Source organism: Anomaloglossus baeobatrachus, chromosome 2 (assembly GCF_048569485.1).
Source record: "Anomaloglossus baeobatrachus isolate aAnoBae1 chromosome 2, aAnoBae1.hap1, whole genome shotgun sequence".
In the NCBI taxonomy this organism is placed as follows: domain Eukaryota; kingdom Metazoa; phylum Chordata; class Amphibia; order Anura; family Aromobatidae; genus Anomaloglossus; species Anomaloglossus baeobatrachus.
Window position 1 is genome coordinate 653,803,989 of NC_134354.1, and position 125,430 is coordinate 653,929,418.

The following is a 125,430-nucleotide window of genomic DNA, read 5'->3' on the forward strand; positions in this document are numbered from 1 at the left end:
ATTGTCCTGCATGAGAATCATGTTTTTCTTGAAAGATACCGACTTCTTCCTGTACCACTGATTGAAGAAGTTGTCTTCCAGAAACTTGCAGTCGGTCTGGGAGTTGAGCTTCACTCCATCCTCAACCCGAAAAGGTCCCACAAGTTCATCTTTGATGATACCAGCCCATACCAGTACCCCACCTCCACCTTGCTGGCATCTGAGTTGGAGTGGAGCTCTCTGCCCTTTACTGATCCAGCTTCTGGCCCATCCATCTGGCCCATCAAGAGTCACTCTCATTTCATCAGTCCATAAAACCTTTTAAAAAACAATCTTAATATATTTCTTGGCCCAGTCTTGATGTTTTATCTTATGTTCTTATTCAAAGCTGGTCATTTTCCAGCCTTCCTTAACTTGGCCATGTCCATGAGTATGGCACACCTAGTCCTTTTTGATACTCCAGTAACGTTGCAGCTCTGAAATATGGTCAAACTGGTGGCAAATGGCATCTTGGCAGCTTCACGCTTGATTTTCCTCAATTCATGGGCAGTTATTTTGCGCCTTTTTTGCCCAACACGCTTCTTGCGACCCTGTTGGCTATTTGCCATGAAATGCTTGATTGTTTGGTGATCACACTTCAAAAGTTTGGCAATTTCAAGACTGCTGCATCCCTCTGCAAGACATTTCACAATTTTGGACTTTTCAGAGCCCGTCAAATCTCTCTTCTGACCCATTTTGCCAAAGGAAAGGAAGTTTCCTAATAATGAAGCACACCTTATATAGGGTGTTGATGTCATTACACCACACCCCTTCTCATTACAGAGATGCACATCACGTGATTTACTTAATTGGTAGTTGGCTCTCAAGCCTATACAGCTTGGAGTAGGACAACAAATGTAAAAAGTATCATGTGATCAAAATACTCATTTGCATAATAATTCTGCACACAGTGTAAGTAGGGAATTTATATCGTGAGCCCCAGTGGGGACCGTGTTACTGATGTATGTAAAGTGCTGCGGAATATGTTAGCGCTATATAAAAATAAAGATTTATTTAATTTAATTTATGTTGGTATACAAGTGTGTGCTATGTCTGTATATACATATGTGTGTGTGTGTGTGTGTGTGTGTGTGTGTATATACATGTGTGTGTGTGACATTTATAAATCATGACAGCGCAGATGAGAGTTCATAGGTGTAAACATGTCGGCAAATCTGATGTCTTTTTTCCATACATAATTTTGGGCAACTATATTGTGCTGCATATACCACTCCAGTTTGACCATTAATGAATTGATGTATATGTTTCTTTTTATGCTCCACAGGATTCTTAAAGATTTTAATGATTTGCAAAAAAATACAAAGGGACAATTGCCATGTGCATGAGAGCCAGTAATGAATGATTTTACCCACGTGTCTATAGTTTTTTGCTTATCAGAAAAATGACTAGCACCATACATAGATTCCAACCATGTCAAAAAGTGACATTAGAGGAATAGGTAGAATTTCTCATAGCCCAGAAAAGCGGCCAGTGTATTTGTGTAATATATGTTACAATGTATCTAATGACTTTAAATATAGTAGATATAGTAGATATTGTTATTCTACTTCCTAAAAAGTTACTTTTCTGGGTTACTCTGACATGTTTTATGGTATCTAGCTATAAATTTCCATAGGTGGGTGCACACACTGTACCCACAGCGGTTCCATTTATTTGTACATCAGCAAAAAAATATAGAATCTTCAAAACAAAATGGTTATGTGCCTGGGAATGTGTGCCCTTGGTGTTCAATTTTTTTTAATTACCTCAATTCCTAAATCATGACAAGTATTAGTATACATGATTTCAAGAACTAAGCTCCATATCAGAGTAAAAGAAGTTATCACAATCTTCTAAAATCTTGAGACCACACTCTTAAGGTCCAGTCACACATAGCAAGATCGTGAACGAGATCGCTACTACGTCACAGATCCCGGATCGTTACTGAGTCGTTGGTGAAATCGTATGTGAGGTGTCACACACACCGACTTTAGGAAGGAGCATGCGACCCATATAACAATCTTGTAAATTGTCGGGACCCTGTCACACAACAGCTGTGGTAACGATTCCGATCTCGATTAGGGGCGTAGTGAAACGCAGTGAGCCACGTAGGCGTGCATTTGCGTCGCCTTTTCCACACCCCTCCGCTCCGATTGGTGGCCAATACTGCATTCTGATTGGGCGGGTCGGCGGGCCTAAATCACGTCATCCTTTGTCACTTCATTTGAGCTTTGCTTTGAGACTAGAACCTGCGACTCCACCCTAATTCATTCGTACTTTGTACCCGGTTGCTTGCTTGCTTTTCGGATCAAAGCTGCATCTGCACCCAGATTAACCCCTCCTTCGTTCTCGAGTGTTTATCAGCGCCAACTAATCGGTGCAGAGGGGGCGCGGAAACGGGGACGCAACGACACGCCTACGTGCCACACTAAAGTTCTAATCTAGGTCGTTAACGAAATCATAGCTAGGTGTCAAACATACAGATCCATCCTGCCCAGCAGGACTCCAACGAGCCAAAAATGGCCCAGGCTGTTCAGCATCGACCAAAGATTTCACAGCAGGGGCGGATCGTTGGTACGTGTCAAACATGACGAGATCGCTAGTAAAGTCGTTGTTGCGTCACAGAAACTGTGACGTTGCAACGATCTCGTTCATGATCTCGTTATGTGTGAAGTGGCCTTTAGGCTATGTGCCCAGGGGAGATTAAACCTGTGGATTTATCTGATTTTCCAGATAAATCCGCAGGTTTAAGCAAGTACAGACACTCCTCATGTGATCCTATGGTACATGGGGAGTGTCTGTGTCCATGCTGCGGATTTATGCGACTGAGGAACATGCTGTGGATGTCCCGCAACCGTACGTAATTGCATGTCAATTATTTCTGCGGATTTACCAGCGGAAATCCCGGCCCTCCACTATGGAGATAGAGGCCGGGACTTCCACAGGTAGGCTGCACGAATGCCCGCAGATTTACCACAGCTATTGGGGAGCAGCTGCGGGAAACTTGCCGATGTACCTGAGGTGTACCTGCGGATATATCTGCATGTACAATGTCCAGTGGGCACATAGCCTGTGTATCTCTGATATATGAGTATAATGTATTAACAAATTAAATTTTCTTTACTATGGATGCCAATGCCTTGGGTTAAATTGTCACTGCCAGATACCATTGGGCTGCCAGGGACAAAGTGGACTTCCTGGTGTATTTTAGGCAAGGTGTAAAATGTTGCCAAAGTAAAGTTTGGGATAAATAATTATTTATACTCTAAATCAATGATCGTTTTTTGCTGTATTGCCTCTTACAAAAGTGACTTTAGTTCTTTTACAAATATTTGTTTCCAAAATTGTATGTCTTCTTGTAATTTAAAAGCAGCACAACAATACAAATATAATCATGTTATTCTATGAATTATCATCATCATCATCATGATTTCTTTTTAGAGCAGCATTGATTCCATGGTGCTATACATGAGAAGGGGTTACATACAATATATAGATATAAATAACAGTAAACAAACTAACGATGACAGACTGGAGCAGAGGAGAATGGGCCTTGGCCTTGTGGGCTTACGTTCTACATGTATGTGCTGTGACCGCCGAGCCGCTCGGATCCGTGCTCGTACTGCGGATGGTGGCTCGAGCCTCTCACGGACCCGGGGGTCACGTCGCTCTGCAAGGGAGTTGGCGCTACACGCGGGGATTAGGGGTGTTTGGTTTGAAAGGATAGTTCGTGACGCCACCCACGGGTTGTGGTGATTGTAGACACCACTGCTGCGGTGAAGGTGTGGGGGCCCCCGGGAGCGGTGTAGTAGCACAGCTAGGTGTTGACCCCTCCTTGGGTAGGGGATGTTGGTCCCGGGGTCTGGTGGGCCGGGGCCCGGATGCAGGGTGTAGTGTTGCGGTGCAGTGCGGCGCGGTGCCGGATGGCACTGGTGTACTCACTCTGACACAAGACACTGGAGTTGCTGGTAAACCAAACGGAGTGATGATGAACGGGGCCCGCAGCCGGCTGCAGCTTTTCCCAGATTAGGTTGGTAATGTCCGCCTTTCTCCTGCACCTCTGTGTGTGAATCTTGACTCCTGTGCCTAGGCACCGGTAGTCCGCTCCCCGACATGTATCTGTTGTAGGAGGCCGTTTGCCCGCAGACGCTGGCCCTTTGGATCTCTTGCCCTTGGCGGTGGCACTTATCCGGAATGGTTGGGCTGTTGCCTTCAATCGGCACTTACTTGGGAATGAACCCCTGAGGTCCAGACCGCAATCAGTTAATTTGACTATGATGCTGGCTTCTAGCCTAGTTCGGGGTCTGAGTACCGTGCCTAGTGCTCCGGTATCCAGTTGGCTCCCCGGTTTGGTTCCGGCGGGCCACTATCCCTGTCCCGGTCCCTTACGGTTCCACCGGTCGTATTCTCGGTCTCCTGCAGGCGGCCACTACCGTCTGCCTCCTTGCCAATGGTGACTGGGCTCCAACCCAGCCACCGGAGTAGTCTTTGGCAGGCCTGAGCACAGGTCTGCTTCTGGACTTCAACTTGACCCTTCCAGGGCCTGAGCTAGACTTCGACTGCCTGTTTTCCCGCCTCCAGGCCTGTGAACTCCTCGGTGGGTGGAGCCAACCGCCTGGCTCCACCCCCCCTGTGTGGACATTTATCCTGGAGGGTGGTGACAAGGCTTTTAGTTTGACTGCTGTTACCTAACTGGGAAGGGGTGTGTGTAGTGTTGTTGTGTCTTCCTGGGACGACCTGGATAGTCCAGGGCATCACATTCCCCCTTGGTTTAATGCAGAATGTCCGCGGGCTGCCCGTCCATCACCGGTTTATTTTTGTTGTAAACTGCAAAAAGATAAGAAACACATATACATTTATAATAACATATTTACACAGTCAAAAATATGTAGGCTTTCTTTTTCTTCCCTTACGGGAGGCACATCACTTTAACCGTTGCAAGCAACTTTAATAATAACGGGTCCATGTCCTTCCGCTTTCCCACCGAAGCAACCTAGCCTTGATGCTGCCCCTAAGAAGTGGGTCCCCCCACTGATCCCCAGTCCGGGATCTGGGACTGATCCCCAGTCCAGATCAGGAACTTGGCCAGGCAACCCAAGCGGAAATGGGTACGGTGTTTCGCACCCTGCAGTCACTCAGAGGCCCCACGTCCAGGGGACCCCTGACTCGGAGGATGGTCACCAGTTCCTGTGGTGACCGGACTCCAGCCTGCTCTGCTGCGGTTCCTCCCTCCAACCAGCCTCTCCGGAGACTGGCAGTAATGGGAAGGGCAATAAGGGCACTATTTACAAGCCCAAAAGTTATTGGGTGGCTTGCTAGTTCTCAGCCATGTTCATGATTTCTCATGTGGCACAAACAGGGGGCAACAAGAGTCCCAATGGGGACAAGCACTTCAGTAGCTGGTCTGCTACCATATACATAGGTCCCAACGGGGACTTTAACTTTCTTGTGACAACGGGCATCCGCTACATCACTCTTCATCCTCCACTCCGTACTATTCCTCCATGGTGACTCCAGGGCTGTACGGTGGGGGAGAGGTCTGGGAGCGCCTCGGGCCTTCATGCTGTGCCCTTCCTTGCATGCTCAGAGCAAACCAGCCCCTCTCCCCACAGTGGCGGGTGGAGGTAACCAACTCTCCAGGGATCAGGTCACGGTCCGGGTGGCCCATAGGCAAGTGGGGGTACACGTCCCGACGGGACACAAACACCTCTTTCTCCAAGCCGGGCTCAAACAGGAATCCCCACCCCCTGACGGGGTCAAAGCGTCGGACCTGGCCCTCGTACCTCGGGCCTCGCACAAGGAAGGTGGCACACCGCAGGTTTTCTTTTTCTTTAATCATGCGGGCCAGGACCTCGGCCTTTCTCTTCTCCCGGGCCTCAATTGTCCGGCCCAGCTGGCTCTGCTGCCGCTCCCAATACGGAGCGTCCACGTGCCCCTCGGATGCACGGGTCGGGCCCAGCCGGAGTTCCCCCGTGCCAACTACGATCGGCACCTTCTTTTGGGAACCCCGCTGTGTCGTGGCCTGGGGTGCTGCCCTGCAGCGACAACCCTGCACCGCCTCAGCCGAGGCTTGGGTGTGGGGAGCGGCCAGCTTTACCTGCCGGGCGGGCCGCTGGGTATCTGGCACCTCCGTCTTGGCCAGGCGGACTGCCGGGGCCGGGACCTCTTCAGGAGCGGTTGCTTCCTGGAGTAGTGGGGCCTCTTCGGGACGGGCTTCCTCCGGGAACCCTGCTTCCACGAAAGTGGGACGGTGCGGGCCTTGCATACGGTCGCCCGCGGGCTGCTTCTACGGGCGGGTCCTTCTGGGCAACTGGGACGGGCTCTGCCGCCGGTGTCGGGGGCAGCAGACTAAGTGGGGAAGCGACAGCGACCGATACGGGCAGCGGAGGGGGCGACAGGAGAATTGGGGGCAGACCGGGTCCCTCAGCCTCAGCGGCCAGTCCCTCAAGGACATAGGGGCTCGCCCTCTCCTCCAAATTCCCCCCCCCATCTCGCGTGCCCGCACGGCCGTGGCTATCTCCCCCATCTCGGCCGCCCATTGCTCCATCAGGTACCTCACCTGGACCTGCAGCCGGCAGCACATGAGGGTCGTCTGGGCCTCCACCCATGCCGATGTTCCGGGCACGGGCTCCGGGAATTCAGGCCTCTCGGATGGGGCAAACATGCTGTATGCTCGGGTTCCAGGAACAAGACGGGTGGCGGGGTCCTGGCGTCCCTGCCCTTTATCCATATGGTCACATGGCAAACAGTCCTCACCTGCCCCCCTTGATCTTTTCCGAGCACTTCTCTAGCTTTTTGCTCCGCTCTCGGGCGGCGGGGCTTTGCTTTCACGCCCTTTCTGCTCAGGGAAGACGGCTCGGGTGGGAACTCTTCGCGCCAAAGATGGTGGATTCTCAAATTTTTCAGCAGGACGCCGCTGACGGGGACTTCAAGGCGCACTTCCACTGGTAAGTGGACTGGCTCAATCCTGTCCGTGATGCCAGAAGAGTCGATGTGTACCGCCCCGGGGGCTCGGCTGTGACCGCCGAGCCGCTCGGATCCGTGCTCGTACTGCGGGTGGTGGCTCGAGCCTCTCACGGACCTGGGGATCACGTCGCTTTGCAAGGGAATTGGCGCTACACGCGGGGATTTGGGGTGTTTGGTTTGAAAGGATAGTTCGTGACGCCACCCACGGGTTGTGGTGATTGTAGACACCACTGCTGCGGTTAAGGTGTGAGGGCCCCCGGGAGTGGTGTAGTAGCGCAGCTAGGTGTTGACCCCTCCGTTGGTAGGGGATGTTGGTCCCGGGGTCTGGTGGGCCGGGGCCCGGGTGCGGGGTGTAGTGTTGCGGTGCAGCACGGCGCGGTGCCGGATGGCACTGGGGTACTCACTCTGACACAAGACACTGGAGTCACTGGTAAACCAAACGGAGTGATGAACGGGGCCCACAGCCGGCTGCAGCTTTTCCCAGATTAGGTTGGTAATGTCCGCCTTTCTCCTGCACCTCTGTGTGTGAATCTTGACTCCTGTGCCTAGGCACCGGTAGTCTGCTCCCCGATGTGTATCTGTTGTAGGAGCCCGTTTGCCCGCAGACGCTGGCCCTTTGTATCTCTTGCCCTTGGTGGTGGCACTTATCCGGAATGGTTGGGCTGTTGCCTTCAGTCGGGACTTAGGTGGGAATGAACCTCTGAGGTCCAGACCGCAATCAGTTAATTTGACTATGGTGGTGGCTTCTAGCCTAGTTCGGGGTCTAAGTACCCTGCCTGGTGCTCCGGTATCCAGTTGGCTCCCCGGTTCGGTTCCGGCGGGCCACTATCCCTGTCCCGGTCCCTTACGGTTCCACCGGTCGTATTCCCGGTCTCCTGCGGCCACCACCGTCTGCCTCCTTGCTCCAACCCAGCCACCGGAGTAGTCTTTGGCAGGCCTGAGCACAGGTCTGCTTCTGGACTTGAACTTGACCCTTCCAGGGCCTGAGCTAGACTTCAACTCCCTGTTTTCCCGCCTCCAGGCCTGTGAACTCCTCAGTGGGTGATGCCAACCGCCTGGCTCCACCCCCCCTGGTGTGGACATCAAACCTGGAGGGTGGTGACAAGGCTTTTAGTTTGACTGTTGTTACCTAACTGGGAAGGGGTGTGTGTAGTGTTGTTGTGTCTACCTGGGACGACCTGGATAGGGAAGGAAATAGTAGGTTTGCTCCCTCCCCACTGTATCTGAGGATTTACATATTATATCTTCATTTTCACAGTGAAAAAAGAAAAATAATTACCAGCGCTATTTTACACACTGCTGAGAAGTCAAAAGGAAGCTAATGGTATATAATATTTATATTTATGTTGTGTCTGTATATGTGTATTTGTGTGTATTCAGATGTTAAACTCTTTACCTTGAGCAGCTTCCTGTTTGTTCTGCTGCCTGTGTTTCAACCAACTTTATTGATACCTGATATATTTTGTTTAGATGCATTTTTGGTGTGTTTAAGCTGCACAAATGCACTAAAAAGCATATGCATTTTTTTGTGGATTTTCCGCATCTAATCTAATTCTATAGGGAAAGTCCACACTGAAAATTCAGCATACCTGCAAGATGATTTGACATGCTGCGGCTTGGAAAAGCAAACTGCAGGTAAGTTTACGGAGCGTAAAAAACAACTTTGTTTGTACTGTAAAATGCTGCAGTTTCAATGTAACATAAAAACCCACAGCTTCAAAAAGCAAGCAACATTCATTGTGGGTACGTACTCTTTTCTTCCAGGCAGCATCCGCCCCATAGCCTGGAAGAGCTCATTTACATGAAGTGATAAAAGATGATTTATCCATAATGCATCTGATATGAGGCAGACAGGGATGACATTTTTCAGCTTTCTATAAACTGTATGCCCATATTAATAGATTTGATAGGTCAAAAGTGGTGACAGGTTCCCTTTAAGCACAGTTAAGGCCGCTTTACACACTGCGATATCGGTAACGATATCACCAGCGTGCATACCCGCCCCCATCGGTTGTACGACACGGGCAAATATCTGCCCCTGGCGCACAACATCGCCCGGACCCGTCACACTACTTACCTTCCCTGCGACGTCGCTGTGACCGGCGAACCGCCTCCTTTCTAAGGGGGCGGTTCGTTCAGCGTCACAGCGACGTCACAGCAGCGTCACTGAACCGCCGCCCAATAGAAGCGGAGGGGCGGAGATGAGCGGGACGAACATCCCGCCCACCTCCTTCCTTCCGCATAGCGGCCGGGAGGCAGGTAAGTTGAGGTTCCTCGTTCCTGCGGTGTCACACAGAGCGTTGTGTGCTGCCGCAGGAACGAGGAACAACTTCGTTACTGCTGCAGTAACGATATTTGAGAATGGACCCCCATGTCACCGATGAGCGATTTTGCACGTTTTTGCGACGATGCAAAATCGCTCATATGTGTCACACGCAACGGCATCGCTAAAGCGACCGGATGTGCGTCACCAATTCCGTGACCCCAACGAGATCACTTGAGCAATGTCGTAGCGTGTAAAGCCCTCTTTAGACTTTTTGGTAATAGGAATATGCACACATTCTTCGATTATAAACATTTTTAATATGTAAATTTGTTTAACTACAGTTTCCATTTTACATGTATTGGAGGAAAAAAAAAAACACAAAAAGCTACAGTTAATTCTCTTTCACACATCAGATTTTCTTATGTGTTCTGTTACACAGAATGAACACACACTCATTATATTCTAGGGAGCTAGCAAAAAAAGAAAAGTGTTCAGATTAAATGGATCTGTGAAAAAGGTAGAAAGCATGTCCCATCTAGTACTAGATGTGACATTATGCTTTCTACCTGTATTTTACTGACTATTTGCTTAAATAAGCCTGAGAAACCTCCATCAGTTTTTATTTGCAAATGAGAAAAAGAAATGATGAAAAATAACACAGTCCAAAGCACATATGAAAATTTGATCCAGCATGTTATTGTGCTGTTTTTAACTTTTGCAAAAAATTTTTTTAAAAAATCAAATCAAATCACCATTCGTTTAGTTTTCATTTTCTATATTGACATGCCTGTGATATCAGAATACTGTATAGTCGACTATTAAATAAAGTGGCATTTTTAAAGGGAATTTGTCAGCAGATTTTTGATATGTAATCTGAGCACAGCATGAGATAGGGGCAGAGATGCTGATTCGGTGATGTCACATTAGGAAGTGTGCTGTTTTTTCAATACAATGAGTGTTTTATCAGGAGAAGATTATCACTTGTTACAACTAGCTGCCTGGTCCAGCCACACCCCAGCACTGATTAGCAGCTTACTGTTAATATACAATGTACACAAAAAGCTGCTAATCAGGGGTGTAGGTGGGGTTAGCTTTCTGAGCTACATTCTCTATTTAAAAACTCTGATTGTGTCACAACTGCTGCACCCAGTAATCTAAGTGATACATTTATGGAATCAGAGTCTCTTTCCCTACATTATACTGCTTCCAGATGAGATAGCAAAACCTGGTGACAGATTCCCTTTAACAGACATTTTTGGGGAAATGATTATATGGTACTTACTAATATATAAGCATTACATGTTCTCCTTCTTTATGAAGTGCTATCTGCTGGTTAGTGAATCTTTCCTCACAGACTGCCCAGTAAAGGATCACGTCCCCATAAGTATCTTCCAATTCAAAAATAGCTTTCCCACGCACAGTGTTTTTCTAATGGGAGCAGGCTGATGGACAGGTCTGGTCACATGATCCTTCACCGCCAAGGTTGAGAACAGCAGCACTCTGCTGTCTGTGAAGGAGGCAGCGCTAACGAGTAAGCGGCACATCCCATAAGAAGGAAACCTGGACGACATATATATTAGTTTGTGCCACAAAATGATATCTCCAAAATATGGTAAAAAAAGAAAATTGTCCAACACTAGAAGAATCATCAGATGGCACCTGCTGGTCTAGGCTGTCCCATGCTGAATATGAAGTCTGAAACCACTGTAGGCAAATAGGAAAAAGGCAAGTAGAGGAGTGTGGCATCCCATCCTGTGGAGTAACGAGTCCAGGGGTGAACGGCGGTCAGAGCATGCTCCATGCAGTTTGTGACTAGAGACAGGTCGTTGTTACACACGGCTGACATTTTGTCAATGATCTCCATGCCTAGATGTAAAATATGAAATAGATCAGAAACTCATGCTTCATTCATTATGTTTGTTTTCTTACACACGTGTCTCTAGGGGGGTTTCCCCACATTTTCACATACAGCACAAATGATAAAATAAATTATTAAATTATCACAGTTTCATCTTCTTGGCTTGTCTATGGCCAACAATTACATCCCTTATTCTTCTTGAAAGGAGCTTTTTAATAACTTTAGGACTTATTACATTTACCACTTATTCATATGCAACATATTAGCTCTCAACATAATAGGTAGAGCGTCTAATTAGAAACACTACATATTGTATAAGGGGGATATGTCCATTTAAAGGGAATCTGTCACCAGGATTTCAACACCTAATCTGAGAGTAGCATAACATAGAGGCAGAGATCCTGATTGCAGCAATGTGTCACTTACTGGGACTGCTTAGTGCAGTTTTAATAAAACCACTGATTAATCAGCAGTAGATTATCATTAGAGGCTACTTGGCATGTTTCCAGGTACTCCAGAATATTCATGAGCTCTGTATAACTGCTAGATCTGCAGTAGAGAAAACATTGATTATATCAAAATGACAGCAAACAGCTCAGTAAGTGACACATCGCTGGAATCAGGGTCGTTGTCTCTACATTATGCTGCTCTCAGGTGGGGGAGCAAAAACCTACTGACAGATTCCCTTTAAATTGTACATTGAGCTGCTGCCATCTCCAAGTACCATACTTGTTTTCTTGTGTGCCATATGGCGGGCTTTGCACACTACGACATCGCAGGTGTGATGTCGGTGGGGTCAAATTGAAAGTGACGCACATCCGGCATCACATGCGACATCGTAGTGTGTAAAGCCTAGATGATACGATTAACAAGCGCAAAATCGACGTAATCGTATCATCGGTGCAGTGTTGGCGTAATCCATAATTACGCTGACGCGACGGTCCGATGTTGTTCCTCGCTCCTGCGGCAGCACACATCGCTGTGTGTGAAGTAGCAGGAGCGGGGAACATCTCCTACCAGCGTCACCGCGGCTTCCGTAGGATATTCGGAAGGAAGGAGGTGGGCGGGATGTTTACATCCTGCTCATCTCCGCCCCTCCGCCGCTATTGGCCGCCTGCCGTGTGATGTCGCTATGACGCCGCACGACCCGCCCCTTAAGAAAGAGGCGGATCGCCAGCCAGAGCGACGGTCGCAGGGCAGGTGAGTGCATGTGAAGCTGGCGTAGCGATCATGTTCGCTACGCCAGCTATCACACGATATCGTACCTGCGACGGGGGCGGGGACTATTGCGTGCGACATCGCAGCATTGGCTTGCGATGTCGCAACGTGCAAAGCCGCCCTAAGTGTTATGATTACTCACTAACATTTTGTACTGTAATTACAAAAAAATACACCAGTGTGTTGGGATTTTGATGGAATTAGAAAATTTGTGAAAAAAAACCCAAACTATACAAATGGTCTCAAGCAAATGGAACCATAGGACTCTTCTAGATTCATTAGTATATACAAACTCATAGTTACTATGGTCAGTGCTTAGGGAAAGAACCCTCTCCACTGCTTCCATGCTGATTGCCCATTATAAAGAACTGTTGTATCACTGTAAAATAGTTCCCAAAATAGCTGGCTGGTGTAGGAAGACTGGTACTATGCAAAAAGCAAAGCATTACATCAATGCCTGGCCCATGTGGTACTTCGCTCTCCTCTGACTTGTGGTGATGTGGAGGAGGGGCGGTTTACGACACATTAGAATTACTGGATGTCATGATCCAGGACCAGTATTCTCCGCTCCAGAGTTTCACAGACCCATCCTGGTTATGTCGGGGTTAACTCCCATCAGCCTCATTCTGGTTTCAGGAGACACTATGGTCTCTGAACCTGCATTCCTGTGCTGGTTATAGTTTTGCTCTGCAGCCTGTGACTTGCTCTGGTGAGAATTCCTGTTTGATTTGACTCCTTGTTACCGTGCCTTGACCTGTACCCTCCCCCCATCACCCCCCCCTTTCCCCTGTTCATCTCTCTTGTTTGTGTTTCCCTCTGCATACCTGATCTCCCAACTTCCGACTCTGTTCTGTTTTCTGACTTTGATATTGATCCTCCCTTTGCAGTGACTCGACTTTCCTGGCTAGACCCTGAATGTTTAACTGCTCTATTACCCCCTGGTGGTTCGCCTGTTTACTGCCTGTAATGTAATGCCTGTGATGTTTTATCGCATTCCACTTGCTCCGATTTTCACGCGGTGTGTCTTAAGCCTGCTTTACACGTTGCAATTTCGCATACGATATCGTATGCGAATTGCAACGCCCCCATCGTATGTGTGGCACGTTCAATTTGTTGAATGTGCCGCATAAACGATTAACCCCCGTCACACGTACTTACCCGTCCATACGACCTCGATGTGGGCGGTGAATGTCCACTTCCTGGAGTGGGAGGAACGTTCGGCGTCACATCGACGTCACGCGGCAGCCGGCCAATAGAAGCGGAGGGGCGGAGCTGAGCGAGACGTAAACATCCCGCCCACCTCCTTTCTTCCGCATTACCGGCCGGGAGTTGCAGGACGCAGGTAAGATCTGTTCAATGTTCCCGGGGTGTCACACTGCGATGTGTGCTACCTCGGGAACATTGAACAATCTGACGTTCAATTCACGAGGAATGAACGACGTGCATGCGATGAACGTTTTAACGTTCAAACGCAATCGCACGTAGCTGTTATACACTGCAATGTACCTTACGATGCCGGATGTGCGTCACTTATGACGTGACCCCGCCGACACATTGTAAGATACATTGCAGCGAGTAAAGCTGGCTTAAGGGGTACTTCTCACATAGCGAGATCACTAGCGAGATCGCTGCTGAGTCACAGGTTTTGTGACGTACCAGTGACCTCATCAGCGATCTCGCTGTGTGTGACACTGAGCAGCGATCTGGCCCCTGCTGTGAAATCGCTGATCGTTACACACGGTGCTGGTTCATTTTTTGCTTGTTGTTCTCCCGCTGTGAAGCACACATCGCTGTGTTTGACAGCGAGAGAGCAACGATCTGAATGTGCAGGGAGCAGGGAGCCGGTGTCTGGAAGCTGCAGACGCTTGTAACCAAGGTACACATCGGGTAACCAAGCGAAGCGCTTTCCTTGGTTACCCGATATTTACCTTGGTTACTAGCGTACGCCGCTCTCAGGCTGCCAGTACTGCCTCCCTGCTCCCTGCACACATAGCCAGAGTACACATCGGGTAACTAAGCGAAGCGCTTTGCTTAGTAACCCGATGTGTACCCTGGCTATGAGTGCAAGGAGCCAGCACTAAGCGGTGAGCGCTGGTAACCAGGGTAAATATCGGGTAACCAAGCAAAGCATTTTGCTTAGTTACCCGATATTTACCCTTGTTATCAAGCGCAGCAACCTTTCCACAAGTCGCTGCTGGCTGGTGGCTGGTCACTAGTCGCTGGTGAGATCTGCCTGATTGACAGCTCACCAGCGACCATGTTGCGATTCACTTTATTTCTATTTTCCTAGGTCCAAGCAGGGCGCCAATCTCGTGTAAAGGACATGCCAGTCACATGGGATAAAATGTCACCATAGGAGTCTCGGATGCACCAAGCCTGCTATGGAAACCCTGAGGAGACTTAAGAAATCAGCACAATTGGTATGTTTTTCCGTTTTGTTTTTTTTAAGTCAACAAGGAATTTGGCAAGAAGATCAGCACAATTTGTCGTGGATATGCATTGGCGGGTTTGTTACAGCTAGTTTCAACACATTAGTATAGCTACCAGAGAGTCCGACACTCTTGACTGTATAGAGTTAAGCTCTACGTTGGAACAGGGAGATATGATTTCACTGCAATACCTCTCTCCGTTCTGTAAACCGCAGGTCACGCCTGTGGTCTTTATTATTATTATTATTATTTATTATTATAGCGCCATTTATTCCATGGCGCTTTACAAGTGAAAGAGGGTATACGTACAACAATCATTAACAGTACAAGACAGACTGGTATAGGAGGAGAGAGGACCCTGCCCGCGAGGGCTCACAGTCTACAGGGAATGGGTGATGGTACAATAGGTGAGGACAGAGCTGGTTGTGCAGTGGTCTACTGGACTGAGGGCTATTGTAGGTTGTAGGCTTGTTGGAAGAGGTGGGTCTTGAGGTTCCTCTTGAAGCTTTCCATGGTAGTGGAGAGTCTGATGTGCTGAGGTAGAGCATTCCAGAGTATGGGGGATGCGCGGGAGAAATCTTGTACACGATTGTGGGAAGAGGAGATAAGAGAGGAGCAGAGAAGGAGATCTTGTGAGGATCTAAGGTTGCGTGCAGGTAGGTACCGGGAGACTAGGTCACAGATGTAGGGAGGAGACAGGTTGTGCATGGCTTTGTATGTCATGGTTAATGTTTTGAACTGGAGTCGTTGGGCGATGGGAAGCCAGTGAAGGGATTGGCAGAGTGGCAAGGCTGGGGAGTAGCGAGGGGAGAGGTGGATTAAGCAGGCTGCAGAGTTTAGGATAGATTGGAGGGGTGCAAAAGTGTTGGAAGGTAGGCCAGAGAGCAGGAGGTTGCAGTAGTCGAGGCGGGAGATGATGAGGGCATGCACTAATGTTTTTGCAGATTCTTGGTTAAGGAAAGCACGGATCCGGGAGATATTTTTGAGTTGTAATCGGCATGAGTTGAAGAGGGCTTGGATGTGTGGCTTGAAGGATAGAGCAGAGTCGAGGGTCACTCCAAGGCAACGAGCTTGTGAGACTGGGGTGAGTGAGCAACCATCGAGTTTGATGGAAAGGCTTGTTGGAGGAGGTGAGTGAGGAGGAGGAAAGACAATAAACTCTGTTTTGTCCATGTTAAGTTTTAGGAATCGTGCAGAGAAGAAGGATGAAATAGCAGAGAGACATTGTGGTAGTTTGGTTAGTAGAGAGGTAATGTCAGGTCCAGAGAGGTAGATCTGTGTGTCATCGGCATAGAGATGATACTGGAAGCCGTGGGACTCTATGAGCTGTCCCAGGCCGAAGGTGTAGATGGAGAACAGCAGGGGTCCAAGAACTGAGCCTTGGGGGACACCGACAGATAGGGGGTGAGATGAGGAAGTGGTGTGAGAATGGGAGACGCTGAAAGTTCGGTCGGTTAGGTATGAGGAGATCCAAGATAGGGCCAAGTCTGTGATGCCCAGAGATGAGAGAATCTGTAGTAGGAGGGAATGGTCTACTGTGTCGAAGGCAGAGGACAGGTCCAGGAGGAGGAGGATAGAGTAGTGTCGCTTGGTTTTGGCGGTTAGTAGATCATTGGTGACTTTGGTTAGGGCAGTTTCGGTAGAATGATGTGGTCGGAAGCCAGATTGAAGCCGGTCAAAGAGGGAGCAGGAGGAGAGGTATGAGGACAATTCAAGATGGACATGCTGTTCCAGTAGTTTTGAGGCGTAGGGGAGAAGGGATATGGGGCGATAGTTTGATACAGAGGATGGGTCAAGGGAGGGCTTTTTGAGGATGGGTGTAATGGAGGCATGTTTAAAGCATGAAGGGAATACACCACTTGCTAGTGATAGGTTGAAGAGATGGGGACTGCGGTGATGTTGGGGATGAGGTGCGATGGGAGCGGGTCCAGTGCACAGGTGGTTAGATGTGATCTTGAGAGTAGAGTGGAGAGATTGTTTTCTGTCATAGAGGAGAAGCTGGATTTGGAGGAAGAAGGATGAGTAGCTATGATGAGGGGCTGTGGTGATTGTGGGCCAAAGCTTGCTCTGATGTTGTCAATCTTCCGCTTGAAGAAAGAGGCAAAGTCTTCAGCTGAGAGGAGAGGAGAGGGAGGTGGTGCCGGAGGACGGAGGAGAGAATTGAAAGTGTTGAATAGCTGTTTAGGGTTGTGAGAGAGAGAGGATATGAGGGATGAGAAGTAGGTTTGTTTTGCAGCAGTGAGTGTGGACTTGAAAGTGGTGAGGGACTCTTTATATGCAATGAAGTGCTCAGTGGAATGAGACCTCTTCCATCTGCGCTCAGCAATTCTGGAGGCCCGTCTTAGTTCTTTAGTCTGCCTTGTGTGCCAGGGTTGCCTGTTGATTGTGCGGGTTTTGGTGTGTGTGAGGGGGGCAGCTGATTCAAGAGCTGCAGAGATTGTAGTGTTGTATAAAGTTGCAGCGGCATCTGCATCATGAAGAAATGCAATGTCTGTGAGGGGGAGAAGGGACTGAGAAAGGGTGTGTAAATCAATGTGTTTGATATTTCTGCGAGGGTGTGAAAATTTGTGGAGGAGGGGTTGCATACTTGGAGAAGAGAGGGAAGAGAATGTGAGTAGGTTGTGGTCAGACAGGGGGAGGGGCAAGTTAGAGAGGTTAGATAGGGAACAGAGGCGAGTGAAGATGAGGTCCAGCGTGTGGCCATCTTTGTGAGTAGCTGCATAAAACCATTGGGTGAGGCCGAAGGAGGAAGCGAGTGTTAGAAGTTTGGAGACAGATGAGTGGGAAGTGTCAATGGGGATGTTGAAATCACCCATGATGATGGTGGGGATGTCGGTGGAAAGGAAGTGTAGTAGCCAGGTGGTGAAATGGTCAAAAAAGGCAGTGGCTGGCCCTGGAGGGCGGTGAATGACAGCCAGCTGAAGGTTGGAGGGGGCGTAGATGCGTACGGAGTGCACCTCAAAAGATGGGAGCGTGACAGAGGGTGGTAGTGGAATTGGTGTAAAGGAGCATTGGTCGGACAGGAGCAAACCAACTCCTCCACCATGCTTGTTAGTGGGGTGGGGAGTGTGAGAGAGTTGGAGACCGCCATAAGAAAGTGCAGCAGGAGAGGCAGTGTCAGAGGGGGTGAGCCTGGTTTCTGTGATGGCGAGGAAGGAGAGTTTATTAGTGATGAACAGATCATGAATGTAGGATAGTTTGTTGCAGACAGAGCGAGCGTTCCATAGAGCTCCTGTTAGTGGGACTGGGGGAGGGGGGGCTGGGTGAATGGGTATGAGGTTTGCGAGGTTGCGGAAATTTGTGTTAGGTTGTTGAAGAGGGTTTGAAGTGACAATAGGGATGTGGTGAGGAGGACCAGGATTTGAAGCAATATCCCCAGCAGTGAGGAGAAGCAGTGAGAGTGTTAGTAAGTGGGAGCAGGAGAGGCCATGAGATGGACGTGTGTGTCTGGAGACACTGGGTGAAAAGAGGAGGAAAATATCTGAGGGGAAGGTAAGATGGGTGGGGAGGATGGAGGGAGAGATGAATAGTTCATTACTGGCTTTAGGGATCAGAGGGGGCAGTAAAAAGTGAAGTATTATAGGGGTGAAGGTGAATAGAAACACAAACATTGTTTACATTGCCTATGTATGCAGTTACCTTCCGGTCAATTCTGGCCTAATTCAATGCATCATACTTATATGGTGCATACTTGTCTTGGTGTAGACGAAAAGTCTTGTGCAGACTTTTAGTTGCCCCACTATATACACATACAAGTGCACTCAGCTGTGAAGGGGTGGGTTGCAAGACTAACCCCTTGATCACTCAATCAAAAAAAAAAAAAAAAAAAGATGCAGCTTAAGGCTAGTGCCACACATCCGTGCCTCCGGTACGTGTTTGGCATTTTTTACACGTACCGGAGACACGGAGACACGTACAGCAATGCCACCCTATGGTAGCAGGCACACACACGTAAAACCACACGGAACATGTGTCCGTGTGCGTTTGTACGTGTGTGCGATTTTCAAAGCGCTGACATGTCCGTTTTTTCACCGGCAGCACGGGTGTCACACGGCCCGCACCCGTACCACACGGGTGTAGTGTGGACGCGGTCCCGTGTGACACGCGCCGGAGAAAACACACATGTCAGTGAAAAAAAAACAAAACATTAACTCACCTTCTCCAGCCCTCCTGTCTCTGCCGCTGCTGCCTCTTGCTGCCGACCGCCGCTCATTATTCTCATTGAATATTCACTTCACTGCCTGGCAGCAGCAGCAGCGGGGAGACGGGAGGGCTGGAGACCGAGGATCAGCACCACGGACAGCAGCGCGGACATCAGGAAGGACCAGGTGAGTATAATAATTACCGGTTCTACGTGTGCTATCGCGGATAGCACACGTAGAACACACGTGTCCCGCACGTACCAGAGACACGTACTTACCTGCACGCAACACGCAGGGAAAATACGTGTCTCTCGGCACGTGCGTGAATTTCACGTGAGTGTGGCAGAAGCCTAACATAGGCAAAATAAACAAAGGTCATAAAAGGGGGGTGCAAGGACTACAGAACTATAGTAGAATACACTGGTTGAGGCACTGGTGCATGCACAGGATGTCAAAATCCTAAATTACATGAGTATATGATGTGTTTTTATTTTAATTAAAACTTGAGGTGTGACTGTGGGGGCATCATAAAGTATAAGGCCCTGTGTGCACACTGAGTTTTTACCTGCGTTTTTTGTGCGTTTTTGCTGCAGAAATTTCTTGAGAAAATGGTTGTAACCTTTCTGCAGACATTCCCCAGCAAAATCTATGGGAAAAAAATTAGCTTTGCGCACACTGCGTTTTTTTTCTCAAGAAAATTCTTTCTGTAGATTTTCTTGAGAAAAAGAATGAGCATGTCACTTCTCTTCTGCAGGTACCTGCATTATTCACTGCAATGACTGTAATGTACCGTAATCATGAAATCACGCAGGGAATAACACAGGTAGCAAGCTATGTGCGTTTCATTGCGTTATTTCACGTTTTTCGGGACATAATGTTCATTACTGCCTGCGTTTTGCAGGGAAGTGATGTCATTATGACAGGGAGAGGAAGTTGAGCAGAGAGTAAACACACACATATCACACTCATACACAGGCACAGACATATAGAATACACATAGAAATCAAATGTACATATTCAAAATCAAAAACAAAAAAAAAAAGTGGGCTCCGCCATATTTTTACCGTCCAACGAGGTAAACAGACAGCGGCGGCCCGGTATTCTCAGGCTGAGGAGGGCGAGGGCCATAGTTAATGCCCCCCCTACCGCAGCCGAGAATATCAGCCCACAGCTGCCATGAGAATGTCGCATCCATTATGCGACAGTCCCGGCGTGTTACCGGCTCTTCCTGATTGCCGTGATGCGGTGGCAATCGAGGTAATAACGAGTTATTGGCAGCTGTTATTGCGCTGCCACTAAGGGGTACTTTGCACACTACGACATCGCAAGCTGATGGTAGCGATGCCGAGCATGATAGTCCCCGCCCCCGTCGCAGCTACGATATCTTGTGATAGCTGCCGTAGCGAACATTATCGCTACGGCAGGTTCACATGCACTTACCTGCCCTGCGACGTAGCTCTGGCTGGCGAACCGCCTCCTTCCTAAGGGGGTGGGTCGTGCGGCGTCACAGCGACGTCACACGGCAGGCGGCCAATAGAAGCAGGGGGGCGGAGATGAGCGGGACGTAAACATTCCGCCCACCTCCTTCCTTCCTCATTGCAGCCGGGACGCAGGTAAGGCGATGTTCCTCGCTCCTGCGGCTTCACACACAGCGATGTGTGCTGCCGCAGGAACGAGGAACAACATCGTAACATCGGTCCTTCCGAAATTATGGAAATGACCGACGCTACACCGATCATACGATTTCGATGCTTTTGCGCTTGTTAATCGTAGTAAAAACGATTCACATACTCCGATGTCGACAGCAACGCCGGATGTGCGTCACTTTCGATTTGACCCCACCGACATCGCACCTGCGATGTCGTAGTGTGCAAAGTACCCCTAGGTCCAAGCTTAATCATGGCAGCGTCTATGACACAGCTTACATGATTAACCCGTAAGTAAAGTGAATAAACACACAAACCGAAAAATCCTTTATTTTAAATAAAATAACAAAAAAGCCCCCTCTTTCACCACTTTATTACCTCCCCCAACATACAGCTCCGGCGTAATCCACCAAGGTCCCACGACGTTGGCATCCAGCCGCGTCTGACACATACTCAATGCAGCCTCGTTCAGTGAGCGATGCTGCAGGGGTAACTACAGGCCATTTCTTACGGTCGGTAATGTGAACACATTACCGCTCGCGAGAACTGCTGTGTGTCCTCACAGGGACTCTATCTATTGATTGATTGATCTGTCCTCTATCTATTGATTATCTATCCATCCATCTATCTATTCATCTATCCATCTTTCTATCTATCTATCTATCTATCTATCCATCCATTATCTATCTATCTATTCATCTATCTACTGTATCTATACATAATCTGTCTATCCATCTATCTACAGTATCTATCTATCCATTATCTATCTACCTATCTATCTATTGATTATCTATTATCTATATTATTTATTGCTGTTAAAGCATTAAAAAATGCAGGGACCAACCTGCAGAAAAACGCACCAAAAACGCACAAAAACTAGGTAAAGACGCATGTGTTTTTCGGTGCGTTATTGGTGAGTTTTTTTAACGTAGGTGCGCTAATCCTTCACTCTCAAGAAATTTCTTAAGAATTTAAGAATTTTCTTGAGAAAAATCCTTTTTCTAGTGCGCACATAGCCTAAGAAACCTCAATCACTGTGGGAGTTACTGTTGGGGACCTTCCTACTCTATGAGGGCTACAGTGGGGGCCCTCCTACATTGTAGGGACTACTGTGGGGGGCCCACATGCAGTGTGGGACACTAATAAAGTGTGGGACACTAATAAAGTGTGGGGCAACAATTATACAGCGTGGAAGCTAATGTAGGGACCAATAAACAGTTGGGACTTACCCTACGGGCCATCATACAGTGGGGACTGCTGAGAAGGTAGTGTGGGAGCTAATAGTGGTACCATTATGCAGATTGGAGGCTATTATGGGGGCAATCCTACAGTATGAGGACAACTGCAGGGGTCATTATATACCATGGTAGTTGATGTGGAGGTTATCTGTGGATGCTATCATACAGTGTGGGGTCCTCCTATAGTGGGGATTATAGTGGGGATGTGGAGGCCATTTTACAGTTTGAGGGCTACTGTTGCGGCCATCATACAGTATGGGGAGTACTGTGGAGATTCCTCATACAGTGTGGGGGTCATTATACAGTATGAAAGCTTCTGTGATGGCTATTGTACAATGTGGGGGTCATTATATAGTGTGGGGTTACTGTGGGAGCCATTACACAGTGTGGTAGTGTGGCGCCCTGGACAAGCCAGGTCGTCACAGGAACTACACCAACACACCCCACACCCCGGTTAGGCACACCGAAGCCAAACACAAAATCCTTGTTGCCTTCCTCCAGGGGCTGATGTCCACACCAGGGGGTGGGCCAGGCGGTTGGTCCCGCCCACCGAGAAGTTCACAGTCCTGGAGGCGGGAAAAGGAGTTCAGTTAGAGTTTTGGAGAGTTTGGAGGAGAGTTCAGAGAGGTGGTAAGAGAGGAGACTGACAGCGTCCGGGTGTATGGCCCGGATGGAACAGCAAGGTTGGCAGACGGTGGTGACCGTCTGCAGGAGAGGCCGATTAGAGTGAGCCGTAAGGACCGTGGACGGGCGGTGGCCCGGCGGTACCGGACCAGTGAACAAAGAGAAGCCAGCACCATCCGGCAGGGCTTACGGACCCCGACCAGGCTAGGAGTCGCCGTAAAACTGGTCAAATCCGTCAGCGAAGGGAACCTCCGGGGTTTCCCAGCAGTCAAGACCCGATTGAAGGCGACAGCTCAAACCGTAAAGGGAAACACAATCACCGCCAAGGCTACCGTTCCCAGGGCCAGAGCCTTCGGGCAAAAGGGGCTCCTTCAGCACCCATCCAAGCTGGGGAGCGGGTTACCGGTGGGAACCCATTGGAACTGTACACACTACACAGGTGCAGGGAAAGGCAGTCACCATCAACCTGCCGGGAGGAGAAACACCGCAGCCGTCTTTGGGACCCGTCCATCCAGCCGTTTGTTTTACCAGAGACTTTGCATTTGTCATTGGCTGAGTGAGCACCACCGTGCCGTGTGGCACAGCGCTGCCCCCGCGACAATGCACCTCACCAGACCCCGTAGCCCACCTGCCCTACATCCATATCCGTCACCGGGCCCCGGGACAACCAAACCCCCTACCCACGGAGGGAAGAACCAATATCCAAGCTGCTCCCTGTCATCGCTCCTGGGATCCCCGTCCAGAGCAGCGGTGGTGTCACAATCTCACCACAACCATGGGTGGCGTCACGAACAATATCCCTAAACCACACCAAACCACCCCCTTTCACTCACGGGCGAGGAACGCCGCTCGAGTCCCCGGGATCCGGCCCACCGCTCGAGCCACCACCGAGCAGCAGCAGCAGCCAGACCCGAGCAGTGGGTGAGCGCAGCGTCCCCTCCTCCGCCCGCGACAGTAGCGTGGCGCCTTGTGCCTGAGTCACCACAAATACAGTCAAATGAAAAAGTTTGGGCACCCCTATTAATGTTAATCTTTTTTCTTTATAACAATTTGGGTTTTTGCAACAGCTATTTCAGTTTCATATATCTAATAACTGATGGACTGAGTAATATTTCTGGATTGAAAAGAGGTTTATTGTACGAACAGAAAATGTGCAATCCACATTTAAACAAAATTTGACCACTGCAAAAGTATGGGCACCCTTATCAATTTCTTGATTTGAACACTCCTAACTAATTTTTACTGACTTACTAAAGCATTAAATTGGTTTTGTAACCTCATTGAGCGTTGAACTTCATAGGCAGGTGTATCCAATCATGAGAAATGGTATTTAAGGTGGCTACTTGCAAGTTGTTCTCCTATTTGAATCTCCTATGAAGAGTGGCATCATGGTCTCCTCAAAACAACTCTCAAGTGATCTGAAAACAAAGATTATTCAACATAGTTGTTCAGGGGAAGGATACAAAACGTTGTCTTAGAGATTTAAACTGTCAGTTTCCTCTGTGAGGAACATAGTAAGGAAATGGATGAACACAGGTACAGTTCTTGTTAAGCCCAGAAGTGGCATGCCAAGAAAAATATCAGAAAGGCAGAGAAGAAGAATGGTGAGAACAGTCAAGGACAATCCACAGACCACCTCCAAAGACCTGTAGCATCATCTTGCTGCAGATGGTGTCAATGTGCATCGGTCAACAATACAGCGCACGTTGCACAAGGAGAAGCTGTATAGGAGAGTGATGCGAAAGAAGCCGTTTCTGCAAGCACGCCACAAACAGAGTCGCCTGAGGTATGCAAAAGCACATTTGGACAAGCCAGTTACATTTTGGAAGAAGGTCCTGTGGACTGATGAAACAAAGATTGAGTTGTTTGGTCATGCAAAAAGGCGTTATGCATGGAGGCAAAAAAACATGGCATTCCAAATAAAGCACTTGCTACCCACAGTAAAATTTGTTGGAGGTTCCATCATGCTTTGGGGCTGTGTGGCCAATGCCGGCACCGGGAATCTTGTTACAGTTGAGGGTCGCATGGATTCAACTCAGTTTCAGCAGATTCTTGACAATAATGTGCAAGAATCAGTGACGAAGTTGAAGTTACGCAGGGGATGGATATTTCAGCAAGACAATGATCCAAAACACCGCTGCAAATCTACTCAGGCATTCATGCAGAGGAACAATTACAATGTTCTGGAATGGCCATCCCAGTCCCCAGACCTGAATATCATTGAACTTCTGTGGGATGATTTGAAGCGTGCTGTCCATGCTCGGCGACCATCAAACTCAACTGAACTGGAATTGTTTTGTAAACAGGAATGGTCAAATATACCTTCATCCAGGAACTCATTAAAAGCTACAGGAAGCGACTAGAGGCTGTTATTTTTGCAAAAGGAGGATCTACAAAATATTAATGTCACTTTTATGTTGAGGTGCCCATACTTTTGCACCGGTCAAATTTTGTTTTAAATGCGGATTGCACATTTTCTGTTAGTACAATAAACCTCATTTCAATCCAGAAATATTTCTCAGTCTATCTGTTATTAGATATATGAAACTGAAATAGCTGTTGCAAAAACCCAAATTGTTATAAAGAAAAAAGGTTAACATTAATACGGGTGCCCAAACTTTTTCATATGACTGTAATAGCTACATGTGTATTTCAATATGTATAACATGTATTGCCAGCTTTAATGAGATTCGGTTTTCTCTGCTATTGACACATACAAACATTTGCCTACCCTCCCTTACTGGGGCTGTTCACAGGAACTGATAACAAAGCTTGTGTGTGTACCCTAGAAGGTGAAAGGGGAGAAGCTTAGGTATGAGGTAAATTTATACAGTGTCAGTTGAAGTTGGTGTCAGCATGCATGTGAGAGGAGTGTAACATGGAGACCTTCCTGTAGTGAGGTAACTGTTGAAACCTCTGGCAGGGTCAGCTACAAATTGGCAGGGTATTAGTTCCTAGGCCACCTGGACTTTCAAGGTCAGTGGCAACCTGAAGACTGCTTTTAGCCTTTTCATAAGGACATGGAAATTGCACAGGAGCTCAGCGACGTGATTGTGTCTGGAAACGTCTAGAAGAAACAGTGAGTTTTCTCTCAGGATTCAAGTCACCTGCTCACTGGAAGGCATTCAAAATCCATAGTTTTCTTGTCTTGAATATCCCAGGACTTCAAGATACCTATTCCCAGGTAGGGAAGTAGCGGCAGGAGGAATACACTACCACCACACAGCAGAGAACCCAAACTCTCATTGGTGAAGGTCAGACCACCATCTTTGTGAAGGCTGTAAAGAATGTTTCAAACTATTCTGCAGAGTTTCAGTAAAGGAAAAAGATCCCTGTCCTGTCTCTGGCTGGATTATTCTCTTCTGCGCCATCTCTACCTATACATCACCAGGAACTAACCCTAGTTGGCTGAGCAAGGGGTCAACCCTCTGGCACTGTGCATCACCACCTAACTCATGCGAACCTTCAGCAGTGCCTGGCCATACCAAAGCAGAACATCCCGACTGGCGTCACAAACTCTTTAACTATTTATTTATTTTTCTCTCCCCTTATTAATATTATTTTTAACCCCTCACAAAAGCCTGTCACACGTGCCCAGTACGGCCACATCGCCACTTGGACCCACCACCGTGACATCAGAGATCTATCGGGGGCGGCACAATGGCTACTGCATGGATCAATAAACAATGTGGGGTCTATTTGTGATGCCCTGGAGGACAATTGTGGTACTCCTTATACTTTGTTTTGGAGGAGCAGTGGGGACATCATACTGTGTATAGGGGAGCTATGGGGCCATCATACTGTGATGCCCTGGCACAGCCAGGTTGTCACAGAAAGAGTTAATCCTCCTTGGTAATCTGATCTCACACCGGTGCAGCCAGACAAGCACAGCCCCCAGTGTAAGGGAAAAGCAGAGGAGAGGGGAGGGGCTGGAGCAGAGAGTGTGTGGAGGGCAGACAGGACAGAGGTCTGGAGTTAGCTCCCAGGCTGGGAGTGAAGGGTTCTCCAAAAGGGCCGGGGCAGGCCGTAGTGAGGAAGGGGCCAGAACAGGTAGCCGGAGCCGGGCGGTGGCCCCTCGGTACCTGGGTACCCGGATCACTACAGGGGAGTAGATTCCCCGTTCCCGGCTGAGGAGAAAGAGGAAGAGAGAGAGGAGAAAAAGGCACTTTGCTGCAGGGAAGGAAACAACAAGGGCTGCTGCACCGTGTGTGGGACTCTAACACCCCCGTACCGAAGGCTGCGGACACCGGCAATTCTTAGTTCACCAGTGACTCCGTGTGACTTTCTTGTGAGTACACCCGTGCCCTCGGGCACCGCACTGCAGCACTGCGCCCTGCTCCCTGCTTACCCCATCACCGGGCCCCGGGACAACCAACCCCCTACCCACGGAGGGGAGAAATAACATCTAGCTGCTCCATACCATCGCTCCCGGGATCCCCATCCAAAGCAGCGGTGGTGTTCCAACCTCACCACAACCGTGGGTGGCGTCACGGACAATTCCCCTTACCCAAATCCCCTTTTACTGTGGAGCCTGGGATCACAGACCGGGTCACGCCATCGTGATACCCACAGAAGTGACTCTGTGGCCCGGATCTGAGTACCCCTGGTCCCCGGGCGAAACAATACTATAGGAGAAATGTGGGCCCATAATATTGGGTATAAGGAAGCTGTTGGTCCACCATACTGTGTATAGGGAAGCTGTTGGTCCATTATACTGTGAACAGGGGAGCTGTGGGCCAATTATACTGTGAATACAAGTGCTTTATATAGGGGAACTCTGGAGACATTATTAAATGTTAAGTGGGCACTTTAGAAGCATTATCGTTTTGTGGCAATCAGTATTGTGACCATCAAAGGTGCATATGGTGCATTATTACTTTCCATGGACAAAATGTGGACACTGTTTTTTTAGTGCACTTGCCCAGGGCATCAATATTTTCAAGGTGCAATTTTACCATCTAGAAGGAACAAAAGAGGCATTATTACCATGTAAGGGGCCTTATTATGTGGGGCAGTAAGAGGAGCACTGTTTTTGTACCACCAGCAGGTGCAGCAATAGGGACATACTGTATATAGCACCAGCTCAGCATTGGACTTTCAGCAGGATGAGGAGATTGTGCAGGTTGGCAATAGATGGGGACGGTGCCTCAAATGTGAGAAGTCAGATGTCTTTGTTCTAATCTCTGCTGATGCGTTGTGGCTGGAAGAAGTTGTTGTATCAGTCTAGGCCAGGGGTGGGGAACTTTTTCTGCGGCCCCTGGGAATCTGCTGGCAGCAGAGTGTTGCCGGCTGCCGGCTCTTTAAATCCCCATGTGCGTTGCGAGGACGCGCATTCAGCATTCACTACTGAACGCTGGTCAGTGCTTGTGTGCGGAGGACTTACTTTGTGGGCAGGGTTAGGGCTCTGCACCCCGTCCCACAGAAGACCAGCAGCAGTTTCACAGCTTCCAGCGCTGTGTGTCCGCTCCCCCTGTGCCCGCTGCAGCTGTGTGCCCGCTTCCCCTGTGCGCACTCCCACTGTGCTGTGTGCTCGCTCCTCCTGTGCGTGATCCCACAGTGCAATGTGCCCACTTCCCAGGAGCCATGTGCCCGCTCCCCCTGTGCCATGTGCACGCCCCACCAGGAATGTGTGCCCCCTCCCCCACTAGGGCACTGTGCCTCCCCCTTAGAGCTTTGTGCCCCCCCTAACCTAGGGCTATGTGCCCCTCCTCCCCTAGGGCTGTGTGACTCCCCCCATTGCTGTGTGCCACCCCCAATGCTGTGCCCCCAATGTCCATGCTCCCCCATGCTATCTGTGCTCTGAAAGTGTTGTCTATTTCCCCAGTGCCTCTTAGTGCTGTCTGTGCCCCCCAGTGCTGTCTATGTCCCCCCAGTGCTGTCTGTGCCCCAAAGCCACATCTATTCCTCCCAGTGATGTATATGGCCTCAGCCTCTCTTGTGATGTATATGCTCTCCGCCCATTCTATGATGTATATGCCCCCAGCGTCTCCTGTGATATACACATCACATGAGGGGCTGGGGCATATACATCACATGAGGGGCTGGGGCAAATACATCACATGAGAGGCTGGGGTATATACATCACTTGATGGACTGGGGTATATACATCACATGAGGGACTGCGGTATATACATCACATGAGGGACTGCAGTATATACATCACTGGAGGGGCTGGGGCATCACTGGAGGGGCTGGGGCATATACATCATGTTGGAGATGCTGGGGCCATATACATCACAGGAGGGGATGGGAGCAAATACATCACAATGGAGATGCTGGGGACATACACATCAGAAGAGAAGCTGGGGCATATACATCACAGGAGGGGCTGGGACATACAAATCAAAGGAGGGGCTGGGGCATCTCCTGTAATTTATATACAGCAGTCTCAGTGTCTCCTATGTGATGTATATGCCCCCAGCCCCTCCTGTGATGTATGTACAGCAGTCCCAGTCTGTTATGTGATGTATTTGATTTACCAATCTTATTATCACAAAGAGTTGACAGCGCTCCAGACCGAGACAATCCTGGAAAAGCAGTTGTGAAAAGCAACATGATCAATGTCACCGAAAATTAACCGCCGCACTAAAAAGAAGCAGTTCTGGCCACCCCAGTAGGGGTGAGTTAATTAATTTTTTGACTAAATGTAGCCGGGTCATTTTCACATTGATAATTTGGTGCGGCCCCCGAAGGTTGGTAGAAATTTTCAAATGGCCCCCGGCAGTAGTAGTAGTTCCCCAACCCTGGTCTAGGTCAAGAAGAAAGAACGTCAGCTGTAAGTCACTATTTGTAATTGTCCTGTAATCTCTTATGTTCTGCCAAACTGGTATCTATGGTCACTATATAGCGGTAATATCATTGTTGGGCTTTGTATAGCGATCTACTTTTAGTAACAGCACAGACATCAGCTGACTTTTCCCTATACCCACTAGGGTACGCTACCGTAGTTGTAATCAGTGTCACTTATTTGGGGGCCTGCTCAGATGTCCCCCCCGACCCCTTGAACCCCTAGTTATGTTTCTGCAGCAAATCCATAATATGTGAACATACCTCTAATGGGAAGCAAAGGAGTATGAACAGAGTGTGATTAATTGAAGTATTAGTACACAGCGAAAGAACATATGAATGCAACAGCCTTAAATGACAATATATTACCTCTATCGACTTTAACAGAAAAAAACTTACTCTGTTGATAACACTGCACTCCGTAGCTTTTTCTGACCTCCTCTGAAGTGCTGTCCCAGGTGTCTTTCAGACATTTTTTAAGCAATTCTTTACTTGTAATTTGTGTATTAAAAAAGCCAGGTTCAATTATGCATACCTTCACCCCAAAAGGTTTCATTTCACGTCTGTAAAATAGAGTGAAATGGAAATTATAAGTAAAGACATAGCTGTAATGGTGCTACAATACTGATTAACCTGATTTTTATAGTGAAGAAATGCGCATTTTCTTCTTCTTTTTTCACCATTTGAATAATTATATTTCGGTGCACTGGGGCAGGACTGTACTTTGGATCTTCTCCTCCCTGTCTATGATTCTCTGGCCCCTCCGCTGACCTCTGGTCTATGAATGACCTGCCTCCTCTGTTTAAAATCTCAGCAGTGACCTGTCATGCAGAAACCAGAAGCAGGTAGAGGGGCCGGGGAATAACAGACAGGGAGGAGAAGACCCAATGTACTGTCTAACCTCTGTGTAACAAAATCTAATTAGCAGGAAACTTCAAATGGTGATTAAAGAAATACAAAAAAGCACATTTGTTCACCAAAAATATCAATTTAATCAGTATTACAGCAACATTACAACCATATCTTTACATTACATTACAAAATTGTACTGACAAGTTCTCTTTAAACATCTTTCTGAACAGTCTTAATTAAAACTCTGACAATAAATACTTGTAAAAGGTTTTTCTATAACTTCTTAACATGGCATTTCCTTGTAAAATGTACTGCATAAATAAGTTGCATGCTACTTATCTCAGATAGAAATACAGAGAATTAAGTGTCCATATTCATTAAACTAATGTTGGCAAAACCTGTAACGCCCACACCAGGGTCCTTGTGCTGTCCTGCCCCCTCCTCCCGCAGGGATGTCAGTTCTCTTACCTGCCCGGCTGTCGAGTGGTGGCTGCCCTGTCCTTAGTTCATGCTGCCATCTCCCGACGCCTGCACATGTGATGCCCTGGACCCCAAGGGTCACTGAATAACATGACATACACACCCCCCACTCCCCTGGTCAGGAACACCAGTCAAACAAAACCCTTGTTGCCTCCTCCAGGGTCTAAGGTCCACACCAGGTGGGGCGGAGCCAGGCGGTTGGCCCCACCCACCGAGGAGTTCACAGGCCTGGAGGCGGAAAAAGTAGTTAGTCAAGTTTTGGAGTTGAAGTGGAGAGGTGGAAGTGAGAGGAGCAAAGACTGTGTGTGTCTGGGTTGGAGCCCAGGCACAATCAGCAAGGTCAGCAGACGGTGGTGGCTGTCTGCAGGAGTTGGTGGAAGTCAGTGGAACCGTAGGACTGGGGTTGGGCGGTGGCCCACCGGTACCGAATCGGGGAGCAGATTGAAGCCAAGCACCAAGGCAGGGTACTCAGACCCCGACTAGGCTTGGAAGCCACCGTAACTGTCAAATTCTCTGATTGCGGTCTGGACCTCAGGGGTTCATTCCAAACCAAGTCCCGTCAAAAGGCAACAGCCCAACCTGTCCGGATAAGAGCCACCGCCAAGGGCCAGAGATCCAAGGGCCAGCGCCTGCGGGCAAAACGGGCTCTCCCGACACGTACACGCCGGGGATTGGACTACCCGTGGGAAGCCATAGGAGTCAAACACACACACATAGGTGCAGGGAACGACAGCCACCATCAACTCGTCCAGGGAAAGTGAAGACACCGCAGCCGACTGTGGGCCCCGTCCATCCAGCCGTTTGGTTTACCAGAGACTCTGTCCTTTTCTACCTGAGTGAGTACAACAGTGCCATCCGGCACTGCGCTGCACCGCAACGTTGCACCGGCGCCCACGCTGCTTCCCCGCATCGGCACCTGCACCTATACCTCCTCCCTACTCCCCAGGGGCCCCAGGACCAACAGCTCCTACCCACGGAGGGGTCAACACCTTAGCTGCTCTCCGCCATCGCTCCTGGGATTCCCCGTCACCAGCAGCGGTGGTGGCCACCATCACCACAAACCCGTGGGTGGCGTCACAACCGACATCCCACCACAAACCTCCCCTTTTCACTCGTGGGTGAGGAGGCGCTGCTCGAGCCCCGGGTCCGGCCCCGTGCTCGAGCCACCGAGGAGCAGAAGCACCGGACCCGAGCGCCAGCGATTCCCCAGGCGAGCGCCGTTCCCAACCCCTCCGCCCGCGACACACACACCACACAGACCTTCTTTTCTTAAAGCGCCAGTGTGCCTGGACCTGGAAGTTCCTCTCAGGTCAACTGAGAGGTTTCAGGTATTTAAGGCACCTTCCCCTTATAGTAGGTGCCTGGGCAGTGAGTTCTTACATTGCTAGTTCTCAGATCCCATTGTGCTGCTTCTGTCATTGTGCTGAGTTCTGCTGCTGACTCGTATATGGGTTTCAGTGCTCTACCAGTCTGCTGAGCTGCTGCTGCAACCATGCCCGCCGTCTACCATGATATCTATCGCTGCAAGTATCCACGCCGACCACTGCTACCACATCCATCCATCCATACTGGACGCATCCACAACTCCGCCTAATGCTGCTGTTGCTACGATTAGAGACTGTACTGTATTGGTGGTGCCAAGGTATCGTAGATCCCCTGGGGATGTCCTCTGCCAGCTGCTTACCGTGTACCTGCTGCCACCTCCGTTGGCAGTAGTGAAGACTCGGTGGCTGGTCAAGTTCGCTCCTCCAGGCAAGTGAATGGTACCTTTGGTCCAGTGGACTCACTCATACCCTGCTCGCCCCCGCATAACAGCACCCTCCAATATCAATGAGATTGCATGGGAGCCCTGGACAATTTATTGTTTTTTTGTTTTTTTTGGGTATAGGGACATATTGATGTGGCATATCCGACTTCAGAGCGCTGATAATATCATCTGGAGATAAGCTGTCACCATACATGTGTGACAATAGCTCTCTTGGAGAAAAGACAAGAACGCTCAGCTTAACCATGTAATGTCTATGGTGGGCTTTAGGGTACCGTCACACTTTAGCGACGCACCAGCGATCCCACCAGCGATCTGACCTGGTCAGGATCGCTGGTGCGTCACTACATGGTCGCTGGTGAGCTGTCAATCAGGCAGATCTCACCAGCGACCAATGACCAGCCCCCAGCCAGCAACGACGCGTGGAAGCGACGCTGCACTTGGTAACTAAGGTAAACATTGGGTAACCAAGGGCTTGGTTACCCGATATTTACGTAGGTTACCAGCGCACACTACTTAACGCTGGCTCCCTGCACTCCTAGCCACAGTACACATCGGGTTAATAAGCAAACATTTGCTTATTTACCTGATGTGTAACTCCGGCTACGTGTTCAGGGAGCAGGGAGCCAGCACTGGCAGCGTGAGAGCGGCGGACGCTGGTAACGAAGGTAAATATCTGGTAACCAAGGAAAGGGCTTCCTTTGGTTACCCGATATTTACGTTGGTTACAGCTTAACGCAGGCTGCCAGACGCCGGTCCCTGCTCCCTGCACATTCGGATCGTTGCTCTCTCGCTGTCAAACACAGCGATGTGTGCTTCACAGCGGGAGAGCAACGTCAAAAAAATGAAACAGAGCTGTGTGTAACGAGCAGCGATCTCACAGCAGGGGCCAGATCGCTGCTCAGTGTCACACAGAGCGAGATCGCTAATGACGTCACTGCTGCGTCACAAAAACCGTGACTCAGCAGCGATCTCGATAGCGATCTCGTTATGTGTGAAGCACCCCTTAGTCGTAGAGCACTTAGGAGGGGGAGGATGATACAGATGTAGGATTAGAATTTGATAAGGGTAGAAATCACTCAAGATTCCGGAGAGGAAGATCCCATGAGCAGCAGTATCGTATGCATAGGAAGAAGGAATGACACATCACACATTGATGTAGATAGTGGAAAGGCTTTATTACTGAATGTGTCAACGCTTAGCGGTCTAGGTTCCCCGCTATCCCAGAGTCATCGTGACATTTCTCCAACAAGTTTAGCTAGCTGAATGGGGTGATGGGTGTCCATTATCTTCTGACATCTAGGCACAGAAAGACTTCTCTTTTGATGTACCACTTTGTACATCATGAAGTGTCAATCAATCAAACATCTGTCACATATATGAACCTTCACCTTCAGTGCTAAGCAGCTCTAAGAGTGGCCAGAACTAAAAATGAAGTTGACTGATAGCTCTAGTAACTTACCTTTCATGAAAACACCCAGAGCTTTGTAAGAACCCTTTTTTTGGGTTAATAAACATCAATGTATGTTCATTAATTGTCATTACTTTTATTTCTACGCCACAATAAGCATACCGGCCACAAAGTGCCCAGAATACAAAACCAATCAAAACCCATCCGAAGGAGCGGGTGAGTAAACGCTTTGGAAGATATCAAAGCTACAGGTGCATCTCAATAAATTAGAAAATCATCAAAAAGTCAATTTATTTCAGTAATTCAATACAGAAAGTGAAATGCATACTGTATATTATATAGATTCATTGCAAACAAAGTGATCTATTTCATGTGTTTATTTCTGTTAATGTTGATGATTATGGTTTACAGCCAATGAAAACCCAAAAGTCATTATCTCAGAAAATTAGAATATTATATAAGACCTACACAAAAAATGATTTTAAAGTCAGAAATGTTGGTGCCTACTGAAAAGTCTGTACAGTAAATTCCTCAATACTTGGTCGGGGCTCCTTTTGCATGAACTACTGCATCAATGTGGCGTGGCATGGAGGCGATCAGCCTCTGGCACTGCTGAGGTGTTATGGAAGCCTAGATTGCTTTGATAGCAACCTTCAGCTCATCTGCATTGTTGGGTCTGGGGTGTCTCTCATCTTCCTCTTGACAATACCCCATAGATTCTTTATGGGGTTTAGGTCAGGCGAGTTTGCTAGTGATACTGTGGTTATTAAACCAGGTATTAGTACTTTTGGCAGTGTGGACAGGTGCCAAGTCCTGCTAGAAAATGTAATTTCCATCTCCAAAAAGCTTGTCAGCCGAGGGAAGCATGATATGCTCTTAAAATGTCCTGGTAGACGGCTTTGACTTGATTAAAACACAGTGGACCTACACCAGCAGATGACATGCCTCCCGAAACCATCACTGATTGTGGAAACTTCACACTAGACCTCAAGCAGCTTGGATTGTGGCCTCTCCACTCTTCCTCCAGACTCTGGGACCTTCATATCCAAATGAAATACAAAATTGACTTTCATCTGAAAAGAGCACCTTGGATCACTGAGCAACAGTCCAGTTCTTTTTCTCCTTGGCCCAGGTAAAACGCTTCTGGTGTTGTCTATTGGTCATGACTCAGAGTGGCTTAGAATGCGACTGTTGTAGCCCATGTCGTGGATACATCTGTGTGTGGTGGCTCTTGAAGCACTGACTCCAGGAAACAGTCCACTCCTTTTGACTCTCCCCCAAATTTTTGAATGACCATTTCTTAACAATCCTATCAAGTCTGGTCCCCCACCCGGCTGGTGGTGTCTGTCTTTCTCCTGCACCTGTGTAAGATGGTGGACTGCCTATGCTTGCAACTTCAGGAGTCCGCTCTCGGCTTGTGGTCGCCTAAGGAGCCCTTTGCCCACAGACGCTGGCCCGTGGGATCTTTGAGCCGTGGCGGTGGCATTTTATCCCCCTCGTTGGGCTGTTGCCTTCAGTCGGGTTTTTGGGTGGGACAGGACCTCTAGTCCTGGCCGCAATCAGTTAATTAGCTAGCCTCCAGTAGCTTCTGGACCTAGCTTAAGGGTCTGAGTACCCCCCTTTGTGCTCTGGTTTCCGAGTCGGTTCCCCGGGTCGGTACCGGCGGGCCACTTCCCTGTCCGGTCCACCTAGGTTCCACCGATCCGTCTTCCTGGCACCTGCAGACGGAGACCATCTGCCTCCTAGCCAAAGGTACCAGGGCTCCTACCCCGGCATCTGCTCAAATTGGGTTTTCTCTCCTCTGCTGGAGCTGCACACAGCTCCAGCCTACACTCCACTCCAACTTGAACTCTCAAACTGTACTCAACTTTCCTGCCTCAGGCTGTCTGAGACTCTTTGGTGGGCATCTTCCAACCGCCTTGTTTCGCCCCCTGGTGTGTCCATCAAGCCCTGAGGGGGTGATTAGGGTTTTAGTGTTTGGCTGAATGTTACCTATGAGGGACAGGTGTAATGCGGGGCCCTATTTGCGACTACCTGGCCCGGCCAGGGCGTCACACTCGTGTTCTACGGGGCTCCCTGTCATCTTCATGTAGCAGAGCTGACAGTGTCGTGTGGTTTACTTCGGGCCTGGATTGTTGTTTTGGGATTAATAAAGAGGTAAATGAGGGTTTTTTTTGTCTTTTATTCCAAATAAAGGATTTTCGCTGTCTGTGTTTCTTTACTTTCACTTACAGTTTAATCATGGAAGGTGTCTTGGGGAGACGCTTGTCAGGATTAACCCCTTAATACCCTGATTGCCACCACACCAGGGCAATTCGGGATGAGCTGGGTAGAGTCCCGGGACTGCTGCATCTAATGGATGCGGCAATTCCGGGCGGCTGCTGGGTGATATTGTTAGGGTGGGGGGCTCCCCATAACGTGGCGCTCCCCATCCTGACAATACCAGCCTCCAGCCATGTGGCTTTATCCTGGCTGGTTTCAAAATTGGGGGGAACCGCATTTTTTTATTATTTATTTATTTATTTATTTTACTGCACCATATAGACCCACCCGCCGGTGGCTGTGATTGGTTGCAGTGAGACAGCTGTCACTCATCGTGGGGGCGTGTCTGATTGCAACCAATCATGGGCACCGGTGGCCGGGGAAGGCACAGAATACCTGATTGAATAATGAAGCGGCAGCCATTTTCATAAGTGGAAAGCCGCTGGAGATTTGTGACAGCCGTGCAGCGAGGCGCCCGTGATCGGTGAGTAGGAAAGAGAGGGATGGTGCTGGGGACACAGGACGCATGCAGATACGCAACATGCACACATACTTACTGTGAAAAGCCACACTTTTGGTGATCGAATGTAACTCGAACTGCCGAACTTTTAGCAAATCGTTCGAGTTCGTTGAATGGCTCAAACACCCCCCAAAATCACTTGAACATGAAATTGGCGAACCGTTTGACTCGAACATCGGTCATCTCTAACTGTAAGCCATAATCATCAACATTTACACAAATAAGTAGTGATGGGCGATACCCCCCGATGGTCGGGAGCCTTGCCTGATCGTTTTGTAAAGATCGGGATCGAGAACACGATCTTGCGTCCGATCACGGATCTCGAGCTTTACAGTTATGGGATGGGGCGGAGGGGGGCTGTAAAACAAAGAATATAGTTAATAATAAACATTGTCATTATACTTACAGGTCCCGCGACATGCCCTGCAGACTCTGTCTCTCGGCCGCTTCTACTTGAGCATTGCTGTGTTCCAGGGTTAAAGGACCTTCCGTGACGTCATGGCCATGTGACCAGTCAGGTGTGAATGTTGTATTACATCGTTGATTACAGACTGGTCATATGACTGTCATCAAAGGTCCTGTCCTGTTAACTGAACCTTGATTGTCACTGTGCGAGTGTTGCATCCGCATCACGGCGCACACTCTCCTGACAGGAGCGTGTCAGCTGCATATATTTCCATGCAGCTGAGACGCTCTTGTCCAGTGAGTATTAATCTTTGCGGGGTGATACATTGTGAGACACAAGTGTAATTATACCCTCACTGTAAGCTCTGTTACATCGCTCTGTACAGGGCGATGTAGCAGAGCTGACAATGCTCTCTGCCTTTCACTTTGTATAGACTGTACAGAGTGATGAAGCAGAGCTGACATTGCTGTCCCTGTTGATTACGTCATACTAAGGATTTTTTTTATAATAAAGATGGAGTCTCTACATGGTTTTTTTTTTGTTTTACTTCTAAATAAAAAAAAATTCTCTTTTTTTTACTCTTTACTAGAAATTCATGGTGGCCATGTCTAATTTGGCGAAGCAAGAAAAAGGGAATGCACAGCCAACTAATATAAGAAAATGAGGGTGCACAGTCTGCTGTAAACAATAGGTACTAGAGAGGAAAAGAAGCAGGCATTGGCACTCAGCTCAATATAGAATGCATGACAATCAATATAGAAATAACCAGAAATCTTTTATTGAAAACATACCCCAATAAAAACATTTAAAAGACAAAAAACACCAGACAAAAGAATAACAATGATTAACTGTGGTGCTATACAATGATAAAAAGTATTAACCAGCAAAGGAAAAAAATAGCCATAGGACATATCAAAGGCTACAACAACATATACACACAATGGCACAGCTGGATAATAGCACAAATGAAATAACCCACCATAACAGAACTATATCACTGTTGAGAGTGTAAGTGAGCAAGATAGCAGTCAGAAGTCTGGTGAACCCCCCATACCCAACGCGTGTCGCTCATCAAGTGAGCTTCATCAGGAGAGGATGAGGTGAGTATGAGTCAGAAAGTACAAGTATATATACCTAAATCAATTAAAAAACATTAACCCCTTAACGACCCATGACGTACTGGGTACGTCATGGATCGTGTGCCGGTAAGCCCCGCCCCCTGCCGCCGGCAGGCGGCGGCGATCCGCGCACATATCAGCTGTTATCAACAGCTGACATGTGTGCCTGCTAGCCGCGGGTGGAATCGCTTCCACCCGCGGCCATTAACCCCTTACATTTCGCTGCCAAAATCTTGGCAGCGATAAGTATATGGGCGCCGCCATGACAGTCACTTACCCCGCCCCCACCGGAAGTCACGTGACATGATCACGTGACTTTCAGCGGTTGCCATGGTAGCACAGGGTTATGTGATGACGCCTGTAGCTAACATGACTCACTTCCTCTCAATGCCGGAATACAGCCGGCATTGAAAGTGAAGCAGCAAATCTGCAGTTCTCAGCTCTGTAGCTGAGATCTGCAGATACTGCAGAGCGATTGGATTGCTGATCGCTATAGCCCCCTAGGGGGGCTAGTAAAATAACAAAAAAAAGTAAAAAAAAAAGTTTTAAAAAATTAAAAAAAAATAAAAAAACCTAAAAGTTCAAATCACCCCCCTTTCACCCCATTGAAAATTAAAGGGTTAAAAAAATAAAAAATACACACGTTTGGTATCTCCACGTTCAGAAATGCCCGATCTATCAAAATATAAAATCAATGAATCTGATCAGTAAACGGCGTAGCGGCAAAAAAATTCCAAACGCCAAAATTACGTTTTTTGGTCGCCACAAATTTTGCGCAAAATGCAATAACAGAAGATCAAAGCGTAGCATCGGCGCAAAAATGGTACCGTTAAGAACGTCAGGTCGAGACGCAAAAAATAAGCCATCACTGAGCCTCAGATCCTGAAAAATGAGAACGCTACGGGTTTTGGAAAATGGCGCAAAACGTGCGCCACGTTTTTTGGACAAGCTTATGAATTTTTTTTAACCCCTTAGATACAAGTAAACCTATACATGTTTGGTGTCTACAAACTCGCACCGACCTGAGGCATCACATAGATACCTCAGTTTTACCATATAGTGAACACGGTGAATAAAATATCCCAAAAACTATTGTACGATCCCACTTTTTTTGCAATATTTCCGCACTTGGAATTTTTTTGCCGTTTTCCAGTACGTTATATGGTAAAACTTATGGTTTCATTTAAAAGTACAACTCGTCCCGCAAACAACAAGCTCTCATATGGCAAGATTGATGGAAAAATAAAAAAGTTACGCCTCTCGGAAGAAGGGGAGCAAAAAACAAAAACACAAAAACGGAAAGTGCCTGGGGGCTGAAGGGGTTAAATACCGGTGTCCAGATGATATGCTGCGGCGTCCAGGAAGTAGAATACAAGGCAGAAAGCCATGAGCAATCAAGCGCTTAAGCCAGCTTTACACATTGCAATTTCGCATACGATATCGTATGCGATTTCCATCGCCCCCATCGTATGTGTGGCACGTTCAATTTGTTGAACGTGCCGCACAAACGATTTACCCCCGTCACACGTACTTACCCATCCATACAACCTCGATGTGGGCGGCGAACATCCACTTCCTGGAGTGGGAGGGACGTTCGTAAACATCCCGCCCACCTCTTTCCTTCCGCATTACCGGTCGGGAGCTGCAGGACGCAGGTAAGATCTGTTCAATGTTCCCGGGGTGTCACACTGCGATGTGTGCTGCCTCGGGAACATTGAACACCCTCACGTTCAATTCACGAGGAATGAACGACGTGCATGCGATGAACGGATTTTCATTCAATCGCAATCTCACGTACCTGTTACACACTGCAATGTACCTTACGATGCCGGATGTGCGTCACTTACGACGTGACCCCGCCGACCATTGTAAGATACATTGCAGCGTGTAAAGCTGGCTTAAGTCTCAGTGTGATCTGAGCATGCGTCCAATGTTATAGTGAGAAACTACAGAAGGCAGAGAGGTACTGCGCATGTGCTGACCAAAGTAGTGAAATGCAGAGTAAATCGAGCAGGAAAATTACAAACAACGTATCCCAGCCACACAAAACAGGCATACCATTACAATATAGCAAGTAGCGATGGGCAGTCCAGCTCTTTTTGATGATCCGGTTCCCATGGCTCCGCTCACCAAAAAGAGCCGGATCTTTCAGATCGTTCTCGGCTCCTTATTAAAGGTAAACATATATTTAAGATTTTAGTAACGCCGATAAAACCCCGTCCACCCGCGGCTAAACCCCGCCCACTTACAAGTGACCAATTAGATTGTTGAGTAGGCGGAGCCCAGCAGTGGGTGGGCGGGGCTCCAGCGTCGAAAAGAGCCGTTTAGTGATTTCAGTGGCTCACACTGGTGATCCGGCTCCTGTCGGTCACTGCAGGGAGCCGGATCTTTGTGTCGGATCGTTCGCGACCGACACATCACTAATAGCAAGCGCTAAAGAGCAGCAGCACACTGATAAATCTACAGCGCTGTAAAGCAGGAATGAGTAGTAAATATCAAAGTAGTATGGCATGAATGAATAGGGTGAATGTTTGAATGCGCAGTAATAGAGAATATGACCAAAGGAAGGTCAATATGTACATAAGTACACAGTGCACACTCTGAGATAAGAGGTGCAGCTAAAGTGTACAAAAGCATATACCTGCCTAAACCACAGTGAAAATACAAATATACAAACATATAGATATATATATATATATATATATATCTATAGAAATATTGATCACTAAGGGCAGGGGCGTAACGACCGCGGTCGCAGCGGTCGCCACTGCGACCGGGCCTGGGCATGTTTGGGGCCCGTGGCCGACGCCCGCCGTTCAGAGAAAAAGCCGGCTCCTCTCAGCTGTTACTTCACTTTCAAACAGTAGCGCAGCTACCGGGGGAGGGGGGGCCCGTACTCAGAGGACACCCAACCGGAGCTGCGCTACTGTTAACTATATCGGCGCATACAGCGCGCCGATGTAGTTAACCTCTGCGGTAGTGCTGGGAAATATGATTTCCCTGCACTGCTGCATGAGCGCACGCGCAGGTCATCAGAGTCCCAGCGTGGTGATGTCACCGCAAAGCGCCGGGACTTTGATATCTTGCGCGCGCGATGAGACTGCTCTGATCCGTCGGCGCTGGGACCACCAGGAGAACCCTGAATCAGGTGAGTTTGAAGGCTTTATTTGTTCAATGCACTATGGGGGGCATATATATATGTATATATATATATATATATATATATATATAGCAGCGTAGGGGCCAGCCTGGGGGATATATATATATATATATATATATATATATATATATATACATATATATCCCAGCCTAGTGTGTGTGTATGCACTGGATGTATATATGTATGTATATATATAACTTAGAACTCTACTGACCAACGTCCGGAGGGGGGCCCAGGTCTAAATTTCGCACCGGGGCCCATCACACTCTAGTTACGCCACTGACTAAGGGTATATGACAGATGAAAGCTGACAGGCAGAGATATGGTGTACATATAATCACAACTGTATATAACAAAGACGCATGAGCAGATCACACCTGACGGCCGCACAATAAATGGCACAATGATAGCTGTAACAAAAACAAAAATAAAAATAAATATAATTAATAATAAAAATAAACAAAACAGTCCATTAAGCCCAAGGAGAAGTGAAGAGGCTTTTCAGAATATATCCAGGATGTCAATATTCCATGATGGTATTCTTGAAGGAATGAAGTATGGAGTACGTGGAGAATCATCAAATCCAAATTCAAGAGGCAGATCCAAAGGTGGCAATAAGAAGCAGAAGACTATATAAAAATAAACGTATATAATAAGTGAAAAGTAATTCATCCAAGGAAACCTGTGAACAGTAACTCCTCATTAAGACCAGAAGGAGAGACCGTATTTAACTGCCAAATCCACCTGGATTCCAGTTGGAGAAGGCGTTTGGTCATGTCACCCCCTCTAATGTTGAATTTAATTTTATCCAAACCAGCAAACCGCAAACCTTTAGGGGAGCCCCCATGTTTGTCAAGAAAGTGTGCAGCAATAGAGGAAAGTTTCTTACCTTTAAGTAGATCACTTCTTGCCAGATTCACTGTGGAGACATGTTTCTGTATACGCCTTTGTAATTCTTGTGTGGTCTCACCTACATAAAGTTTGTTGCAGGGACAAATGATGACATAAATAACACACAAAGATTTACAATTAATGAAGGTCTTTAATTTGTGGCACGAGTGGTCTATGGGGTGTGTAAATGTGTCCCGAAGTGGAATCATTAACAGGCAAACATTACAATCCCCACAGGGCAACGAACCAACATAGGGCAAGCCACGACCAATGCGTTGAGTGGGCCTGGCAAAGTGACTTCTGGTGAGATGATTTCCCAGATTGGGTGCCCTCCTTGCTGTAATTAGTGGCCGGGTTCCAATAAGGTCCCTCACCCATGGACCGATTTTCAACACTTGCCAATGATTTTGTATGATTTTACCAAAATCAGCCCATTGATTGTGAAAATTTGTGATGAGGCGAACCTGTTGGTCATCCACACGCGTTTTAGGAAGCAAAAGTGAATCCTGTGTTTCCATATTGGCGCGCTGAAAAGCCCTAGAAAGAGATTTCTTAGGGTAGCCCCGCTGTACGAACCTCTCTTTTAAACCTCGTGTTTGCGACAGAAAATCACTGTCTTCCGTACAATTTCTTCGGGCTTTGAGAAATTGACCCACAGGGATCCCCAATTTCAAATGCCGTGGGTGAAAACTGGAGAAATGGAGGAGTCGGTTTGTTGCCGCTGGTTTTCGAAAGAGATTGGTGAGGAGGCGTCCATCCTGGATATTTAGGGAGAGGTCCAGGAATATACCTGCTGTAGGGGAAATGGTCGTGGTCAGATAGATGTTAAGAGAATTGTTATTCAAGCTTGAGATAAACTCAAGACATTCTGCCTTAGAGCCATTCCAGAAAAAGACCACGTCGTCTATGAATCTGTGCCACCCTAAGACGTGGTCAAGGAATGGCACAGAGACATAGACAACAGTGGCCTCCCACCACCCTAGAAACAAATTTGCCACCGATGGGGCACAGCGTGCGCCCATTGCCACACCCGTGACTTGTTTGTAAAATACGTTATCAAAGGTGAAATCGTTATGCGAGAGAATGTATTTAAGAAGATCCATGATAAAAGAATCATGGCATCTGTCCGAGTTGATCTTCTTATCCAAAAAGTATCCCAGTATTTTTATTTTTGTTTTTGTTTTCCTTACAGCTATCATTGTGCCATTTATTGTGCGGCCACCAGGCGTGATCTGCTCATGCGTCTTTGTTATATACAGTTGTGATTATATGTACACCATATCGCTGCCAGTCAGCTTTCATCTGTCATATACCCTTAGTGATCAATATATATATATTTGTATATTTGTATATTTGTATTTTTACTGTGGTTTAGGCAGGTATATGCTTTTGTACACTAGCTGCACCTCTTATCTCAGAGTGTGCACTGTGTACTTATGTACATATTGACCTTCCTTTGGTCATATTCTCTATTACTGCGCGTTCAAACATTCACCCTATTCATTCATGCCATACTACTTTGATATTTACTACTCATTCCTGCTTTACAGCGCTGTAGATCTATCAGTGTGCTGCTGCTCTTTAGCGCTTGCTATATTGTAGTGGTATGCCTGTTTTGTGTGGCTGCGATACGTTGTTTGTAGTTTTCCTGCTCGATTTACTCTGTATTTGACTACTTTGGTCAGCACATGCGCAGTACCGCTCTCCCTTCTGTAGTTTCTCACTATATCATTGGACGCATGCTCAGATCACACTGAGACTTAGCGCTTCATTGCTCAGGGCTTTCTGCCTTGTATTCTACTTCCTGGACGCCGCAGCATGCCATCTGGACACCGGTATTTAATGTTTTTTAAATAATTTAGGTATATATACTTGTATTTTCTGACTCATACTCACCTCATCCTCTCCTGATGAAGCTCACTTTATGAGCGACACGCGTTGGGTATGGGGGGTTCACCAGACTTCTGACTGCTATCTTGCTCACTTAGGCTCTCAACAGTGATATAGTTCTGTTATGGTGGGTGATTTCATTTGTGCAATTATCCAGCTGTGCCATTGTGTGTATATGTTGTTGCATCCTTTGAATGGACTCATTGATATGTCCTATGGCTATTTTTTCCTTTGCTGGTTAATACTTATTATCATTGTATAGCACCACAGTTAATCATTGTTATTCTTTTGTCTGGTGTTTTTTGCCTTTTAAATGTTTTTATTGGGGTATGTTTTCAATAAAAGATTTCTGGTTATTTATATATTGATTGTCATGCATTCTATATTGAGCTGAGTGCCAATGCCTGCTTCTTTTCCTCTCTAGTACCTATTGTTTACAGCAGACTGTGCACCCTCATTTTCTTATATTGGTTGGCTGTGCATTCCCCTTTTTCTTGCTTCATTATTCCCTTCCGGTTTTCACCGGTTCTGGGAAGTGCACGCCTGGAGTGTATTATTCATTTATTTTTACGGTGTTTTGTGGCTTGTTATGGCGTCCGGTTGGGACACACGTGAGGCCGCTTGGGCCAATGGCACAGTAGATTTATTTGGCACTAATTCTTCCCCTCCTATTAGTGATGATTTCAACTCACTCACTAAGGAGATCATGAATGCCCAGAAACCTGGTATCAGGCTTTGGTATAATTATAAGAAGTCTTGAAGAATATTTGAAGGTGGGCATTACCCCTCGTGGTTTAAGGGTACAAATTTTTCCGGCATGGGATGTCGATTCCCCTTTTAAGGAAATCTGGGAAAAGGGGTTAATGCAGTGCTCTAAAATTATTATGTCCATGCTTGTGGAGCATGACAAGACTTTATTTAATACCACCAAAGCTAACATTAAAACCTTGAAATCCAGATTATCGGGGTTCGATTTTGAGACCTTGGTTCACCCTTTTCAAACTCGGTTGGGCGCTTATCTTGACAAATATGAACAGGACATTATAGCAAGGAAGAGAAGGAAATTCACTAGGGATCGCAATGATTTCTCCAATTCTACAACCTTTAAATGGAGACATAGGGGTAATCGAAGGGGTACTCCCGCTCATAAAGATTCTTCCATGATCCCTAATGGGAGTTCCAGCACCAGCGAAAGTGATTTTTTTTAGGTTCAGACAACAGCGACGCAGGAAGCACAACTGGAGGGGTAAGAAGAAACCCAAGACGCCAAGGCACCACACACGGGAATCTGGGCTGGAAGGGCTTGAACAAACGTCCCCTCTACTAACCGCTGATGGCCTCACTCTGTCCTCTCCTGATGTGGACCATAACATGGACTCTACTGGTACTTTGCAGGTAATTAATTTATCCGACCATGTACTTACCCTGAAGCAGGGGAGTGTCTTAAAACATGGGTTGACTTTTTCTCCTACTAATGCAGTGGACAAATTTATCCTCATAAAAGACGTCTATCTTTTTTGTAGGAGACTACTTTTCCAAGCCATCTATAACCAACGCAAATCTTTTGACACCCTGAATGAAACAGACCAACAGGTACTTCAGGACCTGCTAGATCTTCTAAATGAATCGGAACCTGCAACAGGTAGGCCTGTGTGTCCACTCAGGAATAAGTCTTTGGCTGCACCTCCACTTTCCCTAATACCTTCGGTGAATATGTTTTTCCAACTCACTAAAGCTGATTTCATGCAACTACCAGACAAGCCCTGTTTTGGCCATAATCTCAATGCCAATGAGAGAAGGGCATTGAGAGAGCTTAGGGACAACAAAATTTTGATCATTAAGGAAGCCGACAAAGGCAGAAATGTTGTCCTGTGGCCTCTCAATATGTATTTGGAGGAAGCCAAGCGGCAACTTCTGAATTCCAAATTCTATTGCAGGTTTCCTTCAGACCCGACAAGCGTTTTCCAGAACAGATTGGCTGATTTGTTGGACTCCGCCTTGGATTTAAAGATCATAACCAAGAAGGAAAGGGATTACATCTGGGTACCGAAACCTACAGTGGCAACTTTCTATCTTTTGCCGAAAGTGCATAAGCACATTCACCAACCACCCGGCCGACCAATCGTTTCAGGTATTGGGAGTTTATGCGACAAAGCCTGTTAATACCTTGAATTTTTTCTGCAGCCCTTGGTACAGTCTCTGCCGTCCCATTTAAGGGATACCACACAGTTTATCCAGAAAACCAGGGATCTGGTTTTACCTAGTGGTGCCCTTATTGTGACTTGCGATGTTGAATCGCTGTATTCTAACATCTCGCATCAGGACTGTATCAGGGCTGTGGGATACATTTTGGATAAGAAGATCAACTCGGACAGATTCCATGATTCTTTTTTCATGGATCTTCTTAAATACATTCTCTCGCATAACTATTTCACTTTTGATAACGTATTTTACAAACAGGTCATGGGTGTGGCAATGGGCGCACGCTGTGCCCCATCGGTGGCAAATTTGTTTCTAGGGTGGTGGGAGGCCACTGTTGTCTATGTCTCTGTGCCATTCCTTGACCACGTCTTGGGGTGGCACAGATTCATAGACGATGTGATATTTTTCTGGAATGGTTCTGAGGCAGAATGTCTTGAGTTTATCTCAAGCTTGAATAACAATTCTCTTAACATCTATCTGACCACGACCATTTCCCCTACAGCTGGTATATTTCTGGACCACTCCTTAAATATCCATGATGGACAGCTCCTCACCAATCTCTTTCGAAAACCAACGGCAACAAACCGACTCCTCCATTTCTCCAGTTTTCACCCACGGCATTTGAAATTGGGGATCCCTGTGGGTCAATTTCTCAGAGCCCGAAGAAATTGTACGGAAGATCTTCTGTCGCAAGCACGAGGTTTAAAAGAGAGGTTCGTACAGCGGGGCTACCCTAAGAAATCTCTTTCTAGGGCTTTTCAGCGCGCCAATATGGAAACACAGGATTCACTTTTGCTTCCTAAAACGCGTGTTGAAGACCAACAGGTTCGCCTCATCACAAATTTTCACAATCAATGGGCTGATTTTGGTAAAATCATACAAAATCATTGGCAAGTGTTGAAAATCGATCCTAGGGTGAGGGACCTTATTGGAACCCGGCCACTAATTACAGCAAGGAGGGCACCCAATCTGGGAAATCATCTCACCAGAAGTCACTTTGCCAGACCCACTCAACGCATTGGTCGTGGCTTGCCCTATGTTGGTTCGTTGCCCTGTGAGGATTGTAATGTTTGCCCGTTAATGATTCCACTTCGGGACACATTTACACACCCCATAGACCACTTGTGCCACAAATTAAAGACCTTCCTTAATTGTAAATCTTTGTGTGTTATTTATGTCATCATTTGTCCCTGCAACAACCTTTATGTAGGTGAGACCACACAAGAATTACGAAGGCGTATACAGAAACATGTCTCCACAGTGAATCTGGCAAGAAGTGATCTACTTAAAGGTAAGAAACTTTCCTCTATTGCTGCGCACTTTCTTGACAAAAATGGGGGCTCACCTAAAGGTTTGCGGTTCGCTGGTTTGGATAAAATTAAATTCAACATTACAGGGGGTGAAATGACCAAACGCCTTCTCCAACTGGAATCCAGGTGGATTTGGCAGTTAAATACGGTCTCTCCTTCTGGTCTTAATGAGGAGTTACTGTTCACAGGTTTCCTTGGATGAATTACTTTTCACTTATTATATACATTTATTTTTATATAGTCTTCTGCTTCTTTTTGCCACCTTTGGATCTGCCTCTTGAATTTAGATTTGATGATGTTACGTCACCGCCGGAGTCTGCTCCAGCGACTTGGCGATGCCGTGTTCCTGCCGTGGATGGTGCTGGTGATGGGAGAGAAGTCGATGCCAGCGGCACCAGTGGGCGCAGGCTCCGATCATCCACTGGGCTGGGTTAGCTTGGGATCTGCAGTACCACTGGCTGACTGTGGGTGGCATGTGTCTTCCAGCTGAAGTGGCCAGTGTTCAGCTACAGCCAATGGGAAGACACCACACTCTTCTTATTTCCCCTCCTGTCACATGATTACTGCCAGATATAGTTCTGATTTTCCTGGCTCCTGTTATGTCCTATTCTGTTGGTGATTCCTGTGTTGACTTCTGCGTGTTTTTGACTACCCTTCTGCCTACAGTTTTTGTACCTTGCTGCCTGACCCGGATCTGACCTCTGCTACGTTTGCTGACTACGTCACTGCCTGCTGATTCTGTCCCTGTTCCGCAATTCCTGGTTTGACCCTGCCTGAGTACTACTCTCATCAGACTGCAGCCTTCCACAGGTAGTGATCCCCAGGGTCCTGTGTAATTCCAAATCCCTGTATAGGGGTTAAAGGGTTTCAGGGTTCTGGGGGTCCTACTTGGTGAGTGGCTTCCCTCTAGCCTCCCCTTTACAGCCCATCTGAGTCTGTGGATCCAGGCAGGCGTTACAGATGATTCTCCACGTACTCCATACTTCATTCCTTCAAGAATACCATAACGGAATATTGACATCCTGGATCTATGCTGAAAAGCCTCTTTATTTCTCCTTGGGCTTAATGGACTGTTTTGTTTATTTTATTATTAATTATATTTATTTTTATTTTTGTTTTCCTTACAGCTATCATTGTGCCATTTATTGTGCGGCCATCAGGTGTGATCTGCTCATGCGTCTTTGTTATATACAGTTATGATTATATGTACACCACATCTCTGCCAGTCAGCTTTCATCTGTCATGTACCCTTAGTGATCAATATTTATATATATATATATATATATATATATATATATATTTGTATTTTCACTGTGGTTTAGGCAGGTATATGCTTTTGTACACTTTAGCTGCACCTCTTATCTCAGAGTGTGCACTGTGTACTTATGTACATATTGACCTTCCTTTGGTCATATTCTCTATTACTGCGCGTTCAAACATTCACCCTATTCATTCATGCCATACTACTTTGATATTTACTACTCATTCCTGCTTTATAGCGCTGTAGATCTATCAGTGTGCTGCTGCTCTTTAGCGCTTGCTATATTGTAGTGGTATGCCTGTTTTGTGTGGCTGGGATACGTTGTTTGAAGTTTTCCTGCTCGATTTACTCTGTATTTGACTACTTTGGTCAGCACATGCGCAGTACTTCTCTGCCTTCTGTAGTTTCTCACTATATCATTGGATGCATGTGTGGCGCCCTGGACTAGCCAGGTCGTCACAGGTACTGCAACAACACACCCCACACCCCGGTTAGGCACATCAGTCACACACAAATCCTTGTTGCCTCCCTCCAGGGGCTGATGTCCACACCAGGTGGGGTGGAGCCAGGCGGTTGGCCCCACCCACCGAGGAGTTCACAGTCCTGGAGGCGGGAAAGGAAGAGAGAGTAGTTTTGGAGTAGTAAGAGTGAGGAGAAAAGTGGTAGTAGAGGAGCAGCCTGACCGTGTCCAAGTACGTGGCCCGGGCACATACAGCAAGGTTGGCAGACGGTGGTGACCGTCTGCAGGAGGGGCCGATCAACGCGGAACCGTAGGACCGGGGATGGGCGGTGGCCCGCCGGTACCGAACCGGGGAGCGAAGAGACGCCAGCACTATCCGGCAGGGCCTACGGACCCCGACCAGGCTTGGAGTCACCGTAAAACTGGTCAAATCCGTTAGTGACGGGAACCTCCGGGGTTTCCCAGCAGCAAAGACCCGATTGAAGGCAACCGCTCAACCGTGAAGGGAAATACAGTCACCGCCAAGGCTACAATTCCCAGGGCCAGAGCCTGTGGGCAAAAGGGGCTCCCTCGGCATCTATCCACGCTGGGGAGTGGGTTACCGGTGGGAAGCCATCGGGGCCGAAAACACACTACAGGTGCAGGGAAAGGCAGTCACCGCCAACCTACCGAGAGTGACCACCGCAGCCGGCTGCGGGACCCGTCCATCCAGCCGTTTGTTTTACCAGAGACTCCGTGTACGTTATTGGCTGAGTGAGTACCACTGTGCCGTCTGGCACCGCGTTGCCCCCGCGACCCTGCACCTCACCAAACCCTGCCATCCACTCTCCAATTACCCTCACCGGGCCCCAGGACCACCCAAAAACCCCCTACCCACGGAGGGGAGAGAAACATCTCGGCTGCTCCCTGGCATCGCTCCCAACATCCCCGTCCAGAGCAGCGGTGGTGTCCCAACCTCACCACGAACCGTGGGTGGCGTCACAAACCGACTTCCCCAACCTCAAAAAGTATCCCCTTTCACTCACGGGCGAGGAGCGCCGCTCGAGTCCCCGGATCCGGCCCACCGCTCGAGCCACCGAGCAGCAAGCAGCGGGCTGCAGCAGCGCCGGACCCGAGCGCCAGCGAGAGCGCAGCGGCTGCTCCCTCCCCGCCCGCGACACATGTGTGACGCCCTGGACTACCAGGTCGTCCCAGGTAGTCCCACACACACACGCCCCCTCCACTTAGTAAGGTGACAGCAGCCAAACTACAAAACTTTGTCACCACCCTCCGGGTTTGATGTTCACACCAGGAGGGCAGAGCCAGGTGGTTGGCCCAGCCCACTGAGGAGTTCACAGGCCTGGAGACGGGAAAACAGGAGTAGTCTAGATTAGTCTTGTCAGTGGAGTTAAGTGGAGTCAAGTTCAAGGGCAGACCTGTGCTCAGGCCTGCCAAAGTCTACACCAGGCCCCATCCACCGAGGAGTTCACAGGCCGGGAGGCGGGAAAACAGGAGTAGTCTAGATTAGTCTTGACAGTTTTTGAAGTTTCCCGCCCAAGCCATCTTCTCCAAGCAAAAGGGCACAAAAAGTGAAGCCCCGTTCCCTGAGAGCAGAGCGGTGCAGAAAGCAGGCAGAGTGCCCCGAAAAGACCACGTGGGGGATGGATGGAAAGATGTTGGCGTTCCCGGACGGGAGCGGACAGGCGCCCGCCGCTGTAGCGGCAGGACCTGGAAGGAGCAGAGTTGGAGTAGCCTTTGAGGATTGCGGCCCGGGTGAGCTTCCCGCCGAAACCGCTGCTTGGTTGGAGCGGGAGCTGGGTCGGTTCTGCATGAAGGTGAGGGCGCAAAGTCTGCAGCAGGTGCTCGACTGGAAGGCGGAGGTTCGCAGGATGGTTGCCGTGGTGTGGGCCCATGAGCAGAGGGCCGCCGCAGCCGTGCAGCACCGAGATAAAGCCACGCAGACCCCCATGTCGTCCCTCATCAGCTGGGAGCTGGAGCCCACCAGTACCGTGACCAGCGAGCCCGAGGTAGTACAACTCATGGAGAAAGAGGTGCCGTGTACGCTGCCCCCGTTGTTCCCGCTGGAAGTTTACAGCCCAGGAAAATACTGCACCTGGATGGGGAGCCCGATTGATTGTCAGACCGTCGGCCAGTACGGTCACCTGCGGTGGTAGCCGCCCTGAAGTTGCAAGTTTTATGAGTTTTAAATTTTTTAAGGACCCGCGGCTATGAAATCTCGTGTTCCTTTGTTGAACGTCCCCATGTTCCCGGGAGACGCCATCCGGTGCTCCGGGTGGTAGGAGCCGGACCCTGCCTGACTTGTTGAACGCCGCTGCGGTTTGAGTCCTAGTGGGCGCCATCAGGGGCAGAGCCCCTGGTGGAGGACGGCAGGGAGTTGTGAGGAGCGAGGACAGTTCCCGTTACAGAGCCCGGTTCACCGTACCCGCACCGCAGGCAGTGGAGAAGGGGTCTTTCCGGACAGTGTCACTGTAAGTAAATGTGGCATTGGGGACCCGTGCTGTCTAGTGATGAGCGAGTACTAAAAAGCTCGGGTGCTCGAAGCTCGGGCCGAGCCTCCCAAGATACTCGTGTACTCGGCCCGAGCAACGAGCCCAATGTTATCCTATGGGAGACCCGAGTATTTTTGTGAAATGACCTCCCGGCAGCATGGAGAAACCCTAAAAATGTCACAAAAGTCTCAGAAGAGTGCTCAAATGACATGGCAACAGCATGGGGAAGACCCCTTGAAGCATTTATCACTCAAAAGTCACAGCTGTGAACAATTTTGTCCGCGTTTTACGCCATTTTTACGGACTCACCAGAAAACCTTCCAAAATGACCCCAAAATGATTTTTCATGGCGGAAATGTTAAGGGCACATACCCAATAGTGAGATAGAGCTGGTGTATGTTACTTTTTGAGATCAATACATGAAAGATTTTACGTGAAAACATTGTGTGGCACTCCGATGTCCCTGAGAAGAGACGTACATGAAGGCCTCTTGAGTCTAATGTGCCCATTTTGAGGAAGTGAGTCTTTGTAGTATTTTCCTTTGCCAGGGCAGTCCTAAATTGTGAGGTTCACCAATGCCCCTGCATACAGACGTGCATGAGGGCCTCAAAACATTAAGTGTCCATTGTCAGGAAGTGGGTGTATTATAGTATAGCCCTTAGGCAGGGCAGCCAAAAATTGGGAGGCTCCACATTGTCCCTGGGTAGAGACGTGCATGATGGCCTTTAAACCTGAAGTGCCCATTGTAAGGAAGTGGGTCTATTTCAGTATAGCCCTTTGCCAGGGCAGCCAAAAATTGGGAGGCTCCACATTGTCCCTGGGTAGAGACGTGCATGAGGGCCTCAAAACATTAAGTGTCCATTTTAAGGAAGTGGGTGTATTTCAGTATAGCCCTTAGGCAGGGCAGCCAAAAATTGGGAGGCTCCACATTGTCCCTGGATAGAGACGTGCATGATGGCCTTTAAACCTGAAGTGCCCATTGTAAGGAAGTGGGTCTATTTCAGTATAGCCCTTTGCCAGGGCAGCCAAAAATTGGGAGGCTCCACATTGTCCCTGGGTAGAGACGTGCATGAGGGCCTCAAAACATTAAGTGTCCATTTTAAGGAAGTGGGTGTATTATAGTATAGCCCTTAGGCAGGGCAGCCAAAAATTGGGAGGCTCCACATTGTCCCTGGATAGAGACGTGCATGATGGCCTTTAAACCTGAAGTGCCCATTGTAAGGAAGTGGGTCTATTTCAGTATAGCCCTTTGCCAGGGCAGCCAAAAATTGGGAGGCTCCACATTGTCCCTGGGTAGAGACGTGCATGAGGGCCTCAAAACATTAAGTGTCCATTTTAAGGAAGTGGGTGTATTATAGTATAGCCCTTAGGCAGGGCAGCCAAAAATTGGGAGGCTCCACATTGTCCCTGGATAGAGACGTGCATGATGGCCTGTAAACCTGAAGTGCCCATTGTAAGGAAGTGGGTCTATTTCAGTATAGCCCTTTGCCAGGGCAGCCAAAAATTGGGAGGCTCCACATTGTCCCTGGGTAGAGACGTGCATGAGGGCCTCAAAACATTAAGTGTCCATTTTAAGGAAGTGGGTGTATTATAGTATAGCCCTTAGGCAGGGCAGCCAAAAATTGGGAGGCTCCACATTGTCCCTGGATAGAGACGTGCATGATGGCCTTTAAACCTGAAGTGCCCATTGTAAGGAAGTGGGTCTATTTCAGTATAGCCCTTTGCCAGGGCAGCCAAAAATTGGGAGGCTCCACATTGTCCCTGGGTAGAGACGTGCATGAGGGCCTCAAAACATTAAGTGTCCATTTTAAGGAAGTGGGTGTATTATAGTATAGCCCTTAGGCAGGGCAGCCAAAAATTGGGAGGCTCCACATTGTCCCTGGATAGAGACGTGCATGATGGCCTTTAAACCTGAAGTGCCCATTGTAAGGAAGTGGGTCTATTTCAGTATAGCCCTTTGCCAGGGCAGCCAAAAATTGGGAGGCTCCACATTGTCCCTGGGTAGAGACGTGCATGAGGGCCTCAAAACATTAAGTGTCCATTTTAAGGAAGTGGGTGTATTATAGTATAGCCCTTAGGCAGGGCAGCCAAAAATTGGGAGGCTACACGTTGTCCCTGGGTAGAGACGTGCATGAGGGCCTCAAAACATTGTTCCCATTGCAAAGGAGCGGGTCTCCTGTCGTTGTAATGTCCATTCTGCAAAGAATGGGCGAAAAAATTTACCACTGGGGGTATACCTGAAACAAAGACCTAACTATTGTAACGGTCATCATGATGGCGCATGAGGAGAAGGAGGAGCAGTCCAGCGATTATCCAAAGTCGAGAAGTGTACCCATGGGTGAGTGGAGGTACATGGCAAACTTTAAATTCCGCTCTCATTTGCTGGTGGTGTGGTGAAGTCTGGCCCAATCCAACCCTTGTTCATCTTTATCAGAGTCAGCCTGTCAGCATTTTCAGTTGACAGGCGGGTGCGTTTATCTGTAATGATTCCACCTGCGGCACTAAAAACACGCTCTGACAAAACGCTAGCAGCAGGGCAGGCCAGGACTTCCAAGGCGTAGAGAGCCAATTCATGCCACGTGTCCAGCTTGGATACCCAATAATTGTAAGGCACAGAGGAATGTCGGAGTACAGTTGTTCGATCTGCAAGGTACTCCTTCAGCATCTGGGCAAACTTAGGATTTCTTGTGGCACTACCCCGCACCTCAGGGGCTGTGGTACGTGAGGGGCTGAGAAAACTGTCCCACATCTTAAAGACTGTTCCCCTACCTCTGGCGGATTGGACTTGTGCCTCTCTCGGCTGTACGCCTCGGTTGTCCACTGATTCCTGACCTATGCCGCTAGCGTTTTGTGAGGGGAATGCTTTGCCTACTTCCGTGAGTATGGCCTTCCGAAACTGCTGCATTTTGGTTGACCTCTCATCCACGGGAATAAGAGACAAAAAGTTCTCCTTGTAGCGTGGGTCTAACAGTGTTACCAACCAGTAATGATTGTCGGCCAAGATGTTCTTAACGCGAGGGTCACGAGACAGGCAGCTTACCATAAAGTCAGCCATGTGCGCCAGACTCTTAACAGCCAGGACTTCAGTAGCCTGACCAACAAGATGACTGAACATGCTGTCCTCCTCCTCCTCCTCCTCCTCCTCCTCCTCCTCATCTACCCTGTCCTCTGGCCAGCCACGCTGAATCGAGGATATGACTGGTGTGCATGTCATATCCTCAATTTGGCCGGAGAGTTGCTCCATGTCTTCATCCTCCTCCTCGTCATAGTCCTCCACTGCACGTTGTGATGAGACGAGGCTGGGCTGTGTGTTATCACCCACACCCACTACTGTTTCTTGCTGCAACTCATCGCGCTCCGCCTGCAATGCATCATGTTTGTTTTTCAGCAGGGACCGTTTTAGAAGGCAGAGTAGCGGTATGGTGACGCTAATAATGGCGTCATCACCACTCACCATCTTGGTGGAGTCCTCAAAGTTTTGGAGGATGGTACATAGGTCTGACATCCATCTCCACTCCTCAGGTGTTATGTGTGGAGTTTGACCCATTTCCCGACGGCTTAGGTGATGCAGGTACTCAACAACTGCCCTCTTCTGCTCACATATCCTGACCAACATGTGCAGAGTTGAATTCCAACGCGTGGGGACATCACACACCAGTCTGTGAGCCGGAAGATGCAAACGGCGCTGAAAGCCGGCAAGGCCGGCTGAAGCAGTAGGTGACTTTCGAAAATGTGCAGACAGGCGGCGAACTTTTACCAGCAGATCAGACAGCTCTGGGTATGACTTTATAAACCGCTGAACCACGAGGTTGAGCACATGGGCCACGCATGGAACATGTGTCAGCTGGCCTCGCCTCAAAGCCGCCACCAGGTTCCGGCCATTGTCACAAACGACCTTTCCTGGCTTTAGGTTCAGAGGTGTGAGCCAGTGATCTGCCTGCTGTTTCAGAGCTGTCCACAGCTCTTCTGCATTGTGGGGTTTGTCACCTATGCAGATTAGCTTCAGCACAGCCTGTTGCCGCTTCGCCGAGGCAGTGCTGCAGTGCTTCCAGCTTGTGACTGGTGTGGAGGGCACAGTGGATGAGGATGCGCAGGAGGAGGAGGAGGCTGAAGAGCATGACATTCCGGAGCTGTAGAGTGTGGGTGAAACACTGACTGAGGTAGGGCCTGCAAACCTTGGTGTGGGAAGGACGTGTTCCGTCCCTCGCTCAGACTGGGTCCCAGCTTCCACAATATTAACCCAGTGTGCCGTCAACGAGATGTAGCGGCCTTGCCCACAAGCACTTGTCCACGTGTCTGTGGTTAGGTGGACTTTGGGTGAAACAGCGTTGTTCAGGGCACGTGTGATGTTTTGTGACACGTGGTTATGCAACGCGGGGACGGCACACCGGGAGAAATAGTGGCGGCTGGGGACCGAGTAACGTGGGACAGCTGCCGCCATCAGGTCACGGAATGCTTCTGTCTCCACCAGCCTAAAAGGCAACATTTCCAGCGCAAGCAGTCGCGAAATGTTAGCATTTAGAACTGTGGCATGTGGGGTGTTGGCAGTGTATTTGCGCCTGCGTTCAAAGGTTTGCTGAATGGATAACTGAACGCTGCGCTGGGACAAGGACGTGCTTGATGATGGTGTTCTTTCTGCGTAGGCAACTGCAGGTGCAGGAGTGGAGGAGGCTTGTTCGCAGGCAGCATGGACAGAGGATTGGCTCGCATGCACAACCAGCGAAGACGTAGCAGTGACATCAGCAAGCACTGCTCCTCGACTCTGTTGTACTTCCCACAAAGTCGGGTGCTTGGCTGACATGTGCCTGATCATGCTGGTGGTGGTCAGGCTGCTAGTTTTGGTACCCCTGCTGATGCTGGCACGGCAGGTGTTGCAAATGGCCTTTTTTGAATCATCTGGATCCAACTTAAAAAACTGCCAGACTCGTGAAGACCTAACATTTGTACAGGCACCTTGTGTCGTCGTGTTGTTACGGGGAACGGTTGCCTGACTTCTGCCTGGGGCCACCACCCTGCTTCTTACTGCCTGTTGTGATGCTACGCCTCCCTCCCCCTGTGCACTGCTGTCCTCGCTCTGCATATCCTCCTGCCAGGTTGGGTCAGTTACTGGATCATCCACCACGTCGTCTTCCTCTTCCGCACCCTGCTCCTCCTCCTGACTTGCTGACAATTGTGTCTCATCATCGTCCACCACTTGTTGAGACACGTTGCCAACTTCGTGAGAACGTGGCTGCTCAAATATTTGGCTATCTGTACAGACGATCTCCTCATGACCCACTTCAATATGAGCTGGCGAGAGGCCAGAATGTGTGAATGGAAACGTGAACAGCTCTTCCGAGTGTCCAAGTGTGGGATCATTAATGTCCGAGGAGGACGTGTACTCAGCCTGGTGGTAGGAAGGAGGATCAGGTTCAGAAATGTGCGGTGCAGTATCACGGCTACTGACACTTGACCGTGTGGAAGACAGAGTGTTTGTGGTGGTGCCAATCTGACTGGAAGCATTATCCGCTATCCAACTAACAACCTGTTGACACTGGTCTTGGTTCAAGAGCGGTGTACTGCTGCGGTCCCCAAGAATTTGGGACAGGACGTGCGAGCGACTAGATGTGGCCCTTTGTTGTGGCGAAATTAGAGCTTGCCCACGACCTCGGCCTCTGCCTGCACCACCATCACGTCCACTTCCTTGTTCCTTGCCAATGCCCTTGCGCATTTTGCAATGCTGTGCACTGCTGACGTGTATATTCACTACTTGTGCGTTATATCAAAGTTTCTGGAAATTGCACACAAGTGCACCTGTACGCTGCCACCAACAGGCACACACGTGCGGTTTTAAAAACCAAGCACGGACGCAATAATAACCTAACACAGGTTTTAGGAGCAAAAATTAAGAACTCTGACACTATCAGCCACTGCTGACTGACGTGTATTATACACTACACTTGTGCGTTATATAATAGTTTGGTAAACGCACACCAGTGCACCTGTACGCTGCCACCAACAGGCACACACGTGCGGTTTTAAAAACCAAGCACGGACGCAATAATAACCTAACACAGGTTTTAGGAGCAAAAATTAAGAACTCTGACACTATCAGCCACTGCTGACTGACGTGTATTATACACTACACTTGTGCGTTATATAATAGTTTGGTAAACGCACACCAGTGCACCTGTACGCTGCCACCAACAGGCACACACGTGCGGTTTTAAAAACCAAGCACGGACGCAATAATAACCTAACACAGGTTTTAGGAGCAAAAATTAAGAACTCTGACACTATCAGCCACTGCTGACTGACGTGTATTATACACTACACTTGTGCGTTATATAATAGTTTGGTAAACGCACACCAGTGCACCTGTACGCTGCCACCAACAGGCACACACGTGCGGTTTTAAAAACCAAGCACGGACGCAATAATAACCTAACACAGGTTTTAGGAGCAAAAATTAAGAACTCTGACACTATCAGCCACTGCTGACTGACGTGTATTATACACTACACTTGTGCGTTATATAATAGTTTGGTAAACGCACACCAGTGCACCTGTACGCTGCCACCAACAGGCACACACGTGCGGTTTTAAAAACCAAGCACGGACGCAATAATAACCTAACACAGGTTTTAGGAGCAAAAATTAAGAACTCTGACACTATCAGCCACTGCTGACTGACGTGTATTATACACTACACTTGTGCGTTATATAATAGTTTGGTAAACGCACACCAGTGCACCTGTACGCTGCCACCAACAGGCACACACGTGCGGTTTTAAAAACCAAGCACGGACGCAATAATAACCTAACACAGGTTTTAGGAGCAAAAATTAAGAACTCTGACACTATCAGCCACTGCTGACTGACGTGTATTATACACTACACTTGTGCGTTATATAATAGTTTGGTAAACGCACACCAGTGCACCTGTACGCTGCCACCAACAGGCACACACGTGCGGTTTTAAAAACCAAGCACGGACGCAATAATAACCTAACACAGGTTTTAGGAGCAAAAATTAAGAACTCTGACACTATCAGCCACTGCTGACTGACGTGTATTATACACTACACTTGTGCGTTATATAATAGTTTGGTAAACGCACACCAGTGCACCTGTACGCTGCCACCAACAGGCACACACGTGCGGTTTTAAAAACCAAGCACGGACGCAATAATAACCTAACACAGGTTTTAGGAGCAAAAATTAAGAACTCTGACACTATCAGCCACTGCTGACTGACGTGTATTATACACTACACTTGTGCGTTATATAATAGTTTGGTAAACGCACACCAGTGCACCTGTACGCTGCCACCAACAGGCACACACGTGCGGTTTTAAAAACCAAGCACGGACGCAATAATAACCTAACACAGGTTTTAGGAGCAAAAATTAAGAACTCTGACACTATCAGCCACTGCTGACTGACGTGTATTATACACTACACTTGTGCGTTATATAATAGTTTGGTAAACGCACACCAGTGCACCTGTACGCTGCCACCAACAGGCACACACGTGCGGTTTTAAAAACCAAGCACGGACGCAATAATAACCTACTAACAGGTTTTTTTGGGGAGCGACAATTACAGTACAGACAAGTCAGACACTATCTGGACTGTTTTACACTGTGTACACCAGCCCCAGATATGAAGGCTGGTATACGGTCACCACTACCCTGCCTGCCTGCCTGCCTGTATACTGCTACAATAGTCCTGACAAGGACTCTTTTGGTCACTAGCCTGTATTCAGACCTGGCTATACCCTGCCTGTATATAGCAACAATAGTCCTGAGAAGGACTCTGCTACTGTACTCCGACCTGGCTATACCCTGCCTGCCTGTATACAACTAGAATAGTCCTGAGAAGGACTTTTGGTCACACTGTTTGCAGCCCTGCAACTGAAAAAGCTATAAAGGGCCGCAAAGCTTTCCCTGAATCAGCGACACTCTCCCTACACTCACTGTCAGAATAGCTGTGAGCAGAGCACAGCGCGCCGGCCGATATAAAGGCTCGGTGACGCTGTGCAGGCCGGCCAATCACTGCAATTCCACAACTAACAGGGCTGTGGCATTGCAGTGGTCTGCCAGCCAATCCCTGCATGAGGGCTGGCTCTCAAAAGAGCGCCAACATGCAGAAATGAAGACCACGAGTAAAGCACGAGTATCGCGAGATTACTCGGTCCCCGCCGAGCAGCCCGAGTACAGTGATACTCGTGCGAGTACCGAGTAGTGACAAGCATGCTCGCTCATCACTAGTGCTGTCCTGTAGTGGACTGTGGGAAAGTGACTGGAGGAGGCTGCACCGGCAGCAAAGTCCCGTTTGTAAATATTCCCTTGACCGGCCTGTCCTGTTTCACGACCTCCGGAGAGGCAGACTGGAGGATGGGCCTGCGGGAAAGTGATGGCCAAGGCCCCGTCACTACTGCAACCGGTGGCGATCCTCCGGGTCAGGGGCCCCCTGGACGTGGGGCCTCTGAGAGACAAACAAGTGTGAAACCCTGCACCCATCCCGTACAACAACACCTGGACCCGTTCCTGGACTAGGGAAAAGGGGTGCTGCCCGTTTCTTAGGGGCAGCATCAAGGCTAGGTTTGTTTGGGTGGGTGACTGAAGAACCCGGTCCCGTTCCCGTGTTAATAAAAATGTTATGTTTGCAACGTTTAAGAATGTGCCTCCCGCAAGGGAAGATTTAAAATGCTCTTGAAGTTTATGCAAAAGTTATTATACTTGTCAACCTGTTTTAATATTTTGCAGTTACAAAGCACAAAATAAACCGATGGTGGATGGGCAGCCTGCGGACTGTCTGCATTAAACCAAGGGGGAATGTGACGCCCTGGACTAGCCAGGTCATCCCAGGTAGTCCCACACACACATGCCCCCTCCCCTTAGTAAGGTGACAGCAGCCAAACTACAAAACTTTGTCACCACCCTCCGGGATTGATGTTCACACCAGGAGGGCAGAGCCAGGTGGTTGGCCCAGCCCACTGAGGAGTTCACAGGCCTGGAGACGGGAAAACAGGAGTAGTTTAGATTAGTCTTGACAGTGGAGTTAAGTGGAGTCAAGTTCAAGGGCAGACCTGTGCTCAGGCCTGCCAAAGTCTACACCAGGTGACTGGGTTGGAACCCAAGCACCTCTGGCAAGGAGGCAGACGGTGGTGGCCGTCTGCAGGAGCTGGGACTATAGCCTGTGGAACCGTAGGGACCGGGGGCGGGCGGTGGCCCGCCGGTACCAAACTGGGGAACCGATTGGAAACCGGAGCACCAGGACGGGTACTCAGACCCAGTACGAGGCCCAGAAACAACTTGGCTGAGTCAAATCAACTGATTGAGGACTGGACTTTAGGACCTTTCCCACATATGACCCGACTGAAGACAACAGCCCAACCATTTGGGTAAAGCCACCGCCCAGGCATAGAGACCCGAGGGGCCAGCATCTGTGGGCAAAGAGGGCTCTCCCGAGACACAACAAGCCGGGGAGCGGACTACCATTGCTCAGGCATTGGAGTCGTGATTTCTACACAAGTGAGGTGCAGGAGAAAGGCAAAAACCACCAACTTGTTAAGGGGAGAACTGCAGCCGGCTGCCGACACCGTTCACCATCTTGTTTGGTTTACCAGAGACTCCAGCCTGTTTATCATAGTGAGTACACCAGTGCCTTCGGGCCTCGTACCACGCCGCACCGCACCGACACCCCAGCACGCATCCATCCCTTCGCCTCAGCACCTCTCTCGGGCCCCCGGGACCATCATCCCCCGACCCACGGAGGGGGTCAACACCAAGCTGCGCTACACCGTCCCCGGGAGCCAAGTCAACAGCAGCAGTGGTGTCCATCCATTCACCACAACCCGTGGGTGGCGTCACGAACTTAAATCCCCTACAAACCACCGCGGCTCAGGCCGTGGATCTCCCCACCGAAGTCCCTACGTGTAGCGCCAAACCCCTTTCAGAGCGACGTGACCCCCGGATCCGTGGAGAGCTCGAGCCACCCACCGACGAGCACGGATCCGAGCGGCTCGGCAGCCGGCCGAGCCCCGGGGCGGTACACATGCTCAGATCACACTGAGACTTAGCGTTTGATTGCTCAGGGCTTTCTGCCTTGTATTCTACTTCCTGGACGCCGCAGCATGTCATCTGGACACCGGTATCTAATGTTTTTTAATTGATTTAGGTATATTTACTTGTACTTTCTGACTCATACTCACCTCATCCTCTCCTGATAATAATAATAATAATTTTAATTCATTTATATAGCGCTATTAATTCCACAGCGCTTTACATACAATGGCAGCACTATCCCCATTGGGGCTCACAATCTAGAGTCCCTATCTGTATGTCTTTGGAGTGTTGGAGGAAACCAGAGTACCTGGAGGAAACCCACGCAAACACGGGGAGCACATACAAACTCCTTGCAGATAGTGTCCTTGGTGGGATTTGAACCCAGGACCCAGGAGCTGCAAGACTGAAGTGCTAACCACTGAGCCACCATGCCGCCCTACCTGATGAAACTCACTTGATGAGTGACACGCGTTGGGTATGGGGGGTTCACTAGACTTCTGACTGCTATCTTGCTCACTTAGGCTCTCAACAGTGATATAGTTCTGTTATGGTGGGTTATTTCATTTGTGCTATTATCCAGCTGTGCCATTGTGTGTATATGTTGTTGCATCCTTTGATTGGACTCATTGATATGTCCTATGGCTATTTTTTTCCTTTGCTGGTTAATACTTTTTATCATTGTATAGCACCACAGTTAATCATTGTTATTCTTTTGTCTGGTGTTTTTTGCCTTTTAAATGTTTTTATTGGGGTATGTTTTCAATAAAAGATTTCTGGTTATTTATATATTGATTGTCATGCATTCTATATTGAGCTGAGTGCCAATGCCTGCTTCTTTTCCTCTCTAGCACCCATGTCTAATTTGGCATGATACCATGAATTTCGAGCTTAGTACCATCTGAGAATACAAAGCTGGTATTAACCCCTTGATTACACAGCGTTCCACCGCCACCAGGGCCACTGGATGAGTCGGGTAAAGCACCTGGAAACGGCGCAAAGATACAATGTGCGATTTCCAGGGGCGGCTGAGAAGAATCCCAGCCCCCCAGCTGCCTGGCTTTACCTGACTGATGATCAAAATATGGCGGAAGCCCATGCATTTTTTTTTTTAATTATTTTCAAATAATTAAAAAAAAAAATAAATGGGCTTCCCTCTATTTTGATCGCCAGTCAAGGTAATGCCAGGCAGATGGGAGCTGGGATTCTTGGCAGCTGCCCCTGGAAATGGTGCATTGTTTCTTAATGCCATTTCCAAGCATTTCACCTGGATCACTGCAAAATTTTCAGTTTTTCTGATTTTTCTCTTTATAGGTATATTTTTGAGTAAAATGTAAACTGTTGTTTTATCCCATAATATATATATATAATCTAGTATTTTCGGAAAATAAATAACATTTTTTTTGTTTGAAAATTCGGAGACATGTCAGTAGTTTATAGAGTAAAACAACAATTTACATTTTACTCAAAAATATAAAGAGGAAAATCAGGGAAAACGGAATTTTACAGTTAATTTTTGCCAGACTTGTAGCTTGTATGTGTGTGTGTGTGTGTGTGTGTGTATATATATATATATGTATATAATATATATATATTATATTCCTTTCTCGCCTTTTCATTGGGGGACACAGACCGTGAGTTATATGTTGTCTCCAGGGGAGGCTTGACACTAAATTTAAAAAAGAGTTAGCTCCTCCTCCCACAGCATATAACCCCAGCTAGGCGGGAACTAGCTCAGTTCTTTTTAGTGTCAGCAGGGAGGCTGACACGTCTGGCCTGAGCCCCAGGCCAGCTCATGTTTTTTGTTTATTTATTTCTTTTCTTTGTGATTTTATTCTAGTTTTGACTATGGGGCAATACCAGGGTGTGCTCACCCCCGTTCCCCCCGTGTACGGGCAAAGGAAACCTGGCGTGCAATAGCCGTCAGTTTTCCCTCGCGCCCAAGTGGTCGGGTCTGCGTACCCCTCCAGGCTCCCTGGAAGCACCTCACAGAGGTAGCTCCAGAGGGCTAGACAGAGCCGAGAGCCTGCTAGCCTTGAGCCGAAGATGGATCCCCGAGATCTCCGCATCCCAGGAACGACGCGTCTTCAGACTGAGCAAGAGCAGGTAGGGAGACGACGTGTACCCGTCCCCTGCATCCAAACCGCCGCCTGAGGAGGCGCCGGTGGGGCGATGCAGGCCGTGATCCCGGGGAAGCAGCATTAATTTAGCTCCTGGCGTCGGCCTGCATGTTTAGCAATGCCCCCTCCACTGCTCTAGAAGCCGCTCCCTCTAGTGGGCCGTCTCTCCCCTCCATGCTGCCAGAGAATCCTGGACGCCATTACACGTGGGGAGCAGACTTGGGTGAGATCGCCTCCTTGGCTCTGCAACTCTGCAGCACTATATACCGCTCTGTTCAGTGGTATATCGCTGTCTTCCTAGCGGTGTGTGCCTGCTGGCTGGCGGTGTATATCAGCTTTCAGCGGTATATACTAGCTGTGCTTGCAGGTATATACTGACTGGCAGTGTGTGCCACTTTACTATTGGTATATACCAGCTCTGTATAGCAGTCCCTTTCTAATACTGCTACTAGCTCCTCACCCACAGTAGTGTAATACTGCTAAAGGCTCACAGTAAAAGGCGGGCTTTGCACGTTGCGACATCGCAAGCCGATGCTGCGATGTTGCACGCGATAGTCCCCGCCCCCGTTGCAGGTGCGATATCGTGTGATAGCTGGCATAGCGAAAATTATCGCTACGCCAGCTTCACATGCACTCACCCGCCCTGCGACCGTCGCTCTGGCCGGCGACCCGCCTCCTTCCTGAGGGGGCGGGTCGTGCGGCATCATAGCGACGTCACACGGCAGGCGGCCAATAGGAGCGGAGGGGCGGAGATGAGCGGGATGTAAACATCCCGCCCACCTCCTTCCTTCCGCATATCCTACGGAAGCCGCGGTGACGCCGGTAGGAGATGTTCCTCGCTCCTGCGGCTTCACACACAGTGATGTGTGCTGCCGCAGGAACGAGGAACAACATCGGACCGACGCTGCACCGATGATACGATTACGATGATTTTGCGCTCGTTAATCGTATCATCTAGGCTTTACACAGTACGATGTTGCATGCGATGCCGGATGTGCGTCACTTTCAATTTGACCCCACCGACATCGCACCTGCGATGTCGTAGTGTGCAAAGCCCGCCTAATTGTACGTTTGTTTCTGACATGCGTAAAAACCGCAAGGGTGATAAAGCTTCCCAGGCATCCTCTATGGACCTGTACTATGCTTGTACCACCTGTGGAAGCTCGTTTCCCAATGGTCGAAGCTATCCACTCTGCCGAGGCTGCGATGCCCCTACTACAATGTCACAACAGGCGTTGCCGGACCAGGGGGTCGTGCAATCTGTGGGTTCGGCCCCAGCCACCATTCAGGCAGCACCCCCGTCTGATGAGGATATCCCTGCATGGGCTCTTCTGATGTCTAAAAGGTTAGATGACCTGGCCGCTCAGATATCTCAGCCTTCCACAGGCTCCCACAGCCTCCCCCCGGCTCAGCTCCCTCAGAGGAGCCCGCCTTCGTCTGGTGTATCATCCCCAGTACGTAAAAAGGCTGTCTCCAAAAGGCGCCATTGCGACCGCTCCGCCTCTTCTGACTCACACGATGGTCAGTCTGACTCAGGCTCCGTGACCTTTAGTAGTCACGATTCCCGAGACTCTGACTCTGATTCAGATGTCCCTTCTGAGTCTAGGCATATGGAAGACACTCTGATAGCGGCTGTCAATCACTCTGTCGATTTCTGATCAGCCCTCGGACCCGACTTCTCAGTCGGCAATCAAGCGAGCCAAGAAGCCTCCTAAGTCCTTTGCCCAGGATCCGATTTTTCATCAAATCGTATCTAAACGGTGGGATCACCCTGATAGGAGGTTTAATAAAAAATCCTCCTCTTCATTCGCTTATCCCTTTCCCCCGGAAATGGTTAAGCCCTGGTCGGTACCCCCCGTTGTGGATCCGCCAGTATCCAGACTGGCTAAACACACGGTTATGTCTGTTTCAGACAACGCGTCTCTTAAGGACTCGTCTGACCGCGCAGTTGATGCTGCGGTCAAATCTATTTTTCAGGCTTCGGGCTCCTCTCTGCGCCCCCTGTTTACCATGACATGGGTGGCAAAAGCTATGAGCGTGTGGAGTAGGAATCTGCGCAAGTTGCTTTGCCCTTGCAATATTCCTCCGGAGACTCTTGAGATTCTTGATTTGTTCTCTCTCGCCTCTAATTATCATCTTCACGGCTCTCTAGATGCAGCCAGCTGGTCAGCCTTAACAGCAGCCAATGCTGTCTTCACCCACATTGTTCTGTGGCTAAAAATATGGAATGCGGACAGTGCCTCCAAGAAGTCCCTGTCCACACTTGCCTTCCAGGGTCTTCGTCTGTTTGGTGAATCCCTGGACAAGCTCATATCTGAGGTGACGGTAGTAAAAGTACCATTCTACCACAAAAGCGGCCTGTAGCCAGAAATTTCAAAAAATCTTCTTGGCGCAGTCAGTCCTTTCGGCCTGCCCCCCAAAAGCCATCGGTCCAAAGACCGTCCCAACACTCAGATCGAGGATCTGGTCCCTCAAGAGGCTCGTCTTGGCGTTCACACTCCAAGCAGCCTAAATCCAAAGGACCTCGCTCTGTACAGGCCCCCTCAGCATGACGACAGGTATCCCGCAGATCCGACTCCTGTGGGAGGGCGGCTTCTGCTTTTTCAGGATATCTGGCTGGACCACACTCACGATGCCTGGGTTCGAGAAATCGTCACCTCAGGTTGCAAGATCGATTTCCATGCCCTGCCGGCCAACAGGTTTCTGCGTTCTCGTCTCCCAAGGTCCGAAACGCAAAACCGGGCCTTATTTCAGGCCATAGCTTCTTTACAAAAAGCAAACGTTATCATTCCAGTGCCCCTGGAACAGCACGGCAAAGGTTTCTACTCAAACCTTTTTGTCGTTCCCAAAAAAGATGGCTCTGTCCGCCCTATCTTGGACCTCAAACGGCTGAACAAATTCGTACGTATTCGAACTTTCCAAATGGAATCATTGAGAGCTGTACTAGCCGCCATGGAACGTGGAGAATTCCTAGCTTCCATAGACGTTCAAGATGCTTATTTACCCATTCCCATATGTGTCTCTCATCAACGGTTCCTTCGCTTTGCCGTAGGACACCGTCATTTCCAATTCAGGGCCCTCCCCTTTGGGCTGGCCACTGCGCCTCGGGTCTTCACAAAGGTCATGGCGGCCGTCATGTCCATTTTACACCCCAGAGGAATCCTGGTCGTTCCCTATTTGGACGACCTTCTTGTCAGAGGGAGCTCTCCTCACGTTTGCTCAGAAAGCGTGCAGTCATCCCTCATTCCTCATCAGCGCATCACCTTTTTAGGTATGCTGATAGACACGGCTCAGTCCTGGGTTTTCCTTCCAGAGGACAAGAGGTCTTCCCTGATCTGGGCTGCCCAATCCCTCCGCTCTCGCCGTCACACATCCCTTCGGAACGCAATGAGAGTGTTAGGCAAGATGGTGGCGGTCATAGAAGCCATGTCCTTTGCCCAATTCCATCTGCGCCCTCTACAACTGGATCTTCTATCCTCCTGGGATGGCGTCTCGAATGAATGCCAAGATACGCCCCTTCATATCTCGGTTGAGAGACCCGCTAGCGCTCGGCTCCGACGCTCTAGTCTTTCCATGGTCGCAGTTCCGCCTACCCTACATCTTCCCTCCATTTCCTCTCATTCCGAGAGTAATCAAGAAAATCAAAGCGGAGGGAATTCCGGTCATCCTCGTGGCCCCGGACTGGCCCAGGAGAGCCTGGTACCCAGAGCTCCTCCAACTTCTCAGCGACACTCCCTGGCGTCTTCCCGACCGCCGGATCTTCTGTTGCAAGGGCCAATATTCAACCAGAATACAGCACAGCTGCATTTGACAGCGTGGCACTTGAATCCCTGATTCTAGCCAGATCGTGTTTTTCTTCCAGGGTAGTTCATACCATGCTTAATGCTCGGAAGCCTTCCTCCGCCAGCATTTACCACAGGACCTGGAAGACCTATCTTTCCTGGTGTGACCGTCATAATCGGTCACCCCTGACCTTTTCAATCCCTAATGTTCTTGCCTTTCTGCAAGACGGTCTGGACTCTGGTCTTGCTCTCAGTACCCTTAAAGGACAAGTTTCTGCCTTGTCAATTTTTTGTTTCCAGAAGCAGCTGGCTTCTCGCCCTCAGGTCCGTACCTTTCTTCAAGGGGTAGCGCATTTGGTCCCTCCTTATCGCCACCCCTTAGATCCCTGGGATCTGAATCTGGTTCTCGGAGTCCTTCAACTCCCTCCTTTCGAACCTCTGAGAGAAATCTCTCTCCAGCGACTGTCTTGGAAAGTTGCCTTTTTAGTTGCTATCACCTCTATCAGGCGAGTGTCCGAACTGGCAGCTCTTTCCTGTCGTTCACCTTACTTGATATTCCATGATGATAAGGTGGTCCTTCGGCCTTCCCCCGCCTTCCTTCCGAAGGTCGTATCCTCTTTCCACCTGAACGAGGACATTGTGTTGCCGTCATTCTGCCCGGCCCCGGTCCACTCCTTTGAGAAAGCCCTTCACAATCTCGAATTTTGTCAAGGCTCTGCAGATCTACATCTCCAGAACAGCGCCGTTGCGCAAGTCCGATGCCCTTTTCGTCCTCCCAGTAGGACACAAGAAGGGCGACCCGGCGTCTAATTCCACGATTTCTCGATGGATCAGGACCGCCATCTGTGAGGCATACAAAGCACGAGGTGCCGTTCCCCCTCAATCTGTGCGGGCCCACTCTACACGAGCAGTGGGTGCCTCCTGGGCTATCCGCCATCAGGCCTCGGCGGCCCAACTTTGCAAGGCCGCTACCTGGTCCAGTGTGCACACGTTCACAAAATTCTACAAAGTGCATATGCATGCCTCCGCGGATGCTGCTCTTGGAAGACAAGTCCTTCAGGCGGCAGTGGCCCATTTTTAAGTGGCCACTGCTCGGTTCTTACAGTGTTTTCATATGAGTTCACTGCAGTTGCAGTTGTTAGTCAGCTCTTAGTCTGATGTTATACACTGTTATTAGTTCAGTTCCCTCCCAGGGACTGCTTTGGGACGTCCCACGGTCTGTGTCCCCCAATGAAAAGGCGAGAAAGGAAAGGACATTTTTGTGTACTCACCGTAAACTTTCTTTCTTGGATCCTTTCATTGGGGGACACAGCTCCCACCCTTGTGGTTTTGGTTATCCTTTTCCTACTGCTTTACACCAAACTGAGCTAGTTCCCGCCTAGCTGGGGTTATATGCTGTGGGAGGAGGAGCTAACTCTTTTTTAAATTTAGTGTCAAGCCTCCCCTGGAGACAACATATAACCCACAGTCTGTGTCCCCCAATGAAAGGCTCCAAGAAAGACATTTTACGGTGAGTACACAAAAATATCCTTATATATATATATATATATATATATATATATATATATATATATATATATATATATATAATGTATAAAAATAAATAATTAAAAAAAATGACGTAGCACTCCACGGTATTTTTGATTCTCAGAGCAGATAACGCGGACGGCTATGGGCTGCCACCCCCATCTGCCTGGCATTACTTTGACTGGCGCTCAAAATACATGGAAGGCCATTAATATTTTCTTTTTTAATTTAAAAAAATAATTTAATATTAAATGCGTGGGCTCCCACTGTATTTTGATTGCTAGTCAAGGTAACGCCAGCCAGATGAGGGCTGGGATACTTGGCAGCCTGCAGCCGCCCCTGGAAGTGGTGCATTGTTTCTTAGTGCCATTTCCAGACATTTTACCCAGCTCGTCCAGTTGCCCTGGTAGCGGTGGCACGCTGGGTAATAAAGGGGTTAATACAAGCTTTGTATTCTCAGATGGTACTAAACTCGAAATTCATGGTGTCACGCCAAATTAGACATGGCCGCCATGAATTTCTGGTAAACAGTAAAAAATCACAACACAGATAATTTTTTTTATTAGAAATAAAAAAAACAAACATTTAGAGACTCCATCTTTATTATAAAAACAACTCTTAGTCCAACGTAATCCACAGGGACAGGTGTTGTGAACACATTTGGACTGGTCTCCAGTTTTGGGCTCCCTCTTGTGGCCAATGCTGGTAGTGGAGTTGGCTTACTTAATAGAAACCAGACAGGTGATGAGGATTGGAAATCAGGCTTGTCTGACTGGCCTATATAACTGTGTAGTGTTCTCTTGTTCCTGGTCGGTGCTCAATGTTTCCTCCAGTGTTCTAGGACATGCTGGAGCCAGCCTAACCTTCTGTTTCTACCTGGACTCATTACAGATAAGTCTGGTCTTTGTACCTTGCTGGTTGCTTCCTCTTACTTGTACTTTGCTGTTTAAGTAACTAAGGCTGATTTTCTGATTTTGCTTGTGTGGAGTCTGGGTGGAATTGGATCATTCCCTGCTGGGAAAGTCTGTGTACCTTTCTTTATTTTCTGCAGTATATTTTGTTTTGTCATGCTTCGTACTGATTTCAGTCCCTCCTCTATATTAGTGTTTTGCTTGGATCCCAGTAACACCAGAGTACTGATATAGTGGGGACAGAGTCCATGTGGACTCAGTATTTTTCCATATCAGGCGTGTTGGTTATTTTCTAGGGTTTTGCACGGCTGCAGACAGTGCTCTTTTCTATCATTTTTTATTTAGATACTTTGGGCCTCATCTTTGCTGAATCTGTTTTCTTCCTGTGTATTGTGTTTTCCTACATCACCATAATCTTTATATATGGGGGGCTATCTATAATTTTGGGGACTGCTCCGAGGCAGATTAGCTTTTTAGTATTTTTCTCTGTAGGAATAATTAGTTCTCCGGCTGTGTCGAGGCGACCAGGTCATCGTAGGCAAGTCCCACGACTACTTCTAGTTGTGTGTCAGTGTGAGGTCTGCAGTCTGTTAAGATTCCAACCACTCTGGTAACACTCTGGGTTTTCCAGTATTTGTCCTTTTTTCGGTTTCTCCTCAGTCACTGAATCATAACAGACAGCAATGTCAACTCTGCTTTATTACTCTGTAAAGACAAGTGACTCTAGAGAGAGAGAAGCAGAGAGAGCATTGTCAGCTCTGCTACATCGCTCTGTACAGAGCAAGAAACAGGCTGACAGTGTGGGTATGATTACACCTTCCTGATTCGAGGACCTTCGATGACATCATAGTCATGTGACCAGTCCATAGGCCAATGTCTATACAACATTTACACCAGACTGGTCACAATGGCTATGACGTCATGCAAGGCCCTTTAGGCAGTGGTGCTTACTGGGAGATAGGGGGTCTGCAGGATGTGTCGCGGGACCTGTAAGTATGATCATAATGTTTTTCAATAATGTGATTTTTTTTATTTTTTTTACAGCCTCTGGACTTGATCTGTAACATGAGCTTCCCAGAAAAGCTCGTGATCGGGATCGTGTACACAATCACTGTGATCGGTACGATCCCTGATCTTTACAGTTCGGGATTACCCATCACTACAAATAAGCACTTGAAATAGATCACTGTTTGTTATGACTCTATATAATATATGGGTTTCCCTTTTGTATTGAATTACTGAAAAAAATTAACTTTTTGATGATATTTTAATGTATTGAGATGCTATTGTAATTGCACATATTACAGGTTTATTTTTAAAAACATATTTTAAATTTTTCAAGGTAAAACAGAAAGCAGAGAGCCAAACATATTTGGCACAATTAGCAGTACTAACCTTATGGAGTCTGAAAATGACTCTACTCCATACTTGGAGATGCAGTAACCACCAGGACTTACGGTTATCCTTCCTGCTACACTGGCTACATTCACTACTCGTCCCCGAGCTTTCCGTATTAAGGGTAAGAAGTGGATGGTCACATCAATAACCCCCAAGAGGTTCACATTTATGATTTTAAAGAAGTCTTCTTTTGTCATCCATTCTGTAGCACTACTTGGGACACCAATTCCTGCATTGTTTACAATGCCCCAGAGCCCTGTCGAAAAATAAATATCTGATGTTAGAGTTTCATAATAATTTTGGTCCTCTGAAAACAGGAGTGCTACGGAAATATCTCTACTGCCCCAGCAGTGGTCGAACCGCTCGGATCCGGGTGTCGCTACTCATGGCTCGAGGGTCTCCATACTCGGGGGCTCAGGGTCACACTAAAACGTGATTGGAGGTTATTTACAGGGGAATTAGATAGTTTGTGACGCCATCCGTAGTGTGCGGTAATAGGGAGTTCCGCCGCTGCCGTTGGGAGTACCCTGGGTGATGGAGCGGGGGCAGCTAGATGACGCTACCCTCCACGGGTTGGGAAAGGCCCTGGGACTCTGGATGGTGTGATTGATTGCAGGGGGAATGCAAGCTCGCTGGTAGCAGGGGCTAATCAGGTTCTCACTCAGAAGGAAAGCAGACACTGACAACGTGGTAAACCAAGTCTCTGGGTGCTGCTGCCCTCTTGGGGGAGCTCGTCCGGGTTCCGTCCCCAGCAGTACTGCCTGATGGTCCGGAGCCTGCCTCCACGCACAGAATTTAGTAGCATCCAAGTGGCCCGTAAGCTTGAAGCTGTCCAGACCCCGCTTCATTCTATGGGTAGTAGAGGAGCTTGCTCTCAGGAGCTCACGCTTGGGATTTCAGTGGGCTGCTTTGTTTGGAAAGCCCTATCCCCCTCGTTGCGCTAGTGCCCCGATCTCTGAGCTTCGTGGGGACAGTACATAAAGGCCCTATCCTCCGCAGGTTAATTTCCAGGTTGCTTGAAGCCTCTCCCCCACCTAGGGTCCAGTACCCCGACGTTCTTTCGGCCCCAGACCGGCTATTGGACTGCAGCTGGCGACCGTCCTCCTAGACTAAACCAGGAACCCAGTCCCAATCTCCCGCGACCGGGTCTACGACTCCTCCGGGTCCAGACCACCGTCTGCAACCCAATCTACTTCTCCCTGGGAGCCACACGCTCCCTCCTAGCTCCTCACTGCTCGAGGGCTCCTACTCGACTGACTTGTCACCTCCCACCTCCCTGCCTGACCCCTAGGTGGGTGGCCCTATTCCAGCTTAGCAGCTCACTGGTGTGCCTGACATGGTGTGGTGTGACGTGTGATTAGGATTTTTAGATGCTGATGGAGGCAGTGCTGTAAGTTGGGAACCCAGAACCATGGGGGTGTTGAGTCCTGAACTAAGAGTAAAGAGCGTGCAGTCCCCTGTGACAGCCTGACTAGTCCACTGGTGTCACATATCCACAAGGGTAACTGTACAGTGACATGATGTCTTTTAAACTCAGGTAAACAGGAAACCGGACCAGTTTTTGAAGCAGAAGATGCTTAATGTTATGCACACACGCTGAGTAATTGTTGTAGAATTTTCTGCACCAAATCTGTATCCCTTGATAGAAAAAAACGTGCATTTTTACAGTGTGTTTTTTCAATGCGTTTTCTGTGCTTTCTATGGTGGAAAAAGCTGCATAAAACGATTAAATAATTGACATGCTGTAGTTTATTTTTTGCTGCAAATCAAGAGAAAAAAGCAACGTGTGCATAAGACTTCAGGATTCTCATTGACTTTGCTGGCATAAGGATATGCATGCAATTTTGTGACAAAACTGCACCAAAAATGCATAAAAAAAGCGATAAAATGCGATAAAAACACACTGTGTGCACAAGGAATTAGGAAACTTTTTTTTTTTTAAGGCTTTGCCATGGTTATTGAAAAAGACTTTTTAAGGCTATGTTCACATGTCCTGTAATCATCTGTTAGAATGGATTCGGCAGAGATTCACTGGGAAAAAAAGTTCTGCAAACACAACTTTTTTTGTTTGTTGTTAAATAAGTGATGTCTGCCGAATCCGTTTTTTAACATTAGAGTCTATGTAGGACGGATCCGTTATCAAACTTTTACTTAGACATCTGCTTTCATGGATTTGTTTTTTCTTACAGGTTCTATTACAAATGGAAGTGTAGTGCCCTGGACAAGTCAGGGGCACAGGGAACAACACACACACACACCCCCACCCCCAGCAGTTCACAGCAGACATCCCCAGTGAGACCTGATTTCTTCCCTCGGGTTCAGACAGACACACCAGGTGGGCGGAGTCAAGCAGATAGGCACGCCCACCGAGGAGTCTAGCTGGCCTGAGGCAAAAACCAGCTCAGACAAGTCCAGGCAGAGGAAGAGAGAGGAGGTCTGCAGAGAGGCAGACGCAGACTGGGGCCTAGGTTGGAGCCTAGGTCCCTCGTGTAGCCAGTGAGTCAGATGGTAGTGGCCGTCTGCAGGAGCCGGGAAGACAGTCTTGGTGGAACCGTAGGTAGCCGGGACAGGGTAGTGCCCCGTCCGGTACCGAACCGGGGAGCCAGCTGGAAACCGGAGCGCAGGAGGAGCGTACACGAAGGCACAGGAAAGGACTTACACTACCAACCTGAGGTCAGGGGAAAAACACCGCATCCATCTGTGGGACCCGTCCATCCAGCCGTTTGTTTCATCAGAGACTCTGTGTGCGTTACTGGCTGAGTGAGTACCACCGTGCCGTGCGGCACCGCGCTGCCCCCGCGATCCTGCACCTCACCAGGCCCCGTAACCCGCCTGCATCCCTACCCCTCACCAGGCCCCGGGACAACCAACCCCCCTACCCACGGAGGGGAGAAAACAACATCCAAGCTGCTCCCTGTCACCGCTCCCGGGATCCCCGTCCAGAGCAGCGGTGGTGTCACAACCTCACCACAACCGTGGGTGGCGTCACGGACAATATCCCTAAACCCAAACCCCCCCTTTCACTCACGGGCGAGGAGCGCCGCTCGAATCCCCGGGATCCGGCCCACCGCTCGAGCCACCACCGAGCAGCAGCAGCAGCAGCCGGACCCGAGCAGTGGGTGAGCGCAGCGTCCCCTCCTCCGCCCGCGACAACTTGGCGTCACGAACAGGATCTTACCGCTCTGCCGTCTGGTAGAGGTGTGCCTTGTGACCGCCGGAGGTGTCCGGCCGAAAAACTTGAGAAGCCGCCATTTTGGGCGCGAAAAATCCCCGCTTGAGCGTCTTCCCGAGTAGTGGAGGCGCGAAAACCGAAACCCCGCCCCTGTAGAGGAGGAGCCGGAAAAAGACTAAGGGGGACGGATGGCGTCTAGCCGCATGTGAACCGCGGCTGTGGAAGCAGGGACGCCAGTACTCTGCAAGTATTTGGTTCCTTTAGCACCGCTGCATGAGATGTCCCGTCCGTCCGGCACCGCTGAAACCTCAGTGCCCGTGCCCGCGGCCAACGCCCCGACCGACCCGTTACCCCGGTCACCGGTAGCGGAGCTCGCAGCGTCTGCGAGGTAGGGCCCAGACCTGGGGTCCCCAGGCCTTATCTTTGTCACCGCCCTGCCACCGGTCCCGGCTTCCATTCCAACCGCACCGCCGATGACGACTGCCCCGGCAGTCCGCCCGGCCGCGACGGAGATGACGACGGCTCCGGCAGTCCGCCCGGCCGCAACAGCAGTGATGTACCCGTCCTGTTAACAAATCTGGGCCCGTTCTTGGACTGGGGTCAAGGGATGCTGCCCATTTTCTTAGGGGCAGCATCAGGGCCAGGTTGTTTGGGTGGGTGACTGAAGGACCCGTTCCGTTGTTATTATTAAAAAAATGTTTTATTGTTGTTGCAACGGTTGAGGTGATATGCCTCCCGTAAGGGAAGTTGTATAAAAAAAAATGCATGTGTTAAAATGTTTAAAAAAAAAAAAAAAAAATGTTTTATTCTTTTTCAGTTCGTGAAAAATAAAACCGGTGATGGACGGGCAGCCCGCGGACGGTCTGCATTTTACTAAGGGGGAATGTGGCGCCCTAGACAAGCCAGGGACCACAGGTAACAACACACACACACACACCCACCCCCAGCAGTTCACAGCAGACTTCCCCAGTGAGACCTGATTTCTTCTCTCGGGTTCAGACAGACACACAAGGTGGGCGGAGTCAAGCAGATAGGCACGCCCACTGAGGAGTCTAGCTGGCCTGAGGCAAAAACCAGCTCAGACAAGTCCAGGCAGAGGAAGAGAGAGGAGGTCTGCAGAGAGGCAGACGCAGACTGGGGCCTAGGTTGGAGCCTAGGTCCCTCGTGTAGCCAGTGAGTCAGACGGTAGTGGCCGTCTGCAGGAGCCAGGAAGACAGTCTTGGTGGAACCATAGGTAGCCGGGACAGGGTAGTGCCCCGTCCGGTACCGAACCGGGGAGCCAGCTGGAAACCGGAGCGCAGGAGGAGCGTACACGAAGGTGCAGGAAAGGACTTACACTACCAACCTGAGGTCAGGGGAAAAACACCGCAGCCATCTGTGGGACCCGTCCATCCAGCCGTTTGTTTCATCAGAGACTCTGTGTGCGTTACTGGCTGAGTGAGTACCACCGTGCCGTGCGGCACCGCGCTGCCCCCGCGACCCTGCACCTCACCAGGCCCCGTAACCCGCCTGCATCCCTACCCCTCACTGGGCCCCGGGACAACCAACCCCCCTACCCACGGAGGGGAGAAAACAACATCCAAGCTCCTCCCTGTCACCGCTCCCGGGATCCCCATCCAGAGCAGCGGTGGTGTCACAACCTCACCACAACCGTGGGTGGCGTCACGGACAATATCTTTAAACCCAAACCACCCCCTTTCACTCACGGGCGAGGAGCGCCACTCGAGTCCCCGGGATCCGGCCCACCGCTCGAGCCACCACCGAGCAGCAGCAGCCAGACCCGAGCAGTGGGTGAGCACAGCGTCCCCTCCTCCGCCCGCGACAGAATCTTAATAGAAATCCGTTAATGGATCCGTTTTCCATAGACTTCAATGTTAGAAAAATACATCTGTCAGAAATAATTTTCCGAACGGATCTCTGCAGGATGATTACAGGACATGTGAACTTAGCCTTAGGCCTGCGACACACATCCGTGCCGCCGGTACGTGTTTGCACGTACCGGCGTCACGGAGACACCTTCAGCAATGCTACCCTATTGTAGCAGGCACACACACGTAAAACCACACGGAACGTGTGTCCGTGTGCGTTTGTACATGTGTGCGTTTTTCTACACGCTGACATGTCAGTGTTTTCTCCGGCAGCACGGGTGCCACACGGCCCACACCCGTACCACACGGGTGTAGTGTGGATGCGGTCCTGTGTGACACGCGCCGGAGAAAACACACGTGTCAGAGAAAAAAAAAAAACCTTAACTCACCTTCTCCAGCCCTCCTGTCTCTGTCGCGGCTGTCACTTTCTGCTGACCACCGCTCATTATTCTCATTTAATATTCACTTCACTGCCTGGCAGCAGCAGCAGCGGGGAGACGGGAGGGCTGCAGACCGAAGATCAGCACCATGGACAGCAGGAAGGACCACGTGAATATGTAAATAACCTGTTCTCCGTATGTTATCACGGATAGCATGCGGAGAACACACGTGGCCCGCACGTACCAGAGACACGTACTTACCTGCACGCAACACGCAGGGGAAATACGTGTCTCTCAGCACGTACGTGATTTTCACGTGAGTGTGTCGGAGGCCTTACTGTTGTTTTCCATTTAATTTTATCACTCCATTGAATGAATAAACAGCTATAATATTTTTACTTTTTTAATCAAAAGTGATGGTAAAATGCTCCAAAAGACTCCTACGTATCTTCTGGCTGTGTTTTCAGCTTTCCCTTTGCGTTTTATTAGAAAGTACAGTATGCATTCCAAGGAGAAAATGCCAGAAGAATGGTCAGGCTACTTAATGATTGGCTTTTTTGGCACCTGAAATGGTTAAAAGACTTTCAAAATCCTGAACGTATAAACCGCAAATACCTTTTTTTTACATATAAAACCAAATATTAATTCTTTTGAGCATTTTCTGTCAGTTTCCGAGACAAACACTGCCTGAGGCCCCCTTCACTTGTACGTGTCTCCGGTTCGTGCTAGGTCTGTTCCCGCATGTACCGGAGACGCGGGCACACGTATACCCATTAAAATCAATGGGTTTATGTGCACGCACGTGTTCAGCCATTGGACCGTGCCTCCGTGTGGAGCAGACGAGAGCCCGTGTGCACCGTACGGAGGCATGTAGGTTTTTCTCCGGCAGCACGGGTGTCACGCGGCCCGCACACGTACCACACAGATGTAGTGTGGATGCGGTCCCACGTGACACGCGCCGGAGAAACACACGTGTCATTGTAAAAATAAAAAAAGCACATACTCACCTCCACCAGCCCTGCAGTCTCTGCCACGGCTGTCACCTGCATCCAACCCCCAGTGAATTTGAACAACGCATCTTCTTCACTGGGGGCCGGAAGCAGCGTCAGCGGGGCCTGGCCTGTGCCGGACACTGTCATTCAGCACCACAGACAGCTCCAGAAGATAAAGGTAACGCGGGACTTTCCGTTCTCTGTGTGTTATTACATATAACACACGGAGAACACGCATGTGCCACAAACACGGCACACGGGGAGCAAATAACCCCTTTAATACATCCGTGAAAAAATGGTTCATTTTTTTTCACGTGCGTGTGAAGGGGGCCTGAAAAAGACGTGCACATACCCACAGTGTTGATTTCCCTGTCATCACTGCTGCAGGGGATCCGTACTCTGAGACCTTATTATCAGCTGTAGCTGCAGGAAAAATGAACATTTACAATGCAGCTTTACTTTTATCACATGGTGCTATGTTAAAAGGAGTTTTCCCACGAACAAAATGAATTTTAAAGTTGATTTTAATTATAGATCTTGGAATAATAAGTTCTGCAATTTGATGTATTAAAAAAAAATGTTCCTGTGCTGAGAATCTTATATATGTGTCCCTATTGTGTACTGTGTAATGGCCGTGTCTGACCGTACAGGGACATGGTCTACACACCAGTGTTAAAATGCCAGGTGTTTGTCATGTAAAAGAATCATACCAGGAAGAATCATTTCAGACCATTTTCCACCTATAAAGGGAACCTGTCACCAGTTTTTTGCCCTATAAGCTGCGGCCACCATCACCGGGCTCTTATATACAGCATTCTAACATGCTGTATATAAGAGCCCAGGCCGCTGTGTAAAACAAAAAACACTTTATAATACTTACCTAAACCGGTCGCTTCGGTGGATGTGGCTCAAATGGTCTTCGTCCTCCGGTGACGGCACCTCGTCTTTTGACCATCTTGTCCCTGCCTCTGTCGTCCTTCTGAACCCTGTGTGCATGACGCGTCTATGTCATACACACTCGCCGGTCCCTGGCGCACCACAATACTTTGATCTGCCCTGCTCAGGGCAAATCAAAGTGCACCTGTTCAGGACCTGAATGCCGGCAAGTGTGTATGATGTCGGACGCGTCATGCACCGCGGCTTCAGAAGGACAACAGAGGCGGCAACAAAGATGGCCGAAAGAGGCGGCGCTGGCACTGGGGGACGAAGACACCCATTTGACCCACATCCACCGCAGTGATCGGTGTAGGTGAGTATTATGAAGTGTTTTTTATGTTCTACACAGCTGCCTGGGCTCTTATATACAGTATGTTAGAATGCTATATGTAAGAGCCCACTGGTGGTGGCCGCAGCTTATAGTTAACAAATATGGTGACAGGTTCCCTTTAACACCACTCAAAATCTGTACCATTCAGTTGAAAAATGAACTGAACTATTTTTGGGTGGAGAGATAAAAATAAAAAACGACATAATAATGTGATTCCATTAATATGCACACCCTTCAACTAAAACTTTGTTAAAGTACCATTTGAATTTATAAAAGCAAACAATCTTTTTAGGAGTTTATCAATATGACAGATCTAGAATTTAAAACAAAAACCAGGATAATTGTGGTATACTCCGCTCTGCTGTACAAAGAATCACTCCAAATAATAAAAGCAATGGTGATGGTTTATTCTACGCGTTTCGAAGAGACATCCCCTCTTCTTCCTCAGGAAAATCCACCGGTAAACATATGTTATGTTTATCGGTGGATTTTCCTGAGGAAGAAGAGGGGATATCTCTTCGAAACGTGTAGAATAAACCATCACCATTGCTTTTATTATTTGGAGTGATTCTTTGTACAGCAGAGCGGAGTATACCACAATTATCCTGGGTTTTGTATTGCTTCTGCCTTTGGCACGTGGGATCGGCTGCAGCTGTTATATGTCTCTATACTGGTTGTGAGTGTCTCTATACTGGTTGTGAGTCTCACAACCTTTCCAGGTGAGTGGTTTTCCTATTAAAAAGTCACCATATTTTACACTGGTAAGACCCTATTGCGCTCCTTATATCCACAGCTTTTTACGGTCTATTTCTATCTAGAATTTGGCACATCTAGAACCAGTGCTCCATAGTGTAACACCGCAGCTAACACATTGAAAATGATTGGGTTAAAGCCGCTTACCAAACGTGGTTGCGCAAATGAAGGCATGAATATGTGGAACATGTGAGCAAACCCAAGGGCTGCAGATGTGCCTGCCGAATGGACAAATCCAATTTGTAAAAGGACTGGAGTGCCCAAGATAAGCTGGACAAAAGTGGCATTGCCCAGAAGGTTGCCAAATAAAAAAAATATTTTATTATCATAAAAACATACTACGTGTTTTGAAGTTGGTTCAACTCCTTCCTCAGACCTATCCAACAATGGAAATAAGACAATAATCGTACAGGGTGCAATCTACAAACGTCACTAATACTCAAGGGTTATCCAGGAATATAATATTTTACCATGATCCTAAAAACTAACAGGCAGGTAGTTGCTAACTACTTGCCTGTTCCACCCAGCGCCTGTACAGAGCGTTCACAGACCGCTCATGTCGGCAATTCAGTTGCTTTTTATCTACCGTGCAGCTCTTTCGGGTTGTTCTGTCAACAGGGCATGAATGCCGACCTTATGCTCGTAGACAGTCTGCTCTCCACAGTTAGGCAGCCTGAAGTCGGCTCTCAATCAGCATGATATCGCCAGTCAAAATAGAGTGGAAAAGAAGCCGCTACTCTCTACACGTGTTGTCAGAAGAAGCCAGAGAATCATCACCAGAATAGGAATATGACCATTCTGTGCCAGCAGAAATCAGCACCGGGCAGAAGAGGCAGGTACTTAGTAACAACCAGCCTTTTCGTTGTTAGGGCCAAAGTAAAATTTAATATCGTCCTGGATGATCCATTTAATCACATGATGAAAGGACTAGATTGGAAAAAGGAAAAAATGCATATACATATAAAAGAAAAATATATAAAAATATATAGAGAGGAAGTTGCCTTAATACAATTATGTAATAAAATGAAATTTCCTTAAAAAATTATAAAAAAAAATCACAATAATCAATCATTCGAACATTAAAGAGTTAACAGCAGAATGTTTCAAAGCACGTATTAAAGAGGTTGGCCAGTACTTTTACATTTATGGCTTATCCTTAGTATAGGTCATCAATGTCTAATCAGTCAGGGTCTGACACGCCGCACCCCCGCCGATCAGCTGTTATTGGTACTGGCAGATGCATCAGACAGCCGGAAATGCTTAATTTTGTACCTGGACAGTCTTCTGATAGTAGCTGCAGCTGGGTACTCTACATGTCGCGGGCGGCGGGGCGCTGCGCTCGCTAACGCTCGGGTCCGGCGCTGCTGCTCAGTGGCTCGAGCGGTGGGCTGGATACGGGGACTCGAGCGGCGCTCCTCGCCCGTGAGTGAAAAGGGGGTGGTTTGCTTGGGGATTTAGTCCGTGACGCCACCCACGGGTTGTGGTGAAGATGGGCACCACCGCTGCTGGTGACAGGGATCCCGAGAGCGATGGTAGGGAGCAGCTGGGATGTTGTTTTCCCTCTCCGTGGGTAGGGGTTGGTGGTCCCGGGGCCCGGTGGTGAGACGGGGAGGCAGGGTTGGTGAGGTGCAGGGTTGCAGGGACAGCGCGGCGCGGTGCCGGATGGCACGGGTGTACTCACTCAGCAATTGATGCACAAAGTCTCCGGTAAACCAAACGGCTGGATGGACGGGTCCCGCAGCCGGCTGCAGTGTCTCTCCCCGGACAGGTGATGGTGGCTGTCTCTCACTGCACCTTTGTGTACTGTGTTGACTCCAATGGCTTACTGTAATGGTGTATAGATACCGGAGGAGCCCGTTTTGCCCGCAGGCGCTGGCCCTTGGATTTCTAGCCGGTAGCGGTGGCTGTATATCCTCACGGTGTGAGCGGTTGCCTTCAATCGGGACTTGGTTGTTAGGGAACCCCGGGGGTTCCTGTCACATTCGGATTTGACTATTGATGGCGGCTCCAAGACTGGTCGGGGTCTGATGGCCCTGCCTGTGTGCTTAGCTTCACTCCGTTCCCCGGTCCGGTACTGGTGGGCCACCGCCAAGCCCCGGTCCTTATGGCTCTGCGGAGTTCCACCAACTCCTGCAGACGGCCACCACCATCTGCCAACCTTACTCTCAGTGCCTGGGCTCCGACCCAGACACCTCAACTGTTTACTCCTCTCACTTTCGCCTCCAAGACTCAACTCACACTTTTCCCGCCTTCAGGCCTGTGAACTCCTCGGTGGGCGGGGCCAACCGCTTGGCTCCGCCCCACCTGGCGTGGACATCAGACCCTGGAGGGAGGCAACAAGGGTTTTGTGTCTGACTAATGTAACTGTCCGGGGGTGGGGGGGTGTGTGTGCTTTGTCTGTGGCTACCTGGCTAGTCCAGGGCGCCACATCCATCCACCTCTTATTGATTTGAATGGGAGTCGGATGTACAGTACCCGGCTGCGGCTACTATCAGAAGATGGGGCAACTCTGGAATTGAGCATTTCCAGCTGCTGGCAGTGTCATGGAGGACAGCTGATCGGTGGGGGTACCAGGTGTCGTACTCCAGCTAATCAGACATTGATGACCTATCCCAAGCAGTGAGTGATTCTAGCGCTGGTCCACAGCTTTTAACACTCCCCTTAAATGAATGGTCATCAGGGGACGGTGTGAGTGTTAGGGTGGCGTTACACAATATGGTATATCGTGCGATATGTCGTCGGGGTCACGGAACTTGTGACGCACATCCGGCATCGTTAGAGATGTCGTACCGTGTGACACCTCCGAGCGACTGTGAACGAGCAAAAATACTCACCTTATCATTGCTCGTTGACACGTCGTTCATTTCCATAATGTCGTTCCTCCTTCTGCACGCTGGTTGTTCGTTATTCCCGTGGCAGCACACATCGCTACGTGTGACACCCCGGGAACGACGAACAACAACTTACCTGCGTCCCGCCGGCAATGAGAAAGAAAGGAGGTGGGCGGGATGTTACGTTCCGCTCATCTCAGCCCCTCCGCTTTTATTGGCCGGCTGCTGTGTGACGTCGCTGTGACGCCGAAAATAGCTCCACCTTCAGTAAGAGGATGTTCGCCGCCCACAGCGACATCGTTAGGGAGGTAAATACGTGTGACGGGGTAAACGACTTTGTGTGACACGGGCAATGAATTGCCCGTGATACACAAATGATGGGGGCGGGTGCGATCGCTCATACGATCGCACGATATATCGTCTCATGTAACTCCGCCCTTACTCACACAGCTTCTATCTCTGGTCCCTGATGACGATTTGTTTGAAGGTAGGGCTAAAAGCTGTGGTGTCACTCACTGCTTTTCTCCCCCTCCCCCCGACAACCTGTTTTTCACAGAAGCTATGGTGGTGATAGAAGCAGAGTGCCAGCGTATCACTCACCTCTCACACAACTTCTAACAGCACTGTGGAACCAGTTCATGTTCAGACGGTGGTGATGCAAGAAATTGTAAGTAATTGTGGTAAGTAACTGCAGTGCTGCCCACTCATAACGTCCTGTTCGAGGAGGTGTGATAGACACTGATGGAAGTTAGTGCAGCTCCAGTGTCCTATGACGTCACATATGAGCCTCCTCTCAAATGAAATGTAAAGAAAAGAAGTGAAGCCAAAATATACATAGCACATTTAGGCTATGTGCCCACGAGACTATGTACCCTATGTGCTGCGGAAAACCTATGGATTTATCTGGATTTTCTAGATAAAGCCGCAGGTTTTAGCAAATACAGACACTCCCCATGTTATCCTATGGGACATGGGGAGTGCTGTGTCCATGCTGCGGTATGTGCGGCTGCGGAATATGCTGCTGATATCCCGCAGCCACGCGTAACTGCATGTCAATTATTCCTGCGGAAATCCCACCTCTCTACTATGGAGATAGAGGCCGGGACTTCCGCAAGTAAGTCGCATGAATGTCCACAGGTTTTCTGCAGATATTTCGCTGGAATCTCGCAGCTATGTATAGGTGCTGATTCCAGGGATCAGCTGCGGGAAACCTGCGGACGTACCTGCGGATATATCCGTGAGTACATAGTCCCATGGGCACATAGCCTCAGGGATTAGCTATATAGGGAGAAATGTAGGGCACTGTATAATACAGCAAAGTATAAAAGTGATTAAAAGATATTCAGAAAGAACATTTTAGGAAGCCATTAGTCCCTTAATGTGTATGTGCTAATGATTGATTATTATATATTTTTTTTTAATTATCTTTTAATGACATTTTGTTTTATTAAATAACTGTATTGTAGCATCTCCCTCTCTACATATTTGTATTTGTAAATATTTTATTTAATATGCGTATGATTTATCTTTTTTATTATTATTTGCTTCTATTATATAATTTGTATTAGTGAATTGTTTGCATATTGCAACCTATAAAACTTGTGTCTTTTTTCATTGTTTGATATGCTGGAGAAAGGAGTTGAACCAACTTCGATACTTTTTGCATGTTCTTACAATAGACAAAATATTGTTTCACTTTTCATACCTTTTGGGCAACACCACTTTTATCCTTTCTACCTCATGCACTTCTTTTATTGACATGGAAGTGTGCTTATGGGTGTTGTGCTGAAAGGTAAAATTCCTCTTTATCTTCTTTTTTTGTTACAAAGGTCTGAAGAATTTGTTGCAAAATTGACTAACACTATTAACTATTCATAATTCCAAACACCTTGGTTAAAGCCCCAATTCCAGCTGTTGAAAATCAGCCACAAAGCAAAACGCTGCTTCCATCAGGCTTCTCTGTGGGTATGGTGTTTATTTTGGTGATGCACAGTGTTGCCTTGTGCCAAACATAACTTTTGGCATTATTCCTAAAAGTTAAACTTTGGACTCATCCAACCATACCATATTTCCTCACATGGTTTTTGCAGACTTGGCGTATGTTATAACCAAACATAGCCATCCTTGGGTATTTTTTTTGTATGAGAAAACTTCCATTTGCCACCCTACCCCACAGGCCAGACATATGGAGGATGAGGAGATAGTTTTCTTGTGCAATACACAACCAATATTTGTCAGAAATTCCTGCAACCCCTTTATTACTTGTTTAGGCATCTTGGCAGCATCCCTGGCCAATTTGTTTCTTGTCATTTGATTGATTTGCGGTCACACATGAAGGACTCACCTGTGATCGCAAATCCCCTGAGTGACTGCAGTGAGCCACGCGATCAGCTATGCTTTCACTCAGGTTACTGACAGCCACAGCTGCAGTCCTCCACCTGAGAGCGGTAGCCATGAGTAACCTCAGTGACAGCACAGCTGATCGCGTGACTCACTTCAGTTGCTGCATGGAGCTGACTGGAGTGGCGGTGTTCTACTGCAGCTCCTGTCAGCTTCCGATGTAGCAGAGATGAAAGCGTCGTGGGACCTTGTGTGGATTACGTCAGACCTGGAGTTGTTTTTGAGGGATTAATAAAGTGGTGAAAGAGGGTGTTTTTTTGTCTTTCATTCCAAATAAAGGATTTTTTGGATGTGTGCGTTTATTTTCTTTAACTTACAGGTTAATCATGGAAGGTATCTCGGGGAGACGCCTGCCATAATTAACCTAGGACTTAGTGGCAGCTATGGGCTGCTGCCATTAACTCCTTATTACCCCGTTTGCCACCGCACAAGGGCAATTCAGGATGAGCCGGGTAAAGTCCCAGAACTGTCGCATCTAATGGATGCGGCAATTCCGGCCGACTGCTGGTTGATATTGTTAGGCTGGGGGGCTCCCCATAATGTGGAGCTCCCCATCCTGAGAATACCAGCCTTCAGCCGTGTGGCTTTACCCTGGCTGGTATCCAATTTGGGGGGACCGCACACCGTTTTTTTTTCAATTATTTATTTATATTTTTTTTATATACTCGATATAGACACGCCCACCGGCGTCTGTGATTGGTTGCAGTGAGACAGCTGTCATTCAGCGTGTGGGCATGTCTGACTGCAACCAATCATAGGCGCCGGTGGGCAGGGGAAGCAGGGAATACGTGATGGATTAATGAACGGCCGGCATTTTCAAAAGAGAAGAAGCCACCACAGTGTGAACGCCGTGCAGCGCCGCTCCGGTGATCATGGATCGGTGAGCATGAAAGAGGGGGTGGGAGGGAGAGACCGACATGGACAGAGAGATAGAGACATAGAGAAAGACCGACTGACAGAGAGTGAAAGACCGAAAGACCTGCCTTTGTTATGTTAAAAAAACATGCGGATCGCAACAATAATGCAATGCAAACGCACTGCTTAACATTTTGACAGTGTTTTTCCACAACTCATTGATTTCAATGGCTGTAGAACGCTGCCAAAATGGAAAAACAACTGACAGTTTACTTCTTCAAACGCAGAGATTTTGACAAATTTTTGACAATCAAAACGCTGCGTTTCAAAAAGCATCGTGCGCACAGATATTTGCATGATTCTCATAGACTTTGCTGGGGAAGCACAATGCATGCATTTTGTCAATGACAAAGTGCAGTTGTAAACGCAGCCAAAATGCAGGAAAAAACGCAACGTGCGCACATGGCCTTAAAGTTTATAAGGTGTTAATCAGAATCACATTAAATGATGGCAGCTCTGTGCTAACTACTATGTAATATGAGTTATATGTGATTGGCTAATTCTGAACACAACCACATCCTCAACTATAAGAGGGTTTTCACACTTCTGCAACAACATTATTAATATTATTATTTTTATTCCCCCTCCCCCTCAAAATTGTTCAGTTTGTTCCGCAGTTGAATTGTACTGGTTATGGGTGCCATTAAGGAGGAATATGTTCTGAAATTATTATTCTTATGATTGTTTTACATGAAAAAATATGGAATAGGGGTAGATAGACTTTTTATATCCACTGTATATCAGATTTTTGAGGTAACTGTTGAGATCATGCTGGTCCAAGCATCATGTACCGCAAATATTGGACTTGTGAAACTGTCCTAACTAATGTGTGTAGCTGAGGGCAAAATTTTAGTGCACAGCAATATTTATTTAGTAATGTTATATTATAGGAACCTTGTATGAGTCAGTGAATATATGACGTTATGTGAGCTTATGTCATCTGAAGACTACATTCAGTTACTGGACACAATGATTTAGTTTGCATATTATATAATTTGTTACTTAGCAGAAGGAATCTTTCAATTTGGATATTACATATATTTTAAATAATTATCTTTTTCACCATACTTTTTGTTGGTTTTAATGCATTTCAACTGGTTTCATGTCATCTCCCCATTAATTTTTGGTGCTGCTTTTTATTTTCTATTTTACGTTTTTTTTCCCCCCAATTTTAAAGCATTCTTACAAAAAATGTATAGAGAGAAATGCCAGGAAAAAAAAACATACTTCATTGTGATATAAATTATGCAGACCCCTGAAAACTGTAAAAGTGCCACAAACCAAAATGATTGTTGTGTAAATAATATTTTACTATAGACTTTACACTTCAAAGCCCGTAATAATTCTTTCACAGACTGGAGTAACCCTAGCTACCAACACCAGACGCTCACAACTTGGACCTGTCTGCCTAAAAGGCTGTTGATCTGTTCCTCGTACCTCCTGAGGCACCAGGAACCAGAGGAAAGGTTGGTATTAACCAAGATAAGAAAAGCATGCAGAGATAGGCAGGAACTCAAGGTGAAGAAACATAAATCGCATGCACAAGTGGAAATGGTGAAATAGCTAATGGAAGACAGTATTGCCTCCTACAACCTAACAGCTAACAGGCAAACAAGAGAAAGGAGTAGGTTGATTAAAAAAGGAAGCACATGGCAAATACTACACTTGTCTCTGTATCACAGGCACATATCCCTAGCAGCAGGGCTGGAACTCCTTTGCAGAATCCATATAGGAATCATATAGCTAGCACAGAAGGCTAGTATTATTAGATTATACACTGATGACCAAAAGGGTAACAATGTTTTGAAGTTTTGACTTTCAGGCTGCATATCTAACATCAAGCCAAAACAGGAAATATAACTCCATATCCAACAACCATAAATTATGGCAACCTCACCATATCAAAACTAAGAACCAAAAATTGAGTTTGCGCAAAAAACAATTCATTATCAAAAAAGTCTGTATATATTCAATATCTTTATTTTATCACAATTACAAAACAATTTTATTTATAAATAAAGTGCTGGTACACACAGATTAAAAATTCCCTACCCCATAAAAACATACATAAGACAAGCTGGTGCAGTGTGGTGCAGATAGATATAATTACAGAAGGAAATATTACACAAATATATTGGACCCCTGGGTGCATGTAAAATCACACATATATTAACTCTGCTAAACAACACTACATCAGTAATATAAAGTGCAAAATGCAGATATTAAAATGGGATAGCTAACCCGGCATAGATGAGGACACAATAATTAGATCAAAAATTACAGTATATGTCCTATGAGGATAGTTATATACCTTCAAGGCAAATTGAGAGTTAATTCATCATAAATTATTACCCATATACATCAAAAATGGCAGTGTTATCACCTGATCTAATTATTGATCTAATTATTGTGTCCTCATCTATGCCGGGTTAGCCATCCCATTTTAATATCTGCATTTTGCACTTTATATTACTGATGTGGTGTTGTTGATTAGCAGAGTTAATATATGTGTGATTTTACATGCACCCAGGGGTCCAATATATTTGTGTAATATTTCCTTCTGTAATTATATCTATCTGCACCACACTGCACCAGCTTGTCTTATGTATGTTTTTATGGGGTAGGGAATTTTTAATCTGTGGGTACCAGCACTTTATTTATAAATAAAATTGTTTTGTAATTGTGATAAAATAAAGATATTGAATATATACAGACTTTTTTGATAATGAATTGTTTTTTGCGCAAACTCAATTTTTGGTTCTTTGCATATCTAACATCCACTGCAGCTTAGAATGTGAGACTACCTTAGTTTTATTGACAATCATCTTGGCTATCTCATGCATCTCTCCTTCCCTTTTACCTCCCCACCTGTCCTCATCTGCTGATCTGCTCCTAAATCTCAGGTCTCTCTTAATAACACGCAGACCATGCCGTGCACTCTCCTTCTCCCACCTGCTCTCCCTTTCTCTACTTCTCCTCACTGCCGGTGACATATCTTCCAATCCTGGACCTCCCCAGATGGGACACTCCTTTCTACCACCCCCCTATCGCTCAACACTTACTAGTAACTACCGCAACCTTTCCAATATAAAACCCATTCCCCTCTCACCCACTCCGCCGCCCACTCTCTCTTGCGCGCTGTGGAATGCCCGTTCGGTCTGTAACAAACTGCACATCATACACGATCTCTTTACCTCTAGCAACCTATCCTTTCTGGGCATCACTGAAACATGGCTGACACCATCCAACACTGCCTCCCCTGCTGCACTATGCTACGGTGGCCTTCACTTCATCCACACTCCTCGCCCTGGCAATAGACAAGGTGGAGGAGTGGGCCTCCTTCTTTCTAACAACTGCAGCTTTAATCCAATCCCACCTCTACCCTCCCTTGTCCTGCCTTCCTTTGAAGTGCACTCTGTCCGCATCTATTCTCCTTCCAACCTCCAAGTGGCAATCATATACAGACCACCAGGCCCTACCACTTCCTTTATCGACCAGTTCTCTGCCTGGCTTCTACACTTTCTCTCTGCTGACATTCCCACTATCATCATGGGTGACTTCAACATCCCCACTGACACCCGCCAGTCAGCAGCCTCCAAACTCCTCTCCCTTGCTTCATCTTTTGGTCTATCTCAGTGGTCCACCTCTGCCACCCATAAAGATGGACACACATTAGACCTTATCTTCACCCGTCTCTGCTCTCTATCTAACCTCACTACCTCCCCTCTCCCCTTATCTGACCACCATCTATTGACCTTCTCTGCCCTGTCCTCCTCACCTTCCCCCCCTGTCCAGCACGTATCACACCCTCGCAGAAACCTCGCACACGTCAACATACACATCCTTTCTGACTCTATCCTACCACTGTCCTCCATATCTTCAGTCCACGACACAAACAATGCCACCACTTTCTACAACGCCACTCTCACATCAGCTATTGATTCAGTTGCTCCTCTTGTGCATGGCAGAGTGAGACAAATCAATAGACAACCCTGGCACAACAGCCTCACTAAAAAACTGCGGCAAGTGTCTAGGGCTGCAGAGCGGCACTGGAAGAAAACGCACTCCCAGGAAGACTTTACCACATTCAAAAATGCAATTCACACATTTCGCTTGGCCCTTACCTCGGCTAAACAGGAATACTTCAGAAACCTCATATCCTCTTTAACACACAACCCCAAACAGTTATTCAATACTTTCAACTCCCTCCTTCGCCCACCACTGCCCCTTCCAACCTCTCTCATTTCCGCAGAAGAATTTGCCACATATTTCAAAGAAAAGATCGACCAAACCAGACAAGTCTTTTCTGCTCAACCACCACAACCCCTTCATATAACAGACCACTGCTCCTCCTCCATAAACTTCCTCTCCACTATCACCGAAGAAGAGCTTGCACATCTTCTCTCAAAAGCGCACCTCACCACCTGTGCACTTGATCCCATCCCAACCCACCTCCTCCCAAACCTCACCACTATCCTAATTCCAGCCTTAACCCATCTCTTCAACCTATCTTTAACCTCTGGTACCTTCCCTTCTGCCTTTAAACATGCAACAGTCACACCCATCCTAAAGAAACCTTCCCTCGACCCAACCTCTGCTGCCAGCTATCGCCCCATATCACTACTCCCATTCGCCTCAAAACTCCTGGAACAGCACGTCCATGCTGAAATTTCCTCCCACCTCTCCTCTAACTCTCACTTTGACAACCTACAGTCCGGCTTCTGTCCACATCATTCCACTGAAACTGCCCTGACTAAAATCACAAATGACTTACTTACTGCCAAAGCTAACAACCACTTCTCTATACTCCTACTTCTAGACCTATCCTCAGCCTTTGACACTGTCGACCACTCCCTCCTATTACAGATCCTCTCTTCCCTTGGTGTCAGAGACCTCGCCCTCTCTTGGATCTCTTCATACCTTTCCAACCGCACTTTTAGTGTCTCCCACTCCCACACAAGTGTGGCGCCCCTGAGGCTTCCGTCGCCACAGGTCATTGCACCCCATCCAGCGGTGTGATGCTCCATTTTGGGAGAGGAAGAGAGTGAACTCCAGTCCCCTGGTAAATCCACACTACACCCATTGCTAGGAACACACTGGGACCAGGGAAAGTGGCAGACAACCCTCCCATGCTGCATGCTGGGAGGGGTCATAAGACCCATCCCTGCTCCTATAGGGTAGAACAGGGCAACTGGGGAGGTGGGAGGAGCCATCCGAGAGCAGACACAGAGAGGAAGGTCAAGTTTAGTCAGTCTACCTCAGGGAGTGAGAGAGTGAGGAGCCAGCATGTAGTTGGAGAAGAAGAACGAGAGAAAGGAGGGAGGAGGAGGCCTGCTGGAAGCAGGCAAGGAGGAGAAGGGAAAGAAAGAAAGCTCCAAGTCAGACAGGAGCAGAGAAACAGAAGGAGACGCTTCCTGGTGAAGATCCTGGGACCCAGAGGTCCAGGTGACACCACGTAGAAGGCAGAAGGAGTCGCAGGGCCACGGGTAGTCTGTATAGCTGTCGGGGCAGTTTAGAGCTACGGTGGCCTGTTCCACAAGAACATCGGTGGAGGGATCAAGCTGCGACAGGGGACGGTCCCTAGAGACTGGAGGAGTGCAAAGATCATCTCCAAACAGTAAAAACCGAGGCCCAGGGAACGTTGTAGACTCCCCGGTTCAGAACCCATAGCAGAACTTCCAGAAAAGGGGTAATCAGCCGACAGGTGACCCCCCAGCCTGGAGGCTGTAGTGGAGGCTAAGCCATGTTTATCCTATCAAAGGCAAGGCTAAGGAAGACAGCAGAAGAAAGAGACACTAAGAGAAGGGTACCGGCTTTCACTCTCAGAATCACCCAGAAACGGCGGAGGTCCCTGACAGTGGTCCCAGCAGTCCAAGGGTCCCTACAGCGCTGTGACAAGAAGTGTGAGTAAAGAACTTGAACTGCACCCTTGAAGTTGCCTCTGTTATTTCATCTGCATAGACACTCACAAGCACCAACAGTGCCCCGGGCATTGCTCCACCTGTGGGGAGCAGTACCATCATTGCTGCTATAACATCCCCGGAGGCCTCACACAGCAGTGGTGGCTTAATAACCGCATACCACAGGTGGTGTCACGAACACAACCATTATTACGGAAACCCCAAGTCATCAGCCATATTTAACTGACACCCACCAGGGTCACGGAGCCGGGCCCAGCCACCACTGACTACCACCGGACTAGTCCGGCCCGGCACCGGGTGTCCCATAGCCCTGGGGTGGGTGAGTCAATTTTGGCGTCACGAACAGAATTTCGTGCCCGGTCCCACCGGGTACTGTGTGCCTGAAGAATCGTGAAATAGCCTGTGTTTACTGTGAGAAACTGCCGCCATTGAATCCACTGAGCGCGGGAAGAAGGGGGGCGTGAAAGAAGAAAGGGCGCGAAGAGAAGCCCCGCCCCCTTGTCCAAAAAAAGAGCGCGAAGCAGTGCCCGCCATGGAAGGCGGAAGAATAAGAAATGGCGACTAGACAAGCTGGCCGGCTGGCAGAAAGAGTCTAAATGCCAGACCAGCAGATAAAGAAAATGTACCTTATCGCAAGCGGAGTGATGCCGGTCGTGATGGGCTGGGCGCCAGTCTGGCACCAGATACTAGTGCAGCCTCCGGCCCCGCCTCCAAGAAGGGAAAGGGTGCAGCCGAGTGGCGTGGTCGAGCACCCGAGCAGTGTTCCAGTCAGCATTCCCCAGGCCGGTAGCATGGCAGAGGAGCTGCAGCAAGGTGCACCAGGGACCAGAAGAATGGATCCTGAGCTGGACCTGCTCCGGGAGGAGATGCAAGTCCTGGCCCGGAGGCTGAGCCGCGTGGAAGTGGAAGCGGACCGGCAGGGAGAAACACCGCTGGTACCGGAGGGCCTGAGTCGGTGGATGGATGCCGCGGAGCAGCAGCAGGGTGAGCAACATGAACCCCCGACCAGTCCAGACCCATGGCCCCGCCACACACCACCGACTAGCCCCTTCACTGACCCCCTGGCCTTCCCCACCAGCCCCGCTGACGCCCGGTGGGGCACCGGAGGCCTGCCTGAGACCCCCACAGACGGAGCTTGGGGAGGGGTGGACCCCGAACAGCTAGCGGGCCCCCTGCCGAGTCCCCCTGTGAGCCTCCTGGGAATGGCATCCCCGGGAGTGAACTGGGACGCAGTGCCCATTGAAAGCAGGGGACTGCAGCGGCCGCTGCTCCCCAAGGAGACTCCCCTGGCCAACGAGCTAACGTGCCGGAGGCTGGTGGTAGAGTACCAGAGGGAGCGGGAACTCCGGGAGGAGAGGCAGAGGGCCAAAGAAGCCGCTAATCTGGCCTCCAAAGAACAGGTCAGGAAGGCCCTGAAGGGATCCGAGGGCCCAGTGAGACGGGGCCTAGTGGTTGACTTCCGACAAGCTGGCGGGTGGGGCTTCATCAGGGAGCCCGGTCTGGGCAAGGACGTGTTTGTGGCCCGACGAGACATCGAGGAGCACCTGCCCAGAGGCCACCCAGGGAGAGATGCGAAGCTGGGTGATGTTTCATAGTTTCATAGTTTCATAGTTTTTAAGGTTGAAGGGAGACTCTAAGTCCATCTAGTTCAACCCGTAGCCTAACATGTTGATCCAGAGGAAGGCAAAAAAACCCCAATGTGTCAAATAAGCTCCAATGGGGAAAAAAATTCCTTCCTGACTCCACATACGGCAATCAGACTAGTTCCCTGGATCAACACCCTGTCATAAAATCCAATATACATAACTGGTAATATTATATTTTTCAATTAATGCGATCAGGCTCTGCTTAAATTTTACTTGTGAATCCCTCAATACAACATCATACGGCAGAGAGCTCCATAGTCTCACTGCTCGTACAGTAAAGAGTCCTCATCTGTGATTATGATTAAACATTCTTTCCTCAAGACGTAGCGGATGCCCCCGTGTTCCAGTCGCAGGCCTAGGTGTAAAGAGATCTTTGGAAAGGTCTCTGTACTGTCCCCTCATATATTTATACATTGTGATTAGATCCCCCTAAGCCTTTGTTTTTCCTAACTAACTAACCCCAAGTTTAATAACCTGTCTTGGTATTGCAGCCCACCCATTCCTCTAATAATCTTGGTCGCTCTTCTATCTACCTGTAAGATTATGCTATTTATAACCTTCTCTACTTTTGCTAACAAGAAATGCATCCATTCCTCTCTTAAATTCATTCAGTGAGTTGGCCATCACCACTTCCTCAGGAAGAGAGTTCCAGAGCCACTGTGGTGGAGTACACACGGCTGATGGGGAACCGTGGGTGGTATGCGCTGCATGTGCGAATCCTGAGGGAAGAAGCGGCCCCAGAAGAACCAGAGTGGCGCCGCACGATGCAAGCACGCAGCCTCTCCCCTAGCAGCAGCACTACCTCAAGGCAGACCCAGGCCACAGAACTGAGCAGAGGTCCTGCGACAGCTACGCAAGAAACGCAGACCAGGATCTCCATGGCCTACATGCTGCCCAGGGCCCTGCCAAAGAAGGACCCCAGCAATGAAGAGTAAGAGTAAAGAAGTAAGAAGCAGCTGAACTGTATATAGCCCCTGTCTGCCCCTCATTCTTTTTGAAGATGTCCCTTGTGTTCTGTCCCAATGTTCTTTTCGAAGATGACACCCTTTCCTGCTGTACTGCCCCTCATGCTTTTCGAAGATGACACCCTTTCCTGCTGTACTGCCCCTCATGCTTTTCGAAGATGTCACCCCCATGTTTATATGTACCGGGCCACGGAACTGGAATGTGGTCCCCGGTGAATGTGATGTCTCATGTGTCCTGTGTAACCAGGCCACTGGACTTAGTGGCTGGTTGAGTATTTGCCCCATTGTTGTTGTTTGAAAAGAAACGAACTGCCAGGCTACTGGACTTGTTGTAGCCAAGAAATGTATATAGTTGCACCCGTTGTGCCCCCTACCAGAATTATGGGGGATGTGCCCAAACCGTGCAATGAACTGGAAGTGCACACATAGTTTATTTATAAGAAGTTCGCAACGTTTAAGTATCTATGCCTCCCATAAAGGGAAGAAATGTTTTATTGTTTTATATTGTTCATAACAAAAATGTTTTGCAGTTCTTCCACATGTTTTTGTTGTTTTTCAGCCCGAGGACGTGCTGGGATTTGCTGTGGGGGAGTGTGGCGCCCCTGAGGCTTCCGTCGCCACAGGTGATTGCACCCCATCCAGCGGTGTGATGCCCCATTTTGGGAGAGGAAGAGAGTGAACTCCGGTCCCCTGGTAAATCCACACTACACCCATTGCTAGGAACACACTGGGACCAGGGAAAGTGGAAGACAACCCTCCCATGCTGCATGCTGGGAGGGGTCATAAGACCCATCCCTGCTCCTATAGGGTAGAACAGGGCAACTGAGGAGGTGGGAGGAGCCATCCGAGAGCAGACACAGAGAGGAAGGTCAAGTTTAGTCAGTCTACCTCAGGGAGTGAGAGAGTGAGGAGCCAGCATGTAGTTGGAGAAGAAGAACGAGAGAAAGGAGGGAGGAGGAGGCCTGCTGGAAGCAGGCAAGGAGGAGAAGGGAAAGAAAGAAAGCTCCAAGTCAGACAGGAGCAGAGAAACAGAAGGAGACGCTTCCTGGTGAAGATCCTGGGACCCAGAGGTCCAGGTGACACCACGTAGAAGGCAGAAGGAGTCGCAGGGCCACGGGTAGTCTGTATAGCTGTTGGGGCAGTTTAGAGCTACGGTGGCCTGTTCCACAAGAACATCGGTGGAGGGATCAAGCTGCGACAGGGGACGGTCCCTAGAGACTGGAGGAGTGCAAAGATCATCTCCAAACAGTAAAAACCGCCCAGGGAACGTTGTAGACTCCCCGGGCCAGAACCCATAGCAGAACTTCCAGAAAAGGGGTAATCAGCCGACAGGTGACCCCCCAGCCTGGAGGCTGTAGTGGAGGCTAAGCCAGGTTTATCCTATCAAAGGCAAGGCTAAGGAAGACAGCAGAAGAAAGAGACACTAAGAGAAGGGTATCGGCTTTCACTCTCAGAATCACCCAGAAACGGCGGAGGTCCCTGACAGTGGTCCCAGCAGTCCAAGGGTCCCTACAGCGCTGTGACAAGAAGTGTGAGTAAAGAACTTGAACTGCACCCTTGAAGTTGCCTCTGTTATTTCATCTGCATAGACACTCACAAGCACCAACAGTGCCCCGGGCATTGCTCCACCTGTGGGGAGCAGTACCATCATTGCTGCTATAACATCCCCGGAGGCCTCACACAGCAGCGGCGGCTTTATAGCCGCATACCACAGGTGGCGTCACGAACACAACCATTATTACGCAAGCCACATATTCTACTGACACCCACCAGGGCCACGGAGCCGGGCCCAGCCACCACTGACTCCCTCCGGACTAGTCCGGCCCGGCACCGGGTGTCCCATAGCCCTGGGGTTGGCGAGTCACAAGCTCTTCATCCCGTCCTCTTTCTGTTGGTGTCCCTCAAGGCTCTGTCCTGGGACCATTACTTTTTTCTATCTACACATTTGGCCTGGGACAACTCATAAAGTCCCATGGCTTCCAGTACCACCTATATGCCGATGACACTCAGATCTACCTCTCTGGCCCAGATGTCACATCTCTGCTGTCCAGAATCCCAGAGTGCCTATCTGCTATATCTTCCTTCTTCTCCTCTCGCTTCCTAAAGCTCAATGTGGCCAAAACTGAACTGATCATTTTTCCTCCATCTCACCTACACTCTCTACCTGATCTATTACAATAAATAACATCACGCTCTCCCCAGCACCCAAAGTTCGGTGCCTCGGAGTGACCTTTGACTCTGCCTTGTCCTTCATACCACACATTCAATCCCTCACCACCTCCTGTCGTCTTCAACTCAAAAATATTTCCAGAATCCGTCCCTTCCTCAATTCTCAATCTACAAAAATGCTAGAGCACGCTCTCATAATCTCCCGCATCCTCCTATGTGGTCTCCCTGCTAACACGCTCGCCCCTCTCCAGTCCATCCTTAATTCTGCTGCCCGACTGATCCACGTCTCGCCTCACTACCACCCTGCTTCTCCTCTCTGCATGTCCCTTCACTGGTTCCCAATCTTCCATCGTATCCAATTCAAACTACTAATACTGACTTACAAAGCCATCCACAAATTGTCTCCTCCATATATCTCTGAACTAATCTCTCGCTACACTCCAAAACGTAATCTCCGGTCCTCCCAAGATCTCCTTCTCTCCTCCTCTCTCATTCGCTCCTCATGCAACCGCCTCCAAGACTTCTCCCGAACATCCCCAGTCTTCTGGAACTCTCTGCCTCAACACGTCAGACTATCTACTACACTTGCAAACTTCAAACGGAACCTAAAGACTCATCTGTTCAGAAATGCCTATAACCTTGAATGACCTCACTGCTTCACCACCGTGCGGAGCTGCCGCCCGACCACCGTGCGGAGCTGCCGCCCGACCACCGTGCGGAGCTGCCGCCCGACCACCGTGCGGAGCTGGTCAGGGCCCTCTTCCCTCTGTACTAGTCTGTCTACTGTAACCTGTATATGTGTTCTGTATGTAACCCCCTTCTCATGTACAGCACCATGGAATCAATGGTGCTCTATAAATAAATAATAATAATAATAAAAAAAAAATGCATAAATTTGACCTGCAAATATTTAGGATATGATTAGTTATGCAGATTCTTGTCATATCACTGCATTGTTTCTGTTTTGCTCCTAAAAATCTAAATGTTAGTTTTTGTTATTTTGTTAGTATTTTGAAAATCCACCTTTGGCTTTCAACACTGCCTGAATCCTTCTGGGAATACACTCAATCAGATTGAAGTCAAGGTGTCTTCAACCTTTTTTTGGCCACCATTCCAGACTTGTGTAATGTGTGTTACACAGTGCTTGCATCAATGTCTATGATCTTACTATTATGAAGTGTATGAGCCGCCTCAACTGCCATGTTTGTCGCACCAGAACTGATAGACCTTGTGCTGAGAGAAACTGTTGACTCATATATTGTCTAGACCTCCACCGCTTGGCTTTTGAATGGATGGGCAAACTTTATTTCCTGTTTTTCCAACTGTCATGGCACTTGCATGATGCAGTTTGGCAATTTCCTTAGCTACTGATGAGCTGGATAATGCTGTTTCTCTTTTCTTGGAAAATCTTGTGGCTGTTGCTTGATTTGAACCAGTGGCCATTCACTTGGAAATTAACCTAATAACAACACACTGAGCTATTAGGGAATGTGAGAACAAGTTGTAATTTGTAGGATACAGGAAGAAAAATATTTTTCCACCACCTGGAGCAAAACAGTAGCAATGCAGAGACATGACAAAAATGTACATGACTAATCACATGTTAAATAATTGCAAATCAAATTTACGAATGAAATAGCCAATATGAATGTCTTTAAAATGAAGGTTGTCACACAAACAAAGCTTATTGAATGGTGAGATATGGAGCCTGAAAGTCAAAAGTTCAAAACATTCTTACCCTTTTGCTTGTAATAAGAGAGCAAACACATGGAATTTCGGTTCGGTGGGTGCAGCCGAACGTTAGATAAAGTTGCGACCTGGACTTGAACTGCACCCCAATGGAAGTCAGAAATTGCACAGTTCTGGTCTCCTCCCACATGCAGGCTGCCATAAACAGATCATTTCTGGGGGCGGGTGGGGGTGGTTTCCATTTTTTTTTCCACACATCCAATCATGCTGTTGTTACTCCCAGTGTGGGAAGTTCAAACAGTGCAATCGGCTTGCACTGGGCTGAGCACCTAGTATACCTGAGCACAGCAATGCTCGCGTGAGTGATTTGCATATGTAAAGCACCCGAATTCCGAACTCACATTGCTTTTCAGGACAAACAGTCTGTGTTTGGTATGATCACCGAACACCAAGCCTTGTATTTGCTCATCTTTACTTGTAAGTGTAAATAGCCCCACCTGGGATGTGATAGGACAGAGAAAATGAGCAAGTGAGAACACCTGATAACCGCAAACCAAAAAGATACAAGCAAAGGTAAAAGATCATCATAATTTGGACAGGAACTGATCAGGCTGTGGCTTAGTTATGAAGAAAAGTGACCCCGCAGCACAAGGTCACCAAATTGAGTCCAGAACCCCAGGCATATCCCCATTATTGTCAATGCCACCAAGATCTTTCATTAGACAACCCTTTCCCTTTTAAGTAATTCTATTATTGTACTAAACACATTTTAAACCAAACCATACCTTTGTTGCCAACAATTGAAGATGCCCATTCAAGTGAAGCACAAACACTTTGGGTGCTCGTTACATCTAAAATTACTGTCTGGACTTTACTTGATGTCTTCTTCCTTAGGTCTTCAGCTCCTTTCTCTGTCAGACAAGCAGCCAAAACCCTCATTCCACGTTTGTCCAGATTCCTTGCAAGCAAATTCCCAAATCCAGAATCACATCCCGTGATGAAAACATATTTGTCTGTGAGATTTTCCAGGATCAGACCATATCTGTATCGTCTGTACAGGAAGATCAAACCCGACATCAGCAGCAGAGGGATCCACATAATGAATACAATAGTAAAGTGTCACTAAAATATAATACAGAGATAAAGAATTAATATCCATTGTTATTGCATACCCATTTACTCAGGAGTGCCAAGAGGCCATGACCTGATAAAGAACATGATGAATACAAATTCACAGAGAAGGGGGTACAATTATTTTTGGCATAAGGTTCTATTTACACTCACTTCATACCTATGTTTTAAAACAAACCATGACAACTATACCAGATCTGTTTCACATAGATACAGTTAGATCCAGAAATATTCGGACAGTGACACAAGGTTTGGCATTTTAGCTGTTTACCAAAACATGTTGAAGATACATTGATATAATCAATATTTGGTCAACATGCCGACTCTCAGCTTTAATTTGAAGGTATTCACATTCTATTGGAGTTCGGGTTTAAGAATTAACCCCCTTCACCCCTTAAGAGCCGTAACTTTTTTATTTTTCCGTCAATCTTGCCATATGAGGCCTTGTTTTTGAAGGATGAGTTGTACTTTTAAATGAACCCATAGGTTTTACCAAATAGTGTACCGGAAAACAGCTAAGAAAATTACAAGTGTGGAAAAATTGCAAAAAAAGTGCGATCGCACAATGGTTTTTGGGGTATTTTATTCACCGTGTTCAATATATGGTAAAACTGATGGGTCGTTGTGATGCCTCAGGTGGGTACAAGTGCATAGACACTAAACAAGTAAAGGTTTACTTTTATCTAAGGGGTGAAAAAAAAATCTGAATTTTGTCCAATAAAGGGGCAAACTTTTTGCACCATTAGCGTTCTCATTTTTTTGGGATATGGGGCTCAGTGATGGCTTATTTTTTGCATCCTGAGCTGACATTTTAATGGTACCATTTTTGTGAAGATGCTACTTTTTGATCGCCTGTTATTGCATTTTGCGCAAAATTTGTGATGACCAAAAAGTGCAATTTTGGCATTTGGATTTTTTTTGCTGCTACACCATTTACCAATCAGATTAACTGATTTGATATTTTGATTAATTGGGCATTTCTGAACATGGCAATTCCAAATATGTGTATATTTTATTTTTTTAACCCTTTAATTTTAATTGAGGCGAATGGGGGTTATTTGAACTTTTAGGTTTTCTTATATTTTTTAATTTTTTAGAACTTTTTTAACTTTTTTTTATTTTACTAGTCTCCCTAGGGGACTAGAAGGTTCAGCAGTCTGATCACTGATTCATTTCACCAGAAAAGCTGCGTTACTGTTACAGCCGCTGCTCTGCTCTGTCCATAATCTGTCTCCTCTGTGTATCTCTAACCTAATCTCCCGATGCACTCTAACACAAAATCTCCGGTCTTCTTAAGATAGCCTTCTCTCCTCCGTACTCATTCGTTCCTCATCCAACCACCCTTTTCAAATGCAGCATATTAAACAGTAAAAAATGTACATCGCTTTGGATGACACATCTGTTTTTTTCACTGATCCATTCGCTTGCATGGGGAAATATGACACGCAAATTGGATTCAAAATTACATCTCAGATTGTTTTTTGTAGCTTCCCCCCTCATAAAAAAAAATAGACATGTGAAAAGGCCCATAAACTTTAATTTATCGATAAATGTTATATCCATAATGAACATGGATAGAACGTATACATATAAAGCTTTACTCATTGTAGTGGAAGACAAAATGCATCACAAAACGTCTGAGCAAATTTAATAATAGATTTCCTTCTATGTTTATTTGATTTTCAACTCTATAATTCCATTTTTTTTGCTTAATAGAAATAAAAATAAGAAATCCTTACAGCCCCTTACCTTACAGACTTTCTTCTTCACCTGCTACCTCCAGATTAAAACACTAATAAACTTATTGCCTTGAGTTAACCATGAGATGAGAAAATCCTCCCCTTTCTTGTTTTCAAGATTTCCCGTAAGATCCTGTGGTTTTGTGTTACGCCCATGGTATAACATCCCTAGGCATTGTTGTCTAATAACAAATAAATTAAATAGCTGAGATTACTCACTTTATATAATCACTATATATTCAATGGATAAGTTCACATAACTATTTCTACTCTACTATTTCAATTCATGAGATGAAGACACACAACAGAAGGTGCACTCCTGTTTCCTTTCTTTAGACCAGCCACACAAAATATATTGCCCGATGCAAGACATGAAATCGGAAAAGTGGTAAACCCATTTCAATTAGTTTGTACTCTTTTTCTCATTTTATATAGGCTTTGATAAAATTATTGTAGATGAAACCGATTCAGTTAGATTTTCACCATTTAGTACTCAGGCTAGTTTCAATTTGTATCGGATACTCTATTATAATGCTTCATCACAAGTTCCATCATTTTTGCCAAAACAAAAAGTTCAGCTTCTCCAACGGCAACGTTTTGAGGAGGCCAAGGACCAGATGGTTCATCTTCTCACACATACCGTTGGTCTGGGCATGGTAAGGTGTGGTCCGGATCTTCTTGCAGCCGTACAGCTGACAGAACTCATGGAACACCTCCGCCTCAAAGGCTGGACCTTGGTCGGTAAGCACCTTCTCGGGGTATCCATGGGGTCGACAGAAGTAAGCTTGGAACGCTCTAGCGGCGGTACGGCCGGTTAAGTCCTTGACCGGGACAACCACCATGAACCGGGAGTAATGATCTACTATGGTCAGAGCGTAAGTGTACCCACTTCGGCTGGGGGTGAGCTTTACATGTCCAAGGCGACCAGCTCCAGCGGTTGGTGTGAAACGATCGGGCGTAGGGGGGCCTTCTGGCTGGCTTCATCCTTCCTCCTCAACGTACAAGGACCGCACTCTCGACACCAGGCCTCCACAGACTCCCGCATCCCACTTCACTAGATCCGCTCCCTCAACAGCATCTCCAGCTTCTTCCACCCGAAGTGGCCGGCACCATCATGGTACGCCTTCAGAACAGTGGGTACATCAGCTTGGGGAATAACCAACTGGCGGATTTTCTCATGGGTCTTCGGGTTGATCAGCTCACGGTACAACCTCCCCTGATGTAGACACAGCCGGGTCCGTTCCTTCCACAAGCGTTTGGCTTCAGCTGGGGCGGCAGGGTTCATCCCAGCAGCGCCTTGCTCCACCAGGGTCTTGACGAGGCGGACAGCGGGCGCCTGATTTTGAGCTTCCTGCCACTCCTGACTGGGCAGCGGATCCAGGTTCACCCGTTGTTGGTGGACATGTACCTTCTCAGTTGGTGGCCGGTGGAATGCAGACAACTCGATCTCCTCGAGGTCATCATCCTCGCACCCACCTTCTGACAAGTGGGGCATCCGAGAGAGGGCATCAGCATTAATGTTGACACGACCGGCCCTGTATTTGATGGTGAAGTCATAGTTGGCTAGTCTGGCCACCCACCGCTGCTCCAACGCGCCCAGCTTGGCCGTGTCCAGGTGAGTCAACGGATTGTTATCCGTGAAAGCGGTGAATTTTGCTGCGGCCAAGTAGTGGCGGAACCGCTCGGTGATAGCCCACACTAGTGCCAGGAGCTCGAGCTTGAAGGAGCTGTAGTTCTCCGGGTTCCTTTCAGTCGGCCGGAGTTTTCGACTAGCATAGGCAATCACCTTCTCCTTTCCTTCCTGGACCTGGGACAGGACTGCCCCCAAACCCACATTGCTGGCGTCTGTGTAGAGGATGAATGGGCAGCTATAGTCAGGGTACGCTAGGACCTCTTTTCCAGTCAAGGCCGCCTTCAGCTGACGGAAGGATTCCTCATGCCTGTCCTCCCACACCAGTGGGGCTCCGATGGGTCTACCGCCTTTGGTCTGTCCCACGATGAGGTCTTGCATGGGAGCAGCCATCTTCGTGTACCCCTTGATAAAGCGCCGGTAGTATCCCACCAGACCCAAAAACTGCCTTACTTCCCTCACGGTGGTTGGTCTTGGCCAGTCCTGGATGGCAGTGATCTTCTCAGGGTCGGGGGCGACACCTTCCGCACTCACCACATGCCCCAGGTACTGCACTCTGGGTTTCAGCAGGTGGCACTTGGAGGGCTTCAACTTCATCCCGTATTTGGCAAGGGACGCGAACACCTCGGCTAGGTGCTCCAGATGGGCTTCATACGTCTGAGAGTACACAATCACATCATCCAGGTATAACAGGACGGTCTCGAAGTTCAGATGTCCCAGACAGCACTCCATCAGCTGTTGGAAGGTTTCAGGGGCATTGCACAGCCCAAACGGCATACTATTGAAGTCACAGAGCCCCATTGGGGTGGTGAAGGCGGTTTTCTCCCGGTCTTCCGGGGCCACTGCCACTTGCCAATACCCACTGGTAAGGTCAAGGGTAGAGAAGTAATTTGCAGTTCTCAGTGCGGCCAAAGACTCTTCAATATGGGGCAGAGGGTAGGCATCTTTATGTGTTATCTGATTAATCTTCCGGTAGTCCACACACATCCGCATGGTACCATCCTTCTTCTTGACCAGTACCAACGGAGCGGCCCAGGGACTTCAGCTGTCTCGAATAACCCCTGCCTCCTTCATATTCCTCAACATATCTTTGGCACACTGGTAATGTGCAGGGGGAATAGGCCTGTACCTCTCTTTGATAGGGGGGTGTTCACCGGTGGGGATGTGGTGTTGGACCCCTTTGATCTGCCCAAAGTCTAGGGGATGTTTGCTGAAAACTTGTTCATACTCCCGCACCACCCTGTATAACCCTGCTTTGTGATGTGTAGGGGTATCATCAGTGCCCACGTATAGCTGTTGGTGCCACTCATTTATCTCCCCTTGAGGCGGGGGAGTGCTGGTATTAGGTGGGGAGACTGAGGGAATGGCCTCGTGGATGGTGTGGGGATCCAGGGTGAGCAGCTTGGCAATGGTGGCATACCGGGGAAGCCTGACTTCTTCCTCCCCACAGTTCAGCACCCTCACGGGCACTCTCCGCTTCTTTACGTCTACCACCCCTCGGGCGGCCATTACAGTGGGCCAGTGCTCGGAGGGTATGGGCTCCATCATGGCAGGGTAGTCACGCCCCTGAGGCCCTACTGCTGCCCTACACCAGATCATCATCTCACTCCTAGGGGGCACAATCAACGTAGCAACATCTATCACTCTCACTCCACCAATCTCTCCTCCTGTTGAGTTTACATGCTGGCGGTACATCAAGGCTCGGATCTCATGCTGCACAGCTCTCTGTCGGCTCCCCGCCGCCGTGGCGGCCAGCTGTTGCAGTAGGGCCAACACATCACCCATACAGTGCTCCATCACATTGGTTCCTAGCTCTATCTTCGGGTTATGATCACTGCGTTCATTCATGATCACAATCATGTTGTTGCAGTTCAGCTTGCCCCACTGTCATAGCCACCTGTTTATACCCCACTTGGGTCAATGGGAGTCCATTAGCAGCAATTAGCATTATACTAGTATCTGGGGGTGCCAGCTCGTCTATCCCCCAATACCGCTGGTACAATGTGTATGGTATGGTGGTTACCTGTGATCCAGTGTCCAAGAGAGCCATCACCGGTATGCCATCCACAGCCACGGGGATGATGGGCCGGGCCCCGATATACCGGTCCCGCCAGTCTGGGGGGCCACGGGGTTCTACTCCTGAGGATTGGCCCGGGGCCCCAGGGGTTGCTCGTTTAACGGGCACTGTCAGAAGTAATGCCCAGGCTTACGGCACTTGTAGCAGGTTGGAGGTCTGCTCCGCGGGTGGTTAGCACTTCTCCGCTGCATCGAGGGGACACCCTCAGGGCTGTCGGCAAGCTGTATCTGTGCTGGAGGCTGAGATCTGGTCAAAGGTTGGAGTGCAGCAAGAATCTTGGCGAGGTCTCCGTCCATGCGACGGACCTGGGCTGCCAGTTCCTCCATCGTGCTGCTTGGGGCTGTAGGTATTGGAGAGGTTGGTAGGGCAGGGGCCACCACAACGGGGGCCGTCTCAATGGGCCACGGGGCTGGCTCCAAGATTTCTGAAGCTGGGGGCTGTAGTGCTTTAATGGCCCGTTCCTTTAACATGGCAAAGTCCACATCAGGGTGTTCTAGGGCCCAGAGACGGAGTTGTTTGCGATCCTCAGGGGACCTCATCCCCTGCACAAATTGCTCTACTAACATCTTGTTGCTGTCCGCCTCATTGATAGGGTTCACCCGCTTTAGCGTGCGGAGGGCGGTTTGCAGACGTAAAGCATAGTCCCGAATGCTATCCACAGACCGTTGCCGGCACTGGTAAAACTGCATCCTCAGCTCAGCTTTAGTCCGGGTCTCAAAGGCAGTCTGTAGCTTCTCAAAGATGGTGGCTACAGAGAGCCGGTCCCGCTCGGCCCAGGTCTCCGCCTCCTGCTCAGCCGCACCGGTTAACTGGCCCAGCACTACCGCTGCATGTTGCTTATCGGTCAGGGGGTACAGTTCTAGCAACGGGTTAAGCTTTTTCCGGAAGACCTGTAAAGCATCAGGTTTCCCGTCATACTGCGGTAGCCAGGTAGCTCCGGGCGCATAGGGCAAGGAGAACGGCATCACCTGAGCGAGCGCGGGGGCCGCGGCACCTCCCACCAGCGCGGCCGGGACCTGGGCAGGCCCATTCCCATCCACGGGTGCCACTGCGGCTGCGACCACCGCTCCTCCAGCGGCTCCGTCGGGCGCAGACATCTTGTTTCCGTCCCCCTTAGCCTCTTTCCGGCCCCTCCTCTATCGGGGCGGGGCTTTGGCCTTCGCGCCTCTGCTACTCGAGAAGACGCTCGAGCGGGAACTTTTCGCGCCAAAGATGGTGACTTCTGAAATTTTCCGGCCGGATACCTCCGGCGGTCACAAGGCGCACCTCTACCCAACGGCAGAGCGGTAAGATCCTGTTCGTGACGCCAAGTTGTCGCCGGCGGAGGAGGGGACGCCGCGCTCTCCCACTGCTCGGGTCCGGCTGCCGCTGCGGCTGCTGCGGCCTGCTGCTGCTGCTGCTCGGTGGCTCGAGCGATGGGCCGGATCCCGGGGACTCGAGCGGCGCTCCTCGCCCGTGAGTGAAAGGGGATTGGGTTTTGGGATAGTTTATTGTCCGTGACGCCACCCACGGTTGTGCTGATTAAGTGGACACCACCGCTGCTCTGTCTGGGGAGCCCGGGAGTGATGGTACGGAGCAGCCAGTTGTTGATTTGCCCCTCCGTGGGTAGGGGTTTTGGTGATCCCGGGGCCCAGTGATGGGGTTGGTATGGTGGACAGGCGGGTATGGGGCCTGTGGAGGTGCAGGGGCGCAGGGGCAGCGCTGTGCCGCACGGCACGGAGGTACTCACTCAGCCAGTAAACACGACACAGTTCTCGGTAAACAAACGGCTGGTTGGACGGGTCCCTCGGACGGTTACGGTGCTGCGGTTCCCTGCAGTTAGCGGTGACGGTCTCTTCCTTGCACCTATGTAAAGTCTCTTGGTAGCGATGGGTCCTCACCGGTTACCCACTCCCCGGCTTGGATATGGGCCGGAGGAGCCCCTCTCTTGCCCGCAGGCGCTGGCCCTGGGAAACTGGTGCCTTGGCGGTGGCGGTGTCTCCCCTTAACGGTCGGACTGTTGCCTTCAATCGGGACTTGGTTGTTAGGAGACAGAGGTCCCCTTCACTGACGGATTTGGCAAATTATGGCGACTCCTAGCCTTGCCGGGATCCGAAAGGCCCCTGCCCTGGTGCTGACTGTTCTTTGTATATTGCTCCGGTACCGCCGGGTCACCACCCGTCCGCGGTCCTTCCAGCAACCTCCAAGCAGTCCCCCTGCAGACTATCACCGCCGTCTGCTGACCTTGCTGTCTCAGTCCGGGGCACACACCCGGACCAACTTCAGGCTTGCTTAACTGTCACTTTCCACTGTCTCTCTCTTAGCTTGACTGCCTGGTTCTCCCGCCTCCAGGGCTGTGAACTCCTCGCTGGGCGGAGCCAACCGCCAGGCCCACCCCCTGGTGTGGACATCAGCCCCTGGAGGAAGGCAACAAGGATTATAGGTTAGCTTAGATGTACCTGCCGGGATTGTGGGGTGCATGTGATGTTGTGACCTGTGACCCCTGGCTTGCCCATGGCGTCACAAATACGACCTGAAGTTTTAAGGTAGTGGAGCTCTCAACATCACGGGAGCATGAAGGATACAAAGATGAGCATGTCCCCGAATCTGAGGTCTATGATAAGCTTGATAACTTGGAATACACACCTGAAACTCAGATATTGTGGTATATTTTATATGGGGCTGTTTGAATAAGGTCCAAGATAGATATTCTTAAAGAAGTTGTCTGACCATAAACTTAAACATTTTGTTTAAGTTAATCTGTGCTGTATTGTCATCTAAAACACCCCTACATTGTTTTTTTTTTTTGTTCCTAACGTTTGCTTCTCTTGAATTATCACTTTATTATCTGCAGCCACTTTATTTACCTGCAGCTCAAGCAAACTTGATATCTTCCTGTGCTTGATTGCCAAACTCAGTCAGAGCTGGCACCGCCCGGACACACTGTCCAGCCCCTTCCCCTGCCCCCGCTCTCTACACACTCATTGGCTGTCAGTATTCCGCCCAGCACCGACCTCTTATCACTCCAGGTTTTGAAAGAACATGAGAGATCCTGCTTCTCTAATCCGTGACCACATAATCACCCCACATCACATCCACAATGGTGACAGAGTTGTTACATGTTTCTCACCTCACCCCTAATGTGAGTCTATAGCAGATATATGTGAGTATATATACAGTTAGGTCCAGAAATATTTGGACAGTGACACAAGTTTTGTTATTTTAGCTGTTTACAAACACATGTTCAGAAATACAATTATATATATAATATGGGCTGAAAGTGCACACTCCCAGCTACAATATGAGAGTTTTCACATCCAAATCGGAGAAAGGGTTTAGGAATCATAACTCTGTAATGCATAGCCTCCTCTTTTTCAAGGGACCAAAAGTAATTGGACAAGGGACTCTAAGGGCTGCAATTAACTCTGAAGGCGTCTCCCTCGTTAACCTGTAATCAATGAAGTAGTTAAAAGGTCTGGGGTTGATTACAGGTGTGTGGTTTTGCATTTGGAAGCTGTTGCTGTGACCAGACAACATGCGGTCTAAGGAACTCTCAATTGAGGTGAAGCAGAACATCCTGAGGCTGAAAAAAAAGAAAAAATCCATCAGAGAGATAGCAGACATGCTTGGAGTAGCAAAATCAACAGTCGGGTACATTCTGAGAAAAAAGGAATTGACTGGTGAGCTTGGGAACTCAAAAAGGCCTGGGCGTTCACGGATGACAACAGTGGTGGATGATCGCCGAATACTTTCTTTGGTGAAGAAGAACCCGTTCACAACATCAACTGAAGTCCAGAACACTCTCTGTGAAGTAGGTGTATCTGTCTCTAAAGCCCACTTTACACGTTGCAATTAGTTGTACAATCGCATTTGCGATGTGACACGCCCAGGTTGCATACGGGATCTATGAGATTTCACGTTGGTCGTTCATTTGCTGTCACACGAGCGTTAGTAGTCTATGTTAAATTGGTCAATTTTGTGTGCGATCCTTTAGATCATGTGTTCTGTGACGTATGCATTGAGCACTTTTTTTTTTTTTTATTTATTGACTTGCCAAGCGTGTGTAATGTGTAGGGATGCGTTTTTACTATGTCGTCTGCCATTCAGCTCTGCTACATGGCCGCTAACAGCAGACACAGACAGCCATGTAGCAGAGCTGAATGGCAGATGACAGCAGACACAGACAGAGCCGCACTGTCAGAATGAACTCGGGTGAACTTCACCCGACTTCATTGTCATGCTGCGGCTCTGTCTGTGTCGCGCCCTGATTAGCGGTCACCAGTGAAGACTCACCGGTGACCGCTAATCTCCTGAGTAACTGAAGTTAGCAGCCCTCTCTCATATACTCACCAATCCCCGATCCCTGGCGCTGCACGGCGTTCACACTGCTCCGGCGGCTTTTACTGTTTTGAAAAAGCCGGCCGCCCATTAAACAATTTCGTATTCCCTGCTTTCCCCGCCCACCAGCGCCTATGATTGGTTACAGTGAGACACGCCCCCACTCTGAGTGACAGGTGTCACACTGCACCCAATCACAGCAGCCGGTGGGCGGGTCTATACTGTGTAGTGAAATAAATAATTAAATAATTAAAAAAAACGGCGTGCGGTTCCCCCCATTTTTAAAACCAGCCAGATAAAGCCATACGGCTGAAGGCTGGTATTCTCAGGATGGGGAGCTCCACGTTATGGGGAGCCCCCCACCCTAACAATATCAGCCAACAGCCGCCCAGAATTGCCGCATACATTATATGCGACAGTTCTGGGACTGTACCCGGCTCTTCCCGATTTGCCCTGGTGCGTTGGCAAATCGGGGTAATAAGGAGTTATTGGCAGCCCATAGCTGCCAATAAGTCCTAGATTAATCATGTCAGGCGTCTATGAGACACCCTCCATGATTAATCTGTAAGTTACAGTAAATAAACACACACACCAGAAAAAAATCCTTTATTAGAAATAAAAACACACACATATACCCTGGTTCACCACTTTAATCAGCCCCAAAAAGCCCTCCTTGTCCGGCGTAATCCAGGATGATCCAGCGTCGCATCCAGCGCTGCTGCATGGAGGTGACCGGAGCTGCAGCAGACACAGCCGCTCCTGTCACTTCCACACAGCAACTGAAGACAGCCGCGCGATCAGCTGCTGTCACTGAGCTTACCCGCGGCCACCGCTGGATCCAGTGACAGCGGGTAACCTCACTGACAGATCAGCTGATCGCGCGGCTGTGTTCATTTGCTGTGTGGAGGTGACCGGAGCGGCTGTGTCTGCTGCAGCTCCGGTCACCTCCATGCAGCAGCGCTGGAAGCGACGCTGGATCATCCTGGATTACGCCGGACAAGGAGGGCTTTTTGGGGCTGATTAAAGTGGTGAACCAGGGTATATGTGTGTGTTTTTATTTCTAATAAAGGATTTTTTTCTGGTGTGTGTGTTTATTTACTGTAACTTACAGATTAATCATGGAGGGTGTCTCATAGACGCCTGACATGATTAATCTAGGACTTATTGGCAGCTATGGGCTGCCAATAACTCCTTATTACCCCGATTTGCCAACGCACCAGGGCAAATCGGGAAGAGCCGGGTACAGTCCCAGAACTGTCGCATATAATGTATGCGGCAATTCTGGGCGGCTGTTGGCTGATATTGTTAGGGTGGGGGGCTCCCCATAACGTGGAGCTGCCCATCCTGAGAATACCAGCCTTCAGCCGTATGGCTTTATCTGGCTGGTTTTAAAAATGGGGTGAACCGCACGCCGTTTTTTTTAATTATTTAATTATTTATTTCACTACACAGTATAGACCCGCCCACCGGCTGCTGTGATTGGGTGCAGTGTGACACCTGTCACTCAGAGTGGGGGCGTGTCTCACTGTAACCAATCATAGGCGCTGGTGGGCGGGGAAAGCAGGGAATACGAAATTGTTTAATGGGCGGCCGGCTTTTTCAAAACAGTAAAAGCCGACGGAGCAGTGTGAACGCCGTGCAGCGCCGGGAATCGGGGATCGGTGAGTATATGAGAGAGGGGGATAGACTGACATGGACAGAGAGAGAGGGACAGAGATAGTGACGGACTGACAGAGATTAGTGCATGACAGACATTGTGAGGCGCTTCAGAACGCAGCTTTTCAGCTGCGCTCTGAAGCAGACCTTTTTTAAGCTGCGGTGCAGAGCGCACACCTGCGCACATAGCATCAGACAACAAAATCGTATGAGGGATGTCACACGTTACAATTGACTAGGTTCGTGCAACAAAACGCTCAATTCTAGAGAATGATACGATGTGTTTGCGATCAACGGTTTTGCGTTAAATCCTGATCGCATGTAGCTGTCACACGCAGATACCTCACAAACGATGCCGGATGTGCGTCACTTACAACTTGACCCCAACGACGGATTGTGAGATATATTGAAGCGTGTGTAGCGGGCTTAAGTCAACAGTAAAGAGAAGACTCCATGAAAGTAAATACAAAGGGTTCACATCTAGATGCAAACCATTCATCAATTCCAAAAATAGACAGGCCAGAGTTAAATTTGCTGAAAAACACCTCATGAAGCCAGCTCAGTTCTGGAAAAGTATTCTATGGACAGATGAGACAAAGATCAACCTGTACCAGAATGATGGGAAGAAAAAAGTTTGGAGAAGAAAGGGAACGGCACATGATCCAAGGCACACCACATCCTCTGTAAAACATGGTGGAGGCAACGTGATGGCATGGGCATGCATGGCTTTCAATGGCACTGGGTCACTTGTGTTTATTGATGACATAACAGCAGACAAGAGTAGCCGGATGAATTCTGAAGTGTACCGGATATACTTTCAGCCCAGATTCAGCCAAATGCCGCAAAGTTGATCGGACGGCGCTTCATAGTACAGATGGACAATGACCCCAAGCATACAGCCAAAGCTACCCAGGAGTTCATGAGTGCAAAAAAGTGGAACATTCTACAATGGCCAAGTCAATCACCAGATCTTAACCCAATTGAGCATGCATTTCACTTGCTCAAATCCAGACGTAAGACGGAAAGACCCACAAACAAGCAAGACCTGAAGGCTGCGGCTGTAAAGGCCTGGCAAAGCATTAAGAAGGAGGAAACCCAGCGTTTGGTGATGTCCATGGGTTCCAGACTTAAGGCAGTGATTGCCTCCAAAGGATTCGCAACAAAATATTGAAAATAAAAATATTTTGTTTGGGTTTGGTTTATTTGTCCAATTACTTTTGACCTCCTAAAATGTGGAGTGTTTGTAAAGAAATGTGTACAATTCCTACAATTTCTATCAGATATTTTTGTTCAAACCTTCAAATTAAACGTTACAATCTGCACTTGAATTCTGTTGTAGAGGTTTCATTTCAAATCCAATGTGGTGGCATGCAGAGCCCAACTCGCGAAAATTGTGTCACTGTCCAAATATTTCTGGACCTAACTGTATATATATATATATATATATATATATGTGTGTGTATATACAGTATTTTCTTTATTTTCATGACTCTGAAAGTTGTAGATTAACATTGAAGGCATCAAAACTATGAATTAACACATGTGGGATGAAATACTTAACAAAAAAGTGTGAAACAACTGAAAATATGTCTTATATTCTAGGTTCATTCTCTTGAAGCTCATCAAGAGAATGCCAAGAGTGTGCAAAGCCGTAATCAAAGCAAAAGGTGGCTACTTTGAAGAACCTAGAATATAAGACAGATTTTCAGTTGTTTCACACTTTTTTGTTAAGTATTTCATTCCACATGTGTTAATTCATAGTTTTGATGCCTTCAATGTGAATCTACAATTTTCAGTCATGAAAATAAAGAAAACTCTTTGAATGAGAAGGTGTGTCCAAACTTTTGGTCTGTACTGCATAAACACACGAAAAGCCGAGTTTTTCAGTCCATTTTTATATGTTGAAAACGGCCCCCTACTCAAGTGAGGGTCTCACAAAAATTATTCTTACCTGTCCGCCACTCCTGTGGTGTCCTCTTGCCTACTTTTGGCGGACCTCAGGCACATGACCCTCTCTATGATCATGGCCTGTGCAGGGGTGGCTGCTTTTGTTATCAGTGTTTTACTTCACTTAAATGATTTGTGGCGCTGCAAAGCATTCCACTGAAGTAAAATGCTGACGAAAACAGCGGCAGCTCCATGTGTTGAGTGGTCTATGTGCCTGCAGTCCACAAGAAGAAGGTAAGAGGACACCGCGGGAACGGAGGACAGGTGAGAATAATTTTTTTGTGCGTGGTCTGTGTATGTGAAAACAGCATAATAGGGGACAAGAAGGTGACCGGAATGAGATTACTAAAAGATGGGCGCATTTCTACAGGGGTTAATATGGGCACATTACTACAGGAGGCAATAAGGGGCATATTACTACATGGAACAATATGGGCAAATTACTACAGGGTACAATATAGGCATATTACTTCAGGGCACAATATGGGCACATTGCTACAGAGGACAATATGGGCAAATTACTACAGGAGCGAATATGGGCACATTACTACAGAAGACAATATGGCACATTACTACAAGGGCTAATATAGGCACAATACTACAGGGGCCAATATGGGCACATTACTACAGGAGACAATATGGACATATTACTACTAGTAGCTGCTGCATTTCCCACCCTAGGCTTATATTCGAGTCAATAACACATATAATGTAGTAATCCTATAGTAATGTGCCTCATTCTTGTGTCCATCCTGTAATAATGTGCCTTTGATTGGCCGGCAGCTGATCATTGGAGTCGCTGTATAGAGAGCTCACATCTGCCCAGCACCTGGAAATCTGTCATCTGAAATAAAAGGCTGACTACACGAGCCCCCTGCACAGGCAGCGATCATCAAGGGGCCTGCGGGCCGCAAGAATTATCAGGGGCCGCATGCGGTCCGCAGATCACGTCTTTGAGACCACTGCACTATGGAATGTGTGGGAGGGTGTGGTGGAAGAGGGCGAGGACTCAGATGCATTGTACCTGCCCCACTAAGTAGCAGGGCAACAACATGACGTCGGCTGTGATGCCCGTCAACAAAGGAGGGGCATAAGCGCCTACCTTTGATGATGTGACATCGTAGGAGCCGTCCCATGGCCGCTTTGAGCCTGGGGAGATGGGCGGACAGCAGGGCAGGAAGGTAGTTGCTGTCTACCTACATGCCTCTATGTAGCCCAATAGTGAAAGTAAAAAAAATAAGCTAAACAAGTAGGATAACTCCTTTAATATGATCTGCTTTGAAGTTGCTAATTATTATCTGTCTGGCAACTCTGCATATTGCACTATACCACAGTCATTTGTCACACCACTGGCAGACACAGACAGAAAAGGGCTCCTATGCAAGAACAATATATGGGCCCTTTACAACTTAAAAGCTCATAAAAAAGCACAATTCCACCTACTTTGCAGCTAGAAATGGCCCCCCAACCTCTTGGGCCCTGTGCAACTGCAGAGGTTGCACCAACTTCTGCCCGTGTCACACAGAGTTTTGCACAAACTTTGCCGACTGTAATGGGGCTCTTTTCATGTTGCAGATTCTGACACTTCACCCGATGTTTTCTCTAGTGTTTAGGATCAACACAGGCAGACTAAGGAGTTGACCTGCTGTGTGCTGATTCATAAGGTGGTGTCACACACAGCGACGGTGACAACGACGTCGCTGCTAAGTCACCATTTTCTGTGACGTAGCAGCGACGTCCCGTCGCTGTCGCTGTGTGTGACATCCAGCAACGACCTGGCCCCTGCTGTGACGTCGCTGCTTCATTTTTTGCTCGTCGCTCTCCCGTTGTGAAGCTGTGAAGCACACATCACTGTGTGTGACAGCGAGAGAGCGACGAACTGAAGCGAGCAGGGAGCAGGGAGCCGGCTTCTGGCAGCCTGCGGTAAGCTGTAACCAAGGTAAACATCGGGTAACCAAGGGAAGCCCTTTCCTTGGTTACCCGATATTTACATTAGTTACTAGCACCGCCGCTCTCACGCTGCCAGTGCCGGCTCCCTGCTCCCTGCATACGTAGCGGGAGTACACATCGGGTAATTAACCCGATGTGTACTCTGGCTAGGAGTGCAGGGAGCCAGCGCTAAGCGGTATGCTCTCACGCTGCCAGTGCCGGCTCCCTGCACACGTAGCTGGAGTACACATCGGGTAATTAACCCGATGTGTACTCTGGCTAGGAGAGCAGGGAGCAGGGAGCCAGCACTGGCAGCGTGAGAGCAGCAGAGGCTAGTAACTAAGGTAAATATCGGGTAACCAAGAGAAGTGCTTTTCTTGGTTACCCTATATTTATCTTAGTTACCAAGCGTAGCATCACTTCCACGCGTCGCTGCTGGCTGGGGGCTGGTCACTGGTCGCTGGTGAGATCTGCCTGTTTGACAGCTCACCAGCGACCATGTAACGACGCAGCTACGTAAATTGTGCTATTTACTTGTTGCGGTTGTGGAAGTTTACTGTTGTTTTGTAGCTTCCTTCCTTCTCTTATGTTTCCTCCTGAATATCTTATTGTCTTTACCTATGTGTGTGCGCGCTGTGTGACAGAATTTCGTTATTTACCTTGTCTGTCTGTATCTGTGACTTTCATTATACTTCTGTCCGATCCCTCCCTGGGGGAAGGAGAGGGGAAAACAGATGTAGCCTGGTCAGGAGCAGGGCCAGGAAGGAGACTCAGGCATCCCCAACATTAGGGGTATCCTTGAAAATAGGGATAGCTTAGGGAACTTTAGCTTAAGGGATGGTTTAGAGGCCCCAGTTCCCTGCTATCCCAGAATTATCATGACATTATAGCTGCCCATACTTTATACTCTAGCATGGACCCAGTTGCTGCGCTGTAGAGGCAATTACAGACACTTGGTGCATGGGATGGTCTAAAAAATGTGTGCCACAAGTCACATAAATTGCTTCTGCCACTTAAATTGCTGGTGCTGCTAAAGGTTCTCTGATGATGACTTGACATTCCCAGGGTTGGAAGTTCAGAACGCGGATGCACATTGTCTACCTCATTGCTGTCTTGGAGAAAACCACTCTTAAGATTGGGTACAAGTTTGTTTCGATACTCCAACATGAGCGTGTCTTTTTCCAGGAGGGAAGCATCTAGCAAAATTCACTCTTGTACCGAGGATCTAACAGAGCGGCAACCCAGTAGTCAGCACTATTTCTAATCCTAACAATTCGGGAATCCTGTTGCAGATTCTGCAGCAAAAAGTTGTTCATGTGTCAAATACTTCCATGGGGTCCGGGTCCATGTTGTGTTGGTGGTTGGGTTGTAGTGATGAGCCAGGGGGGCCTTCGGCCTTGTAGTCGTGGCTGTAGTTTTCAGGCTTGTCCCTGGATTCACCACTACTTCAAGGTCGGGAGCTGACTTGGTGGGGCAGAGTGTGATAGTGCATTTGCCGGACGGTGTACAAACGATCTTCAGGCAAAGGTTGCTGGTAACAACAGACATCTTTTATTGTACAGATCAATCCGGCAGTAAAATCAGGCACTTTCGGTGGAGCTGGGGGCAGCCTGCCCTAACGCACCCTCTGGTGGGGATATGCCCGGGGTACTCCACTTCGCCGGGCTCCCACTCTTTGGTTTCACGCACACCGGACCCACACCAGTTGCTTCACACCCTGAGGTTACGTTCCCCTCCTTGCTCTCCGGCGCCCCCTGGTGGTCCCGCTCGCACACTCTGCCCCATGGTGTTCTCAGCCTTCCGTCCCGGATCCAACTAACTCCACACACACTCACACATTCCCTTATCATACAGCCGGCTCCTCCTCCCCGGTGGCGACAGCCGTCCCACCCGGCCACTAGGGGTGCCCTAACACAATACACATGTATATACAAATAAAACATTTTTATTAATAGCATTTCCGGGCTAACTATGTTGGTCTTGGTAGGGGGTAGGCTCACCCACTACAGGGTAACACTCCAGCTCCCTTCCTCGATCTCCTCCCACCAACCACGAACAGAGAGGGGATCGATATCTTCTTCATCTCCTGAATGTTGAGCGCCAACACATCTTCCTCCTCATCCTCCTCCATTTGTTCCTTGGCTTCTGCACCTTCACTAACAGTTTGTCTGGTAGCATGAGTCCCCCTCGATCGCTGTACTAGTCTCCCATGCCACTCGCCTGTGTAAAAACAGACCGGACTTTAGCGATATTGGTCTCCCTTCCGCATTCTCCTCTGTTTCCTTCTCTTCTATGGGACCACCACCACCTCTCACTGACTATTCAAAGTTTGCTCCAGCATGTAGATGACCGGAATAGTGATGCTGATGATTGCATCGTCAGCGCTAATCAGCTTAGTAACCATTTTGAAACTCTGCAGAAGAGTGCAGAGGTACTTTATCTGCGACCAGTCCACAAGCGTGATTTGCCCCATGACCGGACTGTGTCCAGCCCAGGCTATGCGTCATGACATAATGCAACAGGGCTCAACGTTGCAGCCACAGTTGCTGCAACATGTGCAAAGTGGAATTCCACCATGTCGGCATGTCGCATATCAACCAGTTAAGGCCAAAAGACCTCTGTAGTGATGCAAGTCAATTAGCCGTGAGGTGCAAATGACAGAACTGAGCACACAGCGACAATGCCTTCTGCAGAAACTCACCAGGCAAATGTTGGATAATGGCCTAGAAATTGCTGTTAAGCTCGGTTGAGAATGGAAGCCATGCAAAGCACATAAGGTGGCCCTGACATAGGGCCACCACCAGGTTTGCATCATTATCGCACACGGCCTTCCCTGGCTCCAGGTTCAGTGCAGACAGCCATTACTCAAACCTGGCCTGGATAGCTGTCCACAATTCCAGCTGTGTGACTGCGTTCTCCAATGGATTTTAATTTCAACACTGCCTGACTGCGGTGAGCCCTGGCTGTATGGAGGTGGGGGGAATTCTCTCTGCACTGTTGGATTGTGTGTTACATTAAGGGAGAGGTTGATGGCACAGGTGGAGATCCCAGAGGAGGTGGAGGAGGCAGAAGCAGTGGAGGAAGTGGTAGATACAAAGGTTTGTCCTGGAAGCCTTGGGGATTCCAAGACTTGTGGAGCAGCCCCTTGCCTGCCTGCCTACACAGCTACCAGAGTCACCCAGAAATGACCTTCTAGAGGTGGAAATTGAGGAACAATATTATTAAAAATGAGGTGCTTTGGATTATGAAGTCTAACGCACGTATACCAAGTGGATTAAATTATCGTATTGATTTGATGTTTATTGAAAGTAGAAGGAAAAAAAAGAAAGATAACCCTTCCACACAAAAAGGTAATTTTTTTTCTCTTCCCTCTTTTCCCATTTTCTTTTTCCTTTCCTCACCCAATTCTTTTTCTTCTCTAGGGGAGGAAGGGGGGGGGGGGGATAAGAGAGCAAGGAGGAGGAGAAAAAATAAAAAATCCTCCACTCCTTTCATTTTGTTTCCCTTAAGAAGAAAAGAAGAATGATTGTAATATATGTGTATTTAAGCTTACGTATCTTGTTTTTTTATTATTATTATTATTATTATTAACATAAGGAGAACATTATTGTTGAACTCTTACAAATCCACTTTTCAACTTGTTCTATACTTGTATTCATGATGGTAGTTTGAATTGATTATTTATTATATCACTTTGGCATGGGAGGGGCTATTTCTTTATCTTTTATATAGTGTCACTATGCATTAGGAATTTGTTAAGACCAAGACTCTGTGGGACTGAGGGCTGGCTCCTGTGCTGAGAGAGGGGGGAGTAGGGTCTACACAAGCTGGTGGACTGTGAAGGAAGATGTAGGTGGAGATGTTATGGTTGATATATTATGGTTGATTGAGAAAGATGTGATGTGCTCACTGTCTGACATCGGTCAGAAACACCAGACAGGTCCACGTCTGTAACAGCTGATGGTCTCAATCGCCCCGACTGTAGCAGGTAAACAAATGGAGGTTCTGCTGCTGGAGACCTGTGGGAGAACACTTTTGATGGTGTTGGAGGAGGAAGAAGCAGCAGACACAATTGATGAGGTGACCAATGATTGGGGAGACCCACTAGGCTGCATAGTGCAGTAAGCTAGCAAGACGAAAATATGTTGGTAGAGCATGTGCCGGTTCATGCATGTAGTAGTCAACATATTGGAATTTTTGCCTCTACCGAGTCATTGTTTACAAAGTTGTCAGACAACAAAAGGTGGGTGATCCTTTGCAGTCTCAAAAAAGGCCCAGGCTAGGGCTACCCTTCCTGAAAACAGCAAATCCGTGTACGCTATTGGCCTCAACCAGAGTTGTGGCTGACAAATCAGTGCTTGTCATGGTTGCATCACTACTTGTTTGTGTGGGAATTGGCAACATAACCTCCTCATCTTCTTCCTCCTTCTCCTCCAACTCTTCTGCTGAGCTACTCAGCTGCATGCCTCTGGGTTCCAACCTCCTTATCCTCTCTGTTATCCCACTCACAACCCTCACAGTCATCCTCCTCCTGTTCCTGCCCTGAAACCAAGGTACAGTACGCATGTGCCTCAAGTATCTGAGTCTCATCATCATCACCTCCACCCCTGGAGCAAAATGTCTGGTGACAAGGGTCTGGATTCTGCTCAGACACTACTTTGTCCAATCCTGAATCCAACTGACAAAGATTTTTGGGCATTGGTTCAGATGCTTTCCTCCTTTTGAGTCTGGGTATCTTTGGAGCAGATTTCTCATGCCCGTGGAATAGAATGTGTGAACAGCTCTGCAGACTCGCTCATCTGTGGTTCTCCACAGTCAGTTGGGCGCTTGGAGAGTTGTGATGCTGTGGGAAAACAAGGGTAAGGCCCTGTGCTCACGGGAGAAAATACCTGCGGAGTTTTCTTCAGGTATTTCCACAGGGTCACCCAGCAGCTCTCTGGAATCCACAGTTATCCATTTATGTGCATTTCATGCAGAATTGCTGCGGCAAACCTATGGAAAATGTGCCGAATTCGTGCGTTTATACTGCGTGTTTCCCCCCCAGTATCGCCATAGTAGAAAGGCAGGACAATCTGCAAGAATAATTGACATGCAGTTCTTTGCGGAAGCCGAAATTCCGCAGCATTTTCCGCAGGTGCTAAATCCGCAGCATAGAAATAGCACACAGCAAACCACATAGGATAACATGGGGAGTCTGTGTACTTGCGCAAACCTGCAGATTTATGTGGAAAATCTAGAAAATATGCAGATTTTCCGCAGAAAAATCCACAGGTATTTTCTCCCGTGGGCAAAGAGGCTAATTGGGGTGCCACCTCTGAAAACTACTATGATTGAAGTTGAGGTGGATGAAGAGAAAGAGAGGCAACTTGATGCAGCGCTTGCCATCCACTGTAGCACATACTCTTTTTGGCCTTCACCTAAAAGTTGTACAGCTGTGTGGCTGCCAAAGAAAGGTAGTTGAGTAACCTGTTGAGTAAGAATTTGTCAGTTATCTTTGGCTAGGACCAACTGGTGTTGGTTTAGAAGAGCTTTCAGGAACTTTAGCACCTACACAACATACACCTCTAACACTACACTTATTCCCCCTTCCACCATGACCTCTGGATTTCCTACTCATGTTTGATGTACCCTTTCCCTCTTTTAACCAGCTGTTTTCACAACCCTAGTCCCACACCTGTGATAGTCATCTATCACTAAATTAACAATCACTATTTAAGTGATTAAATGAAAATTTTGACCTGGCGCACAGATTTTGCAATATTTTGATAACGAAATAATAATTTTATGGAGGAGCACAGAATGAACACTATTTAAATGAGTTCAGTTGTGTAAAAGTGGACACTGCACAATACCGATCATTTCTTAGATGATTTACCTAGAGGATGGGAGAAATGGGAGATTAGTGTATTTATTAAGTTTGTCAACTTCTGTGCTACACCACCAATAGGCCATCCTTGACATCCATTTGGTTATCCCATTATTCTAGATAAACGTCTTGGCTATCCCGCCAGGTGGGTGAATTGTTGGGCAAATTAAAAAAACGTAGTGAGAACATCTGGGCTTATTGAGTTGTGTAGCACAGTGGTCCTTTAGAGCATTGATTGGGTGTCTGGGAATTCATTTAGGATCTTTCATATATTATTGGAAAAGCCTTTTATCCAAGCTCATTGTAAAGACTTCCTTTGACAAGTTTGGTCGTTTTCCTTCATCATGATTTCACTGTATCCTGTATCCTGTATAAGAGTGTATCCAAAATTCACTCTTGTACCGAGGATCTAACAGAGCGGCAACCCAGTAGTCAGCACTATTTCTAATCCTAACAATTCGGGAATCCTGTTGCAGATTCTGCAGCAAAAAGTTGTTCATGTGGCAAATACTTCCATGGGGTCCGGGTCCATGTTGTGTTGGTGGTTGGGTAACACTCCAGCTCCCTTCCTCGATCTCCTCCCACCAACCACGAACAGAGAGGGGATCGATATCTTCTTCATCTCCTGAATGTTGAGCGCCAACACATCTTCCTCCTCATCCTCCTCCATTTGTTCCTTGGCTTCTGCACCTTCACTAACAGTTTGTCTGGTAGCATGAGTCCCCCTCGATCGCTGTACTAGTCTCCCATGCCACTCGCCTGTGTAAAAACAGACCGGACTTTAGCGATATTGGTCTCCCTTCCGCATTCTCCTCTGTTTCCTTCTCTTCTATGGGACCACCACCACCTCTCACTGACTATTCAAAGTTTGCTCCAGCATGTAGATGACCGGAATAGTGATGCTGATGATTGCATCGTCAGCGCTAATCAGCTTAGTAACCATTTTGAAACTCTGCAGAAGAGTGCAGAGGTACTTTATCTGCGACCAGTCCACAAGCGTGATTTGCCCCATGACCGGACTGTGTCCAGCCCAGGCTATGCGTCATGACATACTGCAACAGGGCTCAACGTTGCAGCCACAGTTGCTGCAACATGTGCAAAGTGGAATTCCACCATGTCGGCATGTCGCATATCAACCAGTTAAGGCCAAAAGATCTCTGTAGTGATGCAAGTCAATTAGCCGTGAAGTGCAAATGACAGAACTGAGCACACAGCGACAATGCCTTCTGCAGAAACTCACCAGGCAAATGTTGGATAATGGCCTAGAAATTGCTGTTAAGCTCGGTTGAGAATGGAAGCCATGCAAAGCACATAAGGTGGCCCTGACATAGGGCCACCACCAGGTTTGCATCATTATCGCACACGGCCTTCCCTGGCTCCAGGTTCAGTGCAGACAGCCATTACTCAAACCTGGCCTGGATAGCTGTCCACAATTCCAGCTGTGTGACTGCGTTCTCCAATGGATTTTAATTTCAACACTGCCTGACTGCGGTGAGCCCTGGCTGTATGGAGGTGGGGGGAATTCTCTCTGCACTGTTGGATTGCGTGTTACATTAAGGGAGAGGTTGATGGCACAGGTGGAGATCCCAGAGGAGGTAGAGGAGGCAGAAGCAGTGGAGGAAGTGGTAGATACAAAGGTTTGTCCTGCAAGCCTTGGGGATTCCAAGACTTGTGGAGCAGCCCCTTGCCTGCCTGCCTACACAGCTACCAGAGTCACCCAGAAATGACCTTCTAGAGGTGGAAATTGAGGAACAATATTATTAAAAATGAGGTGCTTTGGATTATGAAGTCTAACGCACGTATACCAAGTGGATTAAATTATCGTATTGATTTGATGTTTATTGAAAGTAGAAGGAAAAAAAAGAAAGATAACCCTTCCACACAAAAAGATAATTTTTTTTCTCTTCCCTCTTTTCCCATTTTCTTTTTCCTTTCCTCACCCAATTCTTTTTCTTCTCTAGGGGAGGAAGGGGGGGGGGGGATAAGAGAGCAAGGAGGAGGTGAAAAAATAAAAAATCCTCCACTCCTTTCATTTTGTTTCCCTTAAGAAGAAAAGAAGAATGATTGTAATATATGTGTATTTAAGCTTACGTATCTTGTTTTTTTATTATTATTATTATTATTATTATTATTATTATTATTATTATTATTAACATAAGGAGAACATTATTGTTGAACTCTTACAAATCCACTTTTCAACTTGTTCTATACTTGTATTCATGATGGTAGTTTGAATTGATTATTTATTATATCACTTTGGCATGGGAGGGGCTATTTCTTTATCTTTTATATAGTGTCACTATGCATTAGGAATTTGTTAAGACCAAGACTCTGTGGGACTGAGGGCTGGCTCCTGTGCTGAGAGAGGGGGGAGTAGGGTCTATACAAGCTGGTGGACTGTGAAGGAAGATGTAGGTGGAGATGTTATGGTTGATATATTATGGTTGATTGAGAAAGATGTGATGTGCTCACTGTCTGACATCGGTCAGAAACACCAGACAGGTCCACGTCTGTAACAGCTGATGGTCTCAATCGCCCCGACTGTAGCAGGTAAACAAATGGAGGTTCTGCTGCTGGAGACCTGTGGGAGAACACTTTTGATGGTGTTGGAGGAGGAAGAAGCAGCAGACACAATTGATGGGGTGACCAATGATTGGGGAGACCCACTAGGCTGCATAGTGCAGTAAGCTTGCAAGACGAAAATATGTTGGTAGAGCATGTGCCGGTTCATGCATGTAGTAGTCAAAATATTGGAATTTTTGCCTCTACTGAGTCATTGTTTACAAAGTTGTCAGACAACAAAAGGTGGGTGATCCTTTGCAGTCTCAAAAAAGGCCCAGGCTAGGGCTACCCTTCCTGAAAACAGCAAATCCGTGTACGCTATTGGCCTCAGCCAGAGTTGTGGCTGACAAATCAGTGCTTGTCATGGTTGCATCACTACTTGTTTGTGTGGGAATCGGCAACATAACCTCCTCATCTTCTTCCTCCTTCTCCTCCAACTCTTCTGCTGAGCTACTCAGCTGCATGCCTCTGGGTTCCAACCTCCTTATCCTCTCTGTTATCCCACTCACAACCCTCACAGTCATCCTCCTCCTGTTCCTGCCCTGAAACCAAGGTACAGTACGCATGTGCCTCAAGTATCTGAGTCTCATCATCATCACCTCCACCCCTGGAGCAAAATGTCTGGTGACAAGGGTCTGGATTCTGCTCAGACACTACTTTGTCCAATCCTGAATCCAACTGACAAAGATTTTTGGGCATTGGTTCAGATGCTTTCCTCCTTTTGAGTCTGGGTATCTTTGGAGCAGATTTCTCATGCCCGTGGAATAGAATGTGTGAACAGCTCTGCAGACTCGCTCATCTGTGGTTCTCCACAGTCAGTTGGGCGCTTGGAGAGTTGTGATGCTGTGGGAAAACAAGGGTAAGGCCCTGTGCTCACGGGAGAAAATACCTGCGGAGTTTTCTTCAGGTATTTCCACAGGGTCACCCAGCAGCTCCCTGGAATCCACAGTTATCCATTTATGTGCATTTCATGCAGAATTGCTGTGGCAAACCTATGGAAAATGTGCCGAATTCGTGCGTTTATACTGTGTGTTTCCCCCCCAGTATCGCCATAGTAGAAAGGCAGGACAATCTGCAAGAATAATTGACATGCAGTTCTTTGCGGAAGCCGAAATTCCGCAGCATTTTCCGCAGGTGCTAAATCCGCAGCATAGAAATAGCACACAGCAAACCACATAGGATAACATGGGGAGTCTGTGTACTTGCACAAACCTGCAGATTTATGTGGAAAATCTAGAAAATATGCAGATTTTCCGCAGAAAAATCCACAGGTATTTTCTCCCGTGGGCAAAGAGGCTAATTGGGGTGCCACCTCTGAAAACTACTATGATTGAAGTTTAGGTGGATGAAGAGAAAGAGAGGCAACTTGATGCAGCGCTTGCCATCCACTGTAGCACATACTCTTTTTGGCCTTCACCTAAAAGTTGTACAGCTGTGTGGCTGCCAAAGAAAGGTAGTTGAGTAACCTGTTGAGTAAGAATTTGTCAGTTATCTTTGGCTAGGACCAACTGGTGTTGGTTTAGAAGAGCTTTCAGGAACTTTAGCACCTACACAACATACACCTCGAACACTACACTTATTCCCCCTTCCACCATGACCTCTGGATTTCCTACTCATGTTTGATGTACCCTTTCCCTCTTTTAACCAGCTGTTTTCACAACCCTAGTCCCACACCTGTGATAGTCATCTATCACTAAATTAACAATCACTATTTAAGTGATTAAATGAAAATTTTGACCTGGCGCACAGATTTTGCAATATTTTGATAACGAAATAATAATTTTATGGAGGAGCACAGAATGAACACTATTTAAATGAGTTCAGTTGTGTAAAAGTGGACACTGCACAATACCGATCATTTCTTAGATGATTTACCTAGAGGATGGGAGAAATGGGAGATTAGTGTATTTATTAAGTTTGTCAACTTCTGTGCTACACCACCAATAGGCCATCCTTGACATCCATTTGGTTATACCATTATTCTAGATAAACTTCTTGGCTATCCCGCCAGGTGGGTGAATTGTTGGGCAAATTAAAAAAACGTAGTGAGAACATCTGGGCTTATTGAGTTGTGTAGCACAGTGGTCCTTTAGAGCATTGATTGGGTGTCTGGGAATTCATTTAGGATCTTTCATATATTATTGGAAAAGCCT

General features: G+C 48.2%; 1 protein-coding gene across 1 annotated transcript; it reads right to left on the bottom strand.

Moving 5' to 3' along the window:
- Positions 1 to 9,555: 9,555 nt before the first annotated feature.
- On the bottom strand, positions 9,556 to 101,332 carry LOC142292007 (retinol dehydrogenase 7-like). Its single transcript, XM_075337041.1, has 5 exons — positions 101,304 to 101,332; positions 99,209 to 99,545; positions 71,453 to 71,711; positions 29,591 to 29,754; positions 9,556 to 11,116 (listed from the first exon to the last, which is right to left on the bottom strand). Exons 2-5 carry the CDS (start codon positions 99,519 to 99,521, stop codon positions 10,899 to 10,901), a joined length of 954 nt encoding a protein of 317 aa, XP_075193156.1. The 5' UTR covers positions 99,522 to 99,545; positions 101,304 to 101,332; the 3' UTR covers positions 9,556 to 10,898.
- Between the last annotated feature and the right edge of the window lie 24,098 nt (positions 101,333 to 125,430).

Excerpts from the sequence above, each read along its gene's own strand:
- LOC142292007 (XM_075337041.1), bottom strand. The coding sequence starts at position 99,521 with ATGTGGATCCCTCTGCTGCTGATGTCGGGTTTGATCTTCCTGTACAGA. Across the intron at positions 71,712-99,208 it reads TTCAATTGTTGGCAACAAAG|GGCTCTGGGGCATTGTAAAC; the intron begins GTATGGTTTGGT and ends ATTTTTCGACAG. Across the intron at positions 29,755-71,452 it reads TCATTTTCAGACTCCATAAG|ACGTGAAATGAAACCTTTTG; the intron begins GTTAGTACTGCT and ends TCTATTTTACAG.